Genomic DNA, 141,667 nt, shown 5'->3' on the forward strand with positions numbered 1-141,667 from the left:
ATCAATCCCTTTCTTTTAAATAAGCAGACACTTTGCCTTTTGTGAGCACAAAACAATGACCTAGTCACACAATTTAACATGAATTATTCTTGCATGCAATTTCAGCAGAGTTGTATCAGTTTTTTTTCTCCAGATGAAAGTGCTCATAGTTGAGACTGCCATCACCAACATTACTATTGTGGCTGATTCTCCCCAGCTTTGATTGGATTTGTGCAGCCAGATTTCTTTATCACTGCTATTAAGCATTTGATCTGATGGTAAATACTTGTTTAACTGAACATAAAATGTGCTTGCTTACCCAGAAGCTTTACATTCATAGAAAGGAATGATAATTTGCTAATTATTCTCAAATTTTTAGCACTCCTTATGCTGTTCAGTTATTTAATGACTTTTTCTTTTAATCTGTATAATTAAGTAAAATATAATGGCAAGTAGGAACACTTGGGAAGTTAGGACAGAGTTGTGCAGGACAGTTATAAAAAATATATATCCAAATCAGGAGTTCCAAAGCAGCTGAAGGAAACAAAAAATTTTGGCGAAAACCCTCAGCAGCAAGAGAGGCTGCAACTACAACTTTTCAGGGAAACAGGAGGTGGGAGAAGTGCAAGAAAAACAGGGATAGGTAACACTAAAAGGGACACAATGGGAGACTGCTGCCACTCAAGACTCCTGCTCCTTTTAGGTGCAGAAAGGCAGAGAAAAGAAAGAGAAGGGGACATGGAGGAAGATAATAAAGTTCCTTGCCAAAACAGATTACTTCAAATGGATCCCCAAATCTGCTTTGAAGGAATCATGCTTCCCACCTCCCTGCAGTTCTGTGTGGTTTTGGGATCTGAATCCATTCTGCTGCATTTCTTGTGCAGGAGTTAATTATGGCTCACAAGGAACAGAGACAGCAGTAAATTCTACAAATGACATTTTTCCTCAAGTTTGCTAAATGAATTAATGTGATTTCTTCTGGCACTTGCTGCTTTCCAGGTGAAGTTTTACCTTAGCCTGTCGCTCAGTGCTTTTGCTGAAAATACCAGTCTCAGAAATATAGTCAAATTTTGCTCTCTGACTCTTCCTGGACAGATTTGAAGTTGTACATAATAGTACTCAATTTAAATAGCTTACTGTCAATGCAAGGAAGAGAGATCATTTTGTGTAATTTAAAATCGAGCCATAGGATAAAACACACAGATATTTATTACCCAAAACAGCGTATTTGGAAGAAAAAGAGTCATTATAGGAATGACTTTATTTCTCATCTAACGTGTTGGAAGATCATGGCATGCCAATGGATGACAGTCAATTCAATCTACTGGTAGTTGATTGAATTTAGGGTTACCAGATGGAAGGTTGAGTTACCTGGATTTTGTGGCAATACTGGAAGTTAAAAAAAAAGTTAAGAGCAATGAAGCATGAAAAAAACCTTTCCTGAGAGATCTAGAAGATTTCTATTTCAAGTGAAGGCTATTGGTGAAATTAGGAAGAGATCAGTGATATGATTTTTAGCACACTGCCTGTATTCTTTGGCTCCTGATGCAGCTAAGCTGCTGATCAGGCCAAGAGGGAGGCTGAAACCTGTGGGATGAGAATGAAGATCCACAGGTAGTTGCTATGGAGTTGTCACCACTAACAGATTGCAAAAAGTAAATGATTGATTGCTCTGCCTTGGGCAGATCCTTGTCCTCAGCATTTTGAAACTCTTACTCACAGTTGTGGAATGATATTATATCCTAAATTATAGACGATGGTTTATGGTAGTGATGTTCAGCAGCTTTTTCTACTCCATGTAAAAAGCCAGAAGACAATGACCAATCCTTTAAGGAAAGAAAGACATTTGTGCCCAGTTCTATGGGCAGTACATACAATGAGAACTCTGTGGTATGGCCTGGGTTTAATTTAAAATACTGCTTTTGGATTTTTAAGCTGTTAATGAATGTTGCTACTAGAGAATGCTGAAATGCTGTTGCCTATAATGCAATTGATGGTTTTATTAGGGTATCAAGAATCCCTGTAAGAGGACAAGGTTTGCTGTTGGTATAGGTACAGATGTGTTGTCCACCCATATAATGAAGATCTGGTTTTCATTGATTTACAGTTGCTAAATGTCGGAACTCAGAATGTCCCACAGACATTCTCGGATGTTCCAGACCCAGGTCAAAAGCATCTGAGACCCTGGCATGCAGCCAAAGACACACGTGGGGTTTTGATCTTAGCCTGTGGAGCAAATTACCAACTCTGTATGAAGAATTACAAGCCACACACACAAAAGTTTAGATAGTATAGTAGAAGTAGTCACGAAATAAAGGGTAGGATTTCTGAGTGCTGTACAGGGGGGTTTTAAGCCTTGTACGCAGGGGTCCAAGTTTTGTACATGGGGGTCAGGAGATCTAAGATGGAGGGACTTGGGTGTGCCCTGTCCTCTTTCTTTCTCCTTCCTAACCTCCATGTCTTTGGTGATGTTGGCACTCACAGATTGGTTTAGAGTAGAAAGTCACCATTCAATATAGATAGTAGGTATTGGAGAAAAAGTATAAACATGTAGTACGTAATATATGATATAAAAGATAGCACCAGCCCCCTGAGAGGGCAGTGTGCCTTTGTCTGACCTGCTGAACGGGCCACAGCAGTTCAGGAGAAGAATATTGTAGATAACCAACAATAAACAACCTTGAGAACAGACAACAGAGGACTACTGAGTCTTTCTTCGAAGGCACGGGTTGGAGGAGGGACTTTTCCATCTTTCGGGGTCATCCCAATCCGGGGGTGAAACCCCACAGCTAAAGAGTGAATAAGAGTGTATTCATGGTTTGGGAGCACATTTTTTAAAATCTCAGCTGCTTGCCTTACCCCATCAGTGATTTCAAGGCACTGCAGTCAAGGGTTTTCATTTTCAGCTCTTAAAGAAGTTCATACAGTTTGAGCTATTTGCTTGGGGTGGAAGCCTCAGTGTAGACTAGAGCTAGTAAGTAAGTATCAATTCCTCATTCATTTTTAAACTTATGTTTCAGGTTTAAAATTGTGGGTGAAATTCTGATGCCACTGAAGACAATTTTGTCATTGGTTTCAAGGCCTGTTTTAGTTTCTGTATTGTGCCTCTGTAATTTTTTCTCAGAGGCTGCATTTACTTTTTTCATGCTGTTACTACTATTTTCTGCTGTCATTGTTTCTCTTTGAAGAGCAAACCAAGAGGAAGAGCTGACTTGTGGGTGGCTGACATAATATTCAGGTTTTTCCTCATTCAGGCCTGGAAGTTTAGAAGTTTGTGAATGTAGTTTGTGAATGCAGACAGCTAATCAGATATCCACCAAAATATGTACACCTTTACATCCAGGAGCACAATAAAAGATTTTTGAAACAGGTTGACCTCAGAGATAATGAGTGTGCCAGATTTAAATCAAGGATCAACAGTGTTTTGTCTGTATTTAAAGCTTTTGCCAATTATGAGAATCACAGCTTTTCTTTCCATATGTTACTATATCACATAGTTGTAAAAGGAAGTGTGACCCACATTTAATATAAAGGGAGTTTCAGAAACCAGAAGGCAAAGGAAAAAACCCTTCTAACTTTTTTCTTTTTCTATGATTTGTGATTCATTGGGGTAGAAGGTGGTCTGTAGTTACAGAAAAAGAGACCTGATCTTCTTCTTCTTCTTCTTCTTCTTCTTCTTCTTCTTCTTCTTCTTCTTCTTCTTCTTAGCTCTAGTAGGAAGATAACATAAGTGCAAATGTTCTTGACTATATTTCAATAGAAACTCAAATTTAAAAAAAAAGAGAAAGAAAGGATAGTGCAAGTCTGTAGGGGAGAACAGGGTTTAAAGAGAAAAATTAGGAGAAGTTAAAATGATGCAGTGAAAACTATTTAGGGATTTTTTTTAGCAGTTGTACAGGCTCTGCATGCCAGTGTATGAAAATCTTTTAAAAAGAAATTAAACATTCCTTTATAAAATACCATTATCTTAGTAGTTTTTTATCACAATCAGGAGTAGGGTGTAGTGAAATGTCAGCGTGTATATTTTTCTTTGCAAGTTTTTCTCAGTTTAAAATCTGTCATTAATTTCTTCACTCCTCTTTGTGACTCATATGTTGCAGAAAACCCCTAAAATGCTCAAGAGGTTACACAAGATGCTTCTTCTCTTTTTCCCCACAGAAGCAAGGCAAAACAGGCTCCCAGAGTACCACTGTACAATGAGCAGAAGGTATCAGATCTCAGTCAGTCACCAAAATAGATTTTCTATGGCCAAAAATGCACCTTAGTCCTTCAGGACTGTAAGTGCATGAGTGCCCTGCTGGGAAAGTGGCTGTGGGATAATAAACTTGTGACAATGCAAAGCTGCTGGTGTGGGACTGATCCTTGCGAAAACATCAGGCAGAAAAATTTCAGGGATGATGCTCTGTTAAGCCAAGGCGTTTTGAGGGCAAATCCCCTGATACAGCTCACATTGGTTCAGACTTCATCAGGGCTTTCTTCAGCTTGAGATTTACTTCTTCATCATGTGCTGGGGAAATTACAGCAGCTGAGGCCATTACAGCAAATTGGGTGGACACCACTAATGCTGCAGGCAGCTGCTGAACTTTGTCAAGCTGTACTGTAAAGAATTCAGTTGCAGAATTTCTTGGTTTGTTTATGCATTATTATTGTGCTATTTATCTTCAATATACTTTCAATATTTGCTACGCTTCAATTTCATTCTTGCAGATGGGAGATTGAATGGGCTGGGAGCTACATTATGCAACAGCCCAAACCACAGAGCAAATGATGCTAAATATCACTGCATGACTGCTGAGGAATATTTCAATCAACTTAATGATATGCTGATGGATGCCTATGGGGTAAATACAGTGAGCTTCGGTTCGCTTTTGGCAGTGAAGCCGGTAGCTATTTTGATCCAAACATTTGTCTTAAAAGGTGGTTTGGAGGAGCTGTCAGGAAAGTGGCTCTAAAAATTGTTGGGTTTCAAGGCTTCTGTGTTCTCAGAAACTTCCAGTTCAAATCCGTTCAGTTTTCAAGGCAAAACCTTTTTTTTATTCCTAATTGTTTTCTCTGCAGTCTCTGCCAGGAAAATATGTTCCGGATTATTTTTTCCCATCCTTTTGTGAGCATAGCTATTAAGTATTCTGCAATTAGCAAAGAGTATCTCTGCACTACTCGTTCATGGAACAGCCTATCTATTAATGAGAATGGTCCTTCAAGAAAGTGTTCTTAGTCCCCAAAGTTTGCAAGATGGTGATCTTAATCAAGAGTTGATTTTCCAGCTTTTCTACATTTGTTTATTATTTTCTGTAAGGCAAAGCTACAAATGCTTTACATTCTTAAACTGCATTAAAATGCTTGCCTGTTACCAGTACAAGTTGAGAGCAAACCTGTGTTACTTATGTTTAAAAAATATGCAGTAGACCAGTTAAATATATTTAGTTTATTATATTTAGTTAAATATTCCTTGTTAGGACACCTATTCTGCCTTCTGAGAAGCAGACAGCAACGGTGACAGTATTAGCAAGTCCTGAACAGCTTTTTGCTTGCTTTGAGGGATTCCTGTACCCACTGGGTTTGTTGGGAAGGAACCTGACCTCCATGTTACATTAGCAAGAATTCTGTTGATTGCTTCACACCCAAGCAGCTAAGGAAGTACTTCCTTGGCTCTTGCCATCTCACAAGTAAGGAAGAAAATTTGCACAGCACCTACAGTAGCCTGCTGTGTTTACAGAAAGGAATATACAGCATGAAGACTCATAGTGGGTATAAATGAAGATGTGGTATTAAAATATATCTTTATCAAGCTCAAGTGGGGAGCTCTACCAAGTTCTCAGTGATTTATGGCTGCATTTGATTAGACATTGAGTCCTTTGAGTCTGGATTAAAATGCCAGAACTACCCCTGGTGGCTGTTTCAATCTGTGACGTCAAACATATAAACTGGTGCCTCAGCTGAAGCCTTAGAACTGAGTAAGCCTCCAAACTAGACAATTTTGCTGCATCTTGGGGCTGGGAACATGGTTTGGGAATCAGCTTTCCTTTTGGAGGGAAGTGCAGGCAGGGTATTACCTGTCCGAGACTGTCTGTGAGTTCTGACATGAATATTGCTTCCAGAGTATTGCAGAACAGTGGATCCTCGTGCTCCAGAGTTTTAAGTCAGCAGAGCACCAGGAGCAGACAAGATGAGGAGAGATGTGCAGAGGCCCCATGGAGTGGGTGGAGGATAGAGAGTCACATCTTTCTTTCCTGTGAGAAGCAATACTGCTTACAATGTCTGGAATTTTAAAGTTTGAGGTTAAATTCAATGATAAACAAAACTTAAGCCATAAATAAATAATTCTAAAAGCTCAGTGTGAAACTCTGTTTAGCTATGAAAAAAGAGACAAATTCATAAAAATAATGACAAGATACAACAGAACTGGAAAAGCTCTTGATCAGCAACTCATCTCCACTGTGGCAGTGATGATGTGATATATACACATAGGCTTATTTCCCAGTTTTTATTTGTCTTTTACTGCTTTACTGTTGGCTCTAATGGTAGTAATACTTATCTGCTTGGTTTGTTTTTATTTTTTGCTTAATTGGAACAACTGAGTAAATCAAGGACATCAGTCTAAAACAAGAAAGGAAACTGATGTCCACAGAATCATTAAAGCTGGGAAAAAACCTCCAAAATCAATGAACCCAACCTCTGACCCAACACCACCATAGCAGCTAAACCATATCACAGTGCTACTACATTTGCTCATTTTTTTAACATTTCAAGGGACAATGAGTCTACCACTTCCCTGGGAAGCCTGTTCCAATGCTCAACCACCCTTTCAGTGAAGAAATTTTTCCTGTTATCCCACCTGAACCTCCCAAATAATAATTGAATCTTCCTATCTGTTGGAATCTGACATTACTACTCATTGTTGTGCAGTCATTTCTGTTTCAGTTTATCCATAGCTAGAAATGGTAATATTTTGGTTTTAGCTCCAGAACTTCCCTATTTCAAATATTCTTGCTGATTCAGAAGTTTAACAAAGAACACACAGTGATGGGAAGCCCAAAGAGCACTTGCATTTTAAGTTAAGTTTTCAGACTATTTTATAGGTCAATTGTTTATGTTTATGGACTCTTCTCTCAATAAGTGCTTCTCAGGTGTGGCAGTCCTTGTACAGTACATGGATTTAGTTAGATTTCTGTGCAGTGTACCAACCTGATTCTCCTGTATTCCTCTGTGTGCTTGGATTCAATCAGAGCCACCAGCCCTCAAAATTTAGGCATTTGCAATGATGGCTGAATTTGCAAATGTTTTTTGCCTCACTCCCCATTTCTAGCCATGCCTTGGTGACTCACAGAGATAGTTTTGGTCTACGTAATTGATGTAAATCAAGGATAATCTTCCTGGAGTCACTCCAGGATATAATTGTTTCTGAGATAATTAACATTTCCTTCTACATGTATAAATGATCCATGCTGGCTCTTGAGTTTGAGGGAGAATTGAACAACATTGATTTGAAAATAAATAGGGAATTACAAAATTTAAAACATCTTCGCTAACTTGCAGCCAGGGAAATAAGACAATATTTAAAGAATTAAGTTTACACAGATGTGAAGTAACAATCTTTAATGTGTATCTTAGAAATTAGAAAACAAAACCACTACCCACATGAAGAACAACAAAAGGGAAGGAAACTCATGGAGATTAAAGCTGCCACTAACGTAAAACATACTTAGTTGTTTTTTTGGTTTTTTTCTTCTCTGTGAAAAAAACAGATGATAACGGATGCAGAGCTAGCTTGTGATCATGCTCATTACTATCTTGTTATCAAAGCAAGAACCAGATGGTATGACCTGGTAAGGGTAAGGAGAATGTTTTCTTTAAATAAATAAGCAGCACTAATAGATTTCAGAACATCATGCAATGTTGATCTTCAGATACTATAAATATTCAAAGAGACCTATGCAAAATAGCTCATTAATGATGAAAACTTACTCTGTAATTAAAAAGAAATCCACTGTCTGAATAAAATGTAATTTTTGTAACATTCATTACATAGTAGATGCTATTATGGTTATTTCTAAAACTCTCTTCATCTTCTACTGTTAATTTTATTTAATATTTCCATTGTAAGATGGGTAATAGGCTACACCTGAGGCCTGACACTGGGGCGGTACACAAACATAGCTTTCTCCTCTACTGACACTCAGTGCTTCCCATCACAGTTTTCAGTCCATTTCCTGCTAGTCAAAGATGTCCCTGCTCATTGCAGGGGTTTGGACTAGATGGCTTTTGAAGTCCTTTCCAGCCCAAAGTATTCTATTATTCTATTATTTTCTGTTTCTTTTACAATTCCCATTATTTATTCAGCTTGTAGAGAGATCAGACAATTTGTCAAACTTGTTGGTTCTTGTTAGTGATGATTTCTTTTGCACTCCAGAATTTTCAAGGGTTTGACAGGGAAGAAAATGGTATTATACAGCCAAGGGACTTGAAGAAGTTCTCGTTCCCATTTGGCATTCCAATTACCCTGGAAGGATTGAAGCAGCTTTGGGCAAGGTATAACAACTCTAAATGATTAGGTCTTGCAATAATGCATCTTTTAAAGGATTACAGAGCCTTTGGTAGTGCAGTGAATGACAATAGATTACTCTGCACAAGAAATCTTTTGTTTTGTTACGATTGTGACCTCAGTACACGACACTGTGTTACAGGAGGCTATGTCTTATCATATTAAGTTCAGATCCATCAGTTTCCAACGAATTCAAAGATAGAACTTCCTCTTGGCTTCAGTATTTCTGATCTCTTTAATTGAACATACATTTTCTTCTCAGCTGGCACTGTAGGTCACTGGTTAACTTCTTTTCCAGCAGTTTTTCTTATACACACAAATACCCAGCTCAGTGTGTGCTGGGTTAAAGTAAATTCCAGATAGGTCAGATGGGAACTGCAAACACAGCTTCCATCCAGGAGGTCTGTGGACAAGTCCACGTTGCACATCTGGATGAAGGCACAACCTCTTCTTTTCAGAGCACTACATTTACTTGCAATATTTTCAACCTAAATAAAAGCAACACAGTCAAAAGAAAAATGACACCTACCAAATCCTTAACAAAAGAAAGCAAGCCAATTTCATGCTGTGTAAAGACTTCAAGAAATATCGTGAAAGGTTTTTATAGACAAGTAATTTGTTGTGAAGTGGGGGAGAGCTTGTCTGCCTTGAACAAAGAGGAGCTGTGCTATAAACTGTGTTTGCAGTGGGGTAGATGTCAGCTGTATGTGACATTATATAAAAAGCTACCCTCATTACAGGTCTGTTTTGAAAAGTAATCACTCTAATATATAGAATCTCAGTGTATTGCGATTTGGTTACAAAGTGCATTAACGATACAGATTTTTCTTAGCATTGATTCATTGATGAACTATTTTCTACTCCATTAGATTTTACTTCCCATTCTTATTCTTTTTTCCTATAGCACATTGAAGATGTCCTTTTCATGCAGTTATCTGCTGCATAACTTCACTCCCATCAGCCACTCCTTTTAGAGAATAGCTAAAATCTCTTATGTGCCTGATATGTCTGTAACTCGAATAAAAGAATTAGAGTGAAGCTGAAGCTAAATTAGCCATTGCCATGCATCAGAGCACTGGCAGGCAGAAAAACTCCAGAGGAAACAGTCTATGGAAGGATTTATACCTAAGAAAATATGAAAAGTGTTTTTGAAGCTAAACCTATGTTTCTGAAGGATTACAACTCTGAGCATCTTGTGTGACCACTTTGAGACACTTGAGAATTTTTTTGAGATCTGCATCTCAAACCAGACTCTGAAAAACTGCAGCCTGAGAGCTGGAGAATACTCGTAGCAATTTGATCCTCAGGGTAGTATTTTTAGAAGTGACTCTGTGATTACAATGCATAAGCCCCATCTTTTGAGCCTCATGTAAAGTCACTCATTCATTTTCAGTGTGGTATGGTACCTCTGTAAGGAAGGGAAGTCAGTGAGAGCTAAGCTGTTAAGTCAGTTAAGGACATCTGTAATGCCTTTCTATGGGGAACACATGAATATTTTAAAATAGCATTTCTTTTTCAAGGTATGATACAGATGAAAAAGATAACTAACTCACCAAGAATTTTTAAGAAACTGGGGATAGAATTTCCATCCACTGACACAGGTTCAGCCAACACATCACGGGTGACAGCCATGCACATTTACAAGCATTAATTTTGTTCATTATTAGAATAATAAACAAAAGAGGCATTCAAAGACCAGCAGGGAAGAGCAGAAAATAAAGCTCTGCATGTAAAAGAAATTACCAGTCAGACCAAGTAAGTTATTTATGAGCTTAGCATTTAACTCTCAGTGTTTGTGTTTAGTTTGTCAAGATGACACCAAGCAATAAAAACACAATGTTACTAAAAAAAAAAAAAAGGCTCTGAAAATTAGTCTTGGAAGGTGCTGGACCAAGCTTATCCATAGTGTTATTCCCTTGATTTGCTGGAGATGAGCCTAGCTCGTGCGCACTGTTCTTTCATAGATATTCTCCATGGGTTGTATCTTTTACTACACAGACCTTGTGGCAGCATGTCTACTGGCAAAGCAGAATGTCTAGAGACATTCCCAGAATGCTGCTGGACTGCCACACCTTTCACTTGTGACCGCTAATGTTCCCTCAAGCACTGCTTGGGAGCAAGAATGCCCCAAGGACAGCTCCTCCTGAGCAGTTTGGAGGCAGCTGTTCCCTTTGGGTGGCTGAGAAGGTTCACTGGCAGAGATGTGCCAGGTGTCCCCAGTGCCTGAGCCCCTCTCTGGCCTGTTGATTGGTATCAGCTCGTGGTTCCAGTCCCAACACTGCTATCAGCTCAGACTGAAGGAGAAGAGCAAGGGCAGGTCCTCCCCACCAGACTGCTTTGGACAACCTTGTCTTGGACCTGGTTATGCTCACCAGGATCTTTCCTTGCAGCTGGACTGGGTGGGTGTGTAGGACACTGTGGTCCCTTCTCACTCCCTGTCCCTTGGATGAGGGATGGGTGACAATCACATTCAGCTTCACATACCTCTAGCAGCTCCTTAAACTGCTAGGAAATGGCTCTGGAGTGCAGCAAAACCAGCCTTGACAAGGATGGACCCTGGCTCCACGTGACAGAAACAAGCACCTCGTGTCCAAGTCTCTGTCTGAAACAAAATCAACACTCACAGTTAAGAGGTTACTGCTCCTGAGATGAGCATTTGACAGACAAATGACAAAACTGTATCCTGTTTGCAGTGGAGTCCAATGATCCGTGCCTGCCCCAGTGAGTCAGCAGTGATCGGCCTGCTGCTCGTGCTGCTGTACGATCCCTGCACCTGCACCTGCCAGCAGACTGAGGCAGCAGGAGAATTCTCTGCCCCACCACAGTGCTGTAAAAACTTCATATTTCTGTGGATAAACACCACCTGGTTGCTTATCATGTTTCTTGCTTGTGCTTTCACTCTTCTCTTGAAATGTATAGTATTTATTATTTAGGAGTATAAGCCCTCAGGAGCAAAACCCATGTAAAAATATATCCCCAGGAGAACAGATTTGCTTTCTATTGTACTTGGAAAGGGTCTGGAAGTTCTAGAAACTAATAAATTATTGTTTATAAGAAAGATAATTCCTGATGACATTGTTGGCAAAGATGATACACTCATAAACAGAGAAGAGCAGCCGTGTCTTGCAGATAAAGAGGCAGCTTGGGAAATCAGCTCATGACTGCCCCCCAAAAGAGAGACAGAAGCCTGTAAGCTAGGGCTTTTGCCTTTTTTCCTTGCTTTTAAAAACTCTGTTTCTCAGTATCCTAAATAGCCTGAAAGAATAAGAGCAAAACTGTGCCTTTTTTTTTTTTTTTTTCAGCATCATGTCTCTCCCACCTGCATTGCAGCTCTCTGGCATAAACTGCACTTATGACACTCACAGGTATCAACAAGAGTTCCACCTATAAAGAATCATATAATATAAAGCAGAGATGTTGAGGCAGCTGCTGAGTTGCAGGCATTGTTTATTATTGTATTTGATGTGAAACTGCCTCATACTGGGTTTTTTCCACTCCATTCTTTGTACCAGCCCTTGTTATCAGTTATCTCTAGTCTGACTTGGATGAAGAGCTCTTCTGCTCAGGAGCCTATTTCTTTCCGGTTAGTGCAATGCCAAGTCCAAGGCAGCCCTGCCTCCAATGCTATAAATAAGAAGCAGCTCTGCAAGTCAGGAAGATGCTGTGTGCTGCAAGCAGAAATTATACAGTGTGGCTCAAAGATGCAAAATCCTCTTTCTGAAGCAGCTGCAGAATAATTAAATCAATGGAGAAGACGTGCTAGGTAAAAATGAAATAGTCATGATGCTTGATGCTGGCAGGTTTGCATCCTTCAGAGTTATTTACTGTTGTGAACCTATTGTAACAACAACCATTGTCAGAAATGCAACCACACTCACAGAGACACATAACCTTTATTTGGAGAAACAGAAATTGGAGACTGGGGCACATAGACCTGGATGCAGTTATGTGCTAGCAGCTGGAACCAGATGCTCCTGGCTGAGGTAGAGCAGCATTCTAATAGATGGATATGGAATATTCTGACCCCTGCACTGGGGGCTCCCTCATCCTGAGTGCAGACAGTTTGCAGAAGGGACTTTTATAACCCTTTCCAAAATTGCATATTAATTATTTATTAGATTCTTCATTTCTTGTTTTTTATCTATAGGACACCCAGTTCTGTTTTTAATATTTTGAAATTTGTCATCTGCAGCTTTGTTTGAGAATGAGTTCACTGTTTAATCACTCATGGTCTGCAAAAGTAAATCTTGTTATTGATTATTATCACCTTTCAGTTTTGCTGAATGTTCTCTTTTTGCTTCCCACTCTTGCTCACCCACTTCCTGGATAGTGGCAGCAGTCTTGTGCTAGCAGTGTCTGTTTGGTTTTCTCTCTTGGATATCTGATGTGCAAGAGAAGTTGAATCCAGACTTCTGAACTTCTCAGATTTCATGTAAGGCCATGGAAAGCCATAAATTACTCTAGAGTTGGAGTGACTGTACAGTGGATGAAAACATCCATGTGCGTGGAGGCTGTGAAGGCAGGAGTCCAGCCCATTGTCAGCCTCCTGCTCCAGAAGCCCCTCAGAAAGCTAAGCTGTGAGAAACAGAGGTGGGGACCACCCCTCTGACTCTAAGGTGGGTGTAAGGAGATCAGCTCTTGGTCAGCAAAACCAATGAAGTTGCCAAAACCAAGCCAGGGTGTTCCCCATGGGCCTCAGCCCCCACTTCCTTCCCAGTGTGTTGGCAAACTGATCCTTTTCACCTTCCCCATTTGGACTGGCAGGAGATCTTTGCCTGCAGTGTGGATTTGTTTTTTACAGGACCCACTTCGGCAGCACCCCCCTTCACACACCTTGCCCAAGCCCTGGTGTTTTTCCCTGCCCAGTGGCTGTCCCCAGCCTCTGTCCTTCTCCTGCTTTCCTGCAAGGGCTGTGAACCTCACCCTACCAGCTTTGGAGCAGTTTCAGGGCCCTGTGATTGCACACTGTGAGGCAGACAAAAGCTCTGGGCATCTTACAATTCAAAACATACTGCCTTGCACATTTTTTTTTTTCCTTTTGCGTTTGGAACAAATTGCCCAAATTAGAAACAGACATTGAACAGTGTGCAGTGGCTCTGCAGATCTTCAAGAAAAAATATGAAACAATTGCAAGAAAATATTACTTTTTTGGCATTGCAGCTTGATCTATGGTTTTAATCCTCATTTTCCCCATGTAGATATTTATTGCTGTGAGTGGAATAATTACCACCTGGAAATCTTTTATTAGACTAAAAAATGTTGAATGCTTCAATTTTCCGAAAATACGAATCTCCAAATCTCAGCCTCTACTTTCATTGGGACTATTCTGTGAAGATTTAAGTGGAAGATGACAGCAATGATGAAGAGTGGCACTGAAAGTAAATATAGTTGAACAAGGGTTGCTGAATTTTCCTGCAATGAGGGTCCAACATGGACCATATCAACCCTTCAAAGCCCACCCCTGCAAGATGGAAGGGGCTGTGATGAGCAGACTTTGTGGCTGGCAGAGATCTGTGTCTAGCTAAAATCACAAATTGTCCTTAGGGTGGTCAGCTGACTTTGGCTTTTAAGTTGCTGTCCTGCTTTCTCAGTATGACTCTCCTGGCCTCTTACTGGGCCTCAGTCCCCATCTTCCTCCACCACTGCTCCGTTGCTGTAAAGCTGTGGGATTAAAGCAAGTTCTAAAAAAGCAAACCCTCCTCTGACAGGAGATCTTAGATTTGTTTCTGTGCTGGAAATCTGCAGGCTTCTGAACATAATAAAAGTTGAAATTTAGGGATGTAATTAGTAGCTGTTGGATCTCTAGGTCAGGTATCTACTAGGAGGCAGAGTTGGAGCTGGTTAGTTAGTAATTGGAACATGGAGACTGGGGAGGGCAAAGCCAGCAGGAAGGGCATCCTCTGCAGAACTCTTCCACACTCTTGCCAACATGAGGCTTGCTGTGAGTGTGTGTAAGCCCAGTGCCACATTGTATCAGCAGTAGGATGTGAAAGAGAGGAAGGAATTAAGCAGAAAAAGAGAGATTTGAAAGTGAGAGAAAAAGTGATAGCTCTTTAGGGGCTTTTAGAGGCTCTAAATCACACAGGCATTATTGCAGTTTCCTTGAAAAGCCTCACATCATGCCTTGGAACTTATATCCAGTGCCCAGATTAATCATAAGGAAGCTCACAACTATTTTCTGGAATATTGCAGGAGTAGAAGCTATCAAAGTTTTTAATGGCATGAAACCAAGCCAGGGTGAGAGGGCAATCCATGCAGTTAAAGAAAGAAAATAAGTTGAAGGAATATTGCACTCACAAGGAAACTTGAACTTTTGAAAGACACAGGTTTCGTATAAGAATGCAGAGGGAGGAATCCTTTGAAGAATTTTTGGCTGATCTTAAAATAACAGATCAGTCAAATAGCTATGACATTTCAGAGATTCCATTGTAAAGGATCAAATCAAAGATCCAAAGATACAGAAAAGATCCCAGATCTGTTTGGTCCAGCTAGGGCAGTTGTAAGGGACAATATGGAAATACTAGAAGGGGAGAAGAACGTGCTGTCTGTCAGAAAAGGAAACAAGAAAAATTTAAAGATTCTTAGAGCTATCTGAAAATAGCCAAATTGATATATGTGAAAATTTATAGATTCACATTATGTTCAAGAGTTTAGAAATTCTGCAGCAGCTATAGAAAATACAGTTATTTTGCAGGACCTCGCAACTGAAAAAGCAGAGGCAAAAGAGAATACCCTCCATACCCCCAGATCTGTGTGATGGTGCACAAACATGCAATACAACAAAATATCACAAAGAAATGCTTTGCAAAAGCTTCAAAAGTGGGCTGCAGACTAAGAATAAACAACCTTTAAATTAAAAGTGGGGTTCAGTCACTGCTACCTCCAAACACACTGCAAAATATCTGGCCCAGGAATTTCTCCATGAAGAGGAAAGACTACTGAAACTGAGGGTGCCTAGCAAGAATCTGATTTGTATCAAAGGATTAAATGATCTTAATTTGAAAAAGATAAACAGGGTAGTTTAAATTTATAGGCAGAAAGTGTTTGGTTTTTAAAAAATGCCTATCCCTGGGCCTGGTTAAAGCATTGAGTTGAGAAGGATCCATAAACACGGGAGATCAGTTCTGAGAAATCTTTATGTCAGAGAAAAAGGAGACACAGAATGCAGAGCTGTATTTTCACAACAGTGTGTGCTGCTTGGAGAATCTCTCTGGTTGTGAGAGAGAAGCTCGTAAAGGAGCTGCATTCTCTAGGACTAATAGTGGGAAGTTTGAAAATGAGCTAGTGAGCAACAGCAAGATGAAAAGAGAAGTGACTGAGATTGTTCTTGGGACCAAGAATCTGTTTGAGGACAGCCACTGTCCTGTAAAGGATGTTTTCAGGTAAAAGGGCTGCATACCTTTTTACAAATATCAGTAAATTGTTTACAAAAATTAAAAATCCAGATTGTTCTGCTGGATCTAAGCAAACTTCCTTGTGTCTGCCAAGGTGTTTAACACCTTGCAATTTTTCACCACTGGACAAGAGGTTTTTCTTTCAAAGACTTCCTTTAGGCTTGAAGTTCATTCCTGAGTTTTCACAGGGAGAGCCAATCACTTGAAAAAACTGTCCTGCTTAAACTGGAGATGTTGAGTAAAGAGAAAATCAGTAAGGAATCTGAAAAAACATCTGAGGGCCTGAGAATGTGATTAGACAAAAATGCAAATGTAAGGGAGGAGAAATATCATAAAAGATGAACTGTCAACAATACAAGCCCGAGTCATTACAAAAATGCCACCCACAAGGATAACAAAGGTGTCAAGAGGCTACTTTGCACAGGAATGTTACATGAGAGTTCATTTCACACAGGAAATCTGTGCAAGTAGCTTTTGGTTTAGTACACAAAATGGACTTACTGAGCTGTAAATGTGGGAAACAAATACCCAAATTAAAAGCATTAATCAATACAACCCCTGGCCTTACGTATATTGGCACTAGAAGACATTTAAAGTCTTCAAAAGATGGCTTACAGGCAGCATTATTTAAAAAAAAAAAAAAAAAGGAAATGTACGGCCTGTGTTTCTAGGGCATGTGTCAAAACCAGGACTGGGGCACAGACTGAGAGTGCAAAGCTTTGGCTCTCACTAATATGGAATATTTCTATAATCAGCAGAGCTCTGGCTCTGCTCTCTGGTTGCAAGGAATGTCACATATTTGTTAATCCACCTGTATGATCAGAGCTGAGACAAACCACTCTGCAGGCCAAGGAAAGACCAGCTTCTAGAATGTAATAATAGTGTGACTTTTAGTGGTTTGGGTTTTTTTTTTTAGGTAAAACCATTCAGCCTTCTAATAAAGTTAAGGTTGGAGAAAAACCTACTGATCAAAGACACTTTACAGAGCATTCAAGGAGTCTCCAGATACTTTGAATACAACTCTGAGCTGAGCCAAAACTGTTAAAATACAGATCAAGCAAGCTGTGAAGCTGAGAAGTAATCTATACTTTTCAGCTGAACTTGAGAAAAATGTTGAAAAAATGATTTCTTGTCAGTGAAACTTGGTTAAGGAGAGTTAGTCCACATGACAGTGAAAGGTACAGTGGATCTGAAGCACCTAATAAATAAACTGCTAACAACCCACATAAGTCCTATCATAATTCAGACTTTTTAAAGGTGGGTGATTCCTTACACAGTGGTGTTTCCTGGACCCTGAGGGCTATGGGGAATCTTTGTTCCTGTGAAGTGCAAACTCCAAAAGTTTGGATTCTTAGGAGGAAAACTAGGCAAGGAAAATGCATTGTCCTTGTAAAGGCTGGACTGAACTTACAGCTTCTTGAAAACAAATAGAAAGCCAAGGATTTTGCAAAGCTGAGAGGAAAACAGCTGAGAACAAATTGCAGAGAGGCTTTTGATTGAGTCAAGATGCAGAGACTCACATTGCTTGATCCAATCCCTGATGTCAGTGAAATGTAAGTGACAAAATGATGGGGGAGAAAAAGTCAAGACTTTGAGGCTTGAATTCAATAATGTGAAAGTGATATTTCAGAAAGGTTTGAAGGTCCTGATCTGAAGTCCAGCACATGGGCATGGATCAGGCCTTGTTCTGCTCCATGTGTTAGTCAGGTCCAGCAGCTTTTGTTAAAGTTGTCTTGCTGTGTCAGAGTTTCAGGAGCCTCAAGAATTGTAGAGAGTTATGGTGTCAAACCCTTGTAATTTTAATGGCTGTAGTAATAACAAATATTTTGTAACTCAGGTCAGGACAGGCTTTAAAAGAGAGAACTGTGTTTTGCATCTGCAGCTTTGAATGGAGAGAGGAACCAGTTCTTTTCCCAAGTAACATTTCTTTATAACAAGAGGCCCAAGCCATACAATTCCATGTACAAATTAAATGGAGGCATAGTGGATTTAAAGTTTATTTCTGAACAATTTGGCAGTCTTTGAATAAATGTTATGAACTTACCACACCCAGATAAAAAGGCTTAAAATCTTTCCCTGCCCCTCCACCCCTGTTCTGTGTATTTGTTTGTATCCTTATAGCCCATTTAACAAAGGAAAAATAAACTTCTGCTGTCTTTCAGGGATAAATTCAGAGATTACTTTCAAGATTTCAATAACGTCTTTCATAAAGGATAAAAATATATATGGCTATGTAAAAATATGTGGCTTGCACAAGACATTACAAGAATTGAAACCTTATATTTATGATAATGATTTCAGGAGTTTTCTAAACAGGTTTGTATGATTATCTCCTTAGGACTTCCTTGTTCACACCCACCAAAGCCTATAAGCTTCTACTGAGTGTTCAGTAAATGGAAAAATGCTGCTAAAGCTAATGGAGATACCCACAGGTTTGAAACTGCAGATGTGTGAAAAATATTTTTGCAAAATGAATTGATTTTGCAGGCAAAAATGTTAAACGGCTTCTTACTTTTTTTTTTTTTTCAAGTATTATTTGAGTATGTGCATTTTTTGCTAGGTTGTTTCACTTATTTTATTTCAGTTTAACTGAGCAAGGGTGTGCAACATCTTGTTCAAAATGGAAACACAATTAAATCAGGCTGTAAGATAACATTAGCTTTCAAATGATCCAGCGCTGCTACCATGACTTTCATTCTCTGTATTAATATGAGAAAGAAGAAAAATCTCTATTGTAGAAGCTGAAGAACACAAAAGACCTGCTCCAACATTGGGTACTGCAGTTCTCTGCACCAAGCCAGCCCCCAGAGGTCACATGCCTAGCAGCACTGGGTTTTGTTCTCCAGTGCCTGCCACACCAGACTAATTTTTAAAATAAAATTAACAAATTCTTTTCACAGTTCACCTTTAATTGGGTGATCAACTTTTTATGAATCAAAACTGTAATAGGAATCTGCTGCTTGTTTCTTTCTCAAAGACCCCTTGATGATAAACACCTCCATTCATTGTAATTTTGTGCAGATTATTCCTTTCTTGATCCAAAACAGTATTTTCTAAATAATACAGAGTAGATTAGCATATGCATTTAGTTTTATTACTAAAATTTTAATGCCCACTTGGCAATTTATTTCTCCACTGAAATGGTGTTGATTATTTCCCTTTCCACACACTATCTCCAATATTGGAGCCAGCTTGACACGGGTAGTATGTGGGAGTGCTGTGCAGCTGCAAGATGCAAAATCAGGGCTCTTGAATGTTTTTTTTCCCTTACTAGCAGATATGGGGTCTATAGTTAATTTCTTTTCCAGCCTGTTTCATAAAGCTTCCTCTTTGTTTTACTGGCTCTCCCCATTAATTAGACATTCTTGTAACTGGATAGTCTGGTGATTGGTAGCTGAGGCATTGGTCTCTGGTGATTTACTGTGGAAACAGATGAAAAAAGTGTGTTACAGTAATTCATTTTTAAAAGAAAACCGGGGTTGTGTGGTGGGGCCATCTCCTCTGTCAAATCTTGACTCTATAGGACTTGCCATGACCATAATTCTAACAAAAAAGCTGAGCACAAGACTGAAAAAAAAAAAAGTGCAATCTTTCCCCTGCAGCATTAGACTTGTCTGCCTAACACGTGTATGAAGAACCCATAGTTCTGATAATTTACTATAAAATTATTAAAGTATTTTATAAACATCTCCAAAGATGGTAACTCTAATATCAGTCTGGAATAGTTCCATGGCAGCCAGTTGATCTGTATCAAACATGCCTGGTGTAAGTTGTACTCTGGAGACTCTCTGGTGATCTTTTAAGAGCAGGAAATTCCACAGTCTGGCTGCACTGGCTTAATACAGGGAAAACGAGTCCAGAGCAAGCCCCTGCTCCTGTAACCACTGTGGTGATGAGCTCTGCAAGCTCACTGGGGTCATTTGGAGTCCTTGTTTAAAATATATCAGATGCCTTTTAATTAAGAAACCTCAAATCACAGGACATTGAAAGTAGCTTTTCATATAGTAGTCAGTGCTATTCATCTTGTCTTAACTTTTCATGCTAAATAACTTTTATAGTCACATATTTTATGTATAAGCGAAGCTTGCCTGAATTCCAGTCCTTCTATAGTAAAATATGTTAAAAAAACCCTTAATTTAGTTTGGTAACAAAGTCCTCTGCAAAAAAAACCAAAAACACAAAAAAACAAACAAACAAAAAACCAACAACAACAACAACAAAAAAAATGAACCCAAAAAAACCCAACCATTCCTAAATCATATGCAAGATATCATGATTCCCCTTGCTAATATCCAATGCAAAAATATATTCAGTGTTGTTACCTGGAGCTATCTGCAGTCAGCTCTGTGTCCCACTCCATTTCCAGTGTGACAGAACATGGAATTCTCCAGTGTCTCTGATCCAGCAGATGTTCCAGGTGACAGACAGAAATTTGGGAAGCTCTGAGTGCAGCTGGCAGAGCCCATGGGCAGGGCTCTCAGGTATGAGATGGGCTCCCAGGTAAGGGGTGGGCCCTCAAGTATGGGCTGGGCTCCCAGGTATGGGGTGGGCATCCAGGCACGGGATGGGCTCACCACAAGTGAAGAGGAGAGAAACCCTTGCAGGACACTTCCCACCACAAGGCATTGGCAGCAGGGCCAAATGCACCAGCCCTCTGTGCAGCTCACTGGGCACCCCAAAGAGGCCAGGGCCTGTGCCTGAGACAATGAGGCTGAACCCTGCCAAAAATGTGTTAAATAATTCTCTAGTGGCCTGCCATGCTATGCCAAGTGAAGTGCAGGTTGAGAAAGAAGTTATGCCCTTTGGCATAACCATAGGCAGAAGCACTGTATGGAATAAGGTTTGGTTACTTCCCATGTGGTGGAGAAATTGTGAGTATACATCTGTGTTGCTATGTCCACAACACCAACCACAGAAAGGTGCTGGATAACATAGTGCAGGTCTGGCAGCAGCTTACAAGGCTGCCTGTGGTTCTGCCCTTTCCTCTCAGAATGATCACTACATTTAGGAGGGCTAAGCAACACTTGAGCATCTGTGAGTCACAGGTGTTTTTGTAATGCTGAAAGGCAAGGGCCAGTAGCAGCACTTAGCACCAAGAACATCCATTCCTCAACAGAGTCTGTTAGATTGCGTTTGAAATGTGATGTGAAGGAGAATTCCGCAGACATAGGTGGGAGACTGCATGTACTCCAGCCACACTGGGGATGGTGAGCCCATCAGTAAATGGGGATCCAAACAGTGTGCTGTGTTTAAAAGGCAAGGAGTTTTTGCTGATGGAGAGGAAGGTTTTGCTCTTGGGCCCAGGCTAAAGCAGGTCTCCTCTTGAGCATCTGGAGATTAGCTTGGATCTGCATTTGAGACTGTGGTTGAACTTAAATGACAGGATGGGTATCTTAAACCTGATAAAAAATCTTGGGCTGGAACTAACAAGATTTATACACTGACACCACAAGCATATCCTGAAGTGCTGCTGCAGTACAAATAATACATCATAATAATTAATCAATTCAGACACATGAGATAATGATTTAAAATCATTGATATCTCATTCTGTGTTTTTCCCTTAGCTTAGGAATCCAGCATTCATGACAGCAAGCGCTCTTATTTTGATTTCCTGAGAGCAGTTGAGGATGGCAGAGTATCTGAATACCAGCAGAAACAAAAGCAGGCTGCGCCACCTGCAAGCTTTGCAGAGCTCAGAGTAGAACAAACCCTAAGAAAGATAAAGGAAACAGTTACATCATCTTAGGATTTGTTGCATAAGGTAAGTTTCATCTTACTTAATGTCTATCTTTTTCTGCCAGGCTGGGTACTACCCTAAAGGCTTCAAAACTTTTCTGCTATTGACTGCTACCAACAACCTTGGCCTATGTAGAAATATCATCTTCTGACAACTTCAGGTTTCTTAATTGATTGCATTCTGGTAATTCCACAAAGCAAACATATCAAATCAAGCCTAGATGTTTTGTGACAGTAAGATTGGAAAGGAAAAAGCAAACAGCAAATTATCAGGGCCTTCCTCTCTCCCAAAAAAAGCCCTAAACCCTTTCCTCCTCCAGCTGTCTGTAAATTGTGTCCCATCTCCCAAACAGCTCTGTTGATTTTTCTGAGCTGGGATTTGTTATAACTAGATATAATGTGCTACTGCAGGCAGGCATTATGGTTTTATCAGGCAAAAGATGCATGTAGCAACTGAGGATACAGACGTCTGATCAGATGTGAGGACATTATAGTGGTTGCAGAAGTTATCACCTGTCACCTGGGGCTCTGCAAGTATCTGCATTTATGCTCTGGGCAACTTCTCATTCTGACACAGACAGATAAGATGCATTAGCTGTCAAGCAGCATGTTTCCTGTTTCTCCACCTGTAAAATGAGAACAATAAAAATAACCACTTCTCCCTAGAATTTGGAAAGCTCTGAATGAAAAAAAGCTGTGTGCTAAGTAGTCTTAGACCATTGTGTTGCAGCCTACTGAAATGCAGCAGCCTCTAGAGGAAATAGCTCTTCCTGCCACAGCAAGATTGTTATCAAGCATGGGAAAGAATAATCAAAAAAACCTTGAAGAAAACACTGCCATCACAAAGATCTCTAGAGCCACGTCATCTGCACCTGCAGTTTCAGGCCCAATTTAAGCTCATGCTTTTAGAGGCACACCCTGTGCCCCAGCAATGTGGTCCTGCATGGTCCTGCCTTCTGCCTTGGTCAAAACCAGCACTTTTCTTCTGGCCTTGTGACCTGGGGCAAGGAACATCAATGTTGTAAAAGCCTGACCAGCTGTGTGTGGCCACAGGAGACCTGCTGCCTGCACGTGGGAGGGGAAGAGAACAATCCCTGGGAAGATAATGGGGATAGAAACTCCCTGTCATCAATTGGTGGATTATCAATGGCTTAGTTTCTGAAACCTCATCTGTGCAGTCAGGAATAACACAGCTTTCAACAAACACACTGCTAGTGATGTCCCTGGAAGTAGAACCCAAACAGGAGTTCCACAGAGATGCTGCTGCTTTACAGAAATCTCTTTTCACACTATCCAGAGACTCCTGGAATGTTTGTTCCAAACTTATTGGGGTCACATTGCCACAGCTTTGATCACAACAAACTGACCCACAGCTTTTCTAGACTCTGGTATTTCTGCCACTGTCTTGAACTGCTGTCTCCAAATTTCTGCTGCTGCAACTCTTCCCTAAACTGTTTCCCCTGGGAAACCTTTGGAAAACTCCCACAAGGAATAGGCTGGGAATTTTGTGCAAGGGAGGATAAGAAGAAAGTAGCCTTCAGGATGAGCTGAAGTTAATGAGGATGAAAGGCTATTGAGTCCTTTATAGAGCAGAAAATGAACTTGCCTCACCAGCAGTCATGGTGGGAGTGACAAAAGGCAAATTGAATATGCTCAGATGAGTTTAATTAAAAAATATTTTAATGTAAATTATTTAAGGCAACACTCTGATATTTTTGTTTGCTTCATCTCTTGTCTTAAACACTACCTTTTCTGGAATCTTTGGATATTTGCTATAATGCCTTTTAGCTTTTACTGCAGGTTGTTATTTGTTTCCATACTTACAAGTCACAGAACCACAAACTATTTTTGGCTCATTTCAACAATTGCAACTTATTTTTAAAATAAAAGCACACTTCAAGTTAAATGTGGTTCTAACAAATGTGGTTTGTTTCTTCATGTAAAAAACACCTGCAATTAAAAGGCATATGGATCTCAGGTGTTTCCATGTGAACTGCTAAATGGCTACTAAAAAAGACTGCTCTTTTGGAATGCCCAGGTTTGCTTAAATAATTTGAATTCTTGCTTCTCAGGCATTTTCTCTGTTGGACAAAGATGACAGTAGAGTAAATAAGCACTGGAATTTCAGCAAGTACTTGGCCATTTTTCCTTTAAATGGTGAGACAAACGGTTCAGGCACCTTCTCAAGAACCTCAGCTTTTGTAAGTATTTCACAGTACACTGGAAAGTGTTCTGGGAAATATAAACTACCTCAGACATCAGAAGAGCCACCAAGCTATGATACATTTCTTTAAAAGATAGGATTGGATGTGTTAGCAATGACTGAGTAAGCATGTGATTTACATATATTCACATATTTTCAAAAAATCACATATATTTCTGTTGACTTCTATTGAACTCCACAAAGCCCTTCTCTTTTTTCAAACTGCTCTAATAAGTTAAGTTTTACACTCAGATTCTGATTTGGACATGCAGCAAGCTGGAAGCACAAGCATGGATACAGCCAGATTGCCCCACATGGGTGATGCAGGACATGGGCTATCTAAATATGCCAAATGATCCCTGATGGACTGGCAGGGGCATACAGAAATATGAGTGGAGTGGGAATCTCACCAGGTTCTTGGTGCCAAACCAGAATAACAGAGTAGGTGTAGAAGGAAGGTCAAACACAGAGATTAATCAAGTACAGAGAAAATCTTGGCAGCAGTCATGGACAGGGTCCTCTGATGTTCTGAATATGAGAGTTACAACAACTCAGATTAAACCAGATTTGCTGTTTCTCCGTGCAGAGGTCAGTGCCAAGAGTATCTCACTTGGTGCAGATTGCAGGAGCAGATCCCTTAGTTCATAATCATGTCATGTTTTCATTGCAGCCATCCTTACCGTGTTTGCAAATAAGAGGAACATTATCAAAAGTGTAAACCAAAGAAGTCTCTGTGCTGTCAATTTTCACAGTCCTTTCTTCTGTCTTCTCCCCTCTCTATAGCAGCAACTCTCTGGTCACAGAGAGCAGTGCACAACTTCCCCAGGCATTGTCCTGGAAAAGGCTGTGAGAAGATTAGAGAAAAGAATGATAAACAATTCTTATCTTCACTTAATGCACCTGTTGTTGTGAACATATGGAATGTGTTATGGAGATTTGTTTGCCAAAGGGTGGTTTCTGAATTGGCCAGTGGTGATGGTGTTTAGATGGATGGACCAATTGGGTCCACCTGTATCATGACTGTCTGTAAGGGCGATGGGTTTCTTAATAAGTATAGTATAATAAAGCGATTGATCAGCCTTCTGAGAATTATAGAGTCAATGCTAATTATTACCTGGCCGAAAGCCTGTGGCAACACCTCTCAGTCTGCCTTTTCCAGCAAGAAGCAGTTGTGAGTAGATCTGAGTGTTCAAGAGTCCAAATTATATTTCCTTGCAGCTAATTTCTGAACCTGGCTAAGGATGTGAAAATTGGTTACTAGACAAGGGTATTACAGATTATGTCCAAAGAAAGGAACCATATTTCATTTTTGAAAGTACATGCTCGAAACACAAGTAAAATGAGAAAAAAAATTATCATAATCCAATGGCAAACTGTACATCTCTACTGCCAAGGCAGTACTGGAATGTTGTGCTAAACAGAGCTACACAGAGATTAAATCTTCTGTCATAAGTAAGGAAGCTGGAAAACCAGTGAGACCTGTTTCAGCCTCTCCAAATCCTGAGTCAAAATTACAGGGCTTGTGTGATGCACAAGACAAGGAAGAGGAAGGACCACAGGTTTCAAATAAAGGAAAATCCATAAACAGCTCCAAAAGTTTGAAGTGTTTTTCTAAACATTTGTAATGTTTTACAGGCATTTGTAGCTGGTTAGAGACTTTGTGTGTCAGTTGGCAATAGGCAGTTTTACCAAAGTGCTTATTGTAAGTGTAGCTTTATTAAAAATTTTATAAGGTTGCTTAAATGTATTTTATTCTCTGTAAATTCAGCATTAGTATTTGTAGTAGTGCAACTGTTACTTTGTCCATAATAATAGTTATTTAAAAATAGTTGGGGACTTGAAAATATTTATGCTTTCATCTTATTGAAATTAAAATGCAGTCTTAACAAATAGGTTACATGGTTCTCAGGTATGAAATAGTGGGATACTTTCTAAAGGTTTGCAAATGCATAATTTCCATCATTTCCCCTTTCTTGCTTTTATGCTGGAATAAATTCAGTAGGTTTCAACTGAGTCATATCAACATAAACCCCACTAGTATAAACTATAATGTGCCTGAACAATTATTGAAAGAATTAATCTTTGTCCTGTAATATTGACCCACCAGCAAGCTCTTGGACTGCCTTTAGAACAGGCAGCTGCTTTTGTTAGGGCAAGGTTGGCTGTGATGTCTTCTCCTCCTCCAAGGAGGTGTTAAGCATCCTTAACAACTCATCAGGCTGCACAATCCATGGGCTACAGGGCTGTATGTTTTTACATGAAGTCTCTTTTAACAGTCCCCCAATACTTTGCATCTCAATCAAGCAATAAAACAAAGTGCCTCCACATCTTTTAAGAGGTACTTGGTCCATGACAGGTCTGGAGCTTGAACTGCTTTTTGAAATACTGAGTGTTCGCCTTGAACAGCTTGTTGGGCTGTGGTAGAGGTAGAATGGATAAATCCATCATTAAAATCCAAAGTTAGTCCGTAAGGGAACATTTTTTAAAAGACAAAGCAAATACAAACCAGGTTTGCAGCGCTGGTTCAGCTTTCCAGGTGCTCTGAAATCTTTTGTTTTCATTTTGAGTTCAAACCAATATTTCCCACCCACACCTTTACAATTTCATCCCACCCTGGCTCACACGTATTCCTGGGCTCCTGTGCAGGTTGTGAGAAAAGGCTGCTTGTTAAATTATTCACTTCATCCAAACTCTCTCCAATTTTAGCCTGTAAAATATGTATGTAAATTCATGAGGTATGCAACTCATTCAGGCACATTAGGAAAAGTGATCATTATGCTATACAATTTGATCACTGAAGTATATTAAAAAGTAACAAATAAAGTACGCAGCTTGGTCATTAAAGTATGGAAAATTTACTGAACTAGTAAAGTATGAGCCTGGGATGACTTTCTCACATGGCACCTCATAAATAAAACCCATAACCACAAAGGAAAACATTCACAAACCCAAGAGCCATACAGGTTTAAGTTGTGAGGGTTTTTTTTTTCCTAGAAAACAGCTGAATAAGGAGAAATGAAAAAAATCTTATGGAAATTATTTCTAAGTGTTTCATTTGTCACGTGGATCTTCTGATGGCTTTGACATATGTTGATGATCATTACATTATGATTAACTCTCTAGAATAGACATTACAGCATCTGTATACGAGCAGGATGCCCACTGAAATACATCAGTGTAGAGTTGTAAGGCTGTGCTGTACAAAAATAGAATTAAAGAAATGCATAACTTTTTAAGCAGTGTGATTGCAGCTCAATATTCCAGCAGGAAAGAATCATGGTTAATGACATTTAGCTTGTTGCCAGCTAACTGCAGAGGAGCTGAGAGAGGAAACAGACAGGGCACTGGCTTAGGTGGGATTCCATGAACCACAGGTGGATTCTCTAAGAATTTTTGTAAAAACTCACCCCCTGGAACTATGAACACACACTTTTCTTGGCTGATCTGCCAGTCTTGTGATTAGTGAGGCCTGAGTGGACACCTTCTGGTTTGGCACAAGTAGCCAATGCTGTCAGAACTAATGAAAGCTGCAGTCAGCATTCGGGCTTGCCCTGGAACAGAATGTCCTTCCCCACTGTGAGCTGTTCCAGAGGTGGAAGCAGAAGAAGTAAAGTGTTAAAAGCACTAATTCAGGGCATGCTGGTCAGGCCTAGAATAGCAAATTGTTCATCCAGGATCAGCACAGCTGCCTGGAGAGGGGAATGTATAGGGAAAGGATGGATTATAATCAAGGCCAGACAGTGTTTAGCCTTCCTGGAGCTGAGGCTGCTGAGTGATTTGCTGGAAGCAGAGCAAACCTTCCTCTGCCAAGTCCAGCAGTGAGGAGAGAGAGGGCAGGTCAGGTTGAGATGACAGACAGCAGTGACAAATTACCACTCCTGCCTGTTGAAGGGCAGGAACTGAGCTAACCAGGGGTTTGTTGACACTTGTGTCTTTCAGCTGACAAAGGGAAATACAGGAATGAATGGAAACAGATTAAGCAATGTTTTTGTTTTTTATTTTTTGTTTTTTTTAAAGTCTTTTCATATAAAATGATGACATTTGGAAATCAAATTGAATTCCAAGAATTTGCAGAAAAGTTTGCAGAATATTTCAATATCAAATCAGGCATTTGGCTTAGCTTCATCCTGAACTTCCTGTTTCTGCATTAAATTCTCTATTTTTGTTCATGTTTAGCTTCCTATTCTGAGTTTCTTTGCAGTCTGTCTCATGCTGCCAAGTGCCTTCTTCAGCGGCTGTGTGCCTTTTGTTTTCAGCCAGTGCCATCTAATCAACCTGCCTGCAAAACTGCAGGCTTGTCTGTTCATCTATAGTGCTCTTCCTGCCTCTCCTTGGACCGGTACCCACAAGAGGATTCTTCCTGTACAGTAAGTTTGCATCTCTTCTGGAAGTCTGGCACTGTGAGAACTGTACCTGTAGGTACAAGGACTGAAGTTTCTGCTATTCCTAAATCAGCAGAGAAGACAGTGCTGACACACCAGCTCTGCAAATAGAGAGCAGCTGGGCTGTGCCTCCCCAAACACCCCTTTGCCTGCGAGTGATGAAATGTACAGAGTGCAACTCTGCACTGAATCTGTGGAGCTCAAAACCCCCATGCAGCAGAGAAGTGACATCCTCAGTGATGCCTCAGGTTTTGGCTTTTATATTTTTCAGATTCTGTACTGCTTTAGTGTCTAGTTCTGAGCTTCATATTGGGGGATAGTAAGCTCTCTTCACAGAGTAGGCAGATAAAACAATTCCTTCTCTAGCTGAGGACCAAGGACAAATGATCCAAATGTCAGGCCCAAGAGCATAAACAATGTGGGCTGAAGAGAGAAAAACAAGAATGATGGGACTTTATAATCTAAGGCTGTAGTTGGACAATTAACTGCAATATGCAAATGGACCCTACTTATAAAAGTGTGAGATCCCGTGACTGGTCATCCATTTTGGGTTCATCTTGCAGTTTATGTCCACACATATTGGGTGTGGCCCTGGCTGGGCTCTTGTGCTGCCCAAGATGTATCCATTGAAGCCTTTTAATTTACCTGTTTGATTTAATTTACCTGTTTGTTTAATTTACCTGTTTAATTTACCTGTTGTGATGCACTAGATTGTTATTTGGATACTGCACTGGGTGTTGTGTTATACAAATGTTTCCCCCCTTTCCTCAGATGGTGTATCCCTCGGATAAGGTGGTCTTCTCCCTTGAAGCCCCTCCCTTCGCCCCTCCCCACTGTGTCCCCTTGGCTATGGCCTTCCGTCCCCTCCTCCCATTCCGCGGGTATAAATGTCCCTTGAGTTTGGAGTTCTCCCTCTCTTCTTCACCTGGAAACCCTATGATGCAGATGTCCCCTTCCAGCTAATAAATAGGACATCAGAACCACGTGGAGAAAGAGCGCTTCTCGTCCTTTACTTCGTCCATGTAGGATCCGTGCGGGAGTAAATCCCAAGCTAGCCAGGGGGATTTACAGCCCGAAACCCACGGGTTCCTTCAAATACCTACTTTGTTCTTTGGCCCTGTCTAGTCTCTGTTCTAGGTCAGCCTTCACAAGGCATCATCAGTCTTTCTACAACCTTACTTCCTAAATTCAGGTTACTATCCCAGTCCTTCATTCAGATGTGGGGACCTGTATCTGATTTTGCTGACCTGCTCTATGGTGAAATTGCAACAGAAATACGTAAAAAGCCTCACTGTGGCTCCTATTTCTTCACCCCCTTCAATATGTACTTAATATTTCATAGTTATTTAATAGAGTAGTTATTTTAATTGCATTTAGAAGAATGTGGGTTTTTTTTTCCCAGGCAAGACAAAGGCATGTGAGCCACTTTTGACTCATTGTGTCAAATCATTTTGTCAAACCGTCGTATATTTTGCATTTTCTAAACACTCCCAAGAATATCTTAGCCTGCAAGTGTGACCTCAAAACATCAATCTGTGTGTTGCAAACATTTGGTCAAAAGGAAAGTGGTCCGTTAGACTATGACTCTTAATGGAGTTTTAATCTTTTGCTTGTAGCTGGGTTTATTATTGCAAGCTCCTGTTGCACAGCAGCTATCAAATCCTCAACAGGTGTAAATCAGCACTCAGGTTAAGGAGCCAGTCTCATCACGGCCAGATGAGGGTACAGCTCCACGTGTATAGCAGGGATAAAACACAAGCTTCTCTACAGTGCTGAGACTCTGAGAGCTCGAACAGGCTGAATTTGGTGAATTACTACATTTGGTAAATTACTCGTTATATGACAAGAAAATACATTTCCACCCCAATCTGTGCTCAGGCAGCTAAGCCTACTGCTTCCACACATCTTTGGGGAAGAGCATTTATATAAAAAAACTTGAAGATTTGTGCTGTGAGGCTAAAGGAGCACCCATGGGCTAAGCTCAGAAGCCTCTAAATCTGTGTGAGCTGTCAAAAGGATGATTCCTTCTGGCCAAGGTGTCCTGGTTCAGGGCAAATTTGGGAGAGAACCTCCCCCACAAAGAGGCTCCTCTAGGAAAGCAGATTCAATTGGCCCCTCGACTGGTTCGGGAGAAAATACCTCCTTAGAGAAAAGTGGAAAAAACTGTTTATTAAACAATAAAACCTAAACAATATTAAACAATAAAACCTCTTGCTGCTCTAAAAGAGATGACAAACTCAGGAAAAGTCCCCTCCCTGGGTTGCACCTTGGCTCACTCAGTCTTTATCATTCCCTCCGGTGCTGGAAATGCCATGGCCCAGACCCAGCCGGGTGGCCACAAGTGCGAGCTGCTGGTGCTCTTCTGGGTCCAGAGCAGATTTAAACAGGTCCAAAGAAAAGGGGAAAAAACCACAGTCCAGGAAACTTCCTTGCCTCAGCTAGCTAAAACTAAGTAAAACAAAGGAGAACTCTGTCCCGCTGTCTGTCCATCCACAGACAACACAGTCCAGGAGTAGGAATGTGGAGGAGTGAGAGCAGGTCTGAAAACAAACTGCGCGCTTGTTCTCTCCCCCCTTCACTCTCTGGAACAAATCTTAAAGGTGCAAACCTATTATTCACCATCAATAGAACAGGACGATTTGGGATAAAAGCATCGTATAGTCAACCCAGGACATTAGGTCATTCTCATGTACAAGAGGAAAATGCATTTTTTTTCAGGGGAAGATCCAAGGGCCTTCTTATGTAACTTGTTTCCCAAGGTCTTTGCTTTATGAGCTTTTCCAGAAAGGGAAGGTCAGACTTGTGACAGGGCAATGCAATTCTGGACAGGTCCGGAAAAATTCTAGTTTATCTTAAAGTACTGATTTACTAACTAATTAAGAATTGCTCTCAACAGAAAAATCTTCCAGAAGCAGGAAGGAGCTGCAGGAATGGAGCTTCACTGAGCAGGTGTGGGTGGTGGAAACTTCTTTTATTATTAATCAGCACAGTTATGCCATTTACAGAAAAGGACGTATTTTTCTAAAGAAAAAATACAGCCCTGCTTTGAACAGCAAGCGAGCTACCTAAGGTGGCCCATAAGAAAATTCATGGCCCTGGATCCACACAGAGCTTGCTCAGGTGAACTGGGCATGTGGCAGTGAATAGCCAAAAATCACTAGAAGAGCAGAACAGAACAAAAGAACCTTTTTCTATCCAGTGGAAATTCCACTATATCTGTCCTGTAAACACTGCTGGGGCAAACACTGCACAGCCCTGAAGAAGTTTATTCCTGCTGCTCCCTTTCATCCATGAGCTGAGAGTCAGACAGAGAAACCACACTGTGTCCAAGGCTAGTTTCAAATGCAGAAATGCCACTTAAATAACCCAATGCCCTGTCAAGAGTCTGAGGTTTTCATCTCCAGCTCCGTTATTTCAGCTTTTTAGCTCATGGATGTTGGAGTCAGGTATATACTCTGAATGTACATTATAAAGGAATTTTCAATCCATGCTTTGCTAGAACAAGTGATATATTTTTTTATTGGCTCTCCAACCATTTTAAGATCAAATTGCACTCGGTCTTCTGAAAAGTTCTTGAGATTAAATAAATTAGGAAATCTTGCATATTATAAAATACGTTTTTTAAAATGATTACAGAAGTACCCCTTTCCCCAATACTTCATTAGAAGAATTAAAAGCAGCAGTACAGTGCTTTTTAGTAGCAGCAATGTCAGGCAGGCTGAAGGTGCACTGCAATCTTCATTTCTATGGCACAGTCCAGTTTTGCATCTGCATGCATGATTCCTCTTCTCCTATTTCTTCTCTTCATAATCCAACAGTAATGCCTGTCCCATATGCATGTTTTCTCTAAAATAATACTGAAATAGTGATTATTTTCAGTAATACTGAAAAGTGGTATTTGTATCTCAACATAGAGGAGTTTTTTTTTTTTTTTTTTTCTGATTTGGAAGCAGGTTTCTTCCTGTTCTGTGAGAAAAATATTTTCTTTTCCATCCAGTTACAATAATCATGTAAGATGTGACAAGGAAACAGGAGCACAGGACCAAAAGCCATCTGTCTCTTTTTTGGTGTTTCATATTGCATGGAGCAAGAAGGTGGCAAAGATTCTATGCTTCAGCATGGGGGTATAAAATGCAATTGTAATATTTAACATGCTGTAAAGAAATAGCTTTGAACCAAAAAAGCTTTTTTTTTTTTTTCTTGTTGCTGTTTTTACCAGGACCTCTTACCATAGCTATAGTAAAGCTGGCTGCTACTTGTGTTTGTGAAAACTTTGCTTTCAAGATATTTTACATATTTAGTTTAGACAGCACAGTGGGTGGAAAGTCAGCTTTCATTCCCAAAAATAAGCAGCTTCTTCTTCAAAATTCTCATAGTGTTTTTTAAAATGGTGATTATTCTTTTTCTTCAATATTGTGCCATTCCTGAGTCTCCATTTATGAGTAAAGTTTGGTTTAATTAAAAAAACCTGAACTTACTAGTTCTGGAGGTTGAATGCAAATGTTGAACAGATTTCTTTGATATTTAACTTTTCAAAATGTAGCCTTTTGCATGCAGTTAGATTTTTGGCTTTTTCAGATGTGTCCATATCGCAGCCTAGCAGTGCTTTACTCTGCAGTTTGTTACAACCAACTGCCTTTTGTCTTATTTATTTTTGCCTGCCATATGAACTTCTGCTGTATTTACTCAAAGTGTGCATTTCCACTCTGCAGAATGCACAGTGGGAGTTTAGTCAGTAGTAAGCCCCAGTGGCAGGTTTTAAAAGCCAAACACCAGTGTTAGATTTGAAAAACAGGGGATTGTATGTATCCTGTGCTGGCATTAACACACTTTCCTACATCCTTTCTCACACATTCTGTACCTTTGCAGCCTTCAGCTGGATCATTTCACTGCAGTAACCCTACTGTGGATGACCAGATGAAAAAGTACCGCCCTAAAAGTTACCTGAACTTAGAAAGGAAAGGGACACAATTGCCCTCTCTTTCATCTAAGGACTGAAGTGCCTTTTCAATCAAAGAGGTTTCCACTACTTGCTAAAGACTATTCAGATGAGAAGAATACATTTGGGATTTTTTTGGCTAGTTAGCACTCACTTCCCTTTTTTCTGCGTTAACAGAATAACCCTCTTTGTACAATCACTGAATTTTTAGACCAATTTTTTTAGTTTAGGTCAGTCTTGGAATCCTGTGCTTTTGTTGGCCTGTCACCAGACTTATAGTGTATTTTTTCCCCCTTAACTACTTGCATAGCCCCTTTTCTCTTTTGTAGTGCAAGCCAGAATTCATGGAAGCAGGTTTTACTGCCTGCGGGATCTCAGAGGCCACCTTCTCCATGGATATTTCCCTCTTCAACAGGCTAAATGCCACACCAACAATTTATAATTTATTCAGTGGATCCATTAGCGATTCTCTGAGTATGTTTCTTGTCTAGACTGAGGAAGGGCAAAAAGTCATTCTGCCTAAATATGCTTGGGAGCTGCCAGGAAGAGCCATCCCCTCACAGATACCAGAAGTACTGACTGCTGGTTTTAACACAGTTGCACAAGAGTTTCAAGATATTTACTCTTCAAAAGATAATACAGTTTCAAAAAGAGGAGTATATATGCATGTAACTGACATTTCCAGTGGCTGACTGAAGGACAAGTAAGAAAACTGTATTATTTTGTCTTGTTAATTTAAATGTACAACTGGGTAAATTTGCTGTGGCTAGAGACATGTGTTTGCAAACTCCTATGTGTAGGCAAGCAGTTTGAAAATTTGGATGAAATGAAAATGTTTTCAGACTATCATTCCATGAACATTTGTTGCTGCATTTGTGTGAGATTACTTTTTTCCTTATCTCTGAGTATGGATATGAACTATAGTAATCACAGGGTTTCTGAAGCAAAGTCACAGAGATGCTATTGGTAATACTGAAGGTGTGAATTTAAAGTACAGTAGTTCTCTTTCTCTAGCTCCTTATCTGTGTGTTTTCTATCTTAAAAGTTTCCTTTTCTCAATTTTAATTAATTCACTTCCAGTTGATGAAGAAAAAAAAAGCCTGGGATAAAAAGTATTTCCATGGGAACTAATGCAAATTCCTTTTTCCCAATAGCTATTTTGCCCTGTCATCCTTGGACAAAGAAAGGGCCAAGGATTTGGCACTTCCTGACCACCTCTCATTTACTTTTCCTGCTTAAAGATTCCATCAGATTAGCATTAATATTTCACAGAACCTTAAAATTAGCATGAGTTGCTGAAGTCAGAACAGCACAAATAATCTGATTAGCCCAGGGTTAATCTCAGGAGAACCTTGAGAGGTCAGCTTGTCCTAAGGGTCTGCTTCTCCTGAGCTTAAAATGAAAAAAGATGTTTGTTTATCTTTGCCAATGTTGGTTCAATGTGATTTTTTTCCTTCCCCCAAGACTAAGGTGAAGCAGAGGGAACATTGACTCTCACCTTCCTGCCCATGAATGCATCATTGCCATTGGGAAGCAAACTGAAGGACAAGACACAGAGCCTTCAGACTTGTCCATGACTACAAAACACTGCTCTGGTACTTTGCTCATTGCAGATATACCCTCTGAGCTCTTGTTCCAACATTTTGGACTATAAATGGCAGGCAGTAGTGGGGCCTGCTTTGTAATTACAGCAGTGTGGTTTCACAGTCTGCCTTGTTATCAGGCACTGCCACGGAGGTGTAAAATTGCAGATGGAAGCACTGAAAACAAACTAAAAATATTTTCCTTTTCCCCCTTGAAAATAGCATAAACCTCCCCCAAAACAGCCTGTGTGCTCTCATCCTAGTAGCTACACTTCTGGTGAGCTCCCAAGTGCAAGTGCTGAACAGAACTTGAAGCTTCAACATCAGGTGGGACAAAAGTGGCAGCGTGGTGTTGCTCTTCGTTCCTTCCTCTGAAACACCGGGCAGAAATGCCAGGGTGGGCTTAAGGCTGATGCTGACTGAGGCAGGAGAACAAACATCTTCCTGAGCTGTGGAAAATATCTTTATTTCTTTCCCTTTTGGAAGCAGTGAGGCAGCTGAAGAGTCCTCCAGACTAGATCTTGTCTACTTTACACTCAAGAAGAAGCAAAAGGACATAGGAGTTATTTTATACTTAAAAGAACCTCAGACAAGTGAAGAAAAAAATCTTGATGGAAACTGTCATCTGTAATAGTAACTAGAGGCAGGCCTGAGGAGCCTCATTTATATAAGCACCAGCCTCTGTGTGACTGAGATTCAAACCCTGTATTTCCAGAGATATTTTGATTTTGACAGGCCACTTAAAGACATGCCTACATAGATCTATATGAAGATGCCCCAGGAGAGCCTTCCAATATGGGTAGAGGTTTTGCTGCTGCTAATCTCAACCCCTTCCATTCTGACTGTTGACATTGCTCAGAGCTGTTACAGAAGTGTTACTGACAGTCTGAGTCTGGGTAACTTCAGAAAATGTCTTCTTTTAGCCTTTCCTGGATGATGGCCACTTACTGTTTGCCATTAGCAAAGCTCAGTTGGAGTCTGTCTCAAGTAGTAGACGAAGAATTTCTTTCTGAAGTTTGGCTTCTTGGTCTTCTGAATTTGATACTGTGACCTTTTTAATGAAAGGCTAAGGATGGTAAAAATGCTACAAGTGAGGTGTTGATTAATATCTCACCTAATGACATCCCCCTTTTTACCACAGGCACTCTTCTTCTCTCTACTTGAACTCCCTTGACTTGCTTGTACTATCTGCAGTCCCTCAAATGGCTAGACTTCATTGCGTGTTGAAATAGTTTTCAACTGTAGCTAACCCAGTTCATTGGGGTATTGTTCTATTTAATTGAAGTTCGTAATACACTTTGAGATCCTCGTATGAAGTGTGAAGTGCAATGACAAGCACAAAATAGAATTGTTTATAATTCATATTGAGGTAGCAGCCAGGCCAATGGGGGAAAGTTGAAAAGAAATTCAAAATGTATCCTTTGTCCTTTGAAGTCTGACGGCAGCTTGGCACACGCATCAAAGAGGTGACTAGTTTCCTTTAGGGTTTAAGTCTCTGCCAAAAAAGATCAAATCAAAAGCAATCTGAGGTTCCCAATTAGATCTATATTAAAAATCAATAATGAAGACCCTAAAAAGCAATAATGATAACTCTTGAAACAGTCACGAACTGAGAGCGGCCCATTTAAGGGCAGGCTGTGATAACCTTTGCTTTGATTAGTAGCTTAAGTCATGAGTCCCACTACACTCTGTACTTATGAAATGAAGCACTGCTCAGTGGGAAATCAGCTCAGCCTCAGCCTCACAATTCCGTACGTAGCTCAGAAGGTGCCAGGCCAGCAGAAGCAAGAGTGCCCAGCTCTTCTGTAGAGATAGTGTTGTTTGGCATACAATATATATTATCCTAAAGGCTGTGAAGATTTTCTATGTTACTTTTTTGGTTTTTTTCTTTTTTTCTTTTTTTTTTTTTCCCTTGGGGTGAAATAATTTGTTGGAGCAAAAACAATAACTGAGGAACTTTAATGACCTTCTGAGATGGTGGCATCACTCAGGTGCACCCCATAGCATGAGAAATCCCCCCCAATGGTACTTCGCCAGGATACAAGTGCAGCACACGTTTGATTTACATCTGATGTTGAAGCATTATTCTTCTATACTGCAGCTCAATCACTATGTCTAATCACAAGGTTTAGTAGTTTAAACAGCACACTAAGGGCCCAATTTAATTAAAAATGTCCTGGATTTTCCTTTTTGCCTTGTTCTCCCAGTTTTGTACAAGCTTTGGCAGATAAACTGGTTTGTTTGTTGTTTTTGCCTTTTTTTTTTTTTTTGTAAGATGGACCCTAGACTTTTTCTATTCCAAAGCATCCTCTCCCTTTCTTTTTGATATGTTTTTTCATGTCCTTTGGAAACAAATAAAATTTGTGCATTCAAGCATTATCAGGTTTCCGAGAACAAAAAAACAACCCCAAATTAAAAAGATTAATAGCTGCAAAAGCAGCATTAAAAAAAATACAGGCATCTTATCTGTGGTCATCTAAAAAAGCTAGGCAGAGCTGACAGATCAGGTTTTCCAGTAGGTGTTTTTGGTGGCCTATCCTAGAGCATTCTGCTGGATTTTCCCATTTTCTGGTGGATGCCAAATTACAGCTGTTAGTGCCTGAGAGTCTAAGTGATAGACTTGCCATGAAGACCAGTGATCTGAAAGAGGTAAGAGGATTAGGAATGTAGTAGGTTCATTTCATTTTGGCATCAGTACTTATAGACCCTATCAAAAATGAACTTTGATCCTCTCCACTGCCATGCTGGCCTCAGCCTAGGGATAGGATTCACAGAAAATCAGGAAAATCATTCCAGGAAGAAAAATTAAACACCCCCCTTGCAGAGTTGTACCCATGTTCTTTAGCACAATCAAACCTGCAACAAAAAAAAGTAAAATACTTAGCATTTTTCATTGCCTGGAACATGCTTGAGTTTTCTGACTACTTCTACATGGAAATGTTTAGCTACTGAAAAAGAAATAACAGATTGAGCAAATTAAAGATGCAAACAAATTGTCAGTGCTGGTAAATCTAAACATTGGCCCACTGCAAGCTCAATTATTGCATTAACTATAGGTTCTTTCTTAGAGAAGCTGAGAAAATCAGCTGCATGAGTCCTTTGTGATTTGATCCAACTTTCAGAGAAAGCAACAGAAAAGTCCTTGTTACTATTTGCAAATGCTAGACTGGGCAGTGTGAGACAATGGGAAGAGAACTTAAGTGTCCCAATACTTGGGGCTGTTGGAAAGATCCCAGCCAGCCTGAATGTTGATTGTGATGAATGCTCCTGCAGCATTCATTCCATGGAAATGAGGGTGAGGCCTCAGCAAGCCTGCACCAGTGAAACCCTCCAGGCAGCACTTGTAAATCTCACTAAAAAATGAGATTATATGTCGGATCTAGAAGCCAACATAGAACATGTGCATATATTGTAGTGTTCTGGGCTGAGGTTTTGCTCCTACCTCACCCCTGGTCCCGCTGAGGCAGCAATGGAAGACACAGAGTATCAGGATCCTCCCAAGCTATTCCTTCTGTGGCTCTGCACAGGATCACTGCAGAAGCCCTGAGCCCTCCCAGTGACAAACCAGTAATCTCATAACTCTGTGACTTTGCGCTGCTTTGTGTTTGGTCTGAGATGGCATTTCAGTGTTTTTTGTGAACATGGTATCTGTTGCTTAATAACAAAGAGCTTGGGGAAGCTATGATGATTTATAGATTAAACCAAAATAATTAAAAAATGGTCATGGCCCATTAAATGAATACTGTCATTTTGAATACACTAAGAGTATACAATACACTTTTTTATACCTGGAGTTTTGCAGACCAAATGCAAATCAGACTTAGAAGAGACCCAATTAGTTGTAAAGTACCAATCAATTTGCTTAACAAGAATTCTGAAAGGGCTTACAATGGCTTGTGTACTCTGAGTTGGACACAGAGGAGAATAAGTTTTTGCTGTACTTACAGGATATTTCATGACCTGTTTCTATACTCACTTCATGCAAGGACTTTCTTTTAACCCCATTATACTAATGGCTTAGTATTTATTTGGTAAATCCTTCAACTGGAGCATTTAACTTCTTGGGATCATGCTCTGTGAATCAATGTCACATGGTAAATTTGCCACATTTGCTAAAATTTTGGAAAACACAAGGCCTAATGGTTTAAGAGCTTTTGTGAAAATAAAAAGCAAGTTAGAAACAAACTTTATATTTATATAAAGTTAATATAAAGGGGTTTATATTAGGATTGCCTCAACATTCAGCAAGTTTTGCCTCTGCTGCAGTATAAGGAAAGCCCAGAGGAGGCTCTCACTTGCACTGCTGGTGGTGGCCTCTAAAAACCAGCAGCCAGGACTGGTCAGTTCACACTGTGCCCTTGCAGCTCTGCCCCACATTTCTGCTCCCCAAGCTATGACGAAGAAGCAGAGGAGCCCAGCACCACAGCCACACACAAGCTGTTCCCTTCTGCCCACAGTGCTGCCCCAGGGCGCAGGAGATCAGAAGAGACACAGAAATCTGGCTCTTGTGGCCCAGAAAGGAAGGCATCAGAAATAGCACTTCAATTGAGTTCTGTAGTAGGAACAGTGCCAAACTCCAAATCTGCTCATTCAGTGAGCATGCTACATTTTTAGGCTGTTTCTGACTGTGCCTAATTAGTTTAGATGCAGTTAGTAGCAGCATATTATAGAGAAATTACATTACCAAACTGTTTTTAGATGTATAGGGAACATATTGCTACGAAGGTATGAAGAAAGCATCATTAGGAATTATCAAGTATTCACTACCAGTAGGGAGAGTAAGGTAAAGCCATTAAGTTTTCCCTCTAATTACCTCATTATCTTACATAAGGTTTCCTTTATACACAAACTCTACAATGTGAAATTCCATCCCAATATTCTGGAGAGGATAAAGCAATAATATTTAAATCCCTATGCAGCTGTTTCAAATATATCTATTTTAAAATTTATTCTATCCAGAAAAAAAATAATGAAAGTCTCGATCCATGTCTGAGCACCTTTATACAAGGTAATATTCTGAATTAAATTTCCTCATAGATTTCTCAGTCCTTTCCACCTATGTGCACAGACACACATCAAGAGGAATCATAAAAAGCCCAAATAAACCTCTCTTCTTTTGGTGGCAGGCACAATTCCTTCTCTTTCTCAAAAGCCTGAGAGAATAAACAGCCTAAGGCTTCATGGAAGCATCCAGACTCTGAGCAATGAAAATAACCCAAGTTGCAGTCACCATAAATTGCTTTCTCTCTCCATTGAGTCTGTAGGGGTACTCAGTACTTTGGGCTGGAGACTGCATTATTTGAGTACCTGCTCATTCCTTTGCCTGTGACAGCTCCACTGACATGTACAACTGGCACCCAATTACAACAATAAATACCAGGAGAGTGGGAGAAGCTGAGATGGAGATGTATTTTTTTAAGAAACAGGTGGTAGATCAGATCCAGAGCCCGCTAGAGGACTGGAGCTTGCTGCCTTTGGGAAAAGCCCCCTACTCATCACTCCAGTGTTAAGGTTTTGGAATTAATTTTGCAGTTCAGGGTACAGCAACGTAACAAATTAAGCCAGGTTAAAACAACAGGTCACAACATGTCCCAAGGGAAAATAACCCCATGGTCCAGCAGTGGAACCAAAGAAAGGTTCAAAAACTGCTAACTCAGGAAGAAGTGTAGGAAAGAGTGGGGTTATTTTTTCTTAAATACCTTACCACTCCCACTGTTGGCTTATACATTCAGCCATTTTAAGCAAAACTTCACTCTGAAAAATGAGCATTGATGAGAATGCAAAATGACTGAAAAATAGTTGAAACAAGGCAAGCGTAACACATGTGAAAACATGGAGCAGAAGTAACACTGACTTCAGAATCAGTTTAAAATAATAAAAGTTAGGGCTTTGACAGTGATTAAATATACCATTTGCACTTTCCAAGAATATCAAAATGTTATAGGTTAAAATAATCTTGCGTAAACAGAATCTTGCAATAATTTGTAAACAAGTATTAAGCAGCCAGTTGCAGATTAAGGCATTATTACAATCCAGCATGTTTTCATTCTGCATTACAGTTCTGCCCAGTTGTGTTCATGATGCTGTCAGTAAATGCCAGTCATTTTCATCCATCTTTGTTGGCCCACAAAGTCGTGGACCACAAGCCAATTCAGTCCCAAATGCTGCACTGCTGGACACCAATGAAGAAAACTTTTAAATTCTATGATGAAGTGTGAGGTCTCGTGCCCCTGATTGGGGTGACCCCGAAAGATGGAAAAGTCTCTGCTCCAACCCGTGCCTTCAAAGAAAGACTCAGTAGTCCTCTGTTGTCCGGTCTCAAAGTTGTTTATTGTTGGTTATCTAAAAGATTCTTTTCCTGAATTGCTGTGGCCCGTTCAGCTGGTCAGACAAAGGCACACTGCCCTCCCAGGGGGCTGGTGCCATCTTTTGTATCATATATTACGCATTATATGTTTATACTTCTTCCCCAATGCCTATCAACTATATTGAATGGTGACTTTCTACTCTAAACCAATCTGTGAGTGCCAACATCATCAAAGACATGGAGGTTAGGAAGGAGAAGGAAAGAGGACAAGGCACACCCAAATCCCTCCATCTTAGAACTCCTGACCCCCATGTACAAAACTTGGACCCATGCGTACAAGTCTTAAAACCCCTTATACAGCACTCAAAAATCCTTCCTTTCACTTTGTGATTATCTCTACTATGCTATCTAAACTTGTGTGTGGCTTGTAATTCTTCATACAGAGTTAGTAATTTGTTCCACGGGCTAAGATCAAAACCCCACATGTGCCTTTGGCTGCATGCCAGGGTCTCAGAGCCCCTTGCCAGCAGCTCTGGCCATCCAGGGCACCCAGAGGGGTGTCCTGGGTTCCCACAATAAAGTTGTATGAAATGTTAAATATTGCAGATTTCAGACAAGTCAGTTGCATTTATTAAATAATAGCCTAAAAATAATAGCTGTCTAATCTAAGCTTCCTGATGGAAAATTTTCATGATTTTCTGCTAGGTAAGGGTTCTGTCTCCTCTGCAAATATTCAGGTGCCTTATATCTCCACAAAGAGCAAATACACACCTACATATGCTGAATATCAGTGATTCTTCATCTACATCCATGAGACATTTGAATGTTACTTAACTTTACTAATTCCACAATTTTAATAAAACTACTAATAATAATCACTATCTGTTTAGGAATAATTCTGAATATTTGCTATTCAATTGCAAGAAAAAGAAATAGAGTGGGCCTCTGAGCCCATTTAATGCTGGACATGTTAGGACACCTCCAGGATGTGAGGATTACCATTTGTAATTAAAGCAATGGTAACAGCTTTCAAGTCAAGCTCTCTAATGTGACATAAGCTAGGCAAAAAACCAAAAAAAAAAAAAAAAAAAAAAAAAAAAAACCCCAAAAAAACCAACCCACCAAAAAAAAAAAAAAAAGCCAAAAACCAGTCACAAAATCAACACTAAACCTTCATGGATCTAGATCAAGAAGCAATCTCTGATTCCAAAATCCTACCAGACAGGTATGAACCTGCTGTTTGACAAGATATCAAGTGATTTGGGGCTGTAGAGATCTCTTTATCTCCTAGTAACTTAATTTACTGAAACAGGGAAATTAGCTTTCTACTAACTTCTTGTAATAACACTGCTACTTATGGCTGTTCTATCTGCAAGAGGTAATCAGTGATTTCTGATGCTGAGCTTCTACATGGAAAGGGGCAGACTATTCTGAGTTTACCAGGAAACTAAATACAACCAGCATAGGTTCACAAGGACACATTGAGTCACTAGCCAGTTGCCTGGTTTAAATCCCTCAGTGTATCTAAACCCAGAAGTAACCCTCAGAAATTAATGCAATATATTCTTTCATGTGAGGGCACTGAGAATGTTTAAAACTGCTGAAGTGCTGAAAGATGTGCCAGGTGAAATACCTGAACGGTGTCAGGCGCATGCACCTGTGTTTTCGCATCAGGTGACCAAGATGAACCCTGTTCCAGTTGGGTTCTCACTTAGGAAGGCTGAGCATTTTTCCCATGGAAATTAAGTGCTAAAATTAAAATCAAAATTGCATCATGAGCACTGTGATATGTATCTGGGGCTTTGCACAGTTTGGGTGATTGGATTATTTTTTCTGTTCTCTGAATGCAGATCACCCAAGGAGGATAGAACGGAAGATAGTTCACCTTTACATCACCTCATATCCAGACAATAATGAAAGCCTTCTAAACATTTCATTTTTGTAAAGTAGCTTCTCTGCATGGGGGTGCTGCCCCCTCCCAGTCAAAAGTGGACAAAACCCTTCCATATCCCAGTGTACTTATCTCCATCCAGGGAGACAGTATTAGCATGGCAAGAGTAATAGACAATAAAGGAAGGTTTGATTTTCTAATAGTCTGGGAAAATTAAGAGTGAACCTGGATCATCAAATTATTTTTTTTAAGAAATTTTAGTGAAGTAAACTAATGGTTTTACTTCTTTCTCACTCAAAGCACTGGAACAAGTTTTTAAGTTGTCTGTATGTTTTGTAGGTTCTTCATGAGTAAAGTACTGACATAACAGAAGAGAAGTCACCCAATATTTTAGAATACTATGATAGAACTTCAAAAATATCCTATAATTATTTTCTCTGGGCCTTTGTACAGTAGGATTTGGCCAAATGCAGGAAACTCTAGATAAAGACAGTGACTGATTTATGATTTCAAACTAATAAATTAATTGAGTATGGGTTTTTTTGTATCTATTAATAAGAAAGCTCAAAATAGTTTTAAATTCTGACAGTGGTCCTGTATTGTGGATTAAATCTACACAGTGAGGGAATTAATTTTGCATAATCCATTTATCAAAAAAGAAAAAGACAACAATTAACATTGTCAAAATAATGCTTCCTAAGACATTTCCAAAAGCAATTCATTTAAGGAAATGATTTTTAAATTTTATGCATTTTATTACTGACACACGTCACTAAAAAGGTTTACAAGACATACTATTGAATTTTCTCATTTGCCATTTTCCAGTTGTATTACTTCTAATACATTTGCTTTTGTAATTAAAAAAAAAGGATCCTATTTCTTAGTGCATCTTTTTCCCCTGCTTGCAGTGCCATATGTGTATTCTTAAGTACATTTTTATATGGACCAAGCACTGAAATCTGGGCAGATGCCAGCTGTGTGTGGATATCACACCTTACTCCATGTCACAAATGAGTGGTTTGGCTGCTTTAATACATTGTCAAAGGTATTGGCAAAAACAGGGTTTAATATGAATTTGTGGAAGTGAGACTTTACAAAACTCGGTTGCAAAGGTCCACTCTATTACTTGCTGTACAGATTAAAACATCCACAGGAAGATCAAATTAGAAGCAATTTGGAATGAATTACAAGGAAGCTGGGAATGCAAGAGAATGTCTGGGTACAAAGGATATGGATGCAAAGATAAGGGTACAAAAGCGTTTAGCAGCATTTAATGACTTCAACATTTGCAAAGCAATTCAGTAGGATTCACAAGAATTATAACAGTGCCTTAGCCATGTATTTCAGGTAGTAACATTCATACCAGAATCAGTTCACACAAGTGAAACCAGTGTGTGCAAAGGCACCTACCCAAAGTTCCCCTTGGGATCAGTGAAATACTCACATCATATCCCCTGGAGTTCCCCAAAGGGAAGGGTTGCACCTCAAGGCCTGTGGAGGTGTGGGCTGGGGGATATTCTTGTTAGTAACAATTCTTTGTGCATCACAAGCTTGAGGGTTTGGAGCCCCACCAAGGGTCCCACCCAGAGGGAGGTGCTGGCACAGCAACTGCAATCCAGGAGAGCTCAGACGGCCTCACTCAGGACTGAATGCTGTTTATAGGGTCTCCAGATGATGATTTCAGTCACCACTAAGTTTCCATCCTGGCAGCAACCCAAGCTGGTAACTGTTGCCCTTCTCTTGCCCAAATGCATCATCAATTGGTTCATTTCATTCAGGCCATAATTCCCAGTGGGACTGTTTCGCTCAGGACACAATTCAGGTTAAAAAAAAAAATTCCTTGTCCTTTGTTTCCCACTTTGGCTGGGCAGCTGATGGTCTAACCTCTGCCATGCAGGAGCTGCTGGAACAATCAGTGAATGCCTCATGGTTCCATTGGTTTCCTCAAGGCATCATTCACCAGTTTTGTCGAGGCTTATCAGGATCTTCTGAGATTACAGAACAGGTCCAAGGATGGAGAAGGGAGGGGAACAGATTAGGGATGTACCCACTACAGTCTATTAAATATCTATATCTATATCTATATATTTATACACATATATGTATCTACACAATAAACAGTAAATTGAATTGCAGACAAAAAACTCTGGTTAGATTACCAGTTCTAGAAAAAAATCCTCTTTGAATACCTTGTGAGGTATTTAGATCTTGGCAAGGAAAAGAAAAGATAATTGTCTGACCATTGAACTCTTGTGATAATTAAAGGCTAACATGATCATCAGAGCCTGCTTCCTGGGATTACACCAACAATTAAACACCTACTCTGAAGAATTACTAGATAAATATTTTACTGTCTAGTTCCTAAATCAGTTTTCATCAGAACACCAAAGGACCCTTGTCAGCTGTGCTGATTTGGTATCTTTCTTTCTCCCAAGTAAAACACAAAGAGAAGTCAACAGATATTATGGGGAGGAAAAATGGAGCAAGTTGTGGGTGTACAAACACACATAAAAATATGCATTTATACCTCAAGGAAAGTCTTAGGAACAGAGAAGGGTAGAGGAATGTAATCTTGTTTATCTTATTATTTCTAGCGAATGCATGAATCTCAAAGGTTCTCAGTGCAGAACATTTTAACACATAGGGGTTTATTTTCTGGGAAAGTGCTTGTTTGCATTTGGAACTTTTCAGGAAATACTGCGTAGGTTTTAGGTAAAAAGCTTTGGGGAGGCCTAAGGTTGGGTGGTTTATATTCTTCCTCTTTTAGCTTCTATGATTTGTGTAATTAGTACTCTACTACAAAATAAATACATTTGGAATTGGATTTGGAAAATAAGCATTAAAAAATGCTTGCTAGACTTTTTTCCCAAAATTGATGCCTATCTGTCCCTGAAATTGCTGCTTAGATAGTTGATTATCAAAGGAAATTTAAACTGCCATTATTTAGGGACATTCTCCCACAATAGATCATTACAAAAAATTCCATCAGTTCCATTAATAAAAAAACTGTTTCTGTTATTACTTCATGCAGTTTATATAGTGAATTTATAATTAATATTAATTAAACAATGAATTGCTACTTTGTTACCCAGGATTAACACAAATTCCGCATAAATTATTTTTACAATAGTGCATATAGCCAAGGAGAAAAAATTAACTACTCAAGATTATGGGTACAATTTGCCTGGTTGTGCCTTTTCTTTGTTTGCTTTTTGTTTTCCCCGAATCTCCTGTACTTCCTGTTTGATAACTGCTTTTAATTTTGCATCAAATACAGTAAGATTTCCATCCCTGCACTGGTTTCTGGCATGGAATGCAGCTACTTGGAGGGATGCAGGAATTTTGTCCCTTGTTCTGCAGTTTTCAAGCTTCCACCTTCTTCAGGACAGGCAATGCAGCAAGGGGATGGAGGGCTCTGAGCTTCTACACACTCTGCCAGAGGATTTTTCATTAGGTCGACTGGCAAGAGTATCAAATCCAACAACTCCAAAGGGATTAAAGAACAATCTTTTTGCTGCAAAAACAAATCAAATCACACTGGGTTCTCTTACTGAGTTCTTAAAGGCAGGAATGTCACTTACCACCTATTTATACAACCTCGAAGAAATAAACCCCAACAAAAACCCAACAAACTGAATTTCAATTGGCAGCCTTTTGAGATAACCAAGGCAATTTTTTATATAAAAATTGCACACTGCTGGATGGATAAGCTCTGAAATAGGAGTTGGGGATTTTTTTGGCAGCTGCTCCTGTTTTCCAAGGGTCAGCCATGCAGCTAGGTGGAGCTGGAGAGAACCCCTGTACTTCCACCCTGAGATTCATGTGAGCCATCTTCTACATGGACAACTGGCATGGGCTCTGCAAGGCTAAAAATAGAGTGTGCTTCAGGAAAAAAATCAAACTTCCTCCAAATACAGTCATTTGTTTGATTAAGACATTACTACGTGAAGTGCTTGTATCTTTGTGCAATTACTGTTTTTATCAGAATGATGTGCAGCAGGTCATGAGCAGTAAGGGATGCTCCAAACATGGGAAAATGAAAATCAATTTTTTTAAAAAAAATCCATTTTCTAAAAAATAATTTCCTTCTGTTTTTGAATTTTTCTAAGCTAAAGGCTGTCATGCAGTGGAAAGAGCATTATTATGCTGTGAAAAGAGTCATAAAGAGAATTTTGTATTATATCAATACTTAAAATATGCAAATATGATATCTTCACAACGCCCCGAAATTATGCTTGGCATGAATTCTTAGCAACAATACAAATATCATCATCTTCAAATAAGCAGGTATAACATGCTGCTCAAATAGCTGTAAAAACAACCTCATTACAGCTCTGGGAACATCCAGATTTCATCTTTGATGTAGGCAGATTTTAAGTAGGAAAGGGAAGAAAGTTGTCTTAAGCATCAGGGTGGTGGGATAAGCCTTAATGGGATGAGCAACTACATATTTAACAGGGCAAGGAGACCTGCTGGTATGCTTTTACAGAGCTATTGTTAGTGTAAAAATGGAGTTGTAGTGCTGTGCAGGCAGAGCCATGGGGGCTGAGTTCTGTGGCACGGCCTCCTCCTTTCCTCCCAGATCTCCATTGAAACAAGGTGGCCTCCAGTGCCTCAGGTTAGCTGGAGTCTGTCTTGGTCACTACACCTAAATTGGCTGTGATTTTAAAAAAAAGGGACAGGAGGAAAATAGCAAAATGAGTTCTTCCACAGATGTTTCATTGTGGGGTAGATACTCTTTTTCACCTCCTTTCAGTGTAAGTAATTTCACAGGACTTGATCCTGACCTCCTTAAATTAACAACCACTCCTCTGGCTTTGGTAGATTTATGCCAGCATTTGAGATCAGATCAGAGCTCAGCACTCCATTTTCTTTTATTTTTTTCCCTGCAGGTTTAAAAAAAAATAGCAGCTCTTACTGCTTACTCCAGAGCAAGAGTGGCAGGAAGGTTTTGCCTAAGGAACAATGCATTTTTCTTGGTACACTGTACAGAATTCCCATCTTGTGCATTAGAATAGATGCTGAAACAGTTCTAATTAACATCTTTAATTTGCATTTTCATTGCTTGCCGGGGTGTGAAATGACATGCCTAGGTAAAGGAGCCTTTTCCTTAGTTGCAGGGGTGTGCACAGGCCCAGTGAGGCTGAAGCACCCTGGCCACTGGTCATTTTGCAGCATTTCTCACAGCTAAGGCAGGGCCTGATCCAAATCACAATCACTTGAGTTGAAAGGATTCACATGGATGTTTGTTTGCTTATTTATTGTTAATGAATGGGACTCCCATAATTATTTTCTGTCTGAAGATACACACCAAACCTTGATTTTAAAATTGCCAGTTGCAAAGATTCAGTGCAAGCATTCAAAGGTTGTTTTGGTGGTAAATTACTCTCTTTGTAAAGAAAGTACCATATCCATACATATCAATACATACCTTTTTAAGATGGTGTTCTTGTTTCAGCTATGAATTTGCCTCTGGGTGACTTCCAACTGATGCAACCTGCAGTTACGTAAAGGTCACAGCAAAATCGACTTAAACCTCTCCTGGTTTCAGCAAGACAGAGTGGACTTCCAAGATTTTCACCTCTTAGAACAAATTTTCTGGCCCTTTCCCCAGGCTTTCCTGGAGTCAATTTCAGCTCCTCAAATTCATGCTGAAGTCAGGGATGTCTGAACTGGGCATTTTCAAATCTCAGCCATAGGGATACCAAAGGCAGAGGACATGCAGCCTCCCTCTGCCAGCTTTGCCCAGTCAACTGCTGCATTTGTTCTTCTGGGCACACTTTATGCCAGCCAGACACACATCCAAGGCCTTTTTTTAGAACTCTTCTCCTCGAGGCAAGTCTCTCCATATCCTTGCAATGAGGGATTCAGGTTTATACATGTCCATTCTGAAATGTAGAATTGATTTGCTGTACCTCATTTTCTAAAACACTCTGGACCAGAGTGTCTTTGTGAGACATCCCATTCAGTATTGCCTTCAGTCCAACACTTGGTTCATTTTGAAAGTTTCAGTTACACCTTTTGGGGTGGGGAAGGCAGGTTTCCTGATCAAGATGTAGCATGCAATTCATGTCAGGGCAGGAACCAGTATCTGGATGACCCTGCAAAAAATATAGCTTCTTCAAGATGATTCCTTATTTAATTACATCCTTTGGTGGGTTTTAATTAATTTATTGTGGGCCATGTTGAAATCTATCATTCCTCTTTCTTCCTCAAAATAACAGACAGAGGTGTCAAGTCATGTGCTTTACAGAAGTCTATTACCCAGTCTATTACCTTAACACTAATTCGTCATCCAAACTTGTAATCTCATAAAAAGCATCAAATTAGTTTGAGAAGATCCATCTACCTTAAACCCAACTTGATTAGCATTTAATTTTATTAGTCTCTTTTATTTCTTTATTGCTAAAGCCTTGCACAATCAATCCCATCACTGTTTTTTTCCCAGGGATCAAAGTCTGGGTAATGCTCTCTGGCTTTGGCCATTCTCTCTCCCTTTTAAAAATGTTGGCACAATTTCAGCCTTCTCTGGGCTGCTGAGACTTCTCTCATGTCCTAATGTGTCTGAACATTCATTCATTATTAGCAGCTTAAAAAAACCTACCTTCTCAGATACAATTCTGAATCAAGAAATTTGGTAATTGTCATTTAACATGCTCTTTCAGGACTGCTAGGCTTAGAAGTAACTGTGTGCAGAGTCCCACCAGCACCACAGGCCATTTTGTCTGCAATAGCAAAGACTTCTTAAAATTCCACCTTTTTAATAATACCTCACATTTCCATTTGTTTTTGTATTCTTATTATTATTGGTTTAAGCCACTGATAGCCCCTTTGTGTGTTTGTTTTACTTGTTCCTTTTTAACACAAATTCCTCCCTTCATATATCTTTTTTCTGAGCCTGCCTTTATTTATCCTCCCAACCAGGTTGGGGTTTTTTTGAAACTAATCTGAGTCTCTCTTTATTCTGGGACTGCTCTTTGACAAACTTGATTAAACAGTTTGCAAATACCATCTCTATTTTCTTGCTTAAATGTTTTTCATCCACATGGTGTGTTAACATTTGGCTTTAGGAAATTTCCCTTTTGAAAGACAAAGAGTTTATCTGACATGGTTTATCTCCTTATTTTATGTTAACACAGTGGATGTGACCAAAGTTGTGCTGCTGATATCACAAGCTGCTTCAGCACCCTCATTCTGTGAACAAGTTCTCCTTGTCCGCCAAGATGAGACATGATGTAGATGTCTCTGCTGGAAGTAGCCTTTCTATCAGAAAATTGCCATCTGGGGACTTCAGAAATTCTGGCGGACTGAAATTTCCACTTTTTACTGTTCAGAACAAGCTGCCTCACAATGACAAGTGCGAGGTATGCTGCAAACAATATTTATACGTGGTCGAGTAGTAGTCTTCCCCTATAGGGATAAAAGATCAATTTAATATCCTTTTATGACAGGGTAACCCACCTGGTTGATTGAAGGAAGCTAGTTGATGTAACCTTTTGAGACCTCAGCAAAACTTTCAGTACTGCCTCTCCCAGGATCTTTCTGGACAAATTTTCCAGCCCACAGCTGGATAAACACATCCTGTGATGGGTGAGCAGCTGCCTCAGGGGTCAGGCACACAGGGTGACAGTGCCTGGGGTGACACCGGGCTGGCAGTGGTCACTGGTGGGGTCCCACAGGGCTCCATCCTCAGCCCTGTGCTCTTGAACATCCTCATTAATGATTTGAAGGAATTGTAAGTAATTTTGCCAGTGACACCAAACTGGGAGGAGCTGTTGACTCCCTTGAGGGCAGAGAGGCCCTGCAGAGACCCCTGGACAAATGATGGGGCTGGGCAGTTCCCACTCTGTGAGGTTCCACAGGGGATTCTGCCCCTGGGATGGGGCACCCCTGGCTGTATGGACAGACTGGGAATGAGAGGCCGCAGAGCAGCTGCAGGAAGGGACCTGGGGGTTCCAGGCTGTGGCCAGCTGGACATGGGCCAGCAGTGGCCTGGTACCAGGAGGGACAGCCCTATCTTGGGGCACCAGGCCCAGCCTGGCCAGGGAGGGGATTGTCCCACTCTGCTCTGGGCTGGGGTGGCATCACCTCCAGTCCTGGGGGCAGTTTTGGGCGCCACAACATAAAAATCATAAAAAAAACACATTAAGCTGTTGGAGAGTGTCCAAAGGAGGCCAGAAGGATGGGGCAGGGTCTGGAGGGCAGTCTTTAGAGGAATGGCTGAGGGCGTTTGGTCTGTTCAGCTGGAGAAGGAGACTGAAGGGAGACTTCTTGCAGTCTGCAGCTTCCTCACAAGAGAAGCAGGGGATCAGGAGCTGATTTCTTCTCACTGGTGACAAGTGACAGGACCTGAGGGAATGACATGAGGCTGTGTCAGGGGAGGGTTAGGCTGGATATTAGGAAAAGGTTCTTCCCCAGAGGGTGGCTGGGCACTAGAACAGACTCCCCAGGGCAGTGGTCACGGCACCAAATCTGCCAGAGTTGAAGAAACATTTGGACAACACTCTCACACACGTGGTGGGATTCTTGGGGTTGTCTTTGTCCTGTGCAGGGCCAGGAGTTGGACTTTATTGATGCTTGCTAGTCCCTTCCAACCCAGGATATTCTATGATTCAATTGAATGTAATGGTATGAAGCATGTATCACCTGGAGGGACACCATAAACTTTGCTTCGTAGGTGTAGTGGGTGAATAAATATTCCAGTTTACTAACTTCATAGTTTACAGCATCAACATTTTATAGTGTGAGCCAGTTTAATTTCCCTTTTGCCCAATTGATCTTTTCTAAAGAGATTATAAACAACTTAATCAACATTCCTGTCATGTGTCATCCTATTAGTTTTCATTAATATCAGCTAGTTCTAATGCATGGTTCTAAACAGGCAATTTCTATTCCTTGCATTTATTACCTGGGCTTTTAATCTTGATACATAATCAATTTAGGAATTTCTGCACAGCATAGTCTGTCTCTATTATATGTTGCCAACACTGAGAGTTTGAATAGTCTGAGGGTTTGGTGGTCCTTTCTTTTCAGCCATTTCTGTTAATTGAAACCTCCTCTGGCAGCTCCAGACAGCCCCATCTTCTGCAGAAGTGGAGCTCTTCCAAGCCATGCAGTTTTAATGTTGCCCTAAAAAGCAAAAATTATTTAACTTCTACCTCCCAGTTAAGCAGCATTTTCTCTGTCAGGTCCTTGCATCTTCTGATTTCCTTCATCTTCCTCCAAGCAGACATCGCTCTCCCTCAGTCCCATTCAGTGTGTAAATTTTAACAGTTAGATCATGAATCAGTGCAGCAATGTCTTCTGTTTTCGGAAGGTATCGTCCTTTGTGATGTGGTTCCACTGTTAGTTCATCATTTTGGTGCCAGGCTGTCCTTTGTAGGATATTTTCCCTCGTCCAAGCAACAGGAGCTGATCTTCCTCCCTCATTTTGTCTTTCCCTGCTTCTTCCAGGTGCCCAGTGAGGGGATGCTCTCTGTCTTTCACTGTCCCAGTACACAAAATTCCTCAGACTTGGGGAAATAGTAAGAAGGCTGTGCACCCTATTTACTTATCAATCATCAATTGAACAACTTCTAAAGCAAAACCCTTCCCCAGTGAATGGATCAAGTTGCTTGCCATGGCTCCAGTTCCTGCATTTGAAGTCTCATATACCAGCCAAACCTTTCCCATGGAAAGGAGGCTGCTCTCAAGCAGCCCAGGAAAGTGGAGGTCCAGCACAGTGGGTATCACTCTTGGCTTCTTCAGCTCAGCCAGAAAAGAGCATGGTGCAAAGATGAACGTGCCTTCTCTAGAAAACGTCTTGAATAGTTTCATAAAACCTAGAGTGAGGTCATTTAAAGATGCCTTTGACTCATTTAGATGCTCATTTTGCTGAGCTCATTGCTTATTCTTCTGCTGAATTGAGAGGAACCAAGACCAGCACCCACTTCTTCAGAGTAAGTTTTCTTTTTGCTCTCCTGAAACAACCAAAGCAAATCAAACTATTGCACTGAAGACAGCAGAAGAAATAAAACTGGCAGACCCCAGGATTTTGGTGTGGCTCTCCGTGTACATTAAGATTTGGAGTGGCTGGGGCAGCCAGATGGATGTGGTGGCTGCCTAGCATTAGCCACCACTCTGGACATTACCTTAAAGGATGCGACTGTGTAGCCACAAGGGCTGGGGAGCAGGGCAGGTGGCTTCCCTTGGGGAATGCAGGGCTTGAACTTCCCATTCCACAGGCAGAGCATTTTACACCATGGGGGGTGGGGGGGGAAGTCCAACACCAGCACGGATGCCCAGAGAAGTGATGAGCTCTGCATCTTTGCAGATCGTCAAAGCTCAGCTGGAGCAGCCTTGAGCAGCTGTCACTGCTTAAAGCAAGAGGTTAGACTGGATATTTCCAGAGATGCTCTGACCTGAACAACTTGGAAAAAAGGACTTGGGTCATTTAGCTCTTCACAGCTGCTCTCCAGATTCAATGGACCCTGGGCTTCTGACAAGGCCACTCCCACTGGTATCAGCACTCTCTTCTAGTGGGAACTACTTTGCAGTTCTCTGAAGTCATGTACACAGGAAAGGAAAAGTCTCTGAAATCATCAAGGAGTCAGGAGAAGTAACTGCCTCTTACAACTACAAATTATTTTAAAGAATAAAAAGTCATTATTTTGTCTTCAGTAAAAAATAATAAAAAAACCACATACCACCTTCCTACTTCAACTCTACATGCTCTACATGTGGGCTGTCAGTTCCTGATGATTTTTAGACCAACATCACAACTGCAGAGCATAACCACTGTTAGTAATGCCAAGCAGAGACTACTGAGACAAGGCTGTTCTTTAAAGTAGGCTCTCCTTTTTCACTCACAAACAGAAACAAAGACAATAGGAAGCACGAAACATCACCATCACTTCTGAGAGCCCCATTCAAGTAATTTGCTTTCATACATTTTGTTGCTTTCCATCTCCCAGCTTTGAGTTCCTTTTGTTGTTTCTAATAGACAACACCAGCTTCAAAGTTTGGAGGAACTGTTCTTTTACTGCCAGTGTTGTCCTTTTTTCCTTTAGTCCTTTAGCAAATATTGTTTCTTAAATTTTTTTTTTTTTTGCTTAAATTAAAAGGGGCTGCTTTAACAAAGCATATCCAGGATCCAGGAGAGACAGGCGTCTTGCACTGTGGCATCCTGAGTTCATGGAGAGATGGAAGGACCCTGTCCTGATCAGCAAATGCAGCTGCAGCCTTTTCCCCTCCATCCACACAGCCTTGTGGATGGCAGAGAAAGTCCTAGTATTCTGATTAAAACCTGTGCACTAAAAGCTCTTGCACCTTTTAAAAAAGCTCTTGTACCTCTTTTGAGGGATGGCATAAACTTCATAGCAGTTGGATTAAAAGCAGTTAAGAAATCCCCTAATTTAACTCAGAAGAGGGCACAAAATTTTGGAGTTTGTTGCAGTGTTTGTGAGTGCCTGGTGGCTCCAGCTGCTGTGCAACCAGCTCAGTGTTGACTCCAGGGCAAACACACTGATGCAGAGCTGCAGGCAGCTCATGAAGTGTCTTCATTATAGTTTGCTGAGTGCCTTGTCTATGTTTTCATGATTTATTACTTCCCTGACTTTCTTAGGTGTTAGAAAGAACAATGAATCAATCCTAGCATTTTCAGAGTGGGGACTGCTAATTGCATGGTCTCTGTTTAGCACTCAAGAGCAGCAGTTTTGACAAGTCTCTTGACCCCATGTTAATACACATGATTAATTATTGTTGAGGGCGTCTGCAGAAATGAACAGGATAGGTAACTCTTCAGAGGTTTTCTTTCTTTCTGAACAAGGAATAAATATAATTATGTTTACACTGCTGGAACAGGTGAGGAAAGAAGGTACTTTTGAAGGCATGGGTGTTAACCATTGCTGTTTAGAAATGGCCATCCAGAGAACACAGGCTGAGGTGATGGGGAAGCAGGTTGGAAGCAGTTTCTTCTCATGACTTCTTGGTGGCTCCACAGCAGCTTTCCCTTTCCTGTGTATGTCACTACAGAGGATCTATGTCACTGCAAGCAGGGGCAGAGGTGCTGCATCCCCTGGTGTGTGAATGAGGGGTAGGAAGCACCATGGACAGGCTACAAGGTTATTGGAGTGCCAGAGGTAGAAAAGAGTAGTAAGAAATATAAATACAGGTTTAATTGCCTGCATTAAACTGCTTTATCCTGCAGAATTTTATTATTTCCAGAATATTTGGCCAGGTCATCATGGTGGGAGGTAAAGTTGCCAGGAGACCCTGAAATTTGCCACTGTGGGTTACTACAGGGCACAGAGGACAGTATCTCTGTCTGCGCAAAGGCCTCCTCTGCATGCCAGAGGTGCAGGGCTTTGCAGGACCTGACCTTGGTGCTTCCTGTGTTTCAGCACAGCAGCAGCACCACCAGGCTGAAAGAGAAATCCTGAAAGAAGAAGCCTCTCTCAGAAGTTCACAGCACACAACACCATGGCCACCTGGCTCTATGCCCTGCAGAGGTACAGAGGGAGTCCCCATGTCCCCTCCATCAGCTTCACCCCAACACCCCCACAGGGAGTGTCCCCACCAGGACACATGCAGCCATTCCCCTCTGGACAAGGGGGCAATCATTGAGAGAGTGCATCTCAGCACCCTTTGAGAGCCCTTCTCAATCTTCCAGTGGCCTCTGTGGAGGTTTGTACCACCAACCTTGATATCTTCCAGTATTCCCAATTTGCACTTGTCAGTGAGCTGGGCTAGCCCTAGCCCCAACAGCCAGGCTCTAACTGCAGTGGGGAAGGGGCACTTGGGGCTTCACTGGTAGGAGGGTGCTTTAACATCACCTTTGATTCTCCCCAGACTTTTCTGGGTGTTGGGCAGCTCATGTGGTTGGGCAAAGCTGTTCCCTTACTCTGATGTTGAAGCTTCATTCTACCATAAGCCACTGCAACATGTTTATAGCAACCAGTATTTTCCCATCTGGTCCTGCTCAAGTCGCTCACCCCATTCAGAACACAGAGACAATGACACAAAAAATGTAATTAGAGTTCTGGAAAGAGCCAACCTGTCTGTGTCGTTATTTCCCATGGCCGTCCCCCTGTCCCCGAGGCCATGCAGAGGCAAGACTAGATCTCTTAGGGAGAGAATGGGCTCTTCTCCCATGGCAGGAAGCATTTGTCCACTAACCAGGTCCACATGGCTCTGGGTGAGAGCAAAAAACACAAGCACATGGTGTGCACACACCCCGTGACATGTGGTGAGGTTAATTGCTCTGCTCAGTTTTAGTCCATCGTGCTCTCGGAGAGGGAATACACTTCACTGGGCAGGGGGAAACAATGCTGACCGATTTGTGCAGAAGAAAAGCCTGTTGCTTTAGTCAATTTGAAAGCTTTTGTACATCAAAGTCCTGGCCAGAAGAGCTATCGCTGATATAATTGGTGTAGACAATTGCGAAGGTTTTGATAAAGACCTTGATGGAAGAGCTATTTATGGGGGGAAAGAAGGGTTATGGTTTGGGCAGCAACTAAGAAACGAAAACCTCAAAAGCAGGATGAAAGCTGCACAAATGTCACATAGTTCCTTATCCTGGTCAGGGAAAATGAGGATTGCCAAGGGCACCACCAAAGCCAGGGGACCAGACCAGAGTGGGGGAAGAAGATCCCCACCAAAGACACAGCCTGGGAAAGGCTCCCTGAGAGGAAGGAGTGACAGTTGTGCTAAATCCAGATCAGTTCTCACTTGTTGAAGAGAAAACTGAGCTAGGGCCATGGGCAGCTCACCACAGTGGTCCATTGGGAGTTAAAAATACATGTTATTATCCCAAAAACTCAAAAAAAAGAAGATATTGGATAAAACTCAGGAGAGAAAGTAGCAGAGAACTGTGTCTAAATGGTCAGATAGGAAGGAAGAGGAGGTCCTCTTCTGGCACTGCTGCCTCTCCCCAACTCCCAAATGACACATCAAAAATAGAGGAGGGGAGCGTTTCCAAGATTCCCTTTTCCAAGGGAAAGTAAGGAAGTTAGGAATAGAGTCCAGCTAAAATTGAAATTCTTTTAATTCCTAGATGAAGTGAGTAAAAAGCAACATAATGGCCAATATACAAAATAACAAATGGCACAAAAGAGGTGTGTATAAGTACTCCTATTTTCACTTTGCACATAAAAAGAGAACAAAGGGACAGTCAATAAACCCAAGCAGCAGCACACATACAAGGATAAGCAAAATACTGTTCTAATGCACTCTGCATAATCATCCCTATTCCAAAATATCACTAAAATTGCAGATGCAGAGAGACTTGCAAGAATGGGACAAGAATGTACCTGAAAGTTAAGACCATTTGCAGTTACATTTGCTCTGTGTGAGTTACTTGAGCAGAAAGCAATAATATAGCTTTTAAGAAAGAAATTTTCACACAAACAGCAATAAATGGGATGGGGGCAAAGGTTCCCATAGGCAGATTATTCCAAAAAATGCCTTCTAAGGGATGTCTCATTCCTCCTTCCTCTGAATTATATGCATTGACTGTAGGCAGGAGTCAGTGACTGGAAAAGACAAACCACTTCTTATCTCCTCTGGATCCCTCCTGCAGCAAGACCAGAGCACCTTCCTACCTGCTGTGTCCCCAGCATGACCCTGAGACAGGGTTTTTTGATCCTTCCTGGGGCACCAAAAGCAGCTGCTTGGGTGGGTGCTGAGTTCCAGCCTGCTTCTTCCTTCTAGTCAAGGAACATTTCACATCCTCAGCCATATGTGACTGAGAGAGGTAAAAATAATCTTGTCATCTTTTTTTTTTCATTGACGTGAAGTGATATCTCCCCTATTCATTGCTGAAATGAACCAGAATTAATCTCAGCCAACAATTCTGCCTGGTGATGGGAATGCACATATTAGTGATACACATCAGCACACCTTCCTTCAGGAGCGCTGCTACCGGAATAAATATCAGTGAAGGTCAGCAAAGAGGAGGTAGGGCAGGAAATTACTTCAGAGGTCACCCCAAAGCTAAATAGAGCTGACAACTGCACAGCCAGATTTGTGGAAATCTTCCTTTTCATGGCCTCCCTTGTCTGAGGTAGATCAGAAACTCAGGTCTTTCTGTGCCCACAATGTTAAAATAAAAATATTCACCTGGCCCTAATCTTCCTCTCTGTGAAGATGTGTCCTGACACCCAACTCAGAGCAGGAACTCTCCTTCCCCCAACTGCTGCCCACTCCCTAAGGATGGCATCTCAGTTCCTGACCTCTCCAGAGCTCTGCTGCAGCACTCCCACGGTAGCTTTTCCCTGCCTCCCAGGCACACCTGGCACACTCTCCCACCAAATTTCATCCACTACAGGCAGTGGTTTCTGTTTTCCCCTCTCTCTGCAACCCGAACCTCAAGCTTGTTACCCTCTGCAGGACATGTGATGGCTGGAAGATGGGGGACAGAGCAAGGCACCCTCTGCTGACCCCCTCCATAAAAACTTTAATGTCCCACAGCCTGCTTGCTACCCCTGGAGAAGGTGGCAGTCATTCCAACATGGAGCTGATCACATGAGCTGCACATTAAGAGACCTTATTTTTTGTTGTGTGTTGGTTTGTTTTTAAGACTTTATTCATCTAACATGCTTGACCAAAAATTACAACACTCAAGTTATGCCAAAATGATTAAATAATCTTTAAGCTTTCATACCTCAAGTACTTTAAATATTTTGAAGTGACAGTTGCTTTCACATCCTTTCCACAGAAAAATACACAGTATTTGGAAGATACCTAAGGAAAAAATTATTTTTAAGAGAATATTTTATGGTTGACATAGAAATTTTGCTGAGGCTAATAAAAGGACCTCTTCACTTTAACATTTAAGTGCTGTGAGCAAATGTAAACATTTCAGACTGTAACATACAGCCAATTTCCTGCCACATTTGTTGCAAACCACTTGAATTGTGACTAGATAAGCCACTTTTATTCTAACTACATGCTATTGTTCATCTTCCCAATGATGACAGGAGTTCATATTCAACTATGAATTTCAGTTCTTACTGATTTAGGAGCTGTAATTTCTACACCAGTAGCTCTGAGAAAAGTGGCCCCATCTGAATTAATGGCAGGCTGCTCATGCACTTGTGAACCACTCCCCCAAAAACCAGTTGCAGATGTTACCTATTGTTTTGAGTTTCATTTTCAGGAAAAAAAAACCACAGCACATTAGTTTAGACACATGGTTACCCAACAGATTACAAGAAATGACAGACCTGTGACTTGTCATGTTTTTGGGGGATCTAGTGGCTTCTTGTGGGTCCACAGCATGAGTCAGTTACTGGGCCTGAATGTCTCAGCTTCAGGCAGCACCTGGAAGAGCTGCTGTACATGGGAAGCCAGTGAAAAGCAGAGTTTGTGCCCACCTAGCTCAGAGTCGAGGCTCACATGGCCTTGTTTTGCAAAACAGGTATTTTAAATTATTTGTTTGAATAATGTACATGCAGCTGCTACATAAAACTCACATTTACATCCATGTAACACACACAATTCTCCAATGCATGTGTGCGAGTGTGGGCTGTGCACAGATATGCAACCAGCTCTGAGCTGGCAGTGCTGTGGTGTGCCCAATGTGTGTCGACAAATTTAATGCCTAGATGCTGTCAGCCCCAAATTCAGGATGCCCACATTCAGAATACAGCAGTTAAATTATCTCCATCAAGTCAAAAGGACATGTTTGCTAGTTCAAGACAGAAATCCATTTCTTGCAGGACATGTCTGAAGCCCTGGGGGTTTTTTTTGGTGACTTTCCAACCAATTCTTAAGCTTCTGCCTAGGACAGGACTGAAATCCCAGCAGCTTCAATACCTCTGCTAGCACTGCAGGAGAGCTGCATGGGCAGTACTGTGGCTGTCGACCAGCCCAACCAGATCCTGCCACATTCCCTGCTTTGCCTGGTGCCAAAAGCAACACAGCAGATGGGTTTCTACTGGGTTTGTGCTGAGCCTCTCTCAGCAGTGTCCATAAGTGGGTAAACAGCAGTACCAGGTCCCCTGAGGTGACCTCTTCTATGCACACTTCAGTGTGTACCCATCACCCACAGCCACCCAAAAGGGAGTGCTTGAACTACACCTTGGGTTGATACCTTCCCCTTGACATCCAAATGATCACAACAACATTTAACCACTCCTGACCAGGGCCAGTGTGACTCCTGTCTCATTAGCAGTTTTTAAACCAATGGTCCCAGTAGGTTTTATTTAAAATACCATTACTAATCATTGGGTGGGCTCTTTGCAGGTTCTTTCTCTTTCTTTTTTTCCTTAAAATACATTAACATATCACTTTATCATATGAAAACACAGTTTAGTTTGCTTTTGTTTTTTTTTTTAAGGGAAATGTCATCCTATTTTTTTTTCTTTTTAAACAGGTGAGGCCAGGTTACAAATTCCTGAGTTTATACTGCACTTAACACAGTCTCCCTTCTTGAATGTTGAGCTGTTTACACCATGCTGGCAATATGCACCATTTCCCTTGCCATCTGTAATGCCAGATGTAGAAAAACTTCATTTCAGTGCAGTGAATTAGGGCCTGTATTGCATTAGTTTTGAATAGATGCAAAGACTTCGACCTGGAGGACTTGGAGAAATAGCTTTCCTCCTGTGACTGGTCATTTGTGCACCATCTTTTATATTTGCCATGTTGATTAAGACAAAACATCTTTACCATCATTTTTATTTTACCAAGAGCTCATTGAAAAACATCTGAAATGAGGAAATCCTAGTCTAAACACTTATGTTTAAACTGCAAATTTTCTTAAAGAAACACTCCTTTGAAAAACATTGTTCTTTTAATAAGTCCAGTATATGGTATGTACAAAAGCCCCTACTAGAGATATATATATGTGTGTGTGTGTATATATATATATATATATATATATATATATATATATATATATATATATATATGTATATATATATGTGTAGAATGCATTCACTTTTCTGTATTCACAAACATTTTAATGGTGAGATGTTAATCTTTAATCTAGTTCTGTCACCAAAATTTCTTTGTTCCTTATCCACTTTCATTACTCTAAATTTATCTGTGAAGAGCTAGCAGAGAAAAAAAGGATTTTGCTTTTTTTTGTTGAATGGTTCCCTATTGGGATTCTCAGCCAGCAATATAAAGTTGCTTATGTGTTGGGTACAACTTTAAATCCTCATTATAATCATGTGTTCCTTGGAGTAGGTAAGTCAATAACTATAGGCGGATTAAGGGGCTGGTAATTCACAGTGCACACAGATGCATTCACATAGGTGGTAGTTCCATCCGCCATGACACCATAACCTAAAAAGGAAGAAAAATTCTGGTTACTCTCATTATTCCTTATTATCTTCTTTCATTTTTAATTACCTTTATCACACAATGATAAGTGCCACATTTTTTATTACTCAGAAGGAATTTAAAAATTATCTTTGTGCAAAACATAAATGTTCCCTGAATCAATACCATCTTTGTCCTACAGAAAAACTTTTTAAATTGTGTAAGAAAAGCAAAATGGGCCCTCAGTAGCTGATGGCTATTATCTCTGGCAGCCAGCACACTAAACTTCCTTAGAAAGACAGATACTTCTCTCTGCAGAGATTTTTCTCTTGAAACCATTTTAATTTTGGAAAGGATGCTTCTGATCATTTAGGCTTGCAGTCATCAGTGCAGCAAACTTTGGGCAATTTTAATCTTACCACCTTTTTTTCCTGTCCTGTGTTGAACATCCTTTAAGCAACCAATGAAGAAAGAACATTACTTGACTGAAGCAAGTACATGTGCATGTGCATCAGGGCAGGATTTGCCCAGTAGGAACCTCTTCTTGCTACATCTTTGAACTTGTTGACCAAACTTGAAGAAAAGGCACTAAAATGCCTGCTCAGTCTGAGAAAAAATGGCTTCATTGTTGAATGCATTGTCTAACAGACAAGGTGGATTCACACCCTAAAATACCAGAACATTTCCACAGGAGAACACACACATCCGTGTGTCTCACCAGCGGTGAAAAAGCTTCAGCTACGTCTTGTATCTGGCTAGACACCCAAGGCAAACAATTCCAGAAATAAATTTGCAGAAAACCAAACTTTCAGCTCTAATTCCTGTAGAAATACAGTGAAATGCTGTTTCAGAAATTGAGGAAGAAGCCCTTTGGCAGCCTTGGTGTTATGAAAAAGAAGACACACTCTCTGTTGTCAAAAATCTTTTAATGAATCACTAAAAAAACCGTAAGTTTGATTATATGAAAGCTAAAAGCCTAATGTTGAAAACTTTCACTGAAATATTATGATCAATATGAAGAACTGCTTATCAGAAATACGTGATTTTGGAGAAATCACCTGGTAGAAAGCATTTGCACTAAGATTCAATCTCACTTTTCATAAAGTTAATAGTGAAATGTATTCATTGCTACATACATACTAAGTTCTAGCTATTCAAACCCTAGGAACTGAGGATCCTATTTTTTCTCTGAATGCAATTTTGTGTCTTTCACAGCACTGAAAATTGCATAATTTGCAAACAAAGAAACAGTAGCCAAATTCCTTTCTTTTTGGTTCCTTAAAACACGCTGAATAATGCAGGGCCTCCTGCACCTTCCATGGAAAAACTACACTATAATTAGGGCCCAGGGAGGGAAGAAAACTCTGTCAGGCTCCTGTCACAGGAATTTCTTTAAATCCCTTTCTGTTTGCCACAGAATGACTGTTCTGAGGAAAACATAAAATGCATGGAGGAGAGTCAGCACCGCGGCTGGGACTTTCTGTCTCCTTGGCTTCACATTTGAAGAGACCAGACACTTCCTTTTGCTGGAAGATCCCTAGTCCTGCAGCTTTCACTCCTGTCCCACTGCCAGCAGGGTTTCCTTGGCCATGACCTCAGTGGAGTACTGGCTATACTGGGAAAACCAGAATTTTAGCCAGAGCCCCTGCCATGCTGCTTGTCCCTTCCATGAGTGCATCAGTGGCAAGCCCATGTGCTGAGGTATTTTTTGGCAGACATGATAGTGCAGAGAAGGAATAGGGAAGAAACATCTCTTATAAGCACCTCTTCCCCCCAGATGTTCAGTAAATGACTGCTGCAGATGTAGCTATGCTCACTCTGAGGAAGAACTCATCTGTTCAAATCATGCATTCTCTCTACAAAGGGCAGCTTCGTTTGCACAGGCTGCCTGCAATGGGAATTCTCTGCAGAGATTTAGCATCCTGCTGAAAAACAGGCTTTGCAGTTCCCCATTTGTTTTCTCTAAATTATGATAGTTAACAAGAAGAGTACCTTGTTTCTGTGTTTTGATACCTACTGTGCCAACTACATTAATTCACAGGATTTACTATTCTATGGAGGTGCCATTCTCTACCCTTGAGAGCCAAAGTTGGACTTGGTTTTAGCAGATGTGATTTTGTTTACCTGCCTGAAGCTTCATGGCTTGCTGTTTGCTTATATCCCCTGCAACCCTCTTGGCTTATAATTTCTGAAATGACAATGAGTTTGAACTGTATTCACCAGCTCTCTTGGTTGGAATATCAAAGGCTGCTCTAACCAGCATTATTTGTTTATTCTGTGATTTAACAGCACTTTGGACATTAACCAGGCATTAACAGGTCACTGCAGATGAAACACATGAGGAGAATGGACCTAATCCTTGAGCTATAAAACAATGATCTGAACATCTTATCCATTAATTTTACACCACCAGCCATGTCACTTCTAATATGCCATGGTGAAAGCCTCCAGCAGAAAGTCAGAGTGATGTCTTAGGAAGGGTTCTTCACAAAACCAGAAGTATCTGAATGGCAGCTCCTCCAGTTTTTCCATCTCTACACTGCTGAGATCCACAGAGATCCTACAGCAAAGGCTGGAGCAGTCCCAGAAGCAGAAAACTGGCAGCTGTGGATTACCTTTTCCTGCCATAAGTTAACACTAACAGAGATGGAGCAGCTGATAATACACATATACACGCCAATGGTTCACTCCTGCACAGCCCACTGCTTTCTGCTTGGGGTGGCATCGCTGCTTGAAGCCTTGCTGCCTTGCTTTGTGAACAGGACAGACAGCATCTACTTTTCCCTTTGCCTAGAGATGAACTCCTGCTGTCATTGACTTCAGCAGAGTATATCTGCTGAAGATATCACCATTTACTTGGCTTGTGCAAAGGGAACTCTTTTTTTTTTCCCCAGTTAAATATTAAATAGTTAATAGAACCACTTGTTTTGTCTCAGCACAAAATGTTTCTCCTGTCAAAGCAACCAAATGCATCCATAAATATCTTGGAACTTCTACACCAGTCACCCCTCTTGATTTCAACTTCATATATAGTCTGATGGGGAGAGACAACAGTTATTGTACAATCTTGAAGATCAAGCCTTAGAAGCACCCCTCAACATATTCCTACCCCTATTACAAGCACAGAAGTTGACACACAGAGATCCTACATGAATTATTGTGAAGCACAGATTCTGCTGAGGGAAAAAAAAATCCCTCCATCCTAATATTTAGTCACTTTCTGTAACTACTGGACTTGTGTTCTTATTTTAAAATTCACAGTACTCATCCTTGTGAGGGAAGCATCAACCTGTTATATAGATGTAGAAAATGAAGGATAAGCTCAAGTAGAAGTATTGAAATGTGGATATCAGCCAATTTCACCTCTACATATACAGCTAAATTTGTATCTGAATTCAAGAAGTGCTTCAGTTCAGACATTCAAGTTTGAAAATGCTGGTTAAGACTTCTCTGTTTGCCATTTCTAAAAACATATATATAAAAAGAAATGTGCTCCGACCTTCATGGATATGTCCAAAAACATGAAGCCTCGGCTGTATTCGTCTCTGGACTGTGTTCAGCAGCTCAACACATCCTACTCGTTGCATTTTCTTGGGAACCCAGTCTAGAAAACCTTTGGAAAAGAAAGAAAAGCTTTAAGAGAAGACAGGTAATCCACAAAGCTGTGCTGTTATACAGCATTTTTGAGATTTCATGTCTCATGGCTTTTTACAAACAGCCACAGAAGAATTGAAATGGCAAAAACTGTGTCTGCCTTGGTATGCAGAAGAGGAAGGAAAGAAAAATACTGGCAGGAAACCATAAAAGGTCATCTGGATAAAAAGGACTGTGATAACTCTTTCCAGTTTTTTTCAAAGAATAAAAATAATCACTGCAATCAAAGCTTTTTTTTTTTTTTTTTGCACTGTTGTTAATGGGATAACACAAGGCATTACCTTTTTCTTCCTGAAGAGAATGAGGTGTAAAGTGGAGTAAATCCAAAGGGAGCCTCTAAAGAAGTTAAAAGAACATTTAACTATTTAAAACCAGTCCTGGGGCCTACTTTTTTAGATTGAACACTTGAACCAACATAATGGAATCTGTGCTGCCAATACGACTACTCTGTTGTTATCACATTGAATCCTACAGTTGTGGAGCTCAGGTGAAGAATCTACTACATGCCCAAAAAGTGACGTCCTTGAGTTAAAGCACTTCATGGCACAGCAAGCCCTACTTCCCTAAACTGATGGATCTCAGATAGGAAGAGAAACTCAGGTCTTTTGCAGATGTATTTAAGTGCTGCATTTACTTGCACAAAAATTGTGTACAAATGTGTTTCTTATGAATATAGACAGAAATGTTACATCAACTTGCTTCTTTGTCTAAAAATACTGCAGTGGGAAGTTTACTGCTAACTGAAGTCCATGTTTCTTTCCAAGTAGTAGTATAAGGAGGATGTTGCATTGGAGTGTTTGTAACAATCAATCTGTTTTCTCTCTATTGTTCCGTCATTTTCATCAGGTTCAGATTTGGAAACCTAGAAGATAAAATCTTCCTAGTTTTATTTTGTTGTTCTGACATTTTCCCTGCATGCCTGTCATAGCTTTGCATCTCTTGGATTTTCCACAGTAGTGTGAACATATTGTGCTTCTAGCCAGAGGTACAGAGCCTGGACGTGGTTTTCATACATTTACTTTTGATGTCCACTCAAGCATGGCTAAGCAGCCAACCAACTGGTTAAAAAGACCAGAAGTGTGATATTCAAGCTCTTGGAAAAGCTCTTAGATTTGCTAGAGCTTCAGGGTAGGTTCACACATTGAGAAATACCTCTTTAGCTGCCAGTGCTTGAAAACTGGGCTCGGTAAACTGTAAGGTTTTACCAAAACAGCAAAAGTTTGCACTTGTTTCGTAGCTACTCAGAGAGCTAAGTTAAATTTTCAGAAAAAAAAATAACTGGGAATGGAGCATCCTAAGTGCCAAAAAGAGCTAGTTCTCATCATGGTCAAAGACCTAAAGATGCTGTTTGGCACCTGTCAGGGAATGTAGAAAAGGAAAACCCTGCTGAACTACAGCCAAACTGAGCAATGCTCACTCCTGCTGAATTCACATGTGCCATTGAAGGGAGGTCAAAATTCGCCAGAGAAAAACAGTACTTATGATGTCAAAGTGAGGCCAGCAATTCCTCTGGAATAAAATCATGTTTGGGGCTTTTTTTCAGAGTAAACATATTATAGCCATAGGTTTTATGACTCCAATGATTTGAAACAGTTAATTGTCAAAATGTCTGCAGTGAACATAAAGCCGAAAGTATTTCTACTTCAAAAACTTCACAAACAAAAATCCATAAAATTAACTTCTCCATTAAATTAAGCATTATTTATGTTGAACATGTTTTTGTTTACATGCATTATCACCCTTCTGAAGCCTTCCCATATGTTTGCAGCTTATTATGTACACCTGACTACACAGACTAAGAATAATTGATTACACCTAGCTAACAATTAGAGTTCATCTTAGCGGTTTTTTAATGTCTGGTAACTTGAAACAGGTTTCTGCAGCTGTCAGGAAAGTATAAATCTTTGTCACAGACTATCAAGCAGACAGCTGCAAATGAAGACTTAAAGGTGAAAATAAATTAAAACCAAAGAAAATAAAGTGAACTTTTGGAAGAGAAATAAAAAAATCATAAATGGAGATCTTTAGGAAGCAAAACTATACTGATATGGAAATGAGCATTAACACTGATCCCATAATCACAAATTCTATATTTCATAAGCTATGAAACACATTGCATATCTTTGTTAATAATAATAAACAGGTTACTAATAAAATGGTCCACATAGCTGTTTTAATGGTTTTTTTTCCCCATCCTCTGTGAACCTCCCAACTATTCATTCCAAAGCCCTACTCTAAAACAGAAGAGAAAAATTTCTTGGATTTTTGTCACGTGGCTAAATGAAAAACAAAGTTCATTAACCCTTAATGGTGCTTCTGCATCTAAATCAGACCGTTTCAAATCTATGTAATAATGTGTTATTAATTAGTTCAGGAAGATGCCCACTCCTGAAGTGAGGGAATCAGAGAGCAGCACGGAAAATGGATGATGGGCAGAATTTAGGCAGTCATGCTGGAGAAAAAAACCCCAGAATTTGCAAGAGAACTGATTGCTGTTTATGGTCATTAGGAACAACTCTAGTGAGGTTCTGAGTTCCAAGATCAGAGCAACAGCAATCAGCTTTCTGGTTAAAATAATTGGCTGGGAGGCTCAAGGAGGATCCTGTCTCCCAAAGGGTCTGTGCACAGAGCTGCACAATGAGGTAGGTGGTTCTGTAAGTTAAGCAGAGTGCTAAGTTCTTTGAAGTGTCATATTTTTGTTGCCATGGGTGTCAGGGACACCAACAGCTCCTGCCCTCAGGCAGAGGCTTCTGTGCTTCAGCCATCTATTAATGCATCAATAAGAGAGAGACAAAGAAACAGGAACTTCTAAAAAATAAAGGAAATTCCTGGGGGATGATTAAAGATAAAGAATTAAAAGAAAAAAAACCCACCTACTGAGGCATGGAGATGGGGGGAATTCACATTACTCCATTACAATCACTGGAGATGGGTGGCCCTTCCTTAGAATTACTGCAACTATTAATTTACTTTTTATTTATTAAATTTACTATTAGATTTATTACTAAAGTCTGTCTGTTGAGTGCCAGTTCTGCAGTGCTCTTTAGGGGTCCTCCTCCCTCTGCTGATGCCTGAGGCTACTGGAGAGGCCTGGTGGCTAAAGCAGCAAGGTGGTTGAATCTCTCCACTTTCCAACATTAGATTTCGAGTGAATCTTCAGTCAGCTGAAGGTTGGATTGTTTTACAGCTGGCCAGCTGGCTTGAAAAGGGATTGTCAAAGTGCTGAAAAAGCTTCTGAAAAAGTTTTAAATATGACTTATAAATAAAACTACACGAAAGATACAGCATTGTGCCTTGGACCCTAGGAGGGATTACCCCCATACCAATGGCTTGGAGCTGATATCTCAGGGCTGAAACACTTAATTTCTGACATCCATTTTACAATACAGGCTCATATTAAAATCAATCCATAGCATGGCATGAGACTCCACTTAGGTGAAGAATCAAAACACACACCCCTAACTGTGAGAAACTCTGCTCACAAAGAACTACTTTTCCCCAGGATTAGTGAGCAGTGGAATGCAAACATGTCTTTCTAAAGAAAACAAAACACAAACCCTTTAGATACTTTCTCCTCCAAGCTCTGAAAGAGAAGAAAGGGTGGAAGATGAGGGTTTTAGCTTCAGGAAATTGGGGAATCTAAAGGTTTAAAGAAACAAACTGCCTTCATTTCATGCAAAGCACAGTAAGGCTCAGCAGAACACTTGAGTACATGCTTCTTGTTCATGTCCATTTATTAAATTAGTGGGAGCCAAACACACAATCACATTAAATATAGACTGCTGTATGTTAAATACGTTGAAAAAAAGCTTAAAAGCCTTAAGCCTTTACTGAATCTGGACAAGTTTGTGCGATTGTATTATTTCTATCAAAATTTTCCAGGAAAACAAGAAATCTCTTCTAGATAGATAGCTTTTATATCACCTATATTAAAAATAATTGGAAAATGTACATGCAAAACTATTTCTTTTTGATCTGTTCATGTTGCCAAATTATATTACAGATAAGCAATTCAACCATCCCATCCAAAGAACAGGCAAACAATGGGGAGCATCTGGGTTTGTGAGGCAGAAGGTGCACCAAGTCAGCATAATGAGGGAAAAAAGAGATTCTGGGTACTTGTTGGTGGGAGCATGCAGTAGAAAGTCAGGGAGAAAGTGATAAAAAATAAAATCCTAATCCTGCATTTCTCTTCAAACAGACTCCATACCTTCAATCTAGTAATTTCACCAGTGGCAGATTAGAGATGTGCATAGGAAAACTAGACCCTGCTTATTTGTAAAGCTCGTTATGACTTTATGTGTTAACATTTAATTTTTAAAGCCATTATTATTTCCCTGCCATTGAGCAGAGATATCATAGGTAATCATGAGCTGAAGTCCTGGTGCTGCTGAAATCAGTATGCATGTTGCTTTTGACTTTTGTAAATCAGGATTGCACTCTTTTTCTAAGGAGAGCCATCAGTTACCATATAATCATCTGAAATACACAGGTAAGAGCACTATTATTTTCTTACCGAGAGGTGGTCCATGTGTTATAAGAATATCTATTCCATCTGGAATAAGGTTCCATTTCTCTAATAGTGCTTGGCCTCGTGGAAGATTAAAGCCCCAGCCATAAAACCAAGGTTGCCTGCCAAGAGAGGAGGAGAATGTCTTCAGTGCTACTTCCATGTACTGGTTATCTAATTAAAATACTGAGGTTGACTCTTTAGTACCATGGAATTTGAAGACACAAATAGCATTCATTTTCTTCTTTGTGTGCATAGTAATCTTCTCTTTCCATACAAGCGGTGTAGTTTAACTTGTACGGCAAATACGAGCAGTCCTCCCTGCTTTCAGCAGACAGCATAGAGAAAAATATTCATAGTATTGCTCCAACAACTTACAAGCCCTGGGTACCAAGATCTCCATGGGTGGATTATCATGCTGACTCTCACAACATTTAGAAGAACAGCTGTGTCAGACACCTCCACGTTATTTATGTTTCATATTGGCTCCCAGCACATTTGGCCCTTAGCCTATGACCAGCTGGGCAAGGACAGACCCTGGCACCATGACAGATCCTGCTCCAAACTCAGAGACATCATCTCTGCTGCTTTGTTTCCCTAATTGGATACATCCCATCAGAGACAAGAATGCTGCTGCTTCTCTTACACACAAATTTCTTTTGTCCTCTAGTGTGTTGACTTGCTTTTAAGTAAGACTTTCCATATTTAGGATTCCTTATCAGACACGCTTTTACATTTTTCAAAACATACTCATGGAGCAGCTCATCATGGAGCAGCGGGACTGTAACACTGCCAGTCAGAGCATAATTTATCTGCATCTTGCTATCCCATTGATTAAAAAACTTTATTTCACAGCAATTATATCACAGCATTAAATTATGTCTTGCTGACTAGGCTCCAATTCTAGGTCATAAAATTGAAGGGTTAGTTTTAGGTTGGAAGTTTTAATAACTTCTTGACTGACGTCCTGTGGCCATACCCATATCTGAAGAACAATAAACAAAAGGTTTTTTTTCCACAGACAAAAAGAGGTTCAACTACTGATGACTGAAAGGCTTTCTTTCTCATACCCTGCCTCTTCATCACATGCCCTGGATAACCAGGTCTTGAGAAACAGGTGTCCCAGTGGAAAAAAAAAAAAGGTGAAACTTCGAACATCTGCTATCGGGACCAGAAATATATGTCCCAGACTCCAGAAGCTGTGATGAGGGAGGTGAAGAAGGTGTGTGAAGGAGAAATGCCAACAGCACTAGCAGTGAAGCACAAATCTTATTCTGAGTAACATTGCTCAGGCCAAGGCAGCTGGCTAAGAAAAAGACACATCCCTACATCAGGCCACAAACTCACTCTTTTTTGGTTACCTGTTCAGCATTCCAAGCAACCTTTCCTCACCTTCCTGCTGCCAGGGTCTAAAGGGAGGCTCAGGGGAGACCTTATCTCTCCAAAGTTACCTGAAAGGAGGTCTTAAAAAGGTGGGAATTGGGTCTCTTCTCCCAGGTAACAATAAATAGGACAAGAGGAAACGGCCTAAAGTTGCACCAGGGGAGGCTTAGATTGGATATTGGGAAAAATTCTTCCCTGATAGGTCAAGTGGTTAAGTCACCATGGCTGGAAGAATTTAAAAGATGTGCAGATGTGGTACTTGGGCACATGGTTTAGTGGCATCAGGCTTATGGCTGGACTCAATTATCTCAGAAGTCTTTTCCTAAACAGTTATGGGATTCTCCTAACTGGCTTATTGTGCAGCAAGGTACCAGCAATGTTACCATGTGAGCACAGCACACAGCAGCCACACAAGCTCTGTGGAGCTAGATCTGTCCCTCCTTACATTCAGCTCACCACTGATATAAGGAAAATTTTTTTACCACTCAGAAATGCCTTGAAAATAAAAAACCTAAAGTTTGTGAGGTGCTCGGATATTACAGAAATGGAAGGCTTAGTAAAAATATACAGTGGTCGGCTTTTTCTCAACTCTTCATCCTTTCCTGCCCTGGGATTGCATTCCATACCTATCATGCCAAGTATTTTTCTTCACCAAGATGAAAATACACAACTGTTGGGAAAATTGTCTGTAGGCCCAGGGTAAGTTTTCCAGCAGCAAGATCTCACTGACAAAATATTTGCAAGGGCAAATAGGTGGCAGAAGAAATGTCAGTAAATTGTGTGTTTTAAGTCACTGACATTTTCAATGGATATGCCTGGAGTGGGCAGGGTCAGGATTGTCCCTAGGTCCCAGATGGGAAGCGAGGGGAGGCACTGTCCATAGGTATGCCAGACACAGAAAGGAAATCAAGGGGAAAGACCAGTATTTGCCCAAAAAGCACAGCTCAAAAACTCACAAAATAATTATTTTAAGACTACAATGAAGCATTTTTAAAGAGAAATATTAATGACTGCCACAGGTCTCACCAGAAGTCAGCTTAATTCTGCTGAAATCCAGACGACCACAAACCACATAGGCAGCTGTGAAATCCTCTGCCTGCCTCTACCAGGGTTGGACTACACACGGCCACTTTCTAAAAAAGCCCATTTCCCCTTATGAATAGGCATGATCAGCTTATTAAGACAAGAAGCACTTTCCCCGTCACTCCCTCCCTCTCTCCCTCGCTCCCTTTGTGGTGACTGCAGCAGGGCTGGTAAGTTATGCATGCTGGAGCTGTTCTTTTGTGAAAGGGAGATGTTACAACCTGTGTGATTTGCCATTATGCTGTCTTTTGTGACAATCCTGAGGTGGAAGGAAATGTCTGGAATATTTCTGGTGAAAAAAAGAAAAAATACCCCAGGTCCAAGAAAGGGTTCAGTGGAAGATATTGGCATGCTTTACACTGGAGAGAAGAAAGACAAATCACAGATTTCAGTGCCCTCACCCCCAAAGCAAATACCATCTTTATAAGTATACAGGGATTTTATAAATCCCCAAGCCTCATCTTCTGAAAATTTATTACAAAACAGCTATAAAAGTTTCTGAGTAGGAAAAAAGCCTTCTTCTCTAATACCCACTACACGAGCTCGTGACCTAAATATCATGCAAAGACAACTTTGTCTAAAATTTGCATTTAGGATAGAACCTGAAAACAAAGTTAAAATCTTTATACAGAGTACTGAATTTCTGTATTCTCAGTTAGTGCTTACTCAGGAAAAGTGTAATTATTTTTATAATGTATTTTTCAATAATATTACATTTGACAAAGAAAATATTATCATGTATGTTCTACAAGAGAAAAATCCACTATCATCAGAAAAAAAGAAACCAACCCAAGAAAAATTTATCTGGCAATTAAAGACATGCATCATTAATATATTTCACCTTTGAAGTGAAGCACTCATCTGTAGAAGTGTACTTTGATTTAGGTCTTACCTTTTTCAAGCAAACAGTTTGAGTGTTTCCAACACTCTACTGAAATTCAACCAGTTTGTTATTTTGATAAGAATAATGATTGTCTACATGTAAGATTCAAGGGGGGAAATATATCAGAGGTGAATTTGTTTACAGCACAATTAACCTTATGTTTAAAACATTTGAACAAGTTTTGCAGGCCAAATAATCTGCCACACAAAAAGGGCTGAATTATCGGAGTTTGTGCTAGAAATCGGATGTTGCTTTATGTGCTGAATTTCTATTTTTCTGTTCTAAAGTAACCATTGGAATAATTTTCTTACAGAATGATAGTTGCTATGACAACCATAGCAAATTTTCCTTTTCTGAAACAGATGTCTCATTTAGTTGAAAATTAGAATGTGAAAAACCCATGGGAAAAATTAATTCAAACTTTAACAGAACACTGACTACAATGTAATCTCTTATAGGTTAACCCCTTAACATCTTTCTGCACTCCTACAGTAACCTTCTCGTAAATTCTAATTAAACCAGTTTAACCTCCCAGGAATGACCTTCTTAGCTATCATTAGCAGTATAGTTGTCTTTGAAAGGATCATTTCTGTTATAATAGTAACAGAAAAAAGTCATGTTAAAAAAAAATAATGGTCAAACATATTACCACCTTAATTATTTATTAGAATTTTTTTCTTTTATCCAGCTACTATGGGAAATAGCAAACATGTAGCCCAAGAATTCTTTCGTCATTTAAATGGGGCTTTACTTAGCTTTACATGTGATCTACTGCAAAAGGTGGAGATGCACCACACACATCTGACCTGCCCTTTATGAGAAAATGGAAGATTTTTCATTTTCAAACCAGTGGTCCCCATCTCAGCCTGACCCCTAAAAACAAGGGATACTTGACTGGGGAGAACTATCAATGCACATGGATTTTTCTATTACAAGCCATGAAAGACTGAAATTTGATTCTCTATTGCCTTGATTTAATTTAAACCCTTTAACTCAAAGAATGGCTTTCCTTCCTTTCCAGCTCAAGGGGACTCCTCATAGTACCTGGGCACCCCGGCAAACAAACAGGGCAGAAAACCAGTGGCACTCCCAGAAAAATCCCCCCCTTGGCACTGCCTGCAGGGCTGGGGGGTGTCAACTAACACAAGAGCTGCAAGATTTACTGCAGCAGCTGCCTCAAGGCTGTCCAGCGGAGTAACACAAATCTTGCCACCAGCAGGCACCAATTACCCTCTTTGACTTCAAGGGGAAAGCCCAGGAGCCACAGGGAGCTCCGAGTGGTTGGACTGAACAGCAGTGGTATTTCAACTGGATTGGTGGGCAGCATCTTGCAAACACCCTGGTAACAAAAAAGTGCAGAACTGAAATACATTGTACCTCCTAATTTCTATTGTTTCCTATAAAAATCTTTTCTTTTTCCACAGCTGGAAGGCAAGTTCTCTCACTAGAATTCCTTTGCTTACCAAATAAATTTCAAAGGTTCACAAATACATGCTATTTGCTCCAGTCTTTTCTCCACAACATTTGTCATTTGTCTCCTACAGGAAAATAAACAGATATTGATTGGTGAATATCAAGAAACTCAGTGGGAAAAGAATGGACCAAATCACCTTTTTCAATCCTGCTCCTCTTCCTGAAAAAAAGCAAATATTCCATATTTAGAAGACTGGACTACCCAGGCTGAAAGCCATACTGGCAGGAGTGACTGGTTAAAGGCCATGGAGCATGAAAAGCAGATTCTACAGTGGCAAACACAAGCAAAACTCCAACACACCCTGATTCCCAGCCCAAAAAAAAATCCCTGTTGGACATTTAAGTCTCATTTTTCCTGTATTGATATCATCTTACTATCATAACAAGCTACAGTCCTGTGAACATGGGTGTACAGTACTACACACAGTGCATACTTCCCTGGTGTGCAGGTTCTTCAGGTGTTCATATTTTTACATTCCCCACCACTGCATAAGCTCAATTTAACCAATCACTGCATTTGCCTTTTTAGCCTTTCATCAGTAGGTAATTAACTATTTTACTGAGTATTTCTATTATTTTTAACTCTACTTTCTTTCCAAGTAAACATTCACAAAAGTTCATATTTTGGGTTTTTTTTGTTTTGTGGTTTTTTGGGTTTTTTTGGGTTTTTTTGGTTTTGTTTTTTTTTTTTTTTTTTGTATTGGCCATTTCATCTGAAGTAGTTGTGAAATAATACAGACCTTTTTATCTTTTCTTCCTTGCATGCAAAATGGCCATCCAAAGCAGGAAGGAAAAGGACAAAAGCAGCTATCAGGCCATTGGTGCCAAGACTGACTGGCTGTTTGTGTATGGGTTTTGAAATTTCTTTCAGCACCTGGGCATCTGAGCCAAACACTGAGATCTAAGGAAAAACATGTTACAGAAATCTTCAGGAGCATGAGAAGATTTATATTATGAGTAACTTCCACGTAAGAGAGGCAAGGGTGGTGTGATTTTTAGAGAACAGCAGTGGGCAAAAAGAATTAAACTATGCAAAAAAGAATTTTTTTTTCATTCTTAATGTTGAAGCCAGATCTTTTAAAATGAAAGTTAAGGCCTTATACTTATAACTAATAAACAGAAATTATGCAATTCGGATCCTCTACCAGCTGTAACACACATCTCTGCTTCCATGGGGAAGTTTGCCTTACTTGCTTTGCATCCAAGGTTGTCACTCCTGAAACTCGGAATCAAATTAAATTATTGTTTTCACAAAAGGAAAGAAGGATAAAAATCTGAGTATGGCTCTTTGTCAGTAATTATTTCTCTTGCATTTTGAGTTACATATGAAATAATTCATTTTTTATTTAGTAAAGGATTTCATACAGCTCTGACTGCAAAGAAGAAAGAATGAGCTATGACTAATAGGAACTGATCATTTCTAAACATGAATCTGTTATAAAACAATGAAAAAGAAAATGAAATCTACTTTATCTTCATAATAAGAAAACAAGAAGGTAACAGGTAAGGAGGAAAATTAATGAAAGACTGAATTTAAAGTATGCCAGTACCAAATGCAGATAGTTTATCTCATTCTTCTGGAAAGCAAATGATTATTTATTTATTTTAATTATTTTTATTTGATTTAAATTATATTTTTTAATATAAATGAATATACTCCATCTGCTATTTTTTAAAAATAATAAAGCAAAAGCAAACAAAGGTAGAAGCTAATTTGGAATAATGAGTCAAAAGATTCAATGCTGAGGGCGCAGATACAGATCTGTACAGACTTTCAGAACAGTCTTAGAAATTTAATGCAGAGATGAGGTCTTAAGTTCCTGATGTCTCAGAGCTTGTTCCCCCAGTCTCTTGAATCTCAGGATGGATGTAAAACTATAGATACAGCCAGGTTACCCAGTCCATATTTGAGATACTGATAGCTGGCAGCCACAGAAATAAGGCTTAGGAGAGGAGTTAACTGCCCCTCTGTTCTCAGTCACCATGTCATTTTAAATGTAAAATCTGACAAGCAGGGGCCAACCCAGGAGGAAAAAAATTTGATGCTCATCTATGCGTAGCATCTTTATGGTTATTCACTGTCAGATGCCCAGACGTCTGAAGAAAAATTATGTTTTTCCACACTTCCAGCTAGCTGGTGGTTGTTGTGGCCTGCTAAGACACTGCAAGTGTTGGCCATCTGAGGACATGGAATACCCCTTTTAGGGGCCCTCCCAGATGAAACATGACTAAAATATGTAGGATATGTAATAGGTACCCTGAGAAACAACAAAAAAGGCTCTCACAGTAGCCACTGAGTTACTGAGCCCCTCAGTTATGGTAGGGCCCAAGAGTTACTCCGTTTAATAATTCACCAGGTTTACATTCTTGTCTCAAAACACCAGGAGCGATCAGGGCATACGGACTAACTGTCTGCCAGTTGTTTTCTGATTTTCCTCCCTTTTAATTTTTTTTACCTTCTTTTACTTAAAAAATTCACATCCATTTTGATTTAAACAAGCATGAAAACGCTTCCAAAACCAATAAATTAATCAACATGTGTGCGTATATGCACAAAGTGTATTATTATTAATGTTTCCAATCTAGTAACAGATGAACTTATTTAAAAAAAGCACATACTGATACTTCATATGCCATGTGTCTACCCAAAGTAAACAAAATCCAAGCTATCCTAAATTCCATGTTTACATTTTCCCACAGTCCTAAATTCACTCCACAGTGCAGTGGTGGAAACAAACTGCTGGCATATAGCTTTCTATACAAAAAATGTACATGTTTAACAGCTATCCTTCAGCTATCTAGGAATCTGAGATACCTTAAAAATGTACTTATCTGATGTAGATTACACAATTAGAAATATTTGACACACACAGGTGCAACCCTGTGTTGTAATATCCAGAAAGCTTTGTCTGAACTCAGGGGAAAAAAGGGGAATTTAGGACCTTCTGAAGAAGGACACGAAACTCAAGAAGACTACAAGGATGTTGTGGATTATGCAGGGAAAAAAGTAGAAGGGCCAATTCCCAGAAAGAGCCTAATCCACCTACTGAGGTAAAAGACAGTAAAAAAATAAATACATCAGCAACAAAAGGATGGCCAAGGAGAATCTCCATCTTTTATTGGATACAGGGGGAAACATGGTGACAAGGACTGAGGAAAAGGCTGAGGTACTCAATGCTTTCTCTGTCTCACTCTTGAATGGTCAGACTGGTTGTTCTCATTGTACTGAGCCCCTGAGCTGGAAGACAAGGACAGGGAGCAGAACAGAGCCCCAAAATCCAGGGGGAAAGAGTCAGTGACTGCTAGACCACTGAGACACACTCAAGTCTATAGGGCTGGATGGGATCCACCCAAGAGCTGAGTGTCATCACATGCAGGACAAGCAGGGAATCAGTTCCAGCCAAGGTGGGTTTGGGACAGGCAGCTACTGCTTGACCCACCCAGCTCCTTCTGTGACAGGGTGACCCCATCAGCGGATGAAGGAAAGGCTGTGGTTGTGTTTCCCTGGACTTCAGAAAGCCTTTGACACTGTCTCCCACACATTCTCCTGGGGACACTGGCTGCTCATAGCCTGGGTGGGCCCTGCTTCACTGGGTATAAAACCAGGCTGGTGGGGAATGGAGCCACATCCGAGGGGGCCAGCACCATTGGGGTTCCCAGGGCTCAGCACTGGGGCCAGTCCTGTTTAATGTCTTTACTGATGATCTAAACAAGGGCATAGAGGCCACACCCTATCAGTTCATGGACAGCACCCAGCTGGGTGGGAGTGTGGATCTGCCAGAGGGCAGGAAGGCTCTGCAGAGGGATCTGGACAGGTTGGATCCATGGGTCCAGGCCAGTGGGCTGAGGGTCAACACGGCCAAGGGCCCCGTCCTGCCTTGAGTCACGGTCACACCAACCCCCTGCAGCTCCAGGCTGGGGCAGAGGGACTGGAAAGCTGGGAAAGGCCCTGGGGGTGCTGGGGACAGCAGCTGGACAGGAGCCAGGTGTGCCCAGGGGGCAAGAGGCCAATGGTACCTGGGCTGTGCCAGCCATGGTGTGGCAGCAGGGCCAGGGCAGTGACTGTCCCCAGGGCTGGCACTGCTAGGGCCACACCTCAGATCCTGGGACACTTCTGGGAACCTCAGAACAAGAAAGACATTGAGGGGCTGGAGCAGATCTAGAGAAGGGAAAGGAGCTGAGGAAGGGGCTGAAGCACCAGGAGGGGCTGAGGGAGCTGGGACGGCTCAGCCTGGAGAAAAGGAGGCTCAGAAAGGACCTTCTGGCTCTGCACAACTCCCTGACAGGAGGGGACAGCTGGAGGGGATCAGGCTCTGCTCCCAGGGAACAAGGGACAGGATGAGAGGAAACAGCATCCAGCTGTGCCAGGGGAGGGTCAGGTTTGACATCAGGAAGAATTTTGTCATGGAAAGGGTGCTCCGGCATTGGAAGGGGCTGCCCAGGGTGGTGGTTGAGTCACCAGCCCTGGAGATTCAGAAGATGTGTAGATCTTAGGGACAGGGTTTAGTGTTGGCCCTGGCAGTGCTTGTTTTATTTTTGGACTTGATCTTAGAGGCCTTGCCCAACCTAAACAATTCTATGATTGCTTCCAATTCTCTCTGCTTTCTTAGTGGTGAAGAAAAAAATCTTCATTTTAATTAATTTTAAATAATGCTAATTTATTAAATGAAATAATTTATGAACAGCAATTCCAAAGGAAGTGTTCTGATGTTAAAACAGTTTCACAAGTGATAAATTACTTTTCCCCTTAAAATCCAGTCAGGGAAAAGAGAAAGAACTCAGACAGCTTTGTTACAATTAATTCATGTGCCAGTGGTTCTATTTACAGTTCTTCATGTAGAGGCACCATTTCCTTCTTGATATAGTAACACCTTTACTGTGTCAAAACCTGGGGAAAATGCACACATACAAGCTACCATTGAGTAGGGAGGCTGATTCTCACCACGTGTAAATGGCTGAAAGCTGGTGGAGCACTGCCAAGCTACTCCAGCTGAGAACCAGCTCCACATAGACCCGCTCCAAACTAGTTGGCTATTTGTGTTTCTCTTGGAATATTGCCAAAGGGCTCATCACAGTGCCCAACTGTGTTTACATCTTTGAAACATCCTGAAATTGCTGCTGTCTGGGACTACAGCTCAGACTACAGATAGAGCTGGGAGTCTTTTTGTTCAAGGAGAAAAAAAAGGGGGAAAAAGCAGCAAAACAACAACAAAAAAGGTACTTTACACTTTAAAATCAGCTATGTCTCATAAAATTAGACTTTCAAACACATGTGAAAAATAAAGAGAAAACTGCTGTGGGGGATAGCAGTTTCACTCTTGTGGTTAATGGACTGCAGGAAAGGGAAGCCAATTCCCCATAGTGAGATTACAGGTCTCCTCTTCTACAGGTCTTAAATTAAAAACCAGCTGAATCCAAAATGAGCTAGTTTACTGGATTAGAAGATTCAATTATTTCTGCTAAGTAACTGAACGTGAACTACTTCCTTTTAATAATATACAACTAATAATTACTGCCCAAGAAAGGACTCTCTCCTACCAAGCTAATTAAACTAAAGCAATTTATTTTTCAACTGCTCTCAAATTTAACTAAAGCGAGGAACATCGAAAAGCAAATAAATGCAGATCTCCACTCACATGAAGAAATCCAAAGCCACACAAAGTGTTCAGACATTACAAGAAATAGAATTTGCCCAAAATTGTTATGTTGAAATCAACATAATTTCTGGTATATATTCAGCATACATGCACGTGTGTGTCCTGCACACTTGTACAGACACGGTGGAAGAGCTCTGCTGCAAAGTGGATGCAAAGCACTTTTGGCTTCATTAACTGCTTAAACTCCCCCTGCAAGAGGTCACAGTGAAATGTGTTAAGGAACTGATCCATATCCCTAATACACAACATGCAAGAGGTGTCTAAAGTACTGATTTTCTTCTGTTGTGATGCTCCGGGATTGAATTGTTCCAGACTTCTCAGCCCCAGGGATTGCTGAGATGAAATTTTATTTGAGAGAAAACATTTTCTGGAATGCTCATCAACAAGAAAAGAAAAAAAAATAGCGATATTCTAAACTGCTGTGACTCAGGAATACCTAATAACTAGAATTTAGTGCATTGGTTTGACTGTGATGGTATTTATGGAGACTACAATAAGTGTAGTTCAGTCTACATTTTCATTTGTTCACATACCTATTGCAGAGTTTATATGGTTAATAACAACTATACTCGTTCAATGTGATATAGAAAATTCGCCTGGAATTAACAAATTTTTATTTTCTTCCATGCACTTTTTTCAGAAATGTTAACGATTCTTGCTAATTCATTTCAGTCACTTAAATTTGTATGGAAGCATTCATTAAAAAGACCTCTCCTGAATTCAGTATGATTGCTCACACAAGCAATAGCACCTGTATACTCAGAGCTTGCCGAATGACATTCACATCTCCTGTATTTTCAAGTCATGCAGAAAATGAAATGCTTTCCAAGAAAAATTTATCACATCAAATGTACCAATTTAAGCTATTTTTGTTGTTGTTAAACAAAAGAAAAAATAAGGAGAAAAATGATCCAGTGTTCTGTTCCTGATGCTAAAACAGCCAGGATGTTAAATCTCACTTTCTGCCACTGGAAGACCTTTCATGCTCCACAAGTCCAGTATCGTTCAGTTCTCCACATCACTTTGCCTGAACAGATGAGTTTAATAGAACAAAATAATTTTTCAGGAAATACCATGCTTATGATTTTTCATATGCTGCAGACTAAACTACAAGTGCATTGTGGTTTTAAGTGGTTTTAGAAGCACCACTTCCAAAATGGAAAATGGCTTCTTGTAAGTATGAAAGAGGAAAAAAAAATCCCTCTAGCATTCTGTTAAAATACAATTAAATCTGTATCTATGTGCCTCAGACTTATAATATATTTTAACAGGATGATGAACTTTTCTTTCTCTCTTCTGAACATGTTGCCATTTCTTACACACCTGTCATGACTTACCTACCTTATGCTGAATGCCTGAAATAAAATATCTTCAGCATTCTCACCATAGTAAAACAGCCACATCAGGTAGGATTAGATGCCAAACTTCTCTCAAAAATTTCTGAAACCTGAGATGCCTCATTTCTAAATACTGAGTAGAGTCTATTATTCCCATTTGACTACTTTCATGTTTTTCAAGAACCATGTAAAGTCTACCTAAATGACTCACTTCTATTGCCTGCCTCAAAGTCACTAATTAAAACAACTCCAAATAGTTCCCAACTTTAACAATCAGGGAACATCTACCACTTCTAAAACATATTTCTGAGCAGCCAAAACCCAGCAGTCCACATCCAGGATTTCTGCATCCACCCAAACAAACCTGTAGCACAGACATGCGAACAAGCCACCTGCTCAGAAATCTACTTAATCTGAAGTTTGGAAGAGTTTTAGAGGCAGTTTTCCTCAGGAAACAGTACAGAAACAAGTGCACTACAGTTATTTGTATTTTTATTTTTTGACCAAGTGAGGGTGCAGCACGAAAAGAACATAAAAGGATCAAGTATTTTACTAAGAAAAATATCTAGTATGGTTTTGTCCGGTAATAAAACATTTGATTCTCTATATATTTTTGTTGTGTGGAAGATGCTAAATAGTTTTTTGATTTGAAAGGGGACATAAGAACTAAGAATTAGAATGGTCACTTTGAGGCAGAAGTTCTTACTCTCTGTGAATTCTGGGGAGTGAAACACACAGTGTAACACCTTGAGCTGCTGCTGCTGCTGCTGCTCTATATGGAAGGCACACTCCCAGCTTGGGAGGTTTATTATGTTAAATGAAGTCAATATTTTATTTTAATGCGGTTTCATTTTAATTGATGTTTACCTCAATGACTAAAAATTTGTACAAGGTCCCAGAAAGTAAACATTAGGTGATTTATCACTGGCAAAATGGAAGCATGTCCTTCTCATGAAATGAATCTATAAATCTTCACTGATTGAAACTGAGTTCAGTGAGGAATGAAAGAGCTGTTCTTGAAAAGACGGAGGAGGAAGGCACTGAAATGGAGACCTAAGCCTGGAGTCTGCGTAGAACCAAAATAAGGCTGCCTCAGTTTGGCCCTCAGCATGCTCTTTGAAACTGTTTTGATTACAGAAGTTACCAGCCTTTCTATGAGAAGTGCACGTGCACACGTGCATGCACACACAGAAAAAAGAAAGAGAACATTTGACAAGGAGTCAAATAACAAAGTCACCTACTCTGTGATAAAAGACAAATCAGACAAGAAAATAACAACTGAGACAAGAGTTACACACCAAAGGCTAAGCACAACCACAATGGATGCACAACTTGAGTAAAGACACTTGACTGGAATAGTCCAGGCAACTGCAGTGCACCAAGAAAGGGACTACAGGTTGGAACAATTTCCAGCTCTCCAGCCAAAGGGGGATGATGATTGAGAAAATAAGGTCCCTGTCGAGGCTGCTTTGGGCTGATACTAATGCAACCTACATGCTGATGTCCTTTAGACTGGAAGGAATTAATCCATCTTCTCCAGAGCTCACAGGATGGGCCTCACCCAGCTTGCTAAACTCAATAAAAACAAGACTTGAACAGAAAGAAACTGCTCCCCACATTCCTTAACTTTCTTCCCTCAGTTCCCAGTTTTGGAAAAATAATGTGGGACCAGAGCTGTTGGTCCATGTGTAAACATGCCAGGCCAAATCTAATCAATGCTCCATTGGAGGAAAGCTACAAAACCCCAGGATTCCAGGCCAGGCATCTGTCACTGCAGGATAAATGGTCATAAATGCCTTTCTAGGCTGACATTAGTATTTGCTCTCACATCTTCCCTGACTGGGAAATTAGGAGTTTCTGGAGTTCAGAAGGCCTTTAACAAAAGAATGAAGGAGGAAATGGGAATACATAGACACTAGGAAAAAAAAAATCTACTTCTGCAAAAAGAAAAATGAGATTCTGGTTCACAGGAATAGATCCCTCCAGAAAATTGAAGCCAAAAAAAAAATCCACTCTGGATAGAGTCTAGAGGCAATCTCATCCAAAAGGGCTTCTTTAAGTTATCCAGACCAATATGTCATATTTAGAATAATGAAACTGTCATATGTTTGGAAGAGAGTTGTGATTGTCCCTTCCTTTCCCACATGGTGGAAAATGGAAAAAAAGTGCTGAAAGAGATAACATGCTCTCCTGCCACCTTGCATGCCTGTTTGAAAGCAGGAGGGCCAAAGTTTCTCCTGCAGCTGTATACATCTGCTTACAACTATTATGGAAAGCTAGAAGATCTTCTCCTTCTTCTACTTGCATTTCTTTTGCACTATCAAGTGAAATGTGTACTCTTATACTGTCACTAATGCACAATCATCCACTTCTTAATAGAAAGGCCACTCGCCATTTTCCACCAGATCAGAGCATACACACAGAATACCCGTCCTTTAGCAGATGCACGTCTTTTCTACAAACCTCAGGGACCTGTTCTCATGTCGATACATAATTGCACATGCTCCTTTATAGGCATTTGATTTTTACAGGGCATTTCTGAATAACAAGTGTAAAAGGATTAATATACAGTGGACTCGTTCAGCAAGCACAGCAGATCTTGTGCACTGAGTGCATCAGGTCTTTTTGTGCAAACACAGTGTGTAATTTTGCAATTAAAATCTTTGGCAGTTACAGAAACAAGAGTGGATGGTATAGTCTATCTTCAAGCTCTGGCTAGTACAAAAACTCTTGCCTGCAACATAGTAGTGGGGGAGTGATGAACTAAAATAGAAGGCTGAAAATCTGTAACTCAAATACTCACTAATAAATTATTAGTATTTTTCCATGAATGATGTCATCATAGAGTTAATATCCTGTCTGATAACACAGAACGCTGTCTGTTGACAAAGACCTTCTGCTTCAAATCCAAATTCAAACTTCCACTGTTATCTCAGCTTCCTGACTTCTGAACCACCTGTTGAGACCATCTACTGCTTGTAGTGAGTGTGATAACAAACTCCCTGTTGCAAGGACTTTATTAATACCTGCCCATTTCAGGTGTCTGCTTCACACACAATTCTAGCTCCATAGTGGCACTGACAAAATCACAAAGAGATGGCTCAAAAAGGACTTCTGGAGATCTCCTGTCCAACCTACCACTCACTACCACTAGATGTGGTCAGCCATGACTGTCTAGCCAAATCTTGGAAACACCTAAGGGTGTTTTCTCTGCCACCTCCCTGGTGTTCCTGTTTGCTATATTTTTACTTCTATTATATGATTTTTTTTTTTGTTACTGAAAAACAAATTAAAACCCTCTAGAAAATGGCTTTATCCTTGGGAAGTCTTAACAGTCCCAAGTACATTATATGGAGTTATTACACAGAATTATTTGAGTTATTCTGTCTGCCAGTTTGTCTGTCTTCATAACAGTTAAGAAGAAAAGGGGAGTTTAAAAGTACTTTTCAACTAGAAGCTTTCCATTTAACAGTAAATATTATTGAGGAACTAAATTTTGCTAATTTACATTCACAGCAACAACAACTGGTGTGTGCACAAGATTGTTCCCAGATTTGTGAAAATGTTCTGGCTATGCCCTGGGTTTTGCTGTGATGAAATCGGAGTGCATTTTCCTGTGACTAGTTTTTGCAAAAAAAAATCAGGGCGTCCAGCCCTTTATACTGAACAGTTCCCAGCAGTTATACCCAGTTATACCAAACAGTTCCCAGCATCTGGGCTGTACTGAAGAAAGTGCATGAAGAAGAGCAGTGCCAGCAGGTCAGGAGTGATCCTGCCCCTCTGCCCAGCCCTGTGTGACACATCTGCAGTGCTGTGTCCAGCTCTGGGCTCCTCAGGACAGCACAGACAGGGAGCTCCTGGAGCAGGGCCAGCGGAGGATGTGGAGATGATTAAGGGCCTGGAGCATCTTTGACAGGGAAAGGCTGAGGGGCTGTCCAGCCTCAAGAGCCCCAGCTGAGAGGGGCCCTCAGCCCTGAGTGTCCCTATCTGTAGGGAGGGCCCAGGCTCTGCTCTGGGGGACCAGCAATGGCATCAGAGGAACGGGCAGGGACTGAGCCCAGGAGGCTCCACCTGGACAGGAGGCAGAACTTCTTCCCTGGGCAGTGACCGAGCCCTGAACAGATTGTCCAGAGAGGGTGTGGAGTCTCCTCACTGGGGATATTCCAGACCCCTCTGGACACAATCCCATAACCTGTGCTCTGGGATGGCCCTGCAGGAGCAGGGAGGTGGGACCAGCTGCCCCAGTGTGGTCCCTTCCAGTCTGAGCCATCCTGGGATTCTGTGAAGCTCATTGCCCTGCTCATCCAGATCTGGCAGCCAGCCCCATAAGCACTGTGAGAAGCATCATGTCCCTAGGCCAAACAGCTACCCATTGCATTCAGCATTGCTCTGGACACATTTAAAATCTTGGTATTCCTGAGTTTCTCATTTAACTTCTAATGTTTTCACACTTCTCCTCCTTATCATCTATCCTGATAATCCATGGTCCAAGATATGGCTTTTGCAAGTACTAATTCCTAAGTAGCTGCTTTTGTGCATTGCAAGTGGCATTTCAAAATGGATGCTCCCTGCTCAATGGTAATACTTGTATAATTAACAATCAAGACAGTTAAATTTTCGTTAGTGAGTAGACACTCAATCTGGCACTTGAATTCCTGCCCTTGGAGCCCAGGAGAGTTAGAGCATTGGTTTCTGAGACAAAACTCTGTCCCATATCTTCTGTGAAATTAAAAATAACCACTTGTTTTTAGATAATAATAGAGGACAAAATACCAAGTGCTATTAAAAATATTTAACCACACACAAGTGGTACATATTTAAAAGACCTTAGAAACTGGCATGTTATACAAACCAATCAAGCTCTCATGGTTTAATTTGCAACTAAAACATTTTAAATAGAAGTATGGTCTAATGTGTAGAGGTTATATATAAAAATGCAGATGGCTACAGGTAAAAGACACTAAGTTAATGCTGCTTGGCTTTCACTCAGACCTTACTCCAGGGTTCTCAAAGTACTTTGCAACTACTGATCAATGTCTTTTATGAATGAGGGACATCTCTAGCTTCTAATTATTTCTACAAAAGATGATGTAAGACAGAAGGTCAGTGATGCAACTAGAAATTGAAAGTTGAGGCGCATATTTTCAAAACAGAAAAAGAAAATTATTTTAGGATATTAGACAAGCAACTGCATGAAATTTGACTTTCTTATGGAGTTCTGAGACCTTAAAGAACTTAAAATTTTGAAGTCTTGACTATATCCATAAATATTTTCTAGTGGACAGTCTTGACTATGTTCATAAATATTTTCTAGCTTTTTAATGCTAGGTCAAAAAAAAAATTCACAATGTAAAGTTTAGCAAATTTCTGTATCTTTTTAGAGACTACATTACTATGATGTAGAAAGAAACTGAGATTGATTTCCCAGAGAGGCTACGACAAACCTCTCCTTTCAGGACAAACAAAGTATAGCAACAGAAATGCCAAAGAATAGTGGTGCTCACTAGGCACAGGAGTGTACCACAGCCTGAAATCCAGCAGCAGCTAGTCAAACCCCTACACAAGAGCTGTCTGTCTTCCCAAGCTTTCTGACTGGTGGCCTGGCTGATGGGACTCTGCATCTGCTGCCCTGATAGACTGATGAAGGGCTGTTATTGCTACTACTGATGTTTCCACTGGACATGTCATCAATTGGCGTGGAAACTTCATTCTGCATTGCTGAATAGCAAGCAAAAAAACTCAGTTTGGCTGGAAGACTTTCATCAAGACTGTCTCCCAGATGGAGAAAGCAAATATCTTCAGGACACCTTCTGGAACACTCAACTTCCTGGACCATAAAGGGGTGGGAGATGATTTAGCAGCATTGTAAAACATGGAGTGTAGAAGTGTAGCTATGACCTGGAGTTGCAGAAGAAATGGAAAGCATTCCTTTTACTTGAATGATAGATCATGGCAGATAGGTCAGGCAACTTGTTCAGGGTGACAGGATTTGTGCACAAAGGGAATGTGGTAGAGCTGATTTTACAGAAACATTATTTATGGGTTAATGGGTGGAAAAAAGGTTCTCTCAAAAGGTTTTTGCAGATCTAATCACACACAGAAAATTCAAGTGGTTCTCTTTAGACTCTACATAGTGCTACTTTATAGGTAGTGTTTTGTTTTAATTTAATTTTTCTAGACTTCCATGTAACTTTTGGTACTTCACTGCCTGGAAAATTATTACTGACACTGGAGATATGGTGCCTGGTTACCAACACTGCAATGATATGAGGTTGCCATACATATTGTAAATAGACCGTAATTACGGTATTTACAGTTGAATATCAAAATGGGAAAAGATGCCAAGTGGCATTTCTCAGAAGTTAATATTGGGACTGATAACATCTAACATCTTCCCAAATAATTTGGAAAATTAAGTAAACTGCACATTGACTGCATACATTGTATACACAAGAGGAAGATGAACTACAACACAGGAGGTTGGTAGGTTGAAAAAAAACCCAGAAAGATCTGGAAGTCTGCAAGGGAGAAAAAAAAGGTTGCATTTAAGAGAGAAACTAATCTAGACAAATACAGAATAATAAGCTCAGACAAAATTAACACCCATCTCAAGTAACCAAATGGAAAAAAAGCCAATTTTCATTAAAAAAGAAAAAAATTAAAGAGATTTCACAGTTTATTCACAATGAAAATTCACATCAGGGTATATGCATCAGGTTTGACAACTTGTTTGCTACATTTCAGCCTGATGTGATGTTAAAAAGAAGAATAATATGTTCCCTTAAAATCCTGCCTTTTAAAATACATTTTTACTTATTTTAAACATATACCAAATGCTCATAAAATATCCAATTTACAGGCCCATCAGCATAAATAATAAACAGCAATGGGACATTAGTAAGAGACACAGAAGCAATACATACAAAGAAGTCAGGAACCAAAGTCCATCTGCCTTCAATACTGTCAAGGGTTCTAAGTGATCACTATGCAGTAGAGCAAAGTCCATGAAATATTAAGCTGCCACTGAGTTGTTGACTTTAGAAGCTCAGCTAGACCTTGAGGAAAGCTATTACTTTATAAAAGAAAATAAGATTCTGAGGGATATGCAATAAAAGACCTTCAGAGTTGCTGAAATAAGCTCGCTGAGTTAAGTGACTACTGTACACACTAATGAACCTCCAATATTTTCTGTAGGATGGAAATTGTCAAAAAGAATGTACCCCTGCAATAAAATTAATCTGTAATTAAATAAATTCACCAAGGATAGAAAACATATTTTATGACACAAAAGCCCCCTGCATGGACTGTTAAACACTGCTTCTGGCTGAGAGTTTGAAGAGCACACCATCATTTTATCCCATCATTATTTGGTTAAACAAACCCACAGTACAGTACATTATATTGTCACAGAAATGATTCATTACAAGAAAATATAAAAACTTTACCAAAGTGAGTGTTACTTTTCTTCCTAACACAGCAATCCAAGTACAGCTGATGCAGATGAAATGGCTGATGTGATAGCAATCAACAATATTTTTTTTATGTATGCTTAAAAACTTGCTTACCAAGGGGAGCCATATATTCTGAATCCCCTCACCGTCACTTCAGAGTCTTGAAGATAGATGCAGTTTGTTAGAAGAGACTGTACATTTTCATAGCTCTCTGGCTTCAGCTTAGAAACAGAGGGGAAATAGTAGAAGTCCTGCTTGATTAAGTCAGCCATGAATTCCTGGTCAAAGGTCAATTCATGATTTCCTGCTATCACAATCTTGTATTCATAGGGCAGGCTACCTAAAACAGTGAAAAACAAACAAATTACTTGTTTTATGAAAAATCCGATAAAAGCAAACAGATAGACAAAGTGTTATCGGTTCCTGTAATATGCTCACATATTTGAAACAATCGAGCCTACCACTACTACATGTTATTGCAATTCCTGCTGATTTCAGGTAAATGACATTACTGTCTTTTTCATGGCACACTATGATTTAGCATGCTTAGCATTAATGTGTTGAAATTACTTTCAACTCATCAACCTTAAAAACCAGTCTGCAGACTTCTGCTCCACTATTTACTTCTAGTTAATTGCCATTTGTGCTGCAAGTATCATTTACTGTGACAGTGATGATAACTCTTTGACAGAAATTAGGGTTCAAAGAAGATGAGCCATAATGCTTCATAAAATCATGTCAGCTCTCTTCTTCCAGAGCTGAGGTCTTTGTCAGCCTGTACTGACACTCAGAACTTGGGTCAGCCAGAGGGGTCTTTGCCTTGACATTAATATCAAGCCTTCAAGCAAGGCATGGATTCAGTTTGGCTGTCAAAAATCCACATCCCACAGTGAAATCTCACTCTTTGCCTCTATCCTATGGTTTTTTCCCTGCTCCATTTTCTCAGTGACTCCCTTAGAGCCGTGGACTATAATTTAAAGTGACTCATATTCAAGAATATTTTACAACCCATGTTTAGTGAAAAACCTTAGAACAACCTCCTGATGAAGGCAAGAATATATATGCCCACACATGTGGGCTCTTCCTGAAAGCAGCACTGAAACAGAAACTTTTCACCTGACTCCACATTTGGTTATTCACTGGATTCTGTCCCTGAGAGCTGGCATTGCCTGTCTCAAACAGCTCAGCACAAGCCTCCTAAGCACATCTGGAAGAAACAAAGACAGAATGTGCAAAGCTGCATTCATTAGCTTTGTTTCTTCTCTATTAATTTGTATCAGGATCAAGACAGTCAGAAGAGGAGACTGGGACCAGAAAGAAATATTTTATTGAAAATCAAACCTGCCTTGCGTAACAGCAAATTTTGGGGGTTTTAATTTTAGAAATGCATTGTTGATAACATAAAAATCCTTAGCAATGGCCCAAGCTTAACCTGGAGGCAGGCTATTTAGAGAACACAAAAAATCAGTTAATAGGCAATGGCAAAAGTTGGCATGAGTAGGACTTCAGAATAAAATCCAACAGTGTGATTCAGAGCTATGGAAACAGAAGACAGAACAGTGCTAGCCTAAGGGAGGTGACACAGGGCTGAACTTTGCCAGATGAAGATGTGGGTGATTCTGAAATACAAATTTCAGACACCTGGAACACCTGTATTAGGAAAGCTGATGGTACAGGTTCCAGTCTTTCCTGTGGACCAAATACATACGAGTCTTTAGAATATTTAACACAAACTCTTTTCAGATATTTATAATTACATGATAAATGTTCAAGATTCCTGAAAAATCTTTACCTGAAAGCTTTACCTGAAAAGCTTCTCTGTTTTGCTTCTGAAACACTTGGCATTTAACAGATGTGTACTCCACCTGTACAAGCTTTCCAGGTGTGTGCACACACACGCAAGTTAAAAATGTTATTTACATGCTGCAACATATATGGGCATCTTCAGGCCTTAAAGGAATAAAGAAATCCTGTATCTCACAATGTTGTTACCAGCTCCATTTCTGTTCTGTTTGGTAAATCTTTTCCAGCTCATCTGATCCACTCCATCTGGCAGCCAAGAACCTGTATGAGCTGGGTATAGTTGTTGCTTCCACTAATGTACTTATATGTTGCTTTCTGTGGGTGTTACTTAAGCAAATTAGAAAATTACTCTAAATGTACAGTTACATTTATTATAGTGGCAGCCAGAGGCACTGCTATAGTTACAAGTTTGTCATCAGCTTTTCAATTAACAACTGTGTTTTTGATGAGTGTGCATTTCAGTTGTTTGTTTTATTCTTTCATTCCACACCAGGCTTTGGTAAAATTATTTCCTTTTCTTTGTCTCCTTAACTACACTTTTTACCCTTTAAATCTTAATTTTTTTACTAATAGGGTATTTTCTGCTGCTTATTCATAGATTTAGCAGTATCTTGTTCAAACTTTGTTCCTTGGAAGACTTTAGAATGTGCTTTGCTTTTCACTCTGAGGGCTCTTGAATTACAAAGTCAAACTTAAGTACAAATCTTTGAAATCTTGTTCCTGCCTAGGCACTGCTGTTGTGAAGTTATGTGTAAGGAACAGATTTCTGCACAATTTGTAGCCCTGGCTTCCTTGGCTGGGAGCAGGACATCCCCAAGGACACGTAATCTTAGAGCTGTTGTATGGCTGTGTTCCTATGCACAGCTCTAGAACAAACACTTTTCCATTTTTATCCCAACAGCTCTTGATTGCAGGTAACTCAAACTCTTCCAGGTTCATCAGTTATTCCCACAGCTGCACCCAGGATGGAGTAACTACACTCAAAAAGACTCTGCAGGGAGTCTTTGTGGCCATGGCACCCTGGCTGTGTTAATTACCAGCAAAACCACCTAAACAAAGGAAGTGATCTTCCTCCACTACTTAGCACTTGTGAGACCTCCTTTGGAGTGCGGGGTCCTATCTTGGGCTCTTCAGTGACAGGAAAGCTACGGAGAAACTGAGGCAAGCCCATCAGAGAGCGGCCCAGGTGGTTGGGATGAGAGGAGAGACTGAGATCTGAGGCTGTTCAGTCCCAGAGAAGATGTAGGGCAGACCCTGCTGCTGGTCTGCAACCACCTGAGCCCAGGAAAACGTAAGAGCAAGTCCTTCTCAGAGGTGCATGACGAGCAGCAACAGGCACAAGTGAGAACATGCTACAAGGAAAGAATCTTACTGTGAGGATGGTAAAAAAGTAAAATAGGTGCTCTGAGCAGCTGGGAAATCTCCTCCCTCAAAGACACTCAAAGTTCACCAGGCCAAGGTTCTGGTCCCTAACCTCACCTGCTTTGAGGAGGAGGTTGAACTCCATGTCCTCCAGAGGTCCCTTTCATCCTCCCTGATTCTTTAGATTCCTGTCAATCCACACTGGAAAACAAACCAGAATTTTAAAGAGCTTGCAATGCTAAAACTAATCCAAACCTCATTTTGTGTTGTGATTGTAATGGAACAAATCTATGGCAGACAAGCAATTTAATAAGACTGGAGAGTATGTTCCATTAACTCTGGTTTAAGTTTCTCATTCTATCCATCTAGCAGATGAGTAGGACTAAATCCCCAACTGATAACAAATTAACATTTGATTCTAGCATATGGCTTTGCTGGTGGGCAGGTAGCAAACTCAGTATTAATACAGAAGCTCTGTGTATACAATGATATTAAAGAAAAATAATGGCTGTCACAGGAATTCTGCACACATATCCAGGACAAAATTAATTCCCCAGAAAAAAATAAGGCAGGAAGCATGAAAGAAACAGATCTGCCCTTCAGGAGTGCCAAGAAATGCATTCAAGAACATATGCTATGGGAGTCGGAGATGTAATTTCAAACAAAGAAAAAAAAGAAGAAAAGTTATGAATTTGGGGGAAGTTACATTTTTTTGTCTGATCTCTTCTTTTGACTAGCCAAAACAAGGCAAGTGTTTTTGTCCAAAGTCCAGGGATACTTCTGTTCTTGGCACCTGAGAAGATTCTGCTAAAATATGCCTCTAATCTGGACATAAACTGCAACTAGAATCAGTTGGAAAAATTTTACCTAAATATTTTTCTGTATTAAAATATCACTTGGATGGAATGAGTTATATTTGGAAATTCACAGAGTCTTTCTGACATTACCAAAGGAAAAAAAAAAAAAAGGAAGCAAAATGTCCGTTTAAAATATTTTGGGGTGAATAAAAATTTTGTTTCTAGGCAAAATTTCTTTTTTTTTTTTCCTAAAGTAAGTGTTGGGGTTTCTTTTCTCTCATAATGTTTAATTTGTAAGAAATGAAAATTATTTTCCTCTATAATCAACCTCTATCCACTTCATCCTATTTGGATTTGGAATGAAACATTTACAAATCAAAATCCTATCAGAAACACACAGGCTCAGATCCAGCCCTGGACTTCTGAGCTTTCTCTTTCAGGCCACATTCAACTTTTGCCTTCTGCCAATTTGGAATGGGGCTTCAAGCCACCACCCGCTCTGTCAGCCTCTGTCTTAATGTGGAATAAAAGATTTCTCCCATCCTTTTCCTTCTTCTCAGCTACATGGCTCTTTATCTCTCCTGCCTTATTTTCCCCTTTCCATTTTGTAATATCCCCTTATATGCAATAAAATGCTGGAGACACATTATCTTACCCTTAATTTAGCAGTTTTAGCAAAAGATATCTTTTTTCTTAGGGAAAACATAGAACTTGCAGAAGTACAATGCTTTAGACTTCTGTCTGCTTGTCACTCTATATCTATCTGAAATTGCCCAGCATGATTGAAAAGCCATTTACTATATAAAGACCTCAAAGGTAATTATGTTCCCTTGAATTTCCTGAAAGTGTCTAAGGTAAATAATTCCCAATCTGAAGGACGGGTTTCAAAGGAATGAGGCAACTTGGAACCCACAGCAGATCTACGAGACAAGATCCAAGAAGTCAGGTAGCAGTGGCTCTGCTCCCAGAACAACTCATCACACAAAAAATCGGCCCTAAATTTCCTCCATCGATATAATTTCTTATCATTTGAGATTAGTTTACTATCAACAAGCTCAGGTTATCATATTTAACTTATATATAGCCAGATGTGTTATCATCTTACAGACTACTTCACTTCATCCATGGATCCATGGAGTTTTTGTCAGTTTACAGCAAAGCTTCCTCAGAAAGTTTCTTAGCCTTCATTTGCTCAGGGTAAGAATATGACAGCAGTTCTGATAATATAATATGTATAGGAACATATATTTTTCTTAGGTAGGAACATCTTTGTTTATTCCTTTCATTACTGCAGATTACTAATTAAGAAAATCAACCGGACATCTAATTTTTGCATGTTTATGCAGCAATTACAGAATTATTGCAGCAATTTTTAGCTTCCAAACTCCAGCAGGTTCTTTTTATGGAGAACATAATTTTTACAAAATAACTTGAAGTGCTGGGGAACCATTACTTGGACTACAGGCTGCATAATGCAGCCTGCTGAGCAACACTGTCTGTTTGCTATTTCTCTGCAGCTGAGCTTGTTCAAAGTAGAATTCTGTGTGCTTAAGGGTTTATCCTGTTCTATTCGTAACCAAGTAAACCAGATCAACACTGCAAATAATCCAAAAGCAAACTTATAATGCCCATACTCCAGGCTCCTCTTGTACCAAGTGAGGCATCTTTATCAACTTTGGACCTCCTCTGAAAATTGCAGTTGTTATCAGCTCCCAACTTTGCCGAGCTAAATGCAAACCTGAACAGGCAGACGTGTTTTGCTTCTTTCCTGGTATTTTGTACAGAGCAAAATTTTTAGTATTCGTTAAAAGAAGTGACAATCATGTAAGTGCCCACTTAGTGCTTCTTCCCTCTCATTTCAACCTTTTAGAATACAGCAGTGAGTGATACAGTAGAAAGACTGCATAACTGTCTCAGATTGCTTTTCAGCATCTTTTTGACAGTTCTCTGTTTAAACACTGGTGCTGATGTCTGGGAAATTCACATTAACATACTTTTTGTATGGTGTGTAATCTGGAATAATACTGCAAATGAACACTCACTCTGAAGTCATCTGTAACCTTCCAGTTCTATCCATTTTTGCATTGAAAAAGTCAGTAATTATACCAAACACTAAAAGAGCAAACACATAAAACACTGCTCACGTTGATAAAACAGGATTCCTTAAAAATAGACAAAGGCAAATCAAACTAAAAAAAACACCTGATTATAATCCAACTTAGGCTCTTTGATATATTGTGCTTTATACCCACCCACACACATATAATTGGTCAAAATTACTTCTAAAAGAAAAGTGGCTTCCTTTTAGCCCGGTTTATTTAATTACCCTGCAATTATGCAGAACCAGCCCAATGCATAACTAGGCCATTAGACTAGCTGCACTGAATCAAGACAAAAGGTCACGTGGATCTGCACCTTCTGTTCACCTGTGGTCTGTAAGAGATGTCTAAAAAATTGCATAACTGCAATGTCAGCCTGGACTGAACCTTTCTTTGATGTGTCTCAGCTTATGGCACTTGATGGCTTGAAAGCCACCAACTATGTAAGTCACAGTCCATTTTCATAAGTTTGTTTGGGGTTTTCTTTGCTTCCTGGGATACTTATAGTCTTAAATTTTCTGAGGAGATATAATTCCTACCACATCTTTTCTGCCCCCTGAAATATTCTAGTTTTGGTCACAACTTGTATCTGGGGACCATGAAAAGGAAGGAGCTGGGAAAACTGAGTTAAAAAGTAACAATTAAAAAACGCTTTACACTTCCTACATGGATCTCTGTGCACACTGATACAGATTCCTATTCAGATCTTCAGATCCCACAGAGGTGCTTTCAGCATCTCCCACTTGTCACCTTCTGGAAGGGAAAACTACAAAGATCCATGTGTCATGTCAGAGTACGAGGTGCACAGCACTAATAACCATGTTTAATGTTTGTGTACAGTGCTGCACAATAGGTGTTCAAAGTGTTGTGCTGAGAATAATTAATCCTCCAACACATTCATGTGGTAGGTGGATCTAGCATAATTTTCACAATTTCACCAGGGGGAACAATAAAGAGGCTGTCAAATCTGAAGATGACTAACTAGAATTTGGTTGCCTGTCTTCCTCAGGCTGTTCCAAATATCTCTGCCAGAGGCAATGACAGTTCACAATTCACATCCCAGATCTTTCCAGTCCTGTGGTTGCTCACTTCTGCACCACATTGCCTTCCTAAAGCTACCCTTGCAGAAGCTCATCATTTTGGAAGGAGGAAATGAAGGAACAATGCTTTAGCACCCATCACTTCTACAGCTTCTCACCACTGGCACAGGAAGTGTACATGGAAAATAGTTGCTTTGGATCATCTTACAAATATAGGGATGCAACTTAAATATTCCTCACAGTTTAATATTCTGAAGTTCCTAGGACATCCTAACTCCCCAGAACTGGAGAAATACTGGGAGAGTGTGTTGCAGTGCAATTTTCTGTGTCTGAGCCTTGGATGAATAAATGCATCAAGCCACCATACATTTAAGAACAGCAGTAAAAAACGACACTTGTTTTTAGTATGCCCAGTCTTTTAAAACTGACATCTGTTCTAAATCCCGACACAGCTCAATGTTTTTCACTGCATTTCCAAAGCCATTCTTTTGTAAATAGATAATTAATGCTTAAATACTTCTTTCAAGGGGTTTCTACATTAACATAAAAATAGTGTAATTATTGATGGTCAAAATGGCATGACTACAATATATAAATTCTAATTCCTTTTACTGCTCTGAAGCTGATTTTTTTCATCTTCAACATGATTTTAATATGGTTTAAAGGTAAGTATTACTGAACTAAAAAATATACCTGTTAAGAGAGGAAAAAAAAAATTACTATCATTTTGCAAAGCTAAGCCTAGTGACCACAAGTTTTTCTGAAGATCTTTTTTTAAGAACTTTAAAAAGTAGAGATAATTTTTATTAAAAAATTTCTGATTCTGTCTACAGAATGTAATACTACAAGTTTAGATCAAATACAATCTAATTCTAGAAACAGGTAATGTTCTACTAATGCTAGTTATTACTACAACATTTACTAGCTGGTAGACATCTTCAGTCTAAAATATTTTTTAGTCTGAAATAAAAATCTTATCCTTTGTGCTGAGTTTGCCTAGGTCAACTTTTGAAGTGCATGTCAAATAATGTAATCCCCTTTTTTGTTTGTGTTTGTGTGTGTACAACATGCATGCAATAATATTTTCAGGAAAATACTCTGAAGAACTAATTATTGTTTTCCATTACAACTCCAAGCCACTTTCTATATTTTATTTCCAATTTACCTTGAACTTGAATCTCAAATAGAAAGTCTGTCTTAGAAAATGGAAAATCTCAAGCAAACATACTGAAACAATATATATTACACAATGTGTTAGTTTAAGAAATCTTCCCAATCCATGCACAGAAGAGAATTCTCAGAGAAAAGATGGAAGTATGTGTTGCAGCTTATACCACAGATCAGCTATTTAGTTAAATTTCCAGGAAAGTAACCCACAAGCTCAAAGTGGCAGCGGGTCCTGGAGCATGCACAATTTGGAAATGATATTACAGGCTTGAGCAAAGGGAATTACATGAGCAACTGAGCCAAGCAGGCAATTTCCAGTGCCAACAATATGGGAGATAAAAAATAGAGATGGTTTTTGAGTCAGTATTTGATGAGTGTACTAAGGCAGGACATACATCTTTGTCCTACAACACATTTGATTGATATGCAGGTAGGGAAGAAGGGAATAAATAACAAGACCCAAAATAATGAAAAAGCAGATATACTGTTGTCTGTTTGAAGTGTTATCATTAAAATCTCCTGAACGTGATGGAAAATTAGCACACATTTGAAGTTATACCATGCATTCTTATAAATCATCAGAAAGTTTCCCTGGATTCTTGGCCTTCTGTTCATTCCTACCATAAAACATACCTTGTACTTCATCTTCTCCTGATTCTCCAAAACTGAATTTTTAAATTTGGAAGAAAAATACAGTAAAAGAATAAACTAGATGAAAAAACGAAAAATTTGAGATATGATAACAGGAGAAGGGTCAGTTCAGAAAAAAAAACAAGGGAGGGCAATGAGCAGGTTGGCACTTTTCATATGTTTTGTAAGCTGACTATTCATCCCCTATTCACTTAATTTTTTTAAGTTACCCTGAAAAACATCAGCAAAATAGAAATATCACTTGAAAAATATTTAATGATATTTAATGACAGGGTAATAAGAGGACAAATGAAACTGAACATAAATTTATTCAGAATAATTCAAGAATTTGGAAAAAAATACACTAACTACAGATTCAGTGATGGGTTCAGAACTAGGTATTACCATTCAGGAAAGACTTCATGGAATTGTATTAGGAAATTTTATGACAATGCCATCTCATTGTTCTGTTAAAAACAGAATAATCCACAAGACCAGAAAGGAAAAGAGAACTAGGAAATTTCATTGTGCCAGGGAATAAATCTGTAGTATTCTCAGAACATGTGCAGTTCTGGTCTCACTCTTTTTATAAGGATGTGGAACAAAGAGGTACAAAGAGTGACACAGATGATCAAAGGCATTTAAGGACTTCTGAACAATCTTCAGCCTGAAAAATATCTTAAGGGCAGATATGGAAAGAGCCTAAAAATTCTTAAGCAGAATAAAGAATGATAAATTTTTCACTTGCCTCGTCCAGTATTAGGAAATACCAAATGAAACTAGTAGGTGACAGGTTCAGAATAAGCACAGTTTATCTCACCATCCCTGTCATATTCTGGAACTCTGCTGCAAAACTGTGTCTCTGCCCAAACTTTGCACAGACCCAAAAGGAAATTTAAAAACTCAGAGAAGAAAAATATATATATTAAATTAAAAGTAATGCTGGACTGCCTACCAGAGAAGGCTGAGAAAATAAGCACATCCAATGATCACCAACATTTTATCTCTTTCACAGAATTAGACATCAAACCAGCCCTAGTGAAACCTCAGCTCTCTCCCTGAGAAAGGGCTTAGAGAAAAAGACACACGACAGTGCAATTAATCACCAGAAAGAACAAATTGAAATGAACTAGGAGGCTTTAGGAGTCAGAAGTATAAAACTTGGTGACTGAAGGGCTGCCAAAACAGAGCACCTGGGTACCAGCCCCAGCCAGGGACAATACTGGGATCATAAGCACCATTACTCAAGCTGGTAGCGACCTTACTGGGAACCAGGGACAGTCAGAAAAAGAGAACAGATTTTAGGGAATGACTCATCCAGCCAATGTGCCTCTATTAGCACAACACTTGAGCACGTGCTTGATAGAACCATAAGGCCCATGGAAGTTAATGATGGTAATGTAAAATAAATTTTCCATCAGACAGGCACAGGAGTTTTGTGTAAAGCACAAAGATAAAATCTGAACTTGCTGAAGGGCAAGTTCATCTAGAAAGATGAAACAGAGAGACCAGAGTGGCACAGACCCAAGAGGGTATGGCAGAACTGAAAACTGAAAGGTGGGAATCAATGCTGCACACAGAGCAAAAGCAGGAGGAGGGTTTGTGTCTCGTGCTTGAGGGGAAGCTGAGATCAAGGGAAAGTGAACCAAACCTAGTGTTTATTGTAAGGCAAAAACAAAGTTGTAATCTAAGGACAGCAGGAGACACAGATTAGACAAAAAAGTGGGAAAATGAGCCCTGTATGTGAAGGAATAAACAGGGAAATCTGGCAGCAGCAAGGAAGAATGTCAGTGGAGGAAAAGTCGGTGCCAGAGTCTGTCAGTTACTTTCTCAAGAAACCAGTAAATTATTAAGGAAGAAGGAGAAGGCTGGATTGGCTGTGGAGCTGCAAAATTATGGAAGGTATTGGAATCAGCTGTCTAGAAAAATCAAAGCTGTTGGAGACTAACACCTTCACAAAAAACTGAACAACCAGAAAAACCTTCTGAAATTCCTTCTCAATAGGGATGCTTTTAACCATTCTGCTATTTACTGCAAATTTTATGAACACTCAATATATTCAAGAGTTGATAAACTGGTTGTTTAAAACAACCAAAAAAAACTTTATTAAAAATTTAAGTTAAATATTTTAAATTGCCAAGAAACTAAACAAAAACCTTTTAACTTGCTAACTTCCTGTATTTCAAATCTTTTGCTCTTGCAAAGATATAACTCCAGCCACCAAACCACCTTTTCTCAAGAGCACACTACCATGAAATTGGAAGCATGCCTGAAAAGTCAGAAAATTAAGCCCTTTTTTTTTTGAATAAAAATGATGAAGAGAACATCACAGAAATGCCTTGGGAAATCTCCCTATCATTCTGAGAGGATTTCAGCTTACAGACATCTTCAGAACACCATACAGCTGTGACCAGCAGGGAGGCAGATGGAGAACTGTAGACAAAAACTGTGCAGCAAGCAATGTGCCCAGCCCCATCCTTGCTCACCAGCAATATCCCAAAGCACTTCTCTTCCCACACCAGCAGATAGATAAAATCAAGATTATTTAGAAAGGTTAACCATATGGTTTGAATAATTTGGAAATGCTATTTTCGGCACATTACTATAATACATGGTAGAGACCTACAAAATAGGGTCAAAACTTGCTGTTTTATAACCAACCTGTTCCATTTGGGTGCAGAGACAGAGCTGATGGCTCTATATCAATTATTCCACATGCTGTTCCTACCTTCGTAATCACAGAAAAAAACAATTGTTCCATGTGGGGCATATTATTGGGTTCCTGAGTTCAAATAAATATTTATCAGCCTTGCTAATAATTATTTGCTAGTATATATTTGTTTAAATTGTGAAGTCCAGACTTTCCTTTTTAGATTCCATTTCAGCCTACATGCAGCTGTCTGCTTTGTGCCTTCCTAGTGTGGATTGCTGCAATATACAGAAGAAAAAAAAAAAAAGACAGGAAAAATGCAAAAATATCAACTACAAGGAAGAAAGTCAACACAAAAACTTGAACTCTGTTACCCTGAAAATGGGCTCTTTCTCTCTCCAACTCCTTCATTCCCTCTCACCTTTTTTTAATTAATAAAGTCTCAAAATCCAGAAGCCACTTTTATTCTAAATTAAGGTATCTGCAATGCTGCAAGAACAGTGCTGATGAGGGTTTTTGTCTGGATACAGTGCATGCTTTCCAAATTTTTTTTTTTTTAGCATATACAAAACATTGCAGAAGCACAGGTAAATCATCACTCTCTTGCCCAGTGGAACAGAATTTCAGTTAGCAATGCCAAAAGTTGCCTGCAGAAGGCATCTACATCTGGTCTGCTACATCCAAGGCAGCAACCACAGGCACACAGGGTTTGCTTTGTTCAGAATTCATCTCTGTGGCGCAGCTGAGCCTCAGATATAAAAAAAACCCCAAACCTATGAGCCCTCTGGGGTTAAACTGAAAAATGTTTTCAGTCACAACAACTTTTTAGGGGAGGCAGCAAAGCTGTAACAATGTATGCAAGAGGTTTTATGTAAATCATTAAAGGCCTCCTGACTTCAATTGTTGCTAACACCAAGAAGTTGCTTAATGTACACTTGAGAGTGTGAAGGCAGAACAGATGAATAGTCTCACAAATCCTATTTGCTCAGTTGGAAAAATGCAAAAATGTTTGTCAAATCTAAGGAAAAAAAATCTGATTCCTGCTCACTACCATTCAAATTTAAAAGTTAAATTAATATTCATGATTTCTGAGTGTGTGACAGTTTTTAACTGGGAGGCAGAAGGGGCAGATACAACCAGTAAACAAATTTACTGTCAAATCCACACAGAATTCAATACCTACCTAGCCACTCATTGAATTTTTTTACTTCACTTGGAAGTCCCAGCTCAGTAAAATCACCAGCATGTATTAGCACATCTCCATATGGCATTTGGATGGGATCAGTTCTTGAGTGAGTATCAGAAATACAGACAAATCGTGTATATCCTGGAGGCTTCGGAGCGTCATGGGGCACTGGATCAACCCTGTAGGAAATGCATCATAACAAGGTTATAAAGTATTTGTTTACTCCTTAGTGTCTGCTTTGCAATTCTGACACTACTTTTCTACCTTTACAAAAGTACACAGACTTCTAAATCTGCCTGATGGAAGGATTCGTTAAAACAAACCTAACATTAATGGGAGGTGTAAAAATTCTTGACGTTCACATCACAACATTTGCAGTATTTGTTGGGTAGATAGATTAATTTAAAGAGATTAAGGAAAAGAGATTGGACTCTGGCAGTAACTCTGACACAAATACTTACAAATAAATCAAAGGTATTGCCATTTTCAAAGGGAAAGTACTATCCCATTTCATTGTTTAAATATGATTACACTGTACACAGGGAAAATATTTATTTTAGATACATAAATACATTTAGATGCTTTTTTCCCCCTAATTATAACTTCTTTTCTTCAAGTTACTCAATTTTAGCAAATTTAATTAACACATTTTCGAGATATGGTTCAGTGTGTTAATGCAAAGCAACATAAAAACTCTCCTACCAGCTGTAAATGTATGCTAAAGCCTGACTATTTTCAGGACAAAGTGATGACTTTCTGGGCTTAATTACACTAAAAGAAAGCAGATGCTGTGAGGGGTGAGGCTGCATTGTTCAGAACCCAATCTCTAAATTCAAAACTGAAGAAACTAAAAGATCTGACCCAGTTTGATGAGACTCACTTATATTTTACAAGAGGAAATCAGGGAACACCTGTCTGCCATGGAAGGAATACTTGTTTTCAAATCAATCTTTTTAACCTCAATCCATATTTTGTTTGAATACATAGAAGCAAATCTATCTATATGCAGCTATACTGTATCTGCTACTCCAGTTAGGGAATTATGGTGGAAAAAATTCAAAAAGCAAGAGAATGCAAGAGTTATATTAATGTCACTACAAACCAGAGAGATATACAGAATTGTTACGAACTATTTTAGTTTTACAATGTTTCTTTTAAAAGGGCAAATAAAATTAGTTTTGCTCACTGTTGCAGTATACAGTATGTATTTCTATCCCTTGCTGGTTGTTTTTCAATTTGGGAGCTTACTTTTACATAAACAAACTCAGGGGAAAAAATCATAGAGATCTTTTCTTTTAATAATACTACTTCTGTCTACTAGGTAAATTTTCAAAAAGCATTTTATTGCTTAAAAGGTGTAAGATAATGATCTTTAATCACTCAACCTTTTCTCTGTGTCAATAAATTCTATGAAATTTATAGGCAGATAAACTGAGGTTGTTTTGACAACTTCACAAGATAAGTGATAGGATGAGGAACAAATCTAAAACATTGAAATCTTGTTAAATATATAAAAAGGTCTTAGCATTTTCAACAATGTAGCTACAAAACAGAATATGAACCAATTACTTTGTACCCATCTTTGCCACATAGGAGGAAGAAATATTGGAGCTTTTACAGGAGGAGGAGCCTTTTTGTACAAACACCTTAGGGCTGTCTTTCTGAATTTCCAGGTTTTGAGCAGAAAGTAGCTAAATATGAGCTGAGGGATAAACCCAGTTGTGATCAAATCCTACCTGATGAACTACTTGCCAGGGGCATATGTAAGCAGGGATGTAGTGGGAACTCCAAAATTTGGGAGGCAAAGATTGCAGTGCTTGGACTCCAAGCAGCTGGAAACACCTTGTGTAGGACACGTGGGGAAGGGCAGATGTAGGAAAAGAGTTGAGATGTTAAAAATGCCTCTATTTTGGAGGAGGAGAAAGCTGCAAAGGGCAAGCTCCAGGGGAGGCAGCAGGGGTGCAGAGGAATGTGGGTGGTTAATGGTGGGGCTCAGACTGGGAGGTGAGGATTTGCCCTCAGGTGGGAGCTGGGGGAAGGATGATGCAGTCAGTTCAAAAAATGAACCAGGATGGTAGGATAAAAATGATGAGGGGCTGACCTTGGCTATCACTGTAGCCGTTCAAGCTAAAAGGATTAAACATCAGTCCAGTAAACTGAATTATTGCTCTCCCAGCCCAACACTTCCCAAAGCGAGTTACAGATGGCATTACTGAGCCAGCTTTAAATTATGGATACTGCCTTGGCAAACATAAGGATATGGAACGGTCTAAAACACCACTCTTTGACTTTTCATGGTAGGGTAGCCTTTAAAGCAAGTACAACTTCTCCTTCAGAAATCTTTTAAAGCTCAGCACAGCAGTGAGCCGGGTGTTAGGGAGCAGTGCACGTTTCACAAAAGAAGCTGTGTGGAAAGAACAGCAGACTTACCATGGCAACCCCATGCAGCACATAATGCACATGCTTTGGATGGGGATGGGGAAAGTGTGGACAGCATTTTCCTGGTGGCTGAGGTATGTATAACTTTTAAATTCTCTGCAGTAGGCCAGAGAATTTTCGTGGGAAAAAGGCATCAATACAAAAAACCCACCCAAATAAATGAGATGCAGATTTGTCATGTTGAAGTGATATGCATGCACTGAGACCATATATAGGTAAAAGCATATGTCAAGTTTCACAAACTCATCTAAGTTGTATTACTGGAAATAATTTCTGAAGGCTCAATCCCCATATTCTTGTGTATCGCATTCCCACAGCAGCTGTCACACCAACACCCAATGCACAGCTTGCAGCATGAGCAGAGGAATACAGATCTGCTGATTATTTTTGTGCAAATGCTTTTGTTTTTCTTTAGATCAGTAGGGAAACTTGCAGAGAAACTGAAAATTGAAGTTGGAACATCTCACAGCAAAAACACTTCTAGAGGTTAGTTTATACACTAGATTTCAGTACTTCAGGAAGGAGTGAGACAGGCACTTTCCAGAAATGATTGATGGACTTGAAAACACTGGCAGAATTTACCATCCTCCTTGTCAGAGGCAACCCAGTCATCTCACAAGCATAGGGATGCCAGACTACGACAGATCTAGAAAGGGCTGTCAGCATGTTCTGGGAGCTAAAATATCAAATAAGAAATTGAAACCCGCACAGAGGACCAAGGAAGAGCCGCAAGACTGAATTCAGAAGAAAAGGAGCATACCACCCTCCTCCCCCACACCCCCACTCCCGTGGTTAAAGTAGTTTACTGAGAGTTCAGATGTTAACAGGTCTGTGTGAAATCTTCCTGATTGCCTGCAACATCACTAATGGAGGTATTTTGAGCCATGCACAAAGCCTTCACCTCTCTGAAGTTAAGGACAAAACTTGCATGCATAGAAGCAGGGCTAGGATTTCACCCACAACAATCATGTGACTAAAAGGTGCCTTTATCACCTTTTTTATGTCTACTTTTCCCTTCTTTGTTACTATTCTGTTCACTGGTAGGAAGAAAAAGCAATCCTGCTGGTATTCAGAAACATTATTTACTATTTCTGTACAAAGAGAAAGTGTAGGTCAGATTTCGGTACATGTTCCAATTGATTAGGCCTGTTTTTCTATTTGCACAAGCTTCTTCAATAGTATTAATCATTCATGAGAGATTGCTAAACTCTTCTGAGGAACTATTTTCTAAGGATATCTTATTTTCAACTCCTTGCTTGGATGCTGGGTTTCGATCATGTAGCTGACTGCCTAAGCCTCCAGTACCACGATTTCTTACTGGTTAGAAGTTTAGGCAGGATATTGTTGAGACCCAAGTGAATACTAATAAATAACTTATTTTTAGCCCAGTAAAGAATATTTAGCTTTTAAGCAGGAAACAGATTTCTGAGTGCCCAGGAGCTGTCTGAATATTCACAAAGAATAGCTAAGCCTCAACAAATCAGGCAACCTGCATTTGGCATTTTCATTTGTAAAGTATTTCAGAACCCACATTTGTTTGTTTGCACTTTTTATACCATTCTCTATAAACAAAAGATGTTTCCCAGTGCTAACACTCAACTCATTTTTCTGTTTGCATTTCAGTAGGATCTAAAAAACCCCAACACAGACCATAATATACTGCCCCCAAAAACCAAGTGTTTGCTCACCATCTTGATATATGTTAATCATCAGATTTTTTTATATAATCTAATTTATGCCAAAAAAGCATTCACTAAATAGACACACAGCATTCAACCTGTCTCAAGTGCTGAGTTTTTTAACTGCAGAAATCATGACCTACGTTTTTAAGTTATCAAATCATATTAAATATGAAAAATGTAAATTAGGTGACTATTTGTTCAGCCTTCCTAAAGGAAAAGGTTTCTCTTTAAAAAATGAAAACCATCTATCTGATCTAAAGATAAGGCTGCGTCTCTCTTTAATATACACAATAAAATGGTGCAGACATTTTCATTCTCTATAAAAATATTTTACAGTATAATTTTATACTTAATTTATTTGTAATAGCTTTACTCTTCCTTCTGGTTTTAAACTTTATGGCGGGTTTCATTTTGTAATTATAATTCTCCACTTTATGTTACAAGTAAATCATATAGAGCATTTAACTTTTACTCACGTTGTCATTATATAAGAAGTCAAAAACAAATACATTATTTTAATTACTCTTTAAGCACTTGGCACTTTTGGAAAGTAAGTTTTCGGATGGGTGCCCACAGTATTTTATGTATTTATATGATTTTTCCCTTGTATGCAGCTGTAATATAACTCACCAAACAGAATGTCTGCTGTACAGATCCAGGCTTGGTATTTTCAGCAGCCATGTACATCAATATGCAAGTGCACAAAGCAAACAAATGTTAGTTATTAAGATTGCAGAAAGTATCATCCTTGTAGCATCCCGTGTTTTATTGCCACCACTTGTTCTTTATTTCTCTTTTCAATACCTAAGTACTACATGTTACACTTACACCAGTGAGGGAATCTTTCTCCCATCTTTTAATAAAGTACTTTTCAAATGGACTGATTTCTTGTCATTTTAGTAAGTATTGTTAGAAAGGCAGAAAAACAGCATTCCTTGAATTCTTTGTGACTGGTCAGTCGAATACCACATCAACAGGGCAATAACCATTCCAAAGGCTGTGCCGGAGCAATAACAACACTATAATACTTACATTTGCACATGTGGGGGCTGGAAGCGTCCCTGGTTAATGTTGTAGAACGTGAACGCCTGTGTGGGGTTGGAGCTGTACTCATCCACCTCGATGATGAGCCGGCTGTGCTGGTGCCTCCTGGCTGCCATGATGTGGGACTGGGCAAAGGCCATGTCTGCGCGCGGGGCCGGCGCCCTCAGGCCACCATCTCTGCTATCTCCCTGTTGCGGGGGCCACCACCATGACAGCCCCCAGCTCGGCCAGCACGCTCCCCTTCCAAACACCTGCGGCACAGGGAAGACACGCAGCGTAACTGTCGGGCACTTCCTCTGCTCACAGTTTGCTAAATGTAACGTGAGGGGAAGGTGGAGGGATGAGGACAGACTGCTCAAAGTACACAAACTTTTCTAGCTCCGCAACGTGGTGAACACGCTTTAATTAGAGGTGGGAAGCACAGAGTGAAAGTAAACTTGCTACGGAACATAGCTCAAGTATTTCAGACTTTCAATCCAAACCAAAAAGATAAGACCATCATTCAGAAAGCCACATCAAATCACACTGGTTTTCCAAAACAATTGTTTATTTTTCATAGAACTGATGAAGTTTTATTCCCCATCCTCCCTCAGAAAACCCCCACCAAACTTGAAATGGAATATGTGACTATGCACAACTCAAATGCAAGTAAATTGAACAAGAACTAGTTTAACTAAATTTTCCCAAACTCTATGACATTACAGAGAAGCATTGCAAGGGTCTGTTTTTTACATCAACAGAAGAGTGAATGGCTTTCTGTGCACTTGATCCTGGTTTTATATCATCACTGAAGGAACTCCTTGAGGAGCACACAACTCCTTGAGTGAAGGACATATTTACGAAGGGCTCCCCTTTTCAAACAATTTTCAGTCAGTACTAGCCCAGCATTCTGGATTCACAGGAAAACAGTGATTCCAAAGCTAACCCACAGTTAAATGTTACTAAATATTTTTAAAAATGTAAAATTCAGACAGGTTTTATGTTTGGGAAGAAATTTTTCCCCGAAGGTTATGCAAGTCTAGAACAGCAGTACTGAAAATGGGTATGGGAAGAGCAACTTGAAACCAACTAGAATGCAAAGAGTATCCCCTAGAAACAGAAGAAAGTCATTTAAATGTGAATTTTACTCCTATTTCCCAGTTGTAATAAAAAATGGATTATAAGTTACAAAGGTGGGTATTTTACAGTATAACTTTGCATCCTTTTAAAAAGTTGTCTGACTTAAATATTGACTTTCCTGCAAGCAGGGTTTTTTTTTCTTCTAGGGAATGCAAGCAATCTGACTCAAAGGCGTATTTCATGAGAATCCACACTAGAATGCAGCAATTCACTTAATATGCAGAGTTTTGGAGAGCAGGACTACAAGAATTTTCCGTGACCATGCTGATGTGCCTTTCTGCCATTCTGAAGGGATCACTGCCGAGAGTGATGGATGAGGGAGGCCTTCGCAGTCACTCAGATTTTTAAAGCTATTTACAAGTACTTAGGTCCAATTCAGTTTAGTGGCAGTAAAGCACTTAAGCATCTTTAAAAATCTAGGCTGCAGCCTTCTGCTTAACTACCGCAGATGTTAAGTGCTCCAAGAAGTGGCAGAGTATTTTTGTTTGGGGGAATCTTGTTCTCAGGGAGCCGAAATGAAAGATTCAGCTTCATTTTTGTTATTGGCTGAATGGCTGTAAGATGATGACAACTTGCCGTCACTAACAAGCCACAGCAAAACAGCCTCAGAATAAAGGAGCAGATTCCTACATGCCCTCCCCTAGAATGGACTGGTAAGGAAATGCTAGAATAACAACAAAGAAAATTTGGGATTTCAAACACTCTCAGATGCCGAGTTCAGGCTACAGAAGAAACAGCAGCACAAAGGAATGTGCCAGAGCAGGGGGAGGGAAGGGAGGCGCGATCCTTGTAAGAATAATCAAGTATAAATTGCTGCATTTAAGAAATAAGAAATTATGACAGCAGATGTGAAGAACCTTCCCCAAGGAGCTTCCTGTATTAAATGATGCATTTGTAAAGAAGTTTGAATAGTCAAGGTCAGAGATTTTATAGGGGGCAAACTACTCCAAGTGAACCTACTTCTGTTTGAAAAAAACTATTAGAACTGGTGACCTCTAGAAATATTCTCCAGTAGGATAAATATTTTATGATTCCACACCTCCACATAAGGATTTCGAACTACCTGAAAAACACAGCCTTTTTTTTACAATTCGGGGACTGTGCCCACTTTACACACAACTGAACTGGGGTTTCAAAGGAGTTAAGGCACTGCCTTAGGGACCTAGAATCTCCCTTTAGCCTTGGGAAGCTCTCAGGAGGTCACAGCAGCTGAGGAAACAGCTTCTGTCAGACTCCTCTTTGGGTTCTGTCCTTTACGACTTGTCATAAGTCAGATGCCCAATCTGCTGCAGAAACAGCAGCAGAAACATGCATGAACCCCCATATCCACCCTTTGGCTCCCTTCTTCTTTCTGGGTTAGTGGAATAGCACGTATGGACACAATCTAACTCAAGAGACAAATTTGTTTGGGAACAGAAACACATTCAGTACAGCACTCGACACACCTTTTAGTGCTGAAGAGCACAGGCAAGTGAGTGAACCACACCATTTGGCCAGCCTGTGAGAGTGGCAGCAACCACCCAGCAAAAAATTCACCCTATATACAGGTGAAAAATGGGAAGACAACCTATTTCCTTTGTTAAAAAGAAAAAATTAAAAAAAAAAAAAAAAGGAAAAAATGCAACAGAATATTGAGCCTTCTGCTCAGTGACAGTCACTCAGTGCCGACCCTGGACACCTAAAAACCATAAAAACAAGATGGAAAGGGAAGTTCTGGGAAGGGAAGGCAAGTTCCGGGAAGGGAAGGGAAAGATCCTTAAAAAAAAAGAAAAAAAAAAAGAACAGCAGTCATAGGAATGCCCTGTGCTAAACAGAAATCATCTATGTAACACACAGGATCAGTAAGCATTATTCAAGCTGATTTCAAGCTCATTTCAGAAACATACACATATGTCTTTGAACCTTACCTGTCAGTCTATGGTTTTCTTCCGGCATAAGTGATTGGCTGACTACTGACATTCTTGGTGTTCGACAGAACAAGCTGTCTCCTTCCAGCTTGACTGATAACCAGACTGACACCCATTACTCCCCTCTTTCTGTTTCCATTTCCAATAGTCCCCCAAACTGTAACTTTTCCTTTCTTTTAATATTCTGAAACGTATTGCTTTCCCAAACCACAGTATAAAATGCAGCAGGGAAATAATTATATGCTTCTGCAGCATGCAAGTTTTAAAATTATATGCCCAGCATTAACAACACAGAGAGTTAAGACTCAAATCCCCACAGCAACAACATGCTAACCATCCTCTTCCCCCAGACTTATGGAGCTGTGGGATGTCTGCCAGGGAAAAACAGAGAAATGTAAAAAGGACTGCAAGAACATGAATACTAAAATAAATATCACAAACCTGGCTGTTGGAATCACAGACTGAGAAAAAGCTATTAAATCAGCTAAGCCATGTTCTTGCAGAAGGCAGAAATTTTCTCTGTACATTAATTTCCTGCAGTTTTCTCCAGCGCGTGTTCAAATGGGCTCCAAAGTCCACTTTGTGCAATGGACACTGCTCCAGCCTTCAGAAGGCTTCATATCAGGCCATAAAGTGTGAGGATTGAAACACCTCTCCTAAAAAATTACTGGACTAGGCAAGTAGGACTACTCAGATATATTTAAGTACTTCATGAGATCCTCAAATAAATCTTTGTTTTAAGGGGTTTTTTTTTGTTGTGGTTTTTGTTTGTTTGTTTTTTGTTTTTTGGTTTTTGGTTTTTTTTTACTTTTTCAGCCTGAAATTTCTGGTGTTATATCTCACCAGCATAAATATTTGCCCATCTACATGAACTTCCCAGCCTTTTTATACATCCTATTTATCTTTTTTTTTCATTTCAAGCCAATGTTTTATTTTGAACTCACTTCTCCACTCACAGATTTTGCTTTATTCTAGGTCCACTCTCATGACCACTGTCTCTCCCGAAATCTCACTCCACAGCCCCACTGTTCTCTCCATCATCCACCCTTTGTCTCAAGTCTAAAAACACCACTGACGCTTCTTGAAAATAATTCCTGCAGCACACAGTATGAATCCAGACTTGAAGCTACATGGCTCAAGCAGATGTCACTGAAATAATCATTAGAAACCAAGATAAAATATTGATTATTATAATTTTAACAATAATTTTTAAAAGTCAGTAACTGAGAGAAAACTATAAAGGTGCTCTCTGTTGAGGAATGAACTTTCCTAAGCCGCAAACATCTGAAGGTCAAGAAGCACAAGATGCTGAACAGGAGTAGTTGCCAGATTTTCCACCATCAGTGAGACAAAGAAAAAAGAGAATGCTGGGACTCTAGGCAGTACCAAGGTCAGGGGCAAAGAGGCAGCTACAGAAAACATGCTCATTTTGCTCAGCCAGCCTGACAAGCTGATGTTTGGGGAGGCAATGAAAGAACAAAATGTAGTATAAAAAAAGAAAAAAAGAGTCATTTCCATGCAGCTGTAAAACATCAAAGCTGTATTTTTTTGCAGGGAAAGACAAGAGCAGTAAAGCACCTTAAAGAGGAGCATGAGAGTTTGTGATAGACTACATGGTGACACACTTGCTTCTCAAGCAAATCTTGGACACTGCTAACCAGAAACTCTTTCAAGAGCTTTTACAAGCGCCCAAGTCTTCCCTATACTACAGTGCCCCTCATAGACTGTCAGATCATCCCTTACATGGGGAAGCAGACCCTTTATTTAAACCCCAAAAATCACTACAATTGTCACAGTAAAATTTTTGCAACCACCAGTTTCACCATCACAAATTCCTGCTTTTGCTTTAACTCCCGAAAATGCTTGTTACAAACTAACCACAGGTAAGTGAATATACTGAGACTAGAAAAGCAACCACTTACTCTGAGAAATAGGCTAAAAATACTAAGGTTTTTTTTCTAAAATACCCATTTCACACAGTTCAGATAGAGGCCAGTCGATGGAATCAGTCTGCTATCTTCAGTTCTGCCACCAGAAAATGAATATTGAAATAATCATAAAAAGGCATTCTTCTGTGGGAAAGGATAAGCCAGGGAAATCACACTGCTGTTAAAATCTTTCCAGAGAGATACACTCTCCTCTTCTTCATCTTCTGAAACAGAATGCAGGTCGTGGGAAAGCAAAACCACTGAGCCTCCCCTTGGCAGCCTGGTGTGCTCACCTGACAAATGAGGACTTTAAAGGGAAGGAAGCACAGTCAAATGTCATGGAGACACTTGAGGATTTTAAGTTTGCTCATGCACACTTCTATTGATGGAATCATTAGACTTCCTAAATTAATAGGATTTGTTGGAGATAGAAACATTTCCCATTGCATTTAAAAAAATAAACAAAACTAAACACACTTCTAGGCCTTTTTAGAAAACATCTGAGGTGGTTTTCTGTGCCAGCAAATCTAGATTTGATAACTGTTATTAGTCAAATAATACTCAGTTCTGTGACTCTGTCTTTCCCCTGGAAGTCATAGCTATTTCCAACCATATAAGCAAAATCAGCAAATGTAATTCTGAATTACCTGCAAGCCTCAAAACCCTACTCTTCTTGTCCTCTGTTTAGAATCTCGTATTTCACATATCAGTGAATACTTCAGTGCCTCATCATATATCTCACATATTTGTTAAAAGCAGATCTGCGGGGCACTGAGCAACCTGGTTTCTAACATGGAAAAAAACCCCAGTGACTTAAATAAAATCTCTTATTTCTCTATAATTCCAATCACCTTAACCTGCATTAGGAAAAAAAAAAAAGGCAACAAAATCCTCCCAAGTTATTTCTCACCATTCCAAAACACACATCATTGCTCTCCATTGCAGGTTATAATGACCTGTCACGTACAGTATAAGAAAACTCTTGACCGAATGTTTTTTCTTCAAATTAGTTACTTCCTTTGCTCTTGAACATAAATATTGCACATTTCTCTCATTATTTTCTTTATAAAGAACACAAACATACTTGTGAGCTTTAACTGTAATAAAAAGATTATATGGACACAGCAAGTATGATAGGATATAAATTATTTGCGTTTTGGGACTATGTGGTAACATCCACTTCTATGAAGGTTCATCCAAAAATATACTGTACCTACGGCACACCAGTAGTTCTGCCAAGGCATCAAGGAAAGGATATAGACACTGAGTTCAGAAAATACAAAAATGGCACATTTACCTAAGAAATCCAATTCTGTATTTATTTAAAGCAGTCACCACTTAAAAACCTTCATTGTCAGTCTTATTTTGAATGATCATATGATTTTAAATTACTTTCTCAATTTCCCTACTTAGTTCCCAAAACTATACAGTAAATGAATATTCTATTTATGAAAATTTAATTTTATTTTGGCTCATTAGCAGTATCATTTTCTGAATCAATTTCTTATCCGTACAAATAAACTGTTCATTTATTCAATTTGAAAAATCAACAAAACCTAATAATACTGCTTTGTTTCCACCTTAAAATTCTGCTCTACTATATATTCAATATATTTTAGATACTGGAGTGGTCTAAGATTTACAAATAGACTGAATATTTGTCAAGGCTAAACGCATTATTGTAATCCTACATAAAATAGTGCCTGAATGTATAAAAACATTTTAATATTTCAATGAAATATTTAAATGGATGCTTTTTAAAGTAAAACCAAATGTTTTTCCTGAAAAATATACTATTTTCACTCAATACTACCTTTAGTTATCTAAAAATACCTGCAGAGACAGATAATCTATGTAAGTAATTACCTCCAAGGAAGAAAATTTTAAATAAATATCTAAGAGCCACAAAAATAATTTCTTACATTTGCCTTAGTCTCTGGCAATAATACATAATCTGCTGTTACTATAAACCATGTGTATATATTCATTTAGGAAAAATTAGAAGTCCCCAAATCAGAATACTCGTTCTAAAGGAAAAAAGCAAAAAATACCAGTTATGTGGGGAAATTACAAAAAATGGACATTCCAACAGAAATAAATTAGGGTTGTGGGGTTTGATTCTACATTTCAGTTTGCAATTTGGGCATGTCATCTTTTAAACTCCTGAATCTTTCAAAATATTATTTACTGAGAAGAAGACTATGTAAGTACTGAAACATATCTGAGACACAATTTGGTTTAATTTTAAATTGAAGAATGTTCTTTTTCTTTACTCTTTTGTGACAACTGGCCACATCCTCATTGCCTAGCCTAGTACAAGCCCTGCTGGGTGAAAGCCACTTGCCAGCGACACTCACTTTATCCAAATTGATTTCAGTGGAATTTGTGTGTAATAAATTGTCAGGGTCTTCCCTTTTCATGCAGCAGCAGCACTTGGCTGTGGATTCATTTCTACTGCCAATATTCTCATCCGATTGCAGAAAGAAATCTGATGCTAACAATTCTTGAAAGGACAAGAGCACAAAAGAGAAGTGGCCTATGTATCCCTGTAGTTCAAGATTAATTAAATGCCAGAGTATCAGCACATATGTCAAAGGTGGGATGTAGAACACAGCTCACATGTAAATACATTTATAGCGATACTACTTCTGACATCAGTGTCTCTTTTTCTACTGAGGCCTGGAGATAAATTTTAAAATTAAACAAGCAAATCCTTCACAGCTACATTTTTTCTCTTACACACAAAACTTTGAAAATTTACTATGCTGTCATATTACTTCTGCTGTTTCAATTTCTCCCTCATTTATCTGCATCTATCCCATTCAAACCCTTCATGTCATCTGATTCACGTACAGAGAGGGAGTTACAGGGTTTGTTAGCTTTATTTTTCCAGGTATTGCCTCCAGGACTGATGTAAGGAGAAAACAGTCAACAACCACTCCTCCTACCCTGAAGTCATGTCCACAAAGAGACCCCTACGTGGTCCACATGAGATAAAGAAAGGCTGCCTCTGAACTGTGCACTGTCCATCAGCTGATTCACTGGCTGCTTGAAACACTCACTTGAAAAATTTTAGTGAAAAGATTTTCATGGGGTACAAAAAAAAAAAAAAGCTTAAATAAGACTACAGTTTAGGGATGGAAAGTAAACAGAGATCAAAATGTAAAAATATCTGGGAGGAAATTAACCAAATTCTGAAATGAACTCACTGTACATTTTAAAATTTTCTTTTCCCTTTTGTTTTATTTGATCAACATGGTGAAATCGGAACTTTTATTTTTTTATGTTGACAAACCTGAGGTTTCCACTAATATGTGTTGAAATTGACATTTATTGCCGTTCTTGTTGAAGGTACAAGCCAGTTAAACTCTTTCAGTAGCTAAGCTCTAATCTACCTCATCCCCACTACATTAGGCAAGGTGTCGAACTTTTACCAAAATCCTCTTATATTAGGGACACAGTGTTGAGGGACAAAACTCAGAACAGCGATACAATATAGAAAACCTCCAAGCAGAAATTATTTGCTTTTCTACCAAAGAACAAGAAGAAAGGCTGTCCCACAAAGCCAAAATAATCCATTTATGTATACATTACGAGTGTCCACAGACCAGGTGGAATCCAGCAACAAATGATGCTGGACACTGTACAGCCCTACAGTAAAACAGTCTCTGCCCCAGATTACAGCCTCCAGAAACTCAACAAAGGATATGGGAGGGAAACAACATAGCACAGGAATTATCGGTGCAATGGCAGCACACTGTGTTCCTTCCATTTTCTTTTAGGAAAAAATAATGCAAGATTAGCATCACAAAAGACAGAAGTGGGAAGAAGATGGGATCTGATAAGGGTCGGTGAGAGGAGGGAAAAAGTGATAAGGAATCAAGTGGCATGCAGGGTGCTGGAGTTCCATAGTGCATCAAGCGCAGTGATGTGATTCCAAACGCAGGCAAAAAAGGAGGCTTGTGCAAAACAGCCAATTAGGAAAACATGGAAAAAACAATAGAAAATATCAGTCACCATCAGCCTTCTTCATATGCCACTTCTGCAGCTGCTCTGCTGGCTTCAGTCTTTGGTTCAGTGACAAGACCCTAGATGCCATAAGGGAAGCTGGGCTGACTGCATGACAGAGGAATTCAATTTAAAAGGTGAAGAGGATGCACCACATAAAAAGTAAGCTTGCAAAGAAAAGTGATACACTCTTGGTTTTAGCAGAAATGTACAAATTAGATATATGTAACAAGTGAGAGCTTAAGCTTGCAGTTGAAATATATTTCTGCATTGCACCTCTTAGTCAATAAAGATGAGCCCTTACTGCTCTGATATTAGTCTGACACAGAATACAGCATATTTAAATGATATTATGAACTCAACCTTTACTCGGGTAGTAAATCATAGCATTTTAAATTGTGACTGAATGGAAGATGCTACACATTTTGTGTTTAGGTTTCTATAATGAATTCCAAATCAGTTATGACTGCAAGTTGCCTCATATATACCACGATGGCTAATTGTTGATCCTAATACAATTCCCACTGCCTTGTCAAAGCATGGCAAAACTGGCACACTTGTTGACAGTCTCAACAATGAGGTCAAGCAGTGAGCAGCATCCAGGAATGAACTGCTTTACCTCCAGAGGTGGTTACTGCAGAAGCAGGGGAACAGCCAGTACTGCAACAGCTCTACCACTTTTTGCAATGGATTTTATCAGGGGCTGTCACTCTGCAACCTTGCCTGAGCATCACATTCTCATGTGATGCTTTTTATTTAACATTGACTGAAAAGATGATTTTCTAATAGGAAGTTAAAGGATAACAATCCAGCGACCTTAAGGAACTCTTTTACATTACCAACTTTGCTTATATTTTGAAACATAACCTAGAATAGCCAGGATTTAAAATGAAGGTTTAAGTTAGAAATAATAATTAATAACTTTGCTCTCAGACAGATGAAACTGACCTATGGAAAATGATCACAGAACCCAAACTGATATATGATCCAGAACACACAAATTAAACTTTCCAGTGCTACACTGAGTCTTATTTTGAAAGCTCATACTGTATGTTGCAATACTCTAATATTCCTTCATGTAATTAAACATGTGAAAAGGCTCTTCCTTCAGCTTACCTTGCACATCCCGTATGAATTCTTCAAAACAAAATTCAGCAAGGATCAAATGGACTGCACTGAATTATTTGTATTATGTTTATTAACCAACTGAGATGAAAACTGTTCTCATGGATGAAAAGCATTAAAATTCTCAATTATGAATGCACTTTCTAATTACTATTTGATATTGTTTCCATATGTCTGAAAAAAAGAAACTGACTGGGTAATTGACTAAGCAGTTACCTGGTTTCAGGGAATTTGAGTTTCCTTGTAATTCAGTGGCAGAACTCAAGCTGACTCAAAAACCAATGATCTCTTTACACACTTTTACTTGTTCTAGAAAAGTCCACTTCAGTGTAACTTTTCAGGTAAAGAGGACTGCACCTGAAGCAGCAGATCTGAATATGTTTGGTTCCTAGCAGGACATTATTCTAGAGGTTTTTTCTTATTTCATATAGTACATTCAAACTACACTACATTCTATGAACCATTAAGTGAAGAAGCAGAAACATCAGAGTCATCTATGAATGTATGCCAGATCAGAACTCCAGTCTGCTTTACATTCCTGCTGACAGTTTCCATAATGAGCATGCAGCATTAAATAAAAACCATGACCTGTTTAAACAAAGATCAGAGCACCAGCTTTATCTTTGCATTCTCTAATGTTTGTTGTTTGGCATCACAAACTAACACCAAAGCAAGTCTCTTGTTAATAGCAGCCCAGAAGGTTTTCATACAGGGCATGAGGGGATGGCTCCTGTCCACCAAGAACATTTGTGTATCTTTAAAACGGGCATTTTACTTCTCACGAGCATATACAGCATATTCTCTGCAGTTACTCTGCTTTGAATTATACCACAGGAGATCAGGAAGAGAAGAAAGGAGATAGACGGGATATTGTACAAGCAAGAAATTTTAAAGATTTGTTATGTCTCGGATGGCTTGAGACAATGAAACAAACCCTGAGAGCCAAGCGAAAACTGTTTAAACATACCATTGAAATTTTATGGGTAGTAACTAATATTAATCAGTTCACATACATATCATACAAGGGAAAACTACTACATTTAATATTTTTTTTTAATCTATATACAAATAGAAGTCAGTTCCCCCCCAATTTTTGTAGTACACTAACAGAAAATTTACAGTGTCTGGCATCACAAAACTGTTTATTACAAATAGGTGCAACACAGATTGCCATTTTTCAGTGACTCCATAACTGGTCTTCTCAAAAGATGCATGATTTTTTGGTAGTCAGATTTCAGATATACACTTTTAAAATGTAGCCTTGCATTTTAAATATCTACCTTAGAAAAACTGAGAGTTCACTTCATCACAAGCTAATCACAAAGTATAATAATCATGCCTAGTTAACAATTTATCCAGAATATCTGGAGCTCCTTTACACTAGTCTAAATTAACCACAAAATTCATTAAACTGAAGTTGCAATGGCTATCAATACCATGCATTATCAGCAGTACAGACTATGCAAGCAGGAATCTTCAACTATTGATCTTCCGCCAAAGAGAATAAAGCGTTTTAAATCTGCCCAGTTTCTTCACGTTTCCCATCTATACCATCAGTGTTACCCATGGACAAGCACATCCGTTTATAAAATGTATTCCACACTACCCAGCTGAAAGTGCGAGACAGAAAACGCTAATCCTAAGAAAGCAATGAAAAAACTGAAATCTCTATCTAAATGTCCTCAACCTTTTTTACCTTTTTTTTTCTTTTTTTTTTTTTTTGGGGGGGGTGGGTGTGCTCTACTGCTTCAGGCGTGCTGGATGCCAAATAACAGCGCAATAAATCACATGCAAATCGGCATGAATCCTACCAAACTTATTCGAGCGGTTTCCCCCCGGAACAAAACTTTAAAGGTCACTCAATCCTCTCCTACGACAAAGGGAAGTTCTTCCTCTTCCATCACCCCTTCCCCCGGCTGTGCGAGGGGACTATCGGGGAAGGCGCGCACGGCTTTTCCACCGGGGCTTCCTTCGCAGTGTTGGCTAGTGACGCTGAGCAAGGCGTGGGGAATGCGAGGAACAAGAGGCCGGTGCTCCCGGGCGTCCCAGCCCGGCCTCCGCGGCAACTCTGCGAACAAAGTAACTTCGCGGCTGGGCGGCGGCGGGGCACGGCGGGGCAGTGGCCGCTCTGCCCTCGCCAGCGAGCGCTCGCACGGCCCGGGGGAGCAGCCCCCGAGGAGCAGGCAGGGTCCCCGGAGCGCGGTGCCAGCCCTTACCTTGCTCCGCAGCCCGCTCCACACGGCCGGCGGCAGCAGCGCCACGGGGCCGGGGCACGGGATGCTGCAAGGCTCCCGGCGCCTCTTCCTCCGCCTCTCCCAATCCTCAGAAAAGCCCTTCCCCCCCCTCGCTCCCCCCCGCCTCTCTCTAGCTTTGGGGCATAGATATTATGTGTGTGTGTGTGTGTGTGTGTGTGTGTGTGTATATATATATATATATATATATATATGTGTGTGTGTGTGTGTGTGTGTGTGTGTGTGTGTGTGTGTGTATTTTTTTTTAAGAAGCCAAAGGGAAGCTTGGTTGGGAAAAGCAAAACCCTGACGCGCTTGGGGGTGGGTAGGTGGGGGGTGCTGCTGCGGGGTTTCAGACCCTCGCACGGCAACACAGGCGGACCCATCCCCCCTCGGTCTCCTCGGTCTCCTCGGTCTCCTGTCTCCTCGGTCCCCAGCCGGGGTAGGCGGTCGAACCTCATCGTCTTCCACCGAACCCGCATCGAGAACGGGCCCTGCGCGCTATTCTCCCGCTCGGGGCAGCCGCCCATACCCCAGCCCGATCCCGTCCCTGCGCGAGCAGCGGGACGGGGGGGCTCCCCAAATACGTACCCTGCCCTCCGGGGCTGGCTTGAGGACGCAGGATTTTGTGCAAGCGATCGTCTCCTTCTCCGGGAGCTCAGCCTCCCCTCCCCCCCGCCTCCCCTCCCCCGCCTCCCCCACCTCCTTTGGGGGGCCAGGAATCCCCCACTGCCAGTCCTGCCTCCTCTCCGCCCGGCCGGAGCGCTGATGCGCCGGAGCCGCGGCGCTGCATGGCCCCGGAGCTCGGTGCCCGCGGCCGGGCTGCGCTGCGGCGGAGCGCGGGCTGTCCCCTCCCGCCGCGGGCTCGGGTCAGCGGGGGCGGCGCGGAGCCGCCTCCAGCGGGAGCGGAGGCTGCGTGCCCTGGGCACAGCACCTTGTGGGGAGCCTGTGTGTGTGGTCGGGAGGCAGGAACTCCGCGCCGCCCTTTCGGGGGATGGGGGGTGCCGGTGGTCCCCCTCCTTCCCGCAGCGGTCAGAGGGGCGCTGGGGCGCCGGGGCTGCGGGGGGGTTCTCTGGGCAGCGCCTCGGGGTCAAGACAGCCGCTGCCCGTCCCTTCGGCAGCGCAGGTGGTGGTGAGCGAGAAGGGCGCCGGGGGGACTCGGGAGGTCCGGTCCTGGCGGGGTGCAGGGGGACACGGGGGTGGCCGAGGGAAGGTCCCTTCCCTGACAGCGCTTGGTGTATTTCTCAGGGGCATCGAGCACGCACAGCTTCCCTCTGCTTCGAAATCAGGCCATCGTAGAATCATAAATATATTGCACTCCTATGATATTATGAGTAGAGAGCAGGAGAGTTAAACGCATGCATTGAGGAGAGGCAAATTACAAGCAAAGGGCTTTACTGCACAACTGCAGAGCGATTCTCAAATGAAAAAATTTCAAATCCTTACAAAAATAAATTTAATTCCTGCTTGCATGTTCCCGTATCACCTGCAAGGCAAGAAAGCATGCTGGATATCAAGCAACGATTAGTGGAGTTACATCTGGGTTTGGTACACATGGTGACTTACTGCTGATCAAACAGCAGTCTGAAAATCCTGAGCTGGGAAATACCCATTCTGGACAGAATAATTGTACTTTGCACATCTCTTCCAGGTCAGGGTGAAACAGACAGCCCTGGGAAGTGTTCTGAAGGAAAGAAAAGAAGCCATCGAGCCCCACACACGGTCCAAACTCACACGCAGGCTCTGCCCAGGGCAGGGAGAACCCTTGGCTGCCCTCTGAGAAGTTCCTGTGCCCTGGGCAGAGGCTTAGAACTCCAAAACTGGACCTAAAAACCTTCCCCCACAACTTCCATTGCTGGCAAAACATATGTATTTATCTTGAAAGTTTGCATTTTGACACATCAGTGGTTTTACAACAATATAAATGTGCTTGAGAAATTTTTGATCGGCCTAATGGTTAGGACTTACTAGAAGCTGCAGAACATATTCACAATCAATTCACTTATTCAGATGCATGAATACAAGCTTAGAAAAGTAATTACAGGCACCTTTTTTTGGAAATCTTGAGGCTGTGTGGTTTCCCCACGGGAAATATGAGTAATAAATTCCAACTTAAAAAAAAAAAAAGAAAGAAAGAAGAAAATGTGCTAAGCGTTGTTCCTATTTATTTTTGTCTTTAATATTAAAAATAATTGATTAAATGTTCCAGGTGAGGCAAGGGTGGCTGGATGCAAATCCTTAATTTTCACAGAAAAATGAAAATCCTTAATTTCAACTATTCTTTAAAAGAACATTCAGAAAGATTTGATATTGATAATTTATATCTTCTTTTCACTTTTTAAATTTTAGTTGTCTTTTGTAAGAGAAGTGGATTTTTCTTTTTTGGTGAATGTGTAAACAGAAATCAGCTGATCAGTATTAGCAGATCTGGCCATTTTTCTTTTTCAACTGAGAGTTAATGTATCTATAGAGTTAACATCATATCTATACACATTAAATACATCTTGTTTAGGTTTAGATTATTTTATTAAAAAATTAATTTATTACCCTCTATTGTTACAAAACAGTGAATAGTACTTGACATTTTTAGTTCTTTATGATTTGCATCAAGTTCTATTTGTATGAAAACTGACATTCAACTAAAATTTATTTGAGGTAATTTTAAATTGTTCATTAAAACTATCTTTAAAATGCTTGATGCATTTCAAAAGTATCTTTGCATTTTAAAATATTTTATGAAATAGTGGAAATAATGGGCCCTAGAAGGGGAATTAAATTGGAGTCTTCTGGTAGCCATGGCTTTGACAGTCTTAGAGAAAGCAGATCTTACCCTCTCACACTTGGGTTTAGCTGTGGATTGACAGAGGAAAATAGGCAATCTTACTTTTTTTTCTCTAATGTTGATTTTTCAGCTTTAACAGTCCTTAACTGAACTACTCAAATGGATTGAAACAAAGAAGATATTCACCCTGCCTGCAGAAGAAACTGCAGCTCTCAAAAATTGCTTTCCTGCATCAGTTACATCCTGCTCCATCTGCTTAGCCAAGGCACTCAGTCAGGCTGGTGGTGTCACCTTCTGAAGCTTAGGCACAGCAAACATCTCTTTGTGTCAATTGAAGAGGTGAAGACAAAATTTCAACAAAATGTTACATCATTTTTTTGTTTTAAATAAAAAAAAATTGGGGAAGATACTATGGACTTTTGTTGTCCAGCAAGGACAATCCCTATTTGTAAGGATTTTGATCAAATTCTGAGATAATGAAGCAAGGAACCCGTAAATAGTTAGCTTTGGTTGTACAGATTGTTACTTCAAGGTCAAAGGGCTTAGATACCTCATTTTTTAATTACTATTTTTGAAGATGGAAAATGCTCTGTGTGAGCACTTAAGTAGCAACAGACAAAAATTAATTTCAACTGATAGAGATGGGAATGATCCTCTTATCTAAAGTGAAAGGCAGTTGGGCCAATGAAATTCAGACAATCACTGGAGAAGGCAGAAATAGGTAATAAACGTAAACCTGTATAACAGTGCATCATTTCAGCTGAATTTTTGTACTTGATTTGGCTTCTTGGTGGTTGGCAATTCTTTATGTGTTGTTTAAATTAAACCTGTGCTTCAAAACCACCCATTAAATTAACAAATCCAGCCCAGTTTAGGATTTTTTAATGTTTCTTGAGCAGTTTTTCCTGATAAGAGTTAGCGCAGACTTCTGTCAGCACAGTGTCACAGCAGAAGAGGAGCAGTAGACCACTGCTGAGTGACAGCCTACAGCTCTGAAATGTGCCATCCATCCCCTCATAGGTTCTCTGTTCCCCATCACTTCTGGGAATACATCAGACTTCCTGCACATGCCCTGCAGAGCTCGTCTGTGCCTGTGCACTCCAGCCTGCACCTCCCAAGTGCTTTCCTGAGGCATCAGATGGAATGCATGTGTGCAAGAAGCAGCTGATCCACACAGTCTGGGTGGTCTTTGCCAGGACAGGAGGGTATATGGTGCACCTGAGCTCTGAGGCATGGCTGTAGGTCCATGAAACCCAGAGAATACAGAGGAACATCAGGTTGTGCCTGGGCATGGTTATCACATGGAGAGAATGATGTGTTGTCCAGGATGGAAAGATCTGTTCCTCAAGCAGTGGAGCTTCATACTGCTAACACACACGCACAAGAATAAAAGCTTAAAGGGTTTTTTTTGCAAAATTTTACATATTTTCCACAGAAATTTGGAAGTGGGTCTGATGAATAATATTGCATTGTCATTTCTTTAATGGGGGGAGGTATCTAACCTGTGTGATATTTTTAAGCTAATAAATAAACAGCTAATTCTTAACACTAAACTTACCAATCAAATCAGCCTGGTGTTGTATTGCAGTAAACCTTAGCGATCTCCTTTCAGCTGGGGTTAGGTGTTCCCTGCAACTCCTCATAAAATACAGAGCTGTGGTACTCTGCATGTGGGGAAAAAGCCTGGAGCCAGATAGTGAAGTATCTGTTCAGCAGTGTGAGACAGAAGTTCCCTATTCACAGCCCTGCACAGTCAACATTGCCTGCTGGTAAACTTTAAATTGCCCGAGTTGCTTAATGTAGTGATTAAAAGCCATTTGTTTCTTTCTTGTCCTATGCTGTGTTTGGCAAAACAGAAGGAACAAAAGTCTCACAATTGCTTGCATGCCCAGCAAACAATTGCATATTGTCCAATTGTATGGGTTTTTCTTGTTCTTAAAAATATGGTCTAATAATACTATAGATACCAGAGGACCTTTTCATTTGCCCATTGTGAGCAAAATGAAAAGCTGAAGCCTTGAATACCAAAGTGCAATTCTGTGACTTGTGAAACTGAGTAGGTATATCCAGCAGCTACTGAAAAGTGACAGGACAAAACCTCAAACAAGCCATCATTGTTTCTTCCCAAAGATGCCAATAAAAAAGGCTTTGGAATAATATTCCGCTTTTAATTGAGACAAATGAGAAATGTGTTACAGGTCACAACAAAACCATGTGGAATGTAGAATTTCTCCTTAAACAGTGATGTAATTCCAAGTCTCGTTTAACATGAGTTTTTCTTGAACTTTACTACTGTGTCAGAGGCTGAGATACTGTATGCAAATGACTGTAAACCTGAATAGCAGTTGCTTATGTTTCTAATAGTAAGAGGAAATATCTGCATCCTCCTGTATTAAAAATAGAAAATTAAGTAGAGAGAAAAAAAAAGAAAACAAAGTATTTGCATTTTGAAAACTGTAGATATACATATTTGGAACAACTCTAAAAGATGAGCTGCTTCTCAGTGTTGTAAATGAAAAAATATTATTGGGAGGCCATCTATAGAAATAAAAGGGTTTTTGTTTGGCTGGTTGGTTTTTTATCAGTGATATGTATTCTTCAGCTGAGGGGAAAAAGTCCACTTCAAAAATCAAGTGGACATATTTGTGCTCCTATTTTAGGAACATATTCCTTTTATAGGCATTAAACACTGTTTACTATTGGAAAATTTTCATTTTTTACATCTGCTTCATGTAGGGTCTTTCATGTAAACATTATAAAAAGGATTTTGTGTTGGATTTAGAAGTTGGGGTTTGGGTTTTTTTGCCCTTTGTTCTCATTTTGTATTTTATTTCTTTGAAGAACTCTTTTTTCCCCCCTTTCACAAAATTTCACATAATCTTTTCCATTCGTCATCAGCCAGGTTGCTGATTACCAGAGTAACTGCCAAGCTTTCAACTCCTTGTCATCAATGGGCTGTGAATGACAGACAGCATTAATGTTGGCAAGCTCCCACTCTCCTTTTTGCCTTTCCCAAATGTAATTAAACTGCACTAATACAGCAAAAGAAAAGCTGCAGCTTTATTTTACTCACCCTAATAACATAACAATTAAATCAGAGAAGCACACAATTCAGTCAAATAAACCCATCATGACAAGGAAATTCAGAGGTAAGGGAAGTGTGGATCTATCATTTAGAGAGAAACATGTGCAGTCTTCCTTTCCTTTCCTGGCACTCCAGTGACTGCAGTGTTTGACCCTCGGCGAGACGACAAGTCCAGCATCCAGGAATCACTCTCTTACAGCCTGAGGAAAACCCTCCAGTGTCTCCCCTTCTATTGCACCTTTGGGTTAAGCATAAAGGGAATGATTAGTTTCTCCCACAAGTGATGTGCTGTCCCCCATGTAGGGGATGGCTGGATAAGGAACAAAAAGGATGGGGGTCAGAATGCACAGTCTGGACAGCACTGCACGCCTTGGCCACCAGAAGGACATAGCATTCTTCTGAGCTTTGTGGAAGCCTTGAGTCTTAGGTTTAATGTCTGTAGAGGCTAGAGGAGCCACTAGGGAGGAGTCAGGAGGAGGAAAAAACCAGAGTCCTCATCTCACTGGTAGGGCATTGTGGAAATCTGTGGAATGCACATACACCACTGAAGCAGATAAACTATCAGGAGATGAATATATATATGTTTCTCTGGATCGAGGTGAGTGAAGAAGTTACTGGCTCATAGAAAAGCAATGGAATTTCCCCATAAACCTCTCGTTTCTCTCAGCAGTCTTCTAGGATGGGAAGCAAGCACTCCTAAGGAGGCTAAGAACTGCCTGCCACGAGCTCTGTTAGCACAGCTCTGAGGCTGGCAAGAGAGCCTGTCTCATCTTTCAAAACATCTTTAAAAGTAACACAGTTGGCTTACAAGACAAAGCAAATTTACAGTAATGCAAAGAAATGCTGACAGAAGAAAATAAAGGCTGTTACACAACTAGTCAGAAACAAGGGGCACCATATTCAAAATGGAAAAGCCAGGACCCTCCTCAGCCTGTATTTGACCAAACTCTTAGGCCAGCCTGACTGAACAGACTGAGTCTGTCTGCTTGTGCAATTTGGGTGACTGTATGGTGACTGTTGGGTGAATAATGGTGACTGTTAGCTGACAGGTGGTACCTTATAAATCCAGGCTGTGCCAAATTCTCTGAGGAACTGTTCAGTACATACTGTAAGTAAATATGTAAGTTCTGTGGAGTAAGTCATTTACAACTCTGAACAAATTGTCCTACAATACCAAAAGCAGCTCAGTATGATGATAATTTTCCAGAGGGAGAAAACTTTGGCTGAAATAATCTTTTAGACAAAGTTTAAAGCAGGATTTTTTGTAGGTCTAGAGCTGGGGTGATTTTTTTATATGCCTGCTAATGTGGCTAAAGTGTAGTGGAAAGCAAAAAGGAAAAAAAGGGAGGCATGTAAAACAAAAATGTAAACCCACTGCAGAAAAAGCAGAGTTGTATAGGGGGAACACTAAAGAGATGGAGTTGGAGGTTTCTGTTAGATTTGTTCTGATACAGTACTGTTGCTTTAAACAGCCAGTTGCAAAATGGCCTAAAAGACATTTGGGTTGTCATGATTTTCTACTTGATTCAGCAAAGATCAAGGCTGCAGTGTTCCAAGCCAGCTCCAGGCCCTCAGAGGGAGAAACAGAACATCAAACACCCACCTCATCTGTTTTTGCCATCAAGCAAAGAAAGAAGAGGCCACAGAGGACATGGAAAGAACATATCAGAAGGGCATAACTGAGCCTTCAGCTGTTCTTGTGTGTCAACCATAATTCTTGTTAGGAAAAAAATCATGGCAGATATGGTTCCTGTGTAGAAACTACCTTGAACACTTTAAAAGGCTTGCTCTGAGTTTCCATGAATAGATGATTCCCAAGACTCTGTAAAAATTTAATCTGATTTTCAGACTGAATACTAAATGAGGATTGGCAATAGAAATTGGCCCTAAAAATGAGAGAAAATGCTTTTACTGCAAGCAAGTTTTGCAGCATTCAATGTGGTGGCCATTGATTGTCATAGTGGGCAGCTACATTTGAGGCATTGCTAACAGAGGCTTTGGTCCAGGACTACTGGCTTACTCACTGCACCTAAATAACACCCTGGCCATATGCTGGTATCTTTGAACGAAATAAGATATATTTACAAATAGGTTGGGATCAACCCAAAGCTGCTGGCCTGAAACTGCACCCAAGCAATGCGTATTGTGTTAAAAAGAATTAATTTAGGACTGGCATGTATAACAGTGAGGAGGGAAATTCTACTCTTAGGATCTTTGGACAACAGTGAGCTCCCCAGAGACTTTCATATGTGCAGTTTTGAGGGACTTTAATCCTACCAGAAAAAGTTTTTTTCCTGTTTTTTTTTGCAATATCATATAACATTTGCATAAACTATGTTATTTCAATGGTCATTGCGTGATTTACTATTCAGACATGAAATGGTTCTTTTGACTTTTTCTCTGTTAACTGACCCGGGCTGCAAACCTCATTTTCAATTAGACACAGATGCTACTGTTTATGGACTGGGTATTGATACAGGAATTAAAATTACTGAAGAGGATGACAGCCTATTAAGAGTCAAAGGTGAACCTCTTACAGGAAAAATTACCTTATGTTCTGCAAGAGGTAAAAACTGTAGAATATGTTCACAGCTCCTTGTAGCAAAGAGGTTCCTGGTGGGAATGGAATGCAGGAGTGGTTCCTCAGAATCAGAAACAGAAAGGCAACTTACTTCCACCACAGGCTGGAATAAGTGGAGCTATGGTTTTGTAGTAACCCAAAAGCATGGACTGAGGCTTTAACATTGACTGATATTGACGTTTTGTCCAAATAACTTCCTTGTGGGATTGATTGCAAATGCCAGCCTGAACAAAAAAAGCAGCAAAGAATTGATTGTTCAGGGCAATGAGCACGTTTGGGGAGAGGTGATTTTTTCCTCCTTTCCTGTATTTTTCAGAAGTGCTAATCCAGTGGAACAGTTGCTCCAGGGATTCATAAGAAACTGAGTGATTCCCACAGAGTGAATCTGCTACCAGAGTACTGTGCCATTTGCAACAGCCATCCTGGAATACAATCTGTCCCAGTGTGAGTGAAAACTCCTGAGTTTTTTTTCACCTGAGTGAAAACTGCATTCACAGTAGAATGGCTCAGAGTTTACCATCAAGTTCTGTATAAAAGATGAGAGGTAAAAAACCAGTAGATTATAAGATTTATTAGCTAGCTCTAGATCTACTGAAAAAGAAGGATGTAGTCCAATATCATAATTTAAAAACTGCTGGAAATTTGAGGTGCTGTAAAGTGGTATGATCTCCTTTGCATGGGTTACAAATGGATGTAGAAATTGCTAGGAACCATTGAGACATAGGAAAAGCCTCTCTTGAGCAGGATTTTTCTAAGCAGCTCTTTCTGATATTTTTAATAAGGACTAGTATTTATTATTTGCTTGGGAATTTTGCAATAGTTCCCAAAAATACATGGAAATCACTTGGGAAGGCATTGTCAGGGCCCTGATTGCACTAATAAGTCCTAATGTCCCTGATTAGCCTCACCTGAGCCCTCTACCCACAATCCTTGAAAGACCAGGAGCTCTATTTAAGCTCAGCCTCAGCCCTTTCTTCTCTTTTTCTTCTTTGCTGGAGAAGTTATGGTTTGGAGTCCTGCTCTGCAGCCAGATTTGAAGCTATGCTCTGACTTATTAGCTCGACCTGAACCTGCCTTGTCATCCCAGTCTTGCCTTAGGACCTGCCTTCCTCACTGGACCTGGCCACCATCTCTGGATTTGTACCTACAGGTATTCCGAAGTTCTGTGGGATAGGGCTTGGCCAGTGAGGCACCTGCCTTGGTGAACCCAGCATTTCCCTTAGCTCACCTTCCTTTAGGAAATAGCCCTGCTCCGGTTGCTTCCTCACAAAGTAGAGCAGAGTGTAACAAAGAGGATCAATTAGGTACGAAATTTTGGGGTGGGTCATACGCAGGGCAGGGAAGAAGTTTTGAATTGAAAGTGTTTGAGTAGCTGTGAGACTCTAGGAAAAGTATTAAATACCTGCCATCTCAGTGCAACAACTTCTGATAAGATAGTGGAGGAGTTCAGAGTGGATGGTGGTAGTTCAGCTGACTTTCTTATCAACAAAAGGCAGAAATTAGCATTTTGAGCTCCTTTTGAAGCTGTAGGAGTGTGGGCTAGTACTCCTCACTCTTGATTGGGGGCTGGAGACTTTGAAAAATCTTCTATCTGGAAATTTTTGTGGAGTAGAAATTATTTAGGTCATTCAGAAGCCCATAATTCCAAAGGGAGGAAAACCAAAATGTCCTATGCTTGCTGGATATGTTTAAATACAGCCTGTGATAAATGGGACTATCAACTACTGATCTTCTGAGTATGTAAGCCAGAAGTACTCCCCTATTCTTGGGTGTGGGTGCTGTACTGAGACAAGACCCAGAGCACATGAGCCCTTCATTCAAAGGAAGCTTGGAGTTTCTCAGCTGTCAGAGATCAGGACTGCAGGGTGTGCCAGAGATTACTCTTTTTCAGTAGCAACAGTGTCATTCCTCAAATAAAGAGTATTTGTTAAAAGCATCTTAGGCCCTGTTTGATTTTATTGGATCTAAGGTAGTTCCTAAGTTTCTGACAAACTTTAGAGATTATCATATCCTCCCCACAGAACACATCACAGATGGAACTACTTGGAACTGGGACTTTGAGTCCCTATCACTGCTTTGTGAAGTCAATGCTCATTTTATCTGTGATAATCACTGAGCAGCTGAATGGTTTGGGGAACTTCCAGTTCAGAAGAATTCCTGAAAATATCTGAAAATATCTCACTTAGATTTGATTTGGACTGGAATCAAATCTGAAAAGCCCCCTCAAATTTCCATTGAACTGCAAATCTTACTTTTGAGCCAAATTTGATTGGAAAACTTAAACTGGCTAAACCTTGGATAGGGCCCTGCATGGATCTGATGTGAATGCAAATAGTGCCTCTGGAGATAATCTGGGGTTCAGCCCTGGATATAAATTGTCATATCCAACTGAGAGCATTTCCAGGCTTAAGATTGTTCCCTTCCCTTTCTCATCCTAAAATTTGAGGGAGTACTTGTCAATCTCAAAACTACAAAGGCTCTTTCAGTAAGAAGCTGCTGCCCCTGCCCCCCTTATTAGGACACAATGGGTGGGGTGCCATAGCCAGAAATTTCTGCTCATACACCTGACACTACTCAGGAGCCTTTGGTCATGTGTCCCTGCAAGCAGCCTAAAAGAGACCTGGGCAGGGAGTGAAAAACTCCAAAGACTGGTGCGCTGAACTACAATTTGGAGTAACACATGAAAACCCCTAATAGATAGGATACTATCCTCTAGATAGATACTATAGATCTATACTATAGATAGCTGCTTAAAATTGTGTAATTTGTATTGAATCCTCTAGAAAGACTTCTTGACTTTTATTTCCTTTTGAAGGTGACATATAGATGTCAACCTTCTGTCGTAAGCTGCTGTGATGAGTAAGTGAAGTTAATAGATACGGCTGTGAATTTTCTTGAATGAGATCCTAGAGCCTCCCTTATAATTCTAGTAAGCCATAAGAAGCTGTAAAGCTTCTTCAAGAAGCACTACAGTAGAAGCGATGAAGATTTCAATCCAAACAAAGTTATTTGTCCAGAATCAAGGATACAAAGAGTCTTCTTTGAGTTCCCTGCTGCTCAGGCCAGCAGGGTGGCATCAGAGAAATAGCTGACCAACCTGTTCCTCCTCCAACTGGAGCAACCTGCAATGGCTAAAGTTGTGAGTCAGCAGGTAGCAGGTGTTATAACACACACATGTAACTTGCTAAAATAATTTTCACAGTTTAGGAACTAGTTTCTTTTATTCACTGCATGGATCCTGTTTGTCATCTTGCTGTTTGCAAATGGACAGTAGGGAGAAAAAAATGTTGGCACAGGGACATGTGGATCCTTTCACACTAAAGTTAAGGAATAGGGACAAGCACAAAGGAAAATTCCACCGTAGGAACTTTTTTATTCATGGTACCAAGAAAAAGCATGGAAGATAATACTATGAAGGTTGGAAAACAGGAATCTCATGCCACTGATGTTAGAACCTCGGAAATAATGTGTCAAAGATGTTGGAACATTTAGAATATAATCTTTAACTGTTTCAATGTCATCAACATGTTGTTCTTACTATTTTCTGAGACAGGAGATTTTATTGAGTAAATTTGTCTTCAGCATGTTAAATGTACTGTGTGTAGGAGGGCAAGCTAACCTTATTTAAAGTATTACAAGGGAGAATGCTAACTCACATTTAAACTCTTGAAAACTGTATTTCTTCTGACAGAAAATACCACACATTTATCACCCAGGCAGGTGTGAGAATACTGTTACCTAAAAGAATGGCTTTAACAAAGAAGAAATATACTGGGGGGTAACTCTGCCTGTGGTGTTGAAGAGAAGATACACAGATAAGTTTATTTGGTTCTTGTTACTTTGCTTAAACTGCTTTCAGACCAGGTACTCACCCATCTTCCCTACACAAATTCTCTCTCACAATGAGACCCTAAGGTACCTTTTCTTGCTGACCTTGAAGTATTGGTCCCCTTTCTGCTCCATGCATTGCTTTAATCTTCTCAGCTCCATCTTTTTTTAATTAATTTTTTTGTTGCTCTTTGTGATGTACAGGAAGAATTTTTTTCTCTTTTTCTGCTTTAGTGTTAATTTTGTTACCCATTTCCTGCAGGTTTTGATAGAACAAATGAAACTCAACCCTTTGCATTTTTCTTGTCTTTAATCCTGGCCATTTTATACCTGCTGTGTGATCCCAAGGGTCTCAGTTGTCCAGTCTGCTCCTTCTGACTGAGTTGGTTTTTTTGTCACTGTCTGGTACAACCTGTGCAGTACAACATACATCCCTCTTTGCTGCTGTACATACTCAAATCCAGCTGGGAGTTGGGCTACTTTGTGTTAATTCCATATTTTGCAGCAATATTCAAGAGGCTCCACCTCTCTAAGAGTTGCTTCTGACTGAGGTGCTCTTCCTGCAAGTGATCTCCATAGTACCAAACTTCTATGGCTGTTCTTTTCATCTCCCCTTTCCCACTTGGCAGTTGCCAAACACCTTTGGTATTTTCCCTGTTCCTTTTCCTATATGCCTGTTTCCTGTACACACACACAACTGAGATTGCGACTGTGTGTATTCCTGTACCTACGCTCCCTGATATTTTCCTGCAATCTGTTTGAGATCAGTGGTTGTTTATTTGAAACTTCACCCTGAAAATCGAATTTAAATATATGCTCTTTACATTTTTAACTTTTGCCCTTTTCATTTTTTCCCTGCACAAATTTCCCTTCTCAAGGCAGATCATTCCTCCACTCTCATCTTTTTCAACCCTTACTTTTTGTTTTCTAAGCAGCTTTGTATTTCCTCCACTTTCAATGGCTATTGGTCAAACCTCAACACCTACATTTCTGCAGAGCAGTCATCCCATATAATTAAAATATCTAACAACCCTTTTACCACTTAGCAAAGGTAGGTTTGGTAATATTTCTAGATGATTAATTAATCCTTAGATGCCTTCCTGTTTCTGAGAGGGATGCCATATGTTTGACTTTACCCCCTTCAAGCAGGGGTGACATAGCTGCTTTTGCTAATCATGTGAAAGGTGGTATCATATGCAGAGAGAGGATAACAAGCAGGCTGAAGCCAAACAAGTCTAAGGGGCTCACAACTTGAGAGGCATGGTCTGACACCTCTCTCCTTTTCTTCCCCACTCTGCCAAGTATTTCTTCAAAACATGACTGGCTTCTTCTTTTGCTAAAATAGGGGTCCTTGCCATACTGTGTCTTATGTCATAGATACTACAATCTGTTCTCCTTTGGCTTTGTAACAGCAACCTTACTTATTCAAGCTAAGCCACTAGAAGCCACAGTCCTTGGATGTCAGCCCCAAAACTCCGTCTCTCTTTCCCTCTCCACTTTAAATTGTTGTATCCGCTTTTCACTCAGAGCAGAATGTCATCAGTTGCCTTTCAGCACTTAGTGCCTGTCTGCTGACATTTCTGTCAGCTTGAACCCAGGAAACACCCTGCTTCTACAAACTGGTATGGACCATCCTCCTTCCCTGCTCTCTTAAACCAAGCCCATGTGCCTGGAACATTGTGCTTGATGTTGCACCTTGTGGCTTCACTTATCAGTTGCACTGCAGTAATCTCATTCTTTTGAATCTTGCCATTAATGATATTAAATGTCCAAAATAAACATGTATTTTAAATATCAAAACTAGGCTGGTGCTTTATGGAGATGTACATCTTATTGTTCACTGTGGTGTCTCAAGGAAGAGCAATCTCTGACTGAAAATTTTGTCATGGTTGAGATGTTTGCATGGTCACTCTTGCACACATGGATCCTTGACATCTAAAAATATCCTAATCTAAATAACCCTCTTTTCCTCAACAGAGCTAGTTGTAATGTTTCTGGTCACTTAATTCTCACTAATGCTTGAAAATTTTGGTTAGTCTGGAACCTTGCTGCCTGGCAAATTTCTTAAAAACTGTTAATGACTTGTGGAGGTACTCTGGGAGCGATAGATGTGCATGTGCACACTGAGAACATGATTGCACAAGTGAAAACCCTAGGAAGAAGCTTTTAGTGTTTGTGGACATGATATTTAACTGGTTTATTGTTACACACCCTGTTTATCTCCCCTCACTGACATACCTGATAATGTTGCCTCACTTTTCACTGGGTGTAATGCCTTCTTATACCAGCACTCCCTTAAGTTTCCATGGGTTTAAGGTTACTGGTGGCATGAGATTTCCTTCTTCTGTCTTCTGTAGCTCAGACCTGACAAAATAGGCCTGCAAAAATACCAAGTGTATGTATCCTGTGAACACATAAAATAATGTATGTAAAGTGTTTTCAAGGAGCTCTACAAGTTTGTGGGTTTGAGGATATTTTAACTTAGCACAAGGCAGTTGAAAAAACAGTTCTGTACCAATTTGTATAGATAGAGAAGTTGGATACTTCTCTCAGTTTTATTGCTTTTCTTGAAAGAACAAGGAGCTCTGGTGGCAGAGGTCACATCTGTATCTGCATTTTGGACAGTGGCAAGCACTCAGTACAGTTATTGGTACATGGACAGGCCAATTCACAAATAGCGATGCCTTAACATTTCTAAACTCAGAATTTGGGCACTCTGTTAAGGTCCTCTAGGGCTCACACAATGTGAGGCAATAATGTTAGAAACTTTATAAAAATTAGACTAAACAAAAATAAATAACCCCCCAATCAATTACCAAAACTCTTACTTGAGACCTCAAATTTGGATATTATTCAAACCACAAAGTGAAATGGGGTGAGAAGCACACTTTTAGCTGTTGAAGTAGGTCTGGAAGTTGGAAGAATCTCCACTAAGTTTCAGTGATGCAAATCCTTTAAAAGGCAAGAGCTCAGTGTGCTGGATCAGGAAAGATTTGAGTTATTCCTCTAAAGTAGATAAAATGACAGTGGCATAAAAATATCTTTTTAATATCTGATGGTGTTAAGGTTATAGCTAAAGTGTACTTGCACTAAGAATGCATGACTTGTAATGGGACACTGCAAAAGGAGGTCCGTGCCCACACTGTAACCTTCATGTTTTTTGATTTTACTGTGAATGTAATGAATTAGAGCTAGGTTTGTCTAAATCTGAGCAATAACAAGTGAGGTACTTAAAATTCAGGGTAAAAGAAGAAAAGAAGATGGAGTTGCAGTGTTCCTGTAAGCTCTGTGGAGCAGGCTCTAATTCTTTCTCAGCACTTGTATCATGCCCAGATTAATAGAAGGACCCTAATTATGGATCTGGAGCAAGAGAATAGAAGAAAAATTAATCTTCAAGAGACCCAAATCACAAAGCAATAGTATCTGAGAGGGAACTGTCATTAAACATGCTGCAAACATGCTGAAATTAAATCTACTAAGGGGATGCTTCGTCAGAAGATTTTACAAAGTTGGGTGCTTTGTTTACAAAATTCCTATTACATTCTGCATGTATATTAGTCAATAATTTCCAGCTTCCTAATTTTTTATTTGTTAAATATTTTTCCTGATTGCTCTCCTTAATTTTGTTTCATCACTTTCCACACTGTTAAACCGCATAAAAGAACATCTACAAAGTGGATTGTGCTTATCACTATCAAAAAAAAAGTAAAAAAAAAACCCCAGACCTGTCAATTCTGCAGCTGCTGAGGCACCTGTGCTGTAGCAAAGTCATCACAGAGGAAGATTCTCTGGTCTAGACTCAGTTCCACCAATAAGTGATTCTGGATGCCATGCAACTTTCACTGATGTTGACATTAGAACTCAGTGTTTAGTAACTTGTTTTGAGTCATGCAATCTTGATTTACTTTGACAAAAAAAGGAACTGAATGAAGAATAGAATAGAATAAAATAAGCTTTCTTTCCCTGAAAAAAACAATTATAGGGGGAGGATGAAAAGGGGGAATAAACAACTACTGGGAGAGGGAAAAAATCTCTTAAATTTGAGATTTGAGTTGCTACACAAAGGATTTCTAAGCGATGCTCAGATGTGCCCCTAAACTTTTTCTTGTACCTGAAGTCCCTGTGAGGTAAACCTGAGTTTATATTTTCGATGCTTGGTTCTGGAGAAGTTAATGGATTCTCTGCTTTCCAGGAAAAACCCTAAGTAGAGAGAAGATGATTTTTTGGAATACACCTATCTTCAAATCCCCTTTCATATTTTTCCTTTTTCTCCAGAACTGTCCTAACCATTAAACTACACAAGGCCAAATAATAATCTCAACTTCATTTAAACAACTTTCCTTATGAATCTGCCCACTTCTTTCCAAATCTTCATTCTTCAGAAATAAAACACTTCAGGTCAAACAAAATGTTTCCTTTCACTTGAGAAGGAATGTTTTCCCTTTCCTTAAAGCTAAAAGTGTAACTGTGGGTCATTTTGAAGCCAAATATATATTAGATTCAGCTACCAAAATCATTTATTAGCACAGCTCTATGGCAGGGTATTTTTCATGGCAAATTAACAACTGTAGTGTGCCTTAGGACCTTTGGATGTAAGGGATTATACAACTGGAAGGGATCATTAGGTCTATTTAATTTGCCTTTAGTAAAAAAATGGAGGAAATAATCAGCATATTAAACATACATAAAATATTTTTGGAATGTGTAGTCTGTTGGAAAGGAATGAATAGTTCATGTTATTAGCTGGAAAATGAAGTATATATAATCCACTGTGTGTGGCTGTCATCAAAGCCCTACTAGGAGTGAAGACTAAACGTGCTATTTTTGCCTTCTTCTTCTTTCCTGATTTGTTTGTGGCTTTGGCAGAATAAAAAAAGACCTGGATAAAATGAGAGAGATTGTTTTTCTTTTATCATGATTGCGTTTGAGGTGCTGTCTTCAGCCTGAAGGCACAATAAGCTTTTCATTCATTATTTGCATTAGAGTAGGGCATGGAAGCCTAGGCTGGTATCAAAACTCCACCTGTAGGCACTCTGTGCTCACAGGGAGGAAGGATCTCTGCATCTGAGGAGTTTATGATAAAACAGCTGTGGCAATTGATGAGGGGTGAACACAGCTACAGAGGAGGAACCCTGTGTTCACCACGTAGCTGGAACATCATGCCAGTGCTTGCCTTCTGCCTGGCTGCCTCCCCTGATCCCTAATGGATATGCATCCTTCTTGGAAGAGTGTTATACATGAGTAACTCCAAAGTGCACACATACATACCTGTGCTATTTTTAACTTTATTGTGATAGAAATTAAAAAATAAATATATTCCTTTCACCTCCCAAATCTGACCTGGCAAGAATATTCATTTTAAAAAGCTGGTGGTAATGCCATACAAGATATTAATTAGCCTTCAATCCATACCCTTTGTAAGAGAAAATGGGATGGTACATGCCTAGTCTTATTTTATTGCAGTATTTTAACAACAGATGCAATGCTGCCTTTGTTATTATCCTTTATTCCTCAGACAGTGTTCCCCCTCCTAATTACTACATGTCATCTTCTAGTAAGATTGAGAAATGGCATTTTTTTGAGCTCAGGTAAATATCAAAGCAATCATACTTGTAATGACAGAGCTGCTTTCACTGGGGAGTGAAGTGTAATGAACTAAAAAAGGAATTTTATATGCTTTCCAAATTAAATAATTTATTAATTTCTGCTGAACAGTGGTCCCCAGCCCCCTTGAAAACAGCAGGTCTTGTATAAATACCTGCAAAGTTTGAGGGTGGTTTGGCAATCAGTAGCCAAGAAGCAAAAGATAGATCAGCTCAAGGCAGATCATCTCCAGCTCAAAGTGCCATGGGTGGGCTTTGCCCAGGGCTCTCTGTGGAGACTCAGGGGACACTGGACTGTGTTCTTTGTCTTTCCCCTGGTTCTGCTCCTTTCCTGCTGGCAGTGGAGGATGTCACTGACCCCATTCTGACTGTGTGAGCTCCAGGTTTGCTCTCTTGCCATACATCACAATGTGCAGCATCTTCCTTGTTGGAATCAGGATTACACCTCCCCCTCAGAAATGGCCAGGTTTCAGCTTTTGTGATAGCAGAGAACTGTTTGAATATAGAAATTCTAAAGGTTTGAAAATCAAAGGGATATTAAAAAACAGGCAATTTCTCTTTAGTATTTCCTTAAGGCAGATATTCTTTTGTTTCAGGTACGTGTTTATTTAAAAGGAAAGAGGAAAGATAAGGAACTCATTCAGCTCAGTAGTTTTAACCTCTTGGAGAATTCTTCAGGATTGTGCTGAAAAATCAGTGCATTTAATTATTTTTTTTCCCTTGGCAATATTATTTTTTTCCTATCTGAAACATAATTTTTTACTTCAGAAAAGGAACAAAAAAATCAAAACAATTTTAGGTAGAACTTAGGTATAACTCTCTGTAGCATGGCTTGAGGTCATTAAAAGTGTTTCTAAGAGCAAGTGTGGGCACAGAATACAGTGGTGTATTCCGCCACTCTCTACAGAATAACCACAATTAAAGCATTCTTATCATGGCAGAGAGAAATAGACTCCCAGAGGTGTTAAGAAATAAAGGAACAGTCCCTGAAACAGAGAAATTTCCAGGCTATTGCTGATACAGTGGAACTCACAGAGCTGGCCAGAAACTTGTTTAAGAACTACTTTAAAAAAAAAATAAATCTGATTTTGTTCACTAAACTCAAATCCATTTCATTTAAATCCATTATTAATGAGTGAAATCATCTTTTTCACTCCAGGAAAAAAAAAAAGCAAGGATGCACTTCACAGGCTTAACTTTTCAGCTGTATTACATTTCTCTGTATATTACTCTTATTATTCGAAAACAAGTCAGTGGTACTCATGGATATCCTCTTTTTTTTTTTTTTTTTTTTTTTTTTTTTAGACCAAGGCGACAAAATCTCTCTTTTTTTGTAAACATAAACAAGAAGCTGTTTCAATCAAAACTCAGAAACAGCTATTCATCATTGTTTTTGAAGTAAAAGACTAAGTTCTCCTGCACCACGATGATGACTCGGGAAGCGCTCACATTCACACGTTCTTCCTAATATTTAGAATCAAGGTCAAAAATAAGAATATGTTAAAAAAAAACCCCACAGCATTTAAGACATTTACCTTTTTTTTTTTTTTTCATTCAACAGGCTCTTAAAAATATTTAGTCTCGAGAAGTATAAGAAGTATATCGGGAAGGTATTTCCTTTGAGGTAGTGACCTTCAGTTTCCTTTTATACTCCGCTTTTTACTCGGTTTCCGCCCCGCTTTTCCGCGGCCCCGGCCCCATCTCGGCGGCTCCTGAAGCGGCCCGGGCGGGGCGGGGGCGCCCCCTCGTGGCAGGCTGCGGGAGCGACCGCTCGGCCTCACCCGGCCTTGAGGGCTTCCCCTCAGGGAAAGGCCGCGAGTGATGCCGAAGGAGCGCTCATTTGGATGTTGGCGTTGGGAAATTCTTCACCGAAAGGGTAGCGAAGCGTTGGGACAGGCTGCCCAGGGAAGGGTTTGATTTGCCAGCCGTCAGAGTGTTCCAGAAGCTCGTAGATATGGTGCTTAGTGTGTGGTAAAATTCACACCGCTGTAGGTTTATTTCCAAAAAGGAGACAGAAGAGTTATTCAAATAAAGGAAGAGGTCATGGGGTCTCTCAAATTGATGGGGGATGCAGACCCCTTTTTATCCTCATTTCCCAGACACATTACCCTCTTCCTTCCCCCACTGGTAAGAGATATGTGGAAACTACAAATTTCCCAAATCACCTACTCTGTGCCCCCCTCTAATATGCAAACCCCCCCCCCCTTTTTTTTTTCTCTTGTAGCAAAACACTATTCATAATTCTATTAGGTCTTTGTTCTTTTTCTCTAAGTTGAGGAAATTTTACTCAGCCTTAGCTAAGCAGCACTCTGTGTCAGTTAGCAATATTTTCTAGAACTGACGGTTTCTTCTATTAGTTCCCTATCTGCAAGTTCCTGACCCCATCTAGAAGCAGATTCCCATGGTTTGTTTGTAGCACATTCACCTTATTCATTTCATTAGGGACATGCTCTGGTGGTGGGGCTGTCATTGCAAGGTTGCTGGTTGGACTCGATGACTGGGAGGTCTTTCCAACCTGATTCCATTATCAGTCACCAGAAGATGACCAGAAATTCCATGTTTCTCGCAGATCTGCTGTCCATCCTGTCCTGGCTTTGGCAGCCCTGTAGGGAGAACCTTGCTGAGCTGAGCTCCCTGCTCTGTGCTTTCCTGAAATTTCCTCCACGGGACAGTTGTGCTTATCCTGATTGCTCAAGTGCCACTTAGCTAAAAACTGGTGGGACCGAGAAGGTCCCCAAGTAAATCACCCATGTAGGCAAAGCAAGAAACTGAGCTGTTTCCTTTCCCTCCCAAAAGATAAGAAAAGGGATAAGTGAACTGCATGACACACAGGCTACAGCCTGAATATGTTTCTCCCTTTTTCTTTCAGGTTAACTGGAAAATCTGCCTGCTTCAGACATTTTCCCACAGATTTGGGAAATCTGGTGGTTGGGTGTTTGCCTAAACTATGGGTTCTGTGTTCAGCTGGGGTCTAACAGATTGTTATATATGGGAATAGGGCCTTGTGGAAAGAAGTCCTGTAGGAGCTTGTCCTTTAGGAGCTTGTCTTGTTTCCAAAGAAAGGAACTATGTGGATCCTTTGTCTGTTTCAACTCTTCAGGTAACCAGGTTGTAGTTGGAAGAGTGAAGGGGATGATGACACTGCTCAGATCCTCAGCCCTGGAAACCTTGAATGTGCACTGAAGTATTTCTGCTGAAGACCACACCACACACACTTGTAGTAGTTCATCTCTGCACTCTACCAACTTCTCAGTCCTTATGCCCCTTGTTTTTAATATTTAGGTGAAAATGCTAAGCAGAGTCTGACCTGAGACTGAAGAAACACCTGTATCCAGGCGGTGATAAGTAGGTAGTAGGAAAATAATAATACAAATTGTTCATTCAATCTATTGATTCATCATTGGGTGGAATCTTCCAGGTCATTCATTAATCACTGATGTGGCCTCAGAAGTGATGCATTAAAAGGTAAATACTTTATGGAATTTTTTTAAGGTTTTGAGAAAGTGTTGGAGGTTCTTTGGAAGAAAAAAAAATAAAAAGGAACTGTTGACTCATTCAAAAGAGTAATATTCTTTTATTCCTGCTTATGTAGAACTTTCCCATTCTTATTCCTTACCCACAGGTGAAAAGGGCATAAATATCAGAAAGCACCAAACCAGTTTTTCTCCATAATTTATACATTCCCTTGGAAAAGTGAATTGCCTGCTTTATTTTACTTGGAACAGAAGTAAGTAAATAAGGGGGCTTCTTTCTCCTTACTTACATTGTCCTTTCTAGTCCATGGAAGAAGATGGTTACAGAACATTTCTTCCCACACACTCTTATTTTGAGTTCTGTGCCCTTTTCTTTGAAAAGAAGGGGTTTAGAGATCACAGAACTGAAATAAATCCCTCCAAAATTTTTTTAAAAAAATATTTCTTCCTGTGAGAAAGACAGGAATGCAAGGCAGCAAATAACAGAAGTGCTTTCTTTTAAAGGTGGTACTAGGAATTAAAGTAGCACTTTTCTTAGGATTAAAAATTATTTTCCCTTCCTGTGAAGTGTCTGCTGGGGTTTTTTAAAGTTGTTTCACTTTTTTAGTCAAAAATCTGAAAACTGAAGTTTTCTCTTAGAGTTTCAACAGAGGGAGGAAAAAAAAAGGTGAAAAATTTTGCAGGAACAAAAATCCTGCCAAAGAGTTTCCATAGTTATATGACGTGGAAAATAGAGCCATTGCTGGTGCTACTGTTTCTTGCTCAACTTACATCTGGTCTGCATGAGAAAATTCACATTGGTAGGGTGTAAATCAGGTGAAATCTAGTGTCCTCCTGGCCCTTTCTGGAATTCGGAACTCAGTGGGGCTGTGGTTTCTAGGTAAAGCCTGTGTTCCAGGATTGTCTAGATCAGCCTTAAACATGAGGCCATCCTAGACAGAACAAGTGGCTCCCTGTGAGGATATACCACCCTCACAGGAATGAAAAAGGGAGCAGGGTAAGGGAGAAGCAAATCAGAAATTAATGTTTGCTCATCAGCGTGGTCAGAAATATGACAGTTATGTACAGATTGAGGCTCTTTGTGCCAAAAAAGCAATCTTATATTTTTAGGAGTTGATAATTTCTCAGCCTGTGGCAACATTAAATGCTAATAAAACAAAATATTGTGATTATTTGAAGATTGAGCTACTTCTGCAGGTTGATTGCTCAGATGTCTCCATAAGCATCTTCCAAGCTCAGTGATGTCCTGCTCTGTGTTATTTCTCAATAGACTAGGCATGCCCTGATATGCTTAAAGCCACATGAGAAAGATGTGACAGAAAATGTCTAGGGGGAATTATTGCCAGGAAAACCTAATCTAAACGATATTTCATTACCCATTGGCAGTTTATATGCTGTGGATTTCTGCAGTTGTGGTGGCTTCATTGAGATCTTTTGTAGAGCTTGAGTGTGAAGCAGTGAT

General features: G+C 40.0%; 1 protein-coding gene across 3 annotated transcripts; it reads right to left on the minus strand.

Annotated features, from left to right (window-relative positions):
• Positions 1-57,720: 57,720 nt before the first annotated feature.
• MPPED1 (metallophosphoesterase domain containing 1) lies at positions 57,721-119,777 on the minus strand. Of its 3 annotated transcripts, none has more exons than XM_038154965.1 (8): positions 119,556-119,777; positions 106,524-106,786; positions 106,122-106,151; positions 101,368-101,549; positions 88,751-88,976; positions 69,376-69,491; positions 64,705-64,818; positions 57,721-61,229 (listed from the first exon to the last, which is right to left on the minus strand). In XM_038154965.1, exons 2-8 carry the CDS (start codon positions 106,673-106,675, stop codon positions 61,111-61,113), a joined length of 939 nt encoding a protein of 312 aa, XP_038010893.1. In that variant the 5' UTR covers positions 106,676-106,786; positions 119,556-119,777; the 3' UTR covers positions 57,721-61,110. The 3 variants fall into 3 exon arrangements, with proteins under 3 accessions (XP_038010893.1, XP_038010892.1, XP_038010894.1); XM_038154964.1 differs by lacking the exon at positions 119,556-119,777 and adding an exon at positions 109,562-110,262; XM_038154966.1 differs by lacking the exons at positions 106,122-106,151; positions 119,556-119,777 and adding an exon at positions 118,839-118,973.
• Between the last annotated feature and the right edge of the window lie 21,890 nt (positions 119,778-141,667).

Source organism: Motacilla alba, chromosome 1A (assembly GCF_015832195.1).
Source record: "Motacilla alba alba isolate MOTALB_02 chromosome 1A, Motacilla_alba_V1.0_pri, whole genome shotgun sequence".
Taxonomy (NCBI): Eukaryota; Metazoa; Chordata; class Aves; order Passeriformes; family Motacillidae; genus Motacilla; species Motacilla alba.

Excerpts from the sequence above, each read along its gene's own strand:
- MPPED1 (XM_038154965.1), bottom strand. The coding sequence starts at position 106,675 with ATGGCCTTTGCCCAGTCCCACATCATGGCAGCCAGGAGGCACCAGCAC. Across the intron at positions 101,550-106,121 it reads TACAGCAGACATTCTGTTTG|GGTTGATCCAGTGCCCCATG; the intron begins GTGAGTTATATT and ends CATTTCCTACAG. Across the intron at positions 64,819-69,375 it reads AACACATGGACCACCTCTCG|GTTTTCTAGACTGGGTTCCC; the intron begins GTAAGAAAATAA and ends TCTTTTCCAAAG.